General features: G+C 38.7%; 3 protein-coding genes across 4 annotated transcripts in view; 1 reads left to right on the top strand and 2 right to left on the bottom strand.

Annotated features, from left to right (window-relative positions):
- The window catches only part of LOC104609004 (citrate synthase, glyoxysomal), a 7585-nt gene extending 3773 nt beyond the window's left edge, over positions 1–3812 (bottom strand). The window contains exons 1-5 of one of the 2 annotated variants that reach the window (XM_010275168.3): positions 3673–3812; positions 3317–3567; positions 2664–2844; positions 2471–2556; positions 1760–1864 (exon numbers count right to left, since the gene is read on the bottom strand). In XM_010275168.3, the coding sequence (XP_010273470.1) occupies positions 1760–1864; positions 2471–2556; positions 2664–2844; positions 3317–3562 (618 nt within the window). In that variant the 5' untranslated portion in view covers positions 3563–3567; positions 3673–3812. The remainder of the gene's footprint in view (positions 1–1759; positions 1865–2470; positions 2557–2663; positions 2845–3316; positions 3568–3672) is intronic. The other variant, XM_088900026.1, reaches the window with a different exon arrangement.
- An 18909-nt stretch (positions 3813–22721) lies between these two features.
- On the top strand, positions 22722–66830 carry LOC104609003 (MACPF domain-containing protein CAD1-like). The gene is made up of 7 exons (XM_010275166.3): positions 22722–23207; positions 35826–36064; positions 36385–36571; positions 36694–36771; positions 47182–47365; positions 63857–64020; positions 65876–66830. The coding sequence occupies exons 1-7, from the start codon at positions 22932–22934 to the stop codon at positions 66521–66523; spliced, it is 1776 nt and encodes a 591-aa protein (XP_010273468.1). The 5' UTR covers positions 22722–22931; the 3' UTR covers positions 66524–66830.
- Positions 66831–83678: 16848 nt separating this feature from the next.
- COQ3 (coenzyme Q 3) lies at positions 83679–138171 on the bottom strand. Its single transcript, XM_010275164.2, has 10 exons — positions 137829–138171; positions 136468–136557; positions 116988–117066; positions 110720–110797; positions 109529–109577; positions 98542–98591; positions 94874–95023; positions 84596–84676; positions 84215–84339; positions 83679–84077 (listed from the first exon to the last, which is right to left on the bottom strand). Exons 1-9 carry the CDS (start codon positions 138113–138115, stop codon positions 84226–84228), a joined length of 978 nt encoding a protein of 325 aa, XP_010273466.1. The 5' UTR covers positions 138116–138171; the 3' UTR covers positions 83679–84077; positions 84215–84225.
- Positions 138172–144179: the final 6008 nt, after the last annotated feature.

Below are 144179 nucleotides of genomic sequence, written 5' to 3'. Positions count from 1 at the left end.
GTAGTTCCATAAGTTGAGTACACTAAACAGGGGTAATTTTGTTATTGTTTCAGTCCTAGTATAGAATATTAGAGGGGCATGTCAACTTCCCTAACAAGTTTTTCTCAATCAATCTCTCTTCTTCTCCTGTTCACCCCCATCTCAGTAGTTCTTACTTTCTTTTATTATTGTTTTTCTCTTTAAATCATTATTGGTAAAATATTTACTTGAAAGTTTGAAGTCATCTATTATGAGCTGTAAAGCCTTTTAAGAGGCCAAGCCATTAATTCATTTGAAGATATTTATAGAGTTTATTTAAAGTTACAGTCTCTACATTCCCAATGAGCTGAAATTATACATAACTGCAAAACTCCACATTAAGGATTGAATTGTAGTAACTTCTGATCTAGATTAACTTTCTAATCAAATCATACAACTCTGGAGCCCTAGACAAACCCTCATTCACCTTTCCTAAACCTGCCTCTAGCCCCCACAAACATCATTTTCTTTTCAGTACTCCCTCAAATGTTATCTGTACAACTTGGATCATATCAATCCTAAATTAGGTGGTATCAGAGTCAGCAATCCTACATTAGTTTGGTTTCATATCCTATATCAGTTTTGTTTCTACTGTTGCTACAGTAGTCCGAACCAGTAAGGAAAAGAAGAAAGAGAAGGAGAAGAAGAAGAAGAAGAAGAAGAGAAGAAGAAGAAGATGAAAGAACTGTCGAACCTGATAGCTAAACCCTATCAGTCGACCTCTTAATAGTGATTAGGCTTCTAATTAAATGTACAAGGACTAAACTGCCCCTACTTAAGTATGGGACAGAGAACCTCTAATAAGACTGCCACATAAGCTCATAACTTAACCAAGGTGAGTTGACTAATCTACCCTTATTCGGCTAACTCTAACAAGTTTAATATAAGAGCTGTCGGTCTTGCATCACACACCTTGACATATAATTTTTGCACCATTGACTTCCAAATAGAATTTTGTTAATTTGGAAAGAAAAAAGTTAATATTCTGCAACTTGTAGTAAAATTTCTGTCAATAACTGACTCCTAAATACCTACTGGTTGTTAAATGCAAAATTAAATATGCAGCTTCTACGTAATATGAACCAAATCAAACTAAATCTGGAAAAAAGAAACATGAACGCTTGATAACCAATTTTTGGCCAAAAAATCAAAAAGTTGGAGGGATGCTAGGTTTCAGATTGGAAATTGAAGAGATACCCTGTTATGCCTAACCAATGATAATTCAAAAAGGCCAGAAAGTCTGTCAGAATAAAATTGAAGTCAGTTTTTGCTGACAATGAAGAGTCAGAACCATATATAATTCAATATTTGTCAGATCGCATATATACAAAATGTTACAAAGGCTCAAAGTCTAGGGCATGACCCAATAATCTAAAGCCTAAATTGTTCCCATTGGTGAATATTTTGAAAATGGTAACAATAGAAAACTTTTTTCCTGTGCAGGAGAAATTTCAATAGAGTAAATTCTCTCTGCAATCAGATATAAGGATAAACTAAACAAATAATGTCAAAATACAAAGTTCAGGATGAACTGATATGAGCTGAATAGATTCATAAATTTGCTAAGTGTTTCCATATAAAAGGTAGTCAGATCAATTTATCTGCCAGTATTCTAGAGCTCAAAAACTTGGAATAGGAATCTTTTAGATAATAAAATGTTACTAATGCATAAGTGCTTATTTGGGAGGAAAAGAGATCAATAGTAGGACTTTAAAGACCAAAGTTTAAATAACCAACTTACCCTGAGTGCAGGATTAGCATCAGGATGGAAAATAGAAAGAGCACTCATGGCACTGACAAGCACACCCATTGGATGTGCATCATGAGGCATTGCTTGTATGATGTCCTACAAAAGAGAAATATAAAAAAGCATATATTAGAAAAGAAAAAAAAAATATTATTTGATTTAGTAATATAGGTGCATTACTCTAATTACAGAAATAAAATGAAAACAGTCGGTCTTTCCAGAATACCCTTCAAAATGACAAGGATGCTAGGTTTCTTCAATTTAAGGAGTTCATTCCAGATGCAGGATGATCTTAAAAAAACTAAGATAAGGGTCTCAGATTGTAGCTCTTCTGTGAACTTTATTGTGAAATACGTCAGTGTTAACCCAGCTTATTCATGAAAGAAGATGAAACAAAAGTTTTCCCCCTTTTTCCCCAGAGTATGGAATCCTCTAGACCTAATCAGTATCTTTCGGTATAGTTCCATAATTATGTACTTTCAACCAAAAGTCTTTCCTGTTGACATTCCTCTCACTACTAAACGGCAACAGCATACAACATTTATGGATCCACACTTGCAGAAGTTACCAAATCTTTTTATTACATCAAAGGAAAAAATATTGGCCAATGCTACTAATTACTCGAATAAAAGAAACCGATCTACTAGAAACTTGAAATTGGCAAACATAATTTGGGTTGCCTAAACAAAAGGAACAGATAAACACCAGAATCCCCTGAGGAACAGCTGAATGTTGAGATACTGCAAACTCCCATTCTGCTAACTGACTTTGAGAAGGCAAATTCCCATACACTGTAAAAAGGAGAAAGGGAATAGATCTATCAACTGAATATATATATATATATATATATATATATATATATGCACAACAACTCTTGCAGACTTGCACGCATACTTACTTAAGAGATAGGCCACTTCCAGGAAGGTGCTGCTCTCGGCCAATTCCTCAATCGGGTAACCTCTGTATCTAAGAATTCCCTCATCTCCGTCTATATAACAAATTGACGAGCGCACAGGAGCGGTATTAAGATATCCAGGATCATAAAGTTTAAGGCCCTTGTCGTACTTTCCAGTTGTTATCTGTAATTACACAAACTATAAGTAAAACTCTAGGCAAAACAAAAGAAAAAAGCAAAAACAAAAACAAAAACAAAACAACAACAAAAAACAAAAAACAAAAAAAGGACGATAGTGAATTGGCCAAGAAGAAAAATAAAATAGAATAGCACAAATATACCAGAAAGCATTTTCCACAAATGGTAGGGTTCTAAGTTCAACCACGCCATTATCTAAATCACAACTTGAACAACATATCGGCCATACGCGTTCATTCAGAATTTAGAAAACAAATCTAGAAGTGCTAAAACCCCAAGCACAATAGAGAACTCAAATTCATTCACCAGGAACAAGAAATCCACGACACGAGTAAAAGAAAAGAAAAGCAGATATAACAATCACTTAATCAACCCAGTTTCAGAAGGACACAAATTAGTCAAAGCAAGACACTTTTCGAGAAGACAGTTAATTACGATCAAAATAATTCCAGCCTTACCTTCTTCAAGTCCGAAGCTTTCACTGTTCCTTCTTCAGAAACCTGAACCTGATACTTCTTCCCAGTTCTCTCGTCAACGATCGTCAACGTCCCCTTGAGATTCCGCGGCGGTGGCACGATTTCCTGAGCTGAAACACATGAAGTATCCAAAATTGGAGAAAAACCGGCGGTATCAGCACCGGCTAAATGAGCTGAGAGAACTGCCAACCGCCCCCGGACCACCATTGACGGATCAACACTTCCCATCTTAACTAACAATTCAGAACCCAATTGCAGAAATCAGAGAAAGCAATTCAGAAGAGAAAAATATATATCTTATATATATAAAAACCCACAGCGATCAGGCTTTCTCGTACCTGTCTGACCTTCTCGGCGTTCTCGCTCGCTTTGCTTTCTCGCAATTTCGTGACAGAGACAGGAAAACAGGGAGAGTTTCGTTTTCTAGTTGCTTAAATAGATATCGCCAAAGGCAAAATCAAACGTGGATAGTCGCTTAGATATAGAAAACATTGAATTTATAGATAACTAGTCAATTGATCAACGGTAGATAATCTTGATGATGAGAAAATGATTGACTATTGATGCATCAACGGTGATGGAGCTTATGAGATGATTCAACGCGATAGGGTTTACATGGATTCTAGTGATCTTGCCGGATTCCGTTTGTCCCATCTGGGACCCACTTTGGGATAGTGCAATAATTTGAGCATGAGAAGATTCAGTGCATAGGATCGCAGGACTCCCTTGCAATCCCTCAAATGAAATACGAACACGTCAGCGGATGAATAAATTCAAGGTTTAAGCGTTCGTGTTTTTATTGGGCAGTCACAGGGAATCCCGTGACCATGGTCGCAGTAGATATGCTCCTCCAGATATACGCATCGGGATGCGGCAAAAAGGATGACATAGAGGTTGACGTCACCCATAGACTAGCTCACGTAATCTCTGATCTGTACAACAACCGGATGATGCCACGTCATCCTGATACGTGGAACCAACGTGTACGAAGCTGACGTGGTGTATCGTCATTGGCCATTCAATTCCCTTTACATGAGCTGCTACGGAAGTAGATCATGTCTGAAAAAAATCCACCGTAGACAGGTTAAAAGTTAAAACGGGAAGAGTCGTGGACCGGTCATGATTTAACCACCTAAACTTGCCACATGACAACATATGTGCATAGCTAGCTGACTTGGTGTTTTGTGATTGGCCCAATATTACGAGTAAAACCGTAGAAGGGTGGTAATAAAGTCCACATTGACACTTGATTGTGTTGCGCAACTTGCGCTTATCTAGGGTTTGTAGGTTAACTCCCAAAACAAATTTCTGATTTCTGAACGCCATGGAGGTGGTAGTATTAAACTCGTACTCTGACTCTCTGATTCTCTTACTAGAAGAAGGATTAGTACAAACCTGCCTCGTCAGCTTTGCAATCGATATTATCCCTTCACCAGTAGAAAAAAAAAAAAGAATATTCATCTCACTTCGCCCTAAGGCCTAAGGGCGTTCATAGATCAGTTTAGGATGGGACCCTTCACAAACCAAAAATTGGGAAAAATAGGGAAACACACATGCAGAATTCTGAATTCCAGCCCCCCTACAATTAGCCCTGTCCCCCCATAAATCATATCCTGCCCGTGATTTTGGCATAAATTCACAGTGAGGATGTATTCCCCCTGTACTTTAGGCCTAATAAATTTTGAGTTGGGCTGATTTGTATTTCTCCAAAATCAATTTAGATGAATTAGACGGACCAATAAGACATATTTAATTAGATTATTTTAGATTTAATGGTCCAAAGTATTTATTTACTGGATTGATTTGAACTTGGTCTGTCTAGAATGAATTTATATTGGATTGGGTTGGATTAAACCAATATTTAGTCTATTGATATAAAATAAGAATATAGATTACAATGAATCAGATTTTTGTTAAAACTAATATAAATTAAAACGAATTTAAACAAATTGAACTGACCCAAAATAATCTAAAATATTCATTGAATTGGATTGAACCTGGTCCATTTGCAATAAACTCACATTGGACCAGATCGGATTGAACCAAATCCAGTCCAATCAACACCCCTAATTGGCCCCAATCTCCACCATCTAAAAAATGTAGCTCCATTGTTGAAATAATCAATTGGAAGCAATACTTCACCCCTAATTCGCTCTCTTCCAAAAAAACATCTAATCATTACAGGTTAATCTTTTTTATCATGATAACAATGGTTATTATTTTTCACAATTGTTTTTGTTTAATAGAATGACTATGTGATATTAGAGACTTATCCAATTTTTTATAATTTATTTATATTTTATATATTTATTCTTTAATTTATGATATCGCAAATTGACTCATTTGTTTTACCCAAATGAGTGAACCATTATTGCCCACCGCCTCTAAAAAGAAATTTTGTTTTCATATCAGCTTTTAAGACAATTAATTAATTTAAAGTTGAATAACTACAGCAATAAAAAAGTTGAATAAAGATTCTAAATAAATGCTTGGTTTTCACGTTTTAGAATCCCTTATTTTGTGTTTCTGTAAGAAATCTCTAGATTACCAAATTAGGGTTTTGGTGTTGCACACCTAGACATCAACACATCTAAGGGTGTCAATAGATCTGTTTTGGACTGGATCAGTCTAAAATCAATTTAGACAGATTGGATGGATCAACAAGATATATTAGACTAGACCAATCTAGTCCAAAATATTTATTAGATTGGATTAGACATGATCCATCCATAATAAATTTATATTGGATTGGGTAATTGGGTTAAGCCAATATCTGGCTCATTGATATATAAGATAAGAATATAGGTGTCAATGAATCGGGTTTGGGTTAAAATCCTTTTAAATTAGGGTTTTTTACTGTTCAGTCCACCCCAGAAATCCTACCTCCATGGTATAGTTGGGAGTAGGTGCCAGCTCGGAATTTATTTCAATTCACAGGCAAATATGGGTGTTATAGGTGGAGCCATGGAGGTGTTTATAATTTTGAATTATTGTAAGTCTGCAGTTCAAATCAGAATTATGAGATAGAGTGCAGTCTAAAAATCCCTTTAAATTAAAGCGAATTTGAATGGATTAGATGGTCTAGACATTGAATTAGACCAATCTAAAATGATTAAAAATATTCATTTGATTGAATTGAACCTGATTCATTTGTAATGGATTCACATTGGACTGAATTGGATTGGACCAAATCGAGTTCAATTGACACCCCTAAATACATTCATTCATTTCTTGCATGAAAGCATACCTAGAAAATATGTTTTTATCTATTGTTTATCATGTCTTGCTTAAATAATTCATTTCCAATGTAGCATAAACCTTTCTCCCCCTATCTTTATTATTGGTTTTGTTTTCTAACTTTTATTTATTTCTACCTTGGACCAAAATTCATTTAAATATGGCGGATATGGTCTATCTATAATTGTTTAAAGCAGCAAGCTGTCAAAGAATTTATAGAAAATTTTGGCATATTCATATACTACAAACCAAATAGTAGCTCTTTACTATCATACAAAAGCTATAGCATATATTTGTTTCAAATCATCTTTTGTTGGTTTTAGAAATAAAGTTTTTCTTAATTTATCAAACCAATGTTCACACTTTATTTTCAGAAAAAACAATTATATCCAATAATTTGTTTTACTTTTTTCTGTTGGCGTGACATTTTAAGATAAGAAAATACAAAACATATCCACTAGAAATGATATAAATGAACACTACCATGTGGCATGCGAACCCTAATGAAATGTGAATACACCATTTCTTGAAATTAAAAAAAAAATCAATTGATGTGCCGACTTGAATTTATTGCAAACATTGTGATGTTCACATTTAATTGAGGGGTCTCTAAATTGTCTGTGACTGTGAAACTGCGACCATGGTTGCAGAATACGCAACCATACAAATTACTGATGTGTTTAGATTGGCTTTGGTTGTCCATTGTATACACTTTATTTGTAGTATATCTAGAGTTCTTAATTGTTTGTTTTTGCTTTTTCTTAGTAGTAGTGCAAGTCAGATTGTGGTGGTGAATTTCAACTACATTAATTAAGGCTCATGTTAGGGTTTAGGCTTATTGATAATTTAATAAATTCTCTACCAGAGACCCGATCCAAGTTGCACGATTGCTTTGCTTTAGTATGAAATGCAATTTTTGCTGCCATGGTTAATTTAAAGGGATACTTGGTTTAGTTAGAGGTGTAAAATGGGTCAGGCCGCCTGGTCATGCCAAGCACGAACAACCCCTTGGGGCTAGATTGGGCTAAGGGCTTGTGGTTCATCGGTCATGCCGACCCACAATCCATGTGGGTTCATGCCAACACAACATGACCTGGCCCAACCAAAACTAATTGTTTTCTAGCCGTTATATAATGTCTATATGGGGGTATAATGGCCAAAATATCCCCCAACAACTATAAATAGTTATTTTAGGGAGTATTTGTGTATTTTATCAAAAGGGGTGCAAAAAATGACTAAAATGCCCCCAGAAGCTATAAATAGCTAGTTTAAGGGACATTTCAAGTAAAGTGATAAATATATTTTTAAATGACCAAAATACCCCTTTAATAACTATAAATAACTAGTTTAGAAGGGTATTTTGATTAATTCAATTATTTCTAACCCCTATAAATACCTTAACCTTTACTCATTTTCATCACAACAGCAATCATTCAATCAAATACAATCTCTCATTCTCATACTACTTTATTCTCATATAGTCATATTCTTAATTTTTTTTTTATTTTTTTAATTTCAACAAGGAAGCTTGATCAAGTGTCTCAAGTTAAAGTTGGCAATTTAGGAGACTTAAAGCTTTGCATCCAAGTTGAAATACTGAATCGGCGAGCCGAACTCCAAGGACTGAAGTGCAATTATTGGGTTAGTTGGATTTTTTTATAAATTTTAGATTTTAATGCTTATTAAAATGACCGGTTCCTCTCACACCCCCTTTTACTTTGTTTCCCTTGATTAATTTCACATTCTCACTCATAGTATGATAGTACTACCAATGTCGGAACTAGCGCTACCGCTACTAAACAAACCCAACATGATGTTGGCCTTAGTAATTCTAAGGCACCAAAAAAGAAAACCAGCAAGGTTTGGAAATATTTTACCATCAAGGATTAGATGGGCATGAGAGCAATTTGCAATAAATGTAAAAGTGATTATAACTATCAAAATAGTGGTGGCGATGGCCATTTTTTTTTAATTATGGTGGAAAGCTTTTTAACGAAAGATCAACAATAAACTCAGGTAAAGAAGACGAAGTAAGAAAGCTTTGTATCAGAGAAGCAACCTTCGCTACATTGTGAACGAATCCAGATCTCCTGCCCACATTTATCGCAGTCACACATGGAGAACATCTCATCCTCTACATAATATTATGCAAGAGGAGATGTTCCCAATTCACAGGAATAGTGTGTTGTGGACAGGGTTCTCCTGAGGAGGAAATCCACACTCGTTGCAATCTAGAGTAAACTCCTGCAAACGAATAGAGTAAACTCCTGCAATCTACAACTAAACTGGCAACATTCCACGGGGGATTGGACTTTGCCAACAGAAGTTTCACTAAGGATAGACAATCCGATTCAATCTGAATATATGGCGGTTAGGCCCAGCTCTTTAGCAAAAAGTAAAGCATGCAAAACACTAGCTGCTTCGGCCTCTAGTGGTGACATTAACGGTAATCTAATTGCTCTTGCATAGACAAAATGACCATAATTAATTTTTAAAACCCTACACAATTAATTACATACACAAATGACCATAATTAATTGCTCCTGCACAAACCCTACACCTGCTCTGTCTCTAGGGATGAGGCACCGTCACAATTTAATTTTTAAAACACCCGATGGAGGAGACTTCTAAACAGGAGTATAAGGCTATGTTTGTGAGTGCTTATGTTAAAATCAAGTGTTAAAAATAAGTACTTATTCAAATAAGCATTTATTTACATTTGACACTCAATTTGAGTGCTTATTTTAAAAAATAAGAACTTATTTTATATTGGGTGTTTGGTGGTCTTTTTCTCCAATAAGCACTTAAATAAGCAATTGTGACTCTTTTGCCATTCATTTTCTTTCAATTTTTCAAAACATCTAATCCAAAGTGAATGAATAAAAGTACTTTGATAGAAGTGCTTTTATAAAAGTACTTTTACAAAATTGCTTTCATAAAAGTACTTTGGTAAAAGCACTTTTGTAAAGTATTTTTATAAATTTCTTTTGTAAAAAGTGCTTTTATAAAAGTGTTTTCATAAAAGTGTTTTATAAAAGTACTTCCGTAAAAGTGCTTTCATAAAAGTACTTTTATAGAAGTGCTTTCGTAAAAGTACTTTTATAAAAATGCTTTGACAAAAGTAATTTTACAAAACTGCTTTCATAAAAAATACTTTTATAAAAGTGCTTTCATAAAAAATACTTTTATAAAAGTGCTTTCATAAAAAATACTTTTATAAAAGTGCTTTCATAAAAAATACTTTTATAAAAGTGCTTTCACAAAGGTGCTTTTATAAATGTACTTTTATAAAAGTACTTTTTTGTAAAAGTATTTTTATATAAGTGTTTTTATAAAAGTACTTTTATAAAAGTGCTTTCGTAAAAGTGATTTTATAAAAGTACTTTTATAAAAGTGCTTTCATAAAAATACTATCATAAAAGTGTTTTCATAAAAATCTTTACTTTCATAAAAGTGCCTTTGTAAAATTGTTTTTGTAAAAGGTTTATAATTGGTATTCTAAAAATTCACTAGGACAATTATGAGAGAAAAAAATGAATAAATGCTTGTTGTATGAGCACTTAAAAGCATATGGAAATTTGGGCTTAAAAAAAATAAACCTTTATTTTTAAAATAAGCACTTATTTCTCAAACACTAATAAGTGCTTTATGGTGTGGTCTCCGCCCAAATAATCACTTATTTCCAATAAGCACTTACCTTTAAGCACTCCGAAACATAGCCTAATATTAGTTATATTTCTATAGTTGTTTATTTTATTGATGAAAATTGGATTTTGAACAAAAGAATTTTAAGTTTTATAATATTAGAATGGTCACATACTGGCCAACTATTGCAACTAATATTTTAAATATTATAAATAATTATGGTATAGAAGATAATTTTGTTTCAATTACTTCTGATAATATAATGACTAAAAGTGTTTTAAAATCTCAATTAAAACATATTTTAGAAGGAATGTTATTACGCATTAGATGTGCTTGTTATATTTTAAAATTTTGCATACAAGATGGTTTAAATATTATTTTAGGACATGTTTCAAAAATTAGAAGTTGTATTTTATATTAGATTTTCAGGTCCAAGAAAACAAATTTTAAAAATTTATGCCATCAATATAGAAAAAAAATATAAAAAGTTTATTTTGGATGCCCAACATAAATGGAATTCCACTTATGCTATGTTATAAAGTAATATACCATATAAAGAATTTATATCAAATTTTCATAATAAAAATGCGAAATAATATGATAATTGATTTTGATTTGGAAATGAGAAATTATATAAGATAATTTTACAAATATTTAATGATTCTTTAAACATTTTTTGGTATTTATTATCCAATTTCATATGTTTTACTTAATCAATTATTTATAATTAGTGAATATTTTTTGAAAATATTATTGAACAAATGAAAATTAAATTTAAAATATTGGGAATATATTTCCTCTTTATATTGTTTATTTGTAATATTAGATTGTAGGATAAAATTAGAATGTGTAAATATAATACTAAATTTATATAATCAAAATGTGCCAACCAATATAGGTAAGCAAAAAAGAAGAAATTAAAAGGTATTATTTAATATGTATAATTAATAATTAAAAAAAAATCTGGTTTAGTGCCACCTACTAAGCATAGTAGTAGTAACAGTAGTAACAACAACAATAGCAGTAGCAACAGTAGTAGTAGTAGTAATAGCCCTTAATTTTTATTTGCAAAATAATTTTCTATGTTTTCTCACATTTGAGGAAATATAGAATTTTTATATTTTAGCTTTGTGGAGAGCACAATGGCATGTAATCCACTAACCCCACTAGTGTCAATAATAGCATTAGAATCTTGTTTCAGTGTAGGAAATAGTGTGCTAGATGAGAGGAGAAGTCGAATGAAAGATGAAACATTGGAGATGTGCATTTATCTAAAAGATTGGTTGGATGCAGACAAGGGCGGAGCCAGGAATATTTTATGAGGAGGCCAAAACTTATGGATGGGCCATAGGGGGCCAACCATTGGGTGAGAAGTGAGGGGAGGGAGGAAACTTACATAGAAAAACGTATTTAGTGTGTGGATTTCTGGACCATAGGGGGGCCACGGCTCCCTTGGGTCCATCCTACCTCCGCCCCTAGATGCAGAAAATAGATTACAAGATAAAGAAGGACATGGCATATCATCCAATGTATCACCAAAAGAAGAGGAAAGTAGGACTTGAAGTTGAAGACTTGAAGAATTTTTTTTTATATTATTATAAATTTTGAGATTTTCAATTCTATCTGTATCTTGTAAGTTATTTGTGAAAAATTTCAATTCCATTGTAATTTTTATTCTCGATTTTATTATAGTATTTTTTAATTTTATTTAATCATTTTATATTTTTATTGTATGAATTGATTATTCATATGGAATAAAATTACAATATATTTTTTAAATTGTTGTTGCAATAATTGAATTTATCATTTTCCTTCAAGTTTTCATTATTTTTAAAATTTTTTTAAGTTTTTGATTGTTTTGTAGCAAAAAAAAAATATTTGAAAAATGAAATAATAAGGTCCAGCCTGACCTAAGGCCCATAGGCTACGAGCTCGAGCTTGGACCTAACATGGCCCACATTACACCACTAGGTTTAGTGGTGTTGTGTCACCATTATGTTTTGGGTTGAGCAATTCTAATTTGTATGAGAAAGATTTTTTCCATCTGAAATGATTTTGAAAATGTTCTCAGTTGATCAATACAAAATGTTATTTCTACCTAAAACATCAAATTTGATATTTCTTATAAAGCAATTTTCTAGTTGAAATGACACTCGTATATGATGTGACAACTCATATTTTTCATAAATGTTTATTAATCAACCCAAAATGCAAAAACAACACAATGCCACTATACCAAACACCCCCTAAGTTTAAGTACCAATTTGGTAGAGTTTCTCAACTAAAAAAACATGTAACATTTGGTCAACGTTATCTTTACTTAATAATATAATTTTGTAAACCCACCAAAGTACTTTTATAGTTGGCTTTTAGGATACATAGAATTAGATGCAACATATATCTCCTGTATTTCCCACGGTCTAGTTAAAATTGATATTTTGAAAAGCGAAACATAGATTGGACTCAAAGTAAATTCAAGAAAAATGATCAACTTAAGAAGATAGAAAATTCTGATTTTTGGAGTGGTTCCAACACTTAAGAATGTTGCACCATGCAACTAAAGCAGGAATTACACCACCATAGAGTAACTACTAGGTCTAATTGTTTTACTAATAAACAAGTGTTTTTGTAACAATATTGGTGCTAGATACATAACTTGGTAAACCGACATGTTACACAAAGAGAGCCCTATTGACAACCCATATTGTTGAATATTGTGGATACCCGAAGTTTTCTCAAATGTTGTATGCCCTTAGCTACGATCAGATTGATGTACATAAGCATTTATTTGTAAATGAATAAAGTATATTATTATTTCATATTAATATTGGTATGTTTCTGTGTATTACCCCTTAAATTGGATACTTGAGATACCCATGCTAGTTTAGAATGTTCTCAACCATTGGATAGACTTGGGGAGTTTATCTTGAATTTCTGACAAGGCTGACACTGGTGTGCTACCAAGGAGTTGGAGCAACTTGTCTCAGTTGCTAGGGTTAAACCCCCAAGCATAATCAGTGGGTGTTTATCAAAAGCTCTGAACCCGAACCAATTTCTAATTATACCCTAGACCTTAGAGACAAATGGGAAAAGCTGGAAAGTTATATATAACCCTAGACTTGATTATGGTGTTGCTCTAGGTGTTGGACTTGGTTGTCTTTGATATGCCCACTACTGAGATCCATCAAGGGTCAAATACTTGGGTATGTTAGGGTGGTTTAAAAATTCACTTGAGTGGGTGATCATTAGGGGTATAAACGGATCGAATTCAAATCGGACCAGGCAATATCCGAGTTCGAATCCGATTAAAAAATTCGGTATCCGAATCTGATTAAATATTTGAGTATTCAATTCGATTCGATTTGATTTCGATTAATTAATTATTTTAGATAATTAATAAATATTTTATTGATATAAAGTATATAATATAAATTATTTATATAAATTATATAAAATAATTTATATATTATATATAATAATTAAATAATCGGTTGAATTCGAATATTTATCGAATCAAATCAAATCATATCCGAATTCAAATCCAAATAACTATTCGGTAAGAATAGAATATCCAAATTTGACTGATTAGATACTCGAATTATCCAAATTCGATCCGATTATGTCGAATATTGAATTCAAAATCGGATTTTTGAATACCATTGTTACCCCTAGTGATCATAGTGATAGGATCGACCCCTTTGTCAGACAAAGTGAATATCAGGGTTTACACTCTTTTTCATGGAAACCTAAACTGTCGGTAGTGGATTTCACCTATGTTTGAAATCTGGTTTTGCAAATATATATATATATATATATATACTACTGTTTTATGAAAAAGGTTTTAATCTCGAGATCCATTTGTGCAAAAAGTGTGACATTGCATCTTGCAGTCAGGGTGAGGTCTTTCCTTATCAAGTAGTGTTTTGATCATTATTGGCCGAAAGGTTAAGTGTAAGAGGCCATTACATGGATGATTACCTGATGGGCTTTATTTCACTTAAGTCTATTATCGTTGTGTCTTCATAGGTGGCTGAACCCAATGATCATTTAGGTGTAAATGTTGGGCCCAAACTGAGCTCATGCTAATTGACTTAGGGGTTCACTACTCTCAACAGTGAATTCGGCCTAGCCTCTTACAGAGATGGGGCCATACCCTTATGGACTTGAGAGAGACCTTTATGGGGTCCCACACCATACAATATCAGGCCTAATGTGGCCTTGCAACACCTAGGGTCGTGAGCCTTTGAAAAAATGGGCCAAAAGCCTAATAATAATAAGATTAATTAAGTCGTCACAAGACAACTCATGTGATATGGGTCAAATCTAGGTTTGGTATTAGGTATGTAGCACTTATCCTCTTAAGAGGATAATGTTTAATTGTTAAAAGAGTTCAAATCCAATTTAGATCTATATAATCTCGTAATTATATTAGGAGAGTGCTCCATTAAGAGATAAAAAAAGAAGATGGTGAACTAGACTATAACACCTCTCTATCTTGTCCTTTCATATTCTCTTTTGTTTCCCAAGAAACCCTAATTTGACCTAGGTTTTCAATAACTGATTTTTTATCAGTTTTCTTCTAGTTTTTGCAAGAAAAATGTTGAAGAGCATCAGGCTCACACATTCTACTCAATCCAAGCAAGTTGGATAGCAATTTTGCTGAAAACATGTTACTAAATCGGCTTTTCCCATACACTACGCCATCCTTCAATTAGAGGCTAGTTTTGGGATTTATATTGGATGTGAACTTTCACCTTGGGATCTGTGCTTGTGGTACCTATATCAGGTATAATTTCAAATTTTTATTTGGTTTCAAATATGGTCTGATTCAATGCAAGATCGATCCGGAAAAATGCGGTTTTTCAAAACACTGGGAAATTGATGCCCATAAGAGTTAGAAAATTTATGAAAATTTGCCCAATCATCTAATATGGTTCGGCTATCCATAAGATGGATTCTAACCCTTCCAACATATGTTTCTATAAATTATTTCAGCAAATATGTTTAAGATCATAAACTAAATGCTATCACCATATGTTCGTGTTGTAAGAGATTTCTAAGATCTTATTGTTGAATTTTGTGTATATGAGTAACATTTTCACACGAAAGGCCTATATTTATTTCTCAATTGTTATGCATGGAGAATTTCTATAAATGGAGTATCCAAAAGTTTCTTATATTGGTATTTATTATGTAAATGGTTTTATTTGTCATTAGCATTTGTTGCAAATTTCTATAAAGTAAGATATCACTTCTTCACAAAGGGTATAACATTTAGTAAAGTAGATTTCTTGTGAATAGAATATCATGCTAAAGTATAATATTTTATATGAAAGATCCTAAACAAATTTATCTCATATTTTAATACTAAGATAACCATACAAAGAAACAAAGGACAATCAATAGTACTACCATTTACTTTAAGAACAACCATAAACTAAGCACAAGAACACCTAGACATGAGTTTTCACACCAAGGTGAACTACTAATTCCTTTCATTTATGATTTACAATTTTTTCATAACTTCATGATATTACAAATTTGCCCCTAAAACTTCTCAACATAAAGGAACATATTCTGTTTTAACTAATAACCATCCCCTTGTTATGGTTAGTATAACTTTATAGAGAATTTTTTAGTCTAAAATATTTTTGCTATTATTTCATTCTCTTTTACCAAAAAAGAACTTTGTTTTTTACTCAATTCAATTTATTAATTTTGATGAGAATGACAAGAAAAACAAGTATTTCCTTATAAAATATCTAAAAATATCTAAATTATGGATGACAATTTTCCTCGTACCCCTTGGGTATCCAGCCTCCCCAACTCAATGACATCAGGATAGAGATTACCTTGGTGGGGATGGGGAGTAAACTGCCCCACCCTAATATTGATTTTATATATTAAATGTTATTCATATTAATTATTTATATTATATATCATAATATATTTACAATTTTCCTTTATTTTGAGCAAAACTATTTTCCAAAAAAAATAATTAAAAAACTTTGGCGATTCAAGTCCTTGATAGTGAACCTTTCTTTGTTGGGGATTAGGGATGGGGGGTAACTTCTATCCCTAGCAAGGATTAAGGTAGGAATTTGCGGGGACCCAAATTTTTTTAGATAATAGTATTTTTTTTGGAAAATTTAAATAATTTACTTAAAATAAATAAAAATTTAAATTATAAATAATGTTTTAAATATGTTTTGATATATATATATATATATATATATATGTATAAATAATATAAACAAGATTTATATATATAGTCAAGGTCGGGAACCTCAATCCCCAGCCTTGACCCTGACCCCGATCGAGGATTCCTATTAATCCCCGTCCCCACCCCCACCCCGATGTCCCCATTGGGTCAGGGAAGTTGGGTCCTCTTCAGGGATGGGGAAAATCGCCATCCCTAGATCAAGGTTAGAGACAAATACTTGTTTCAAAGTTAGGATCAGGGATGAAGAGTATGATCCTACCTCATTTGCCATTCCTATCTAAAATATATCAACATGTTAAATATTTCAATCAATTTACATTAATAAAACAATCCAAAGAGAGAAGGTTTTCTACCAAATGGATCTGAAACATTTACGTGCAAGTTTATATGGCAAACTCAGGGGCGGAGCCAGGGGTGGCAGAGGGGAGCCATGGCCCCCCCTATGCCTTCAAAATTCCCACAAAACCCAATTAAACTCCACTTATATTTTGACCCCTATACCCATGTTTTTTAGCTTTTGGCCTCCCTAGCCATGTTTTGTAGGTTTTGACCCCCTCAAGAAAAAATTCTATCTCCGCCCGTGGGCAAACTGATTCCTTAAATATGTTCCAAAAAGAATCTTTTAGAGGCATCTAATGTATTTACTTTTCCAGTTTCATATGATTTATGCAAATACAATATATTTGACTGCTTGTCCACATGGAGTAAGATAAATTATACGATAAATAACTCAATAGATCAAATGGTCCTAATTGATAAGCTAGTTTGTCATTTCATAAAAACACAAACCAATTAATTCTTTACCATAATTTGTTTACTTGAGCAGAGTTGTCCAATTTTTCTTTTGTATTTTGGCTAACTGCCCAACTTCATATTTTAATAATACTTTTCTCAATCCATTAAATTATTTCAAAATGAAAGAGAGTGGCCATCTTATCATATATGATTAAATCCATATCCGATTCGAATGCAACTAAAGGATATGAACCGACCAATCCCCAATGTCATTACACCATGTGGGGTGTAATAATGCTGATGAGCGGAGGTGGCTAATCTCATTAAGTACTCATTTTAATAGGTCTTTTACACAACAACTTTTGACTTTGCAAGTTGGCCCAATAGGGAAACCCTAAATTATGTTTGATGGAAAGTTTAGGAAGTCCAAATAAGCTTTTATTTATCCAAAGTTGACTTTCTTATGAATCCAGTTTTATTAGTGTAAGGTGGGCATTGTACAACAATCTTAGCTCTCTGGAAAGCGTGAGTAGGATGCAAAGGGGGAGAATAACAGGAAAGCTTAAAAAGGAACTTTTAAGAATTGGCAAAAAATGATAAGGATTTTGAGAATATTATGACATTTGATATGTTTCTCTATGTGTATCCCTGTATCGCATCGAGGGACCCTCCTATTTATAGATGAAAGGGAGAGTCAATTTTGCTTATGCGTTTATTAGAGATTCTTGAAAGTTCGGGTCTTTAAACTGTTGCTATTCATGCTACAATTCATGGAGCAGGCTTACCTTATTCCATTCTCGCACTACCATGTGTTGCGCTTGAGGGGACATGTTATGTGACTCATAACCAAGGTTTTAAAATTTGATATGATACTCCCGATATGGGGCGTATTGTATCCTATCTTTTAAAAGCCAATACAAGATATGGTGAAAAATCGATAATATCATATTTTTCCACCGTATCAAATTGTATTGGGTCATATCAGGGGTGTGTATTGATGGATACGCTACGAAAAAGATACATGCAAAAATGGGAAAAAAAGGGGGTAAGAAAGCCTTCTTTCACCCCCAAATAAATCTAAAACTCCAAGCCTCATTCTTAGAGTGCTAGATATGTAAAATAACACAAGAAACAAGTGCAAATCATTAACGTTTCTTGAAGATTTTTCAAGTTTTGAAAAAATATGGCAAAAATAAGTAAGTTTTTTTTTCAAATTTTCATAATATATTGTGATTTCTTTTTTTACTGAAATCTAAAAAATGTTTAAATCTATGTTGATCTATATTTCTTATATTAAAAAAATAACTATTTTTTCTGTTATGAGTGGATTTATGGAATTTTTATGAAGAGATTTGGGAAAAATATAAAATAACAAAAAAAATTAAAAAATTAATTTTTTATTTGCCTATTAATACTTAATATGTTTTAGATCTATGGATTATCTATCACATCATAATTGAAATTTATTCTTCAATAATCTTTTTTACTTTTTAAATTTAAAAATAAATAATAATTAATTATACTTTATGAACTAATCACAATGATTGAATATATAATAGATATATGTATGATCTATCATATCCTAAGAGTAATTGAAATTTCTTCTTCAATAATTATTTTTTTGAATATATTGTACAATGCTTATTTGTTTTTATAATATTTGAATATAAAAAATAAATAGTAATTAATAAAAAATTATTAACAATATTTTCACTTAGAAGTTGTTCTAATGCATGCTTTATGGTTGGGTTTTTTCCCATTCCTTAAATCTTAAGAATTAGAATTTATAAATTATAGTTACACATAGTTTTTTTAATGAAATTATAATTAATTGCGATGTATTTCTTCATAAAATCATTAAAATATATTAATTTAATGTATGTATACCTCACTGAGGCCTTATATTTAGTGTTATTGATGCAATTTTTTTTTATGATTTATTGAAGTATTTATAGTGTTCCTATGCATATCTATTCGTGTCTTAATTTTTCTCCAATACACATGCATATCCAAGGCGTATCCCTATACGCCTCTTAAAATTGCCTTTCTGATACATTTATCGTTTCCGATACTTTGAACCTTGCTCATAACTGTTTGTCACAATCGCTTGTGTTCCCAGTTTTTGTTTTTTGTGAACATAATCCGTGAATTCACTTTTCAGCAAATCTGTGACTATTCTATTTCTCTTGCTTGTGTGTGTTTGTGATCTTCTTTTAAGGATTTTTCCTCTTTTAGGAGGTCCGCGGACTCGATTTGTGGGGCCTCAATCTTTAGTCCGTTGTGCTACTTAGGTTAGTCTCCTTACAATTAGTCATTTGGGATGGATTTCATGCAATAACTTTTGGTATTACGTGAACTAAGAAACTTGAAAGTTGTGAAATCATGTTTGGTAAAAACCCGAAAAGTCTGAAATAGACTTACAAAAGCCACAAAATCGACTTTTTAGTGAAGTTATCTCATGTAGCTTCTTCGAAGTAGCTCAATCAACACACTCAACCAATGTTGAAGCCCTGCCAAATAGACTCTTAACTCCTCCCAAAGCAGCTAAGTGAAAGCTACTCAATCAAAGCTAAAGCCCTTCCAAGCAAGTTGAAGCCAAGCCTATGCTTCTTCTTTTTAGGTCTTCTAGGTGGAACAACTTTGATTTGAAATACTTGTGCTAAGGGGTGCAACTTGGGTGGGCTTAGATTATGCTTCTGTCAAATTTTGAATGGGCCCAACCATCACTTTGAAAACCGGGTTGGACAAATAGTTGGACCAATTGACTTGGGAATCAGCCATGGCTCTAGGTCCAATTTTGGACTAAAAAATCATCTGACCAAGCTTTGGATTAGAAGGTTGGACTGTTTGACCTAGGAACCAATGGTCAAAGCAGTTCCATTTTCGATTTGGTTTTCAAAACCATGGGCCTAACTCGAAGTTGTGTAAAATGCTAACTTGGGTCTAAGTTGTACCTCTACTTGATGAAAATGATTAATAATGTACCAGATTTAAGTGAGTTGTTGGATAAGTAGAGATTGAGCTTGGGAATGCAATCTCATGACAAGCTTGAGTTAGGACCGAGCCATAAACCTCAACTCAGCTCTTTGGTTCACATCCTTCCATGAGACAAAGAGTATAGAGATGCAATTGGATATTCATTGAAGGGAATCAAGGGAGCATGTAGGCCCCTTTTTTATAAGTTTCCAAAAAAATATGAGCTAAGTTTATCGAGTTGGCATTGCTATTCACAAAAAAGTTTCTATGCCTATCTCATTTTGCCAGATCATGGGCTGGCATTACTAAGTCCCTGTTTATATACAGAATTGTAATATTATAAAAAAAAGAGAGAAGTTCAGATATGTGGTCATATAAGGCCTGTAGATCCCACATAATATGCCTGTCTGTTCCTTTCAGCTTCATCAATACCTCCTTGGCATCCGAAAGCAAAAAACCTGCTTTAATACCCATACAAAAAAACTTTCGTAAGCCTCTAATAACTACCCAGAGTAGTTTGTGTGGTGGCACTCCAGGAACCATCCACTAAGATGATCATGAGATTTGTGAGGAGAGCTTGTTGCAAATCCCAATGTGGTTGCAGATGTGGTGAATTCGAGATTTTGAGATCAATTTCTTTATAGTTGTAGTAACTTTCGGCCTTTCTCAGGGCCTAGTCTCACTTTGGTCCCTGAACTTTAAAACATGCAAATCTAGTGCCTAAACTTCCAAAATGTGTCAATTTAGTCCTTGTCATTAGCAATTCATCAGTTATCTCTATCACATTATGACATGTGCGACTTACAACTTTTGAAAATGTTAACATTACCCATCGAAATAAGACACTATTTATCATCTTCTTCCTCAAGAACCAATATTAAACCAAAGCAATATTGATTTATCAAATCAGTTTTTGACACACTACTTTTCTCTATCAAATCAGTTTTTGACAAAATAAATTTGAGTATGACGTTATCTAGATAGTTTTTTGGCGATATTTCCTTTTTCGACATCATCCTGTGTATTAGAACCAATGTGAAGAATTGTTAATAAAGAAAATTAGATGACACTTGAAGGGCATTTGTATCCTTTTACATGTCACTTAATGACTGGTTAATGATAGGTACTAAATTGACACGTTTTTGAAAGTTTAAGTACTTGGTTGGTACGTTTTAAAGTTTGGGGACCAAAGTGAGACTAGGCCCAAAGTACAGGGTACTGATTTTCAATTTTCCCACATATATATACATGTTTTATATATAAATTTATTAATGGAATTTATAAACATTTTCATTCCATTGAACATTTGAACCCTTAAATTTGGTTATAAATTCCAATGAAAGACGATTTTACAAAAATAATAAAATATATTTATAAATTACATTAAACCCAACAAACCTGTTCAGACTCAATCAATCCTGACTTGACCAAACCTAAGCCTGCCCTGATCAATCCTAAGCCACCAACTGATGGTGGCTTAGCAGCTATTTGGCATCATTGCCGTTTCCTAGAGCAACGATGCCACATCAGCGCCACATAGGAAAAAATGGTGCTCTAGGAAACAACCATATGTTTGGAACCGTTTTTTCATAGAAAACGGTGCTCCAAACCACGCATTGGAAATCGGGAAGGCATGGCTTGGAGCAACGTCAAATTTGGCGTTTCCTAGAGTTGCAGTTTGTTGCTGCCAATAGGGCAGTGATGTGGCACTGGATAATGGGTAGAAGTGCAGAAAACGTTTCTTGGAGCATTGGCACTAAACAAAAAAAGTTGTTGTTGCTCCAGGAAACGTCCTACCTACCAGTCACGATTCCAAACAATAAAAAATGCACAATTTTATAAGAAAACAGTACTTTCAACCCACACATCAGCAACATCAGAAAACGGTGCTGCAACTGCAGCATCGATGCCAAACATATACTTAATTGATAGGATCTTTAACTCGTTAGGGTCTCTACAGACCTGGGATCAAACCCCAATGCCACCCCGGTTTCTATAGCCCCATGAAGAAAAAAAAAAAAATCCTAAGCATGGCCTAAATTGTTTTAGGTTAAGTTTGGATTGGACCTGAGTTGGTAACTTCGAACTTGATCTCGGGTTGGGTTAGGCCTGAGCCTGAGATTTGTATCTTAGGGCTGGAATAGATTGGACCTAGGTTGACCCGATCCTCAATCCGACCCAATCCGCCCAAGTTACAAAAGTACCAAAACAGTAACCAAATTTGAAAATGTTTGATTTGGACATGCCGGGTCTGAGTTACCCGTTTGACACTCTGGAGTCCAGACACTCACCTGCTAGAAGAAGTAAAAAAAAAATAGAGAGGAATAAAAAGAGAGTTCGGATCTAGTCCTGACAGTGCGCGCCTCGTACCAACCTCACAGCATGTCAGGGCCGCACATCGGGAACATCTCCTCCTGTGAGGCTGTTGTGAGGCGCGATTTATGACGAACAGATCCTAATTCATAAAAAGAAGGCAAAATAGCATTTTTGTGGGGTGAGGTGAGGTGGGGTTCGAGAAAATTAAGTAAAAGCTTGCACATATAAAGACCAGTCAACTCAGAATCCTTATTAGCGAAAACGCGTTTTCAGAATATTATTACAGTCAAAGAGCCTCCTTTTGAAGGAGAAGAACAAGAACATCAAGTCATCGAGTATCTTACAACAACAACAACTACTACATCAGACACAGAAATGAAGCGCAGAAGCAACAACTCTTCTTGTTATCATTTTTCTCATTTTACTCGGCGATGAAAAATCTATTCTCCACACCTTCAACTTGGTATGGAAAACCCATCAACGACGTCGAGCTCAGCTGCTCTCGTCACGACCCTCTGCAACTCAATCCAGGCTCTTGGCCGAGGCTTCGATGTTACCTCGGATATTCGACTTCTCTACTGTAAGGGAGCTCCGGGGTCTCGTTTAGTTCACATCGACGAGAACAATACTAGGGATCTCGTAATAAATGAAGGTCTTGTTCTCCCCAATATTTCCGTTGACATTGGATTTTCCTCTGGGAAGAGCAGGATGGATACCAGAGCAGCCTGTAGCTTCCATGAGGTAATCTTCCGATCAATTTCGTTTATGGGCACTCGTTTTCTTGACTTGGGTCTGCTTGGGTAGTTAAATTATCTGCTGGGTCTGTTTCCTTTCTCTTATTATGGTGCCTCTGGGAGTTGTTTGAATTTCTGTATTCCTTTTTTTCCGTTCTTATTTACTCTGTTTTGCGCTCTTTGGTTTGAGGTTGTTTCGGGTCCTTGATTATCAGTTCGATTTTGGTATTATTTTCTCACTTTCTGGCGTTTTATACAAGTTTTTTCTTTCCCCCTCCCCCTTTTTTGTTGATTTCTTCATTTCTTTGATTTTTTCCATCAATATGTGCTTCTATGTTTAGATTCAAACGGAATTTGACATTATGCATGTTGCGAAGACTTAGATTGGTTTTGTTTCACAATGTCGAGGTCTTTGAATTTTCTCATGCTTCAGCTTTTGTACCTAGCTATTCCTTTTTATTTTTTGGTAATTAACTGAAAAATATGCAATTTGTTTGGAAAGAGGGCATTCTCAGATTTAATTTTTATTGAATCCAAGAGTCAAAATGTAAATTTGATGATTTGAGTTGGTGATCGAATTTGATATTTTAGGGGATGTGCAAGTTGAAGAATGAATAATTGTTTAGCTTAATGAGAGATGGGGAAGTTAGACTAACATTTTTAATTATTTGAAGTGGGAATTTTCATTAGTTGGATGTGGGACCCAGAAGCAATAAGCTGAAGACTACAGAGCTTTGTCTTTTATGATAAAGATGCATAGTTGGTTAGAAACGTGTTGGAATTTTTTTGCCTTCTCAAAGCATTCTTCCTTTAGGCTCAGTTTGGAAGGAGTACAAATGCAAATACGTAGAGTGCAAAACCTTATATTTTGTATTATTTTGTAACATTATCTACGTATATAACAATTAAAAAAAAAATTATCCACGCATTTGCAGCTACGGACATGTAATTGGGAAATCTATTCAACCTTGACAAAAACATGCCAGTAGCAACTTTTAGTTTCTTATGGAATTTTGGAACTTAAATATACAACTGCAAATTGTCTTCTGTACTGTAATAGAAACTTCTTTCACTAGAGCCTAAGGTTAGAAGTACAAGATGGTGTCACTTTTCTTTTGAAAATAGTCACACCCTTCCATATGTGCTGTGTTCTGTGTATTGCTTATCTCTCATTTAAATCCATCTAATGCTGGAAATGGTTTGACTCTCCCTATATGCTCAATTTATACAAAAAGAATAATATCAAAATTTAGTTATCATTTTGATCAAGGAAATTACTATCTTGTTGACTATAGAATATAGATAGTTATGACATTTTCCAATCTACTGCTCTAAGTTTCATCAACTGTGCTAATTTAAGTAGCCATGCAACAAGCTTGTCCTAATCCCTTTCTACCTGATACGACAATGCTAACCATATCCAAGCATCAAGTTTCTTAAAGTTCTTCTTCAAGCACATATTTCCCCTCAAGCTTTTGTTCTTCTTGAAGTTCTCTTAATCTTTTTTTTTCCCTGTGACATGTTCTCTCTGTTCTGAGTTTGAGAATCCTGGTGATATTTCCAATTTTCTCATATGAGATTTTGTTTCAGTTTGAAAATGCATCAATTTATTTAGTGGGCCAAGCCTTTACTTTTTACATGAAATTTGTATTGTAGTCTTGTTATGAGTGATGGAGCTTACAAATCTTGATTCTCTTGTTAAAATTTCTATGCATATTACTGAAATAAGGTGACAGAACTGCCATGGGCTGAAGTAATATAACAGATATGCTTGTTGATGCATAAGTTATGCCAAATGGCTTCTGTATGCCTTGTCTTAAATGTTTAAAGTATTAGTTTTCTTTGAAAATTGATTATACAACTAATTAGTCAAGGAATTGAGAATGTGAAAATAAGACATCTGGACTTGATCCATCTTGGAATTTAAGCTATGATGGCCCTCAGCTTTATCTGAGTGACAACCCGAAGTTATTCTCTAGTGGAAAGTGTAAGAAAACTTCAATGATAAAAAAATTTTAAAAAACTTCAGACTGAAACAGGAAAAAAAAACCGGAACAGTACCCTCCTAGGCCTAAGTAAAATTAGACAAAAGAGCAACTATAGGGTGTTCTTTCCAGGATTTTGATTTTCACTCCTCAAGGTTTTTTATTCATCCAAACATGACATGGTTTTTCATACATTTTATATTGGCTGAGGCAGTGTCCAAGCACTTGGCCAATGAGTGTTTCCGTTGACATTTGAGAGCATTCAGCTTCAAGAATAAAGGAATATAATGCTGATAATGCTAACAATGACATTTTGTCGCATTATACAAAGTAAAATTTTATTTATTTTATACAAAATAGAAGACCAAAGCCATTTAGAATCATTATACAAGAAAACCTAAGACAATCAATCCTTTTTGGAATTACATGGTATATGTATCCATTTCAGCATCAGTACCATGAAAACAACATAATTCAATTGAACGCAATAGCTTCTTATTCATTTATCTACTATGGGATGGGATATCTGATGCTTCCATACATGGAAGCGGTAATCATTAGGTAGATGAGACAACAAGGACTCTATCAATTTCACATAGTCTCTGAGCACCATCAGGATTCATATTTGTCTTGTCAATGAGATACAAGGGTAAGGTTGGCCCTTATATGTGGATAGCTGACATCCATGCCATTTATCCCAATAGTCAATCAATGTTTCTTGACTTCTTCTGGCTCTTATCACTATTGTGAACTAATCCCTGATCCTGAGGTTTGCACTAAGGACTAGTACCTCCTTATGCTACCATCTCAAGTGATGCTCCTTATTTATAGAACCTACACCTTAGCATTCCAACAAATTTTTGGCTAATTACTTACTGCCATCTCAAATAGTCGCCTCTCCCTGAATGGAGCTTACGTTACTATAATGGCAGAATATTGGTGATGCAGATGTGGGAAAAGGGAAAGAAACCATGGAAGGATAAACCAAGTTTCTTTAAACTCCTACACAAGTTTTAATATTATAATCTTTGGATGATCAATTTGAGTTTTTTCTATAGGGTGAATCATCTTACAAGGGTTAAATAGGCTTAAAGAGTCTTACCAGAGAGTTCTTGGAATTTTGAAAAGTTATGGTTATAGTTGCATCACTTTTCTTGCAATGCAAATTTAGGGGGCCAAAACTTATTTGCTTGATTTGATTTTGATGTCATCATACACACAGGCACACCATACAACAAGATCAAGATTTTGTGAATCTGATGCGTTATGGGAAAGCTATGACTATTTTGTTAATAGGGTGTAAGTCTGTGATGGGATTTGGAAGTTTCTATTTTTGGGTTTATCTTGGAGTTGTCTGTTTAATTTTAATAGGATAGTTAGGGTATTTAGAGTTTGTTTAGGGGTTAGATTCCATATTTGAGTGTTCATATGTGTTATTCATGGATTTGGGTTAGTTTTAAATCAATTGTAGATCATTTTTGGTCAACTTCAATTGGTGTCTGTACTCTGTAAGGGGAAACCCTATCCCTTATATTCATCCTATAAATAGAGTCATCATAATTGAAAATTTGAAAAGCCAGATTTGATGAATAGAAGTTCGGTTTAGTGAATTCTGGTTGTAGCTAGATATCTCTCTCTCTCTCTCCAATTATTTCTTTAAGCAACCTGGTTCTCTGCTCTATGTTCTGCAACAAGATGTCTTTCTTAATTTCTTTCTTCCTGATTCTAAGGTGCTTCACTGTTGGAACCTTACTTCTTGCTTATTCTTTGGTGAATAATAAGGTATTTACTTCTGCATCACCAACCTTCATTCTTAATTACCATTTACTTCAGTCACCTTCCTTCACCCTTGAAGCGCACCACCAGATCTAAAAATTGTGGGATCCCTACCTATTTGCCATTAGTTGACTGATATAATGCTACCAAGATGTAGGATTAAGAGGGTAACAATGGCCTTGGAAGAGTTTAGGACTAGAAGGAAGGATTAAGAGGGGTTAGAGAGGTTCTGGATCAAATCACTGGAGATGCATATCCTTTGTGAGATGGTAAAAAACTAGAAAAATTCTAAAACTAGGTGTAGAGATGGAATTTTTAGTGAAACTTTGTAGAGATGTTTAGAATGCCAGATTGTATTGGACTCCAAACTTTAGAAGGCCTCTCCTTGGCTGGGAGTTGGAGAAATGTTTGGATGTGCTATCTTAACTGCAATCATTGGAAATTAATCCATCAGTTGGTGACACCAGATGGTGGAAGGAATGCGAGGATGGAAAATTTACAGTCAAGTCATTGTATTCCATTCTGATCAGAAATCTGGTTTCAGGGAGTGTGGGCGAAACCAGTGCCCCCAAGGGTGGGAGCCTGTGCCTTGCTAACAGCCAGGGGGTGCTTACTGACTCAGGACATCCTAAAGAGTAGAGGATTTCAATTTCCAATGTTCTTTGCTTGTCTGGAGAGGAAAACATTATTCATCTGTCGTACCATTGCAGCTTCATTTCCCCAATATGGTTCTACTTTTTCAAGCTGTTTAAATTGGATATGTGGTCAATTTCAGATCAGTCTGAAATCTTTGGTTGCTGGCCAAGAATTCAGGGTGGTACTAAGGTCAAATTGATGTGGAGTTGCATTCCATTTGCTGTGTTTTGGGAAGTATGGAAGGAAAAGAAATAGAAGAATATTCAAGAATATGAAGAAAAAAAGTAGAAGAGGTGGTGGCTCGGATCAGCTCTTCAGTGATTGGTTGGGTGTTGATACTGCCAGAATTTCAAGGATTAAATAAAAAAGATTTTGGGGCATATTTTTGGTGTTCTATGAATCCATACAAATCTGGGTTTTTTTTTTTTTGAATTGTTTGCTTTGAAGTTTTCTATGTTTCTATTTTGTTTCTTTCTTGTTTTGGGGGTGACCTCTTGACTCTTGTCACCATTTTAAGCTGTACTCTTCTATTTTAGCAATTTTAGCAAAGAAAAATTTTCTTTATTTATCTTCAAACAAAAAAAAGAAGGAAAAATGGCCAAAACCCCAGAAAGTAGAGTTTTAGATGGAGTCTAGGATGACATTTGGTATGATGAAGAAATGTGGGGGGCATTCTAATATGGGAGCAATCAGAGATGGTTGGCACAAAAAGGAAGGAAATGGCTGAAATGGGAAGGTTTCAGGTTTGATTTAAACTAAAGAAAATTATATCTGGATCAGTCTTAGTCCTTCAGGGATGTTAAATGGATTCCTTTGATAAAGAATCTGTGGGTCACTGGGTTGTTGATGGCTGTAATGTTTTCTTGCAAAATTGGAGAGGATATAGAGAGAAAACCTAGAATCACTAAATGGAGGCCTTGTATCACTCTAGAGTTTGAGAATTACCCATTATTCTTGCATAAGCTATAAGAACTCAAATAAAGTCAATTTATTTGTTACTCAGTGTTTTTGCACTTACAACATATGCAGTGACTATAGGGGGGTAGCCAATCCTAGTTCCTACTAGAATATGAAAACATTAATTACAGAATTGCCAATGTCATCCTTTGACTTAAAGAAAACTTGATAACTCCTAAGCTAGTTAAGTAATGATCCTAAAGCTCTAAACACAAACCAGATAAAATAGACAAATCAGACCCTATGGTCAGACCCACTGAAATTGTGAAATGACAGAATCATCCTTACTGTATAAAATACAAAAATGCATAAAAATTCACAAAATCCCATATCTGACCATTTGTCTTTGGGCTCCCATATCACCAAATTGATGGAAATGAACAGGTCAAGGAGAATCTACAGCTAAGAGAGTATGTCTTGGTTTGATCGAAAAAAAGAGAATATGTCTTGGCCAAGTCTCAAGGGTCAAGTGGCCAAATCACTTGGTTTGTTACTTTATTTTTCTTGTGGGTTGAGGTTCTCAAGGAGCTGTTCAACCTAAAGCTTAAGCTGTTAGGTGAGGTCCCTGAATAGGTATTTATTCTCTAACATGCCCCCTCACACAAAAGCCCATCAGGCTTGAAGCATGGACAAACGCAAGCCAACCCATACCTTGTGCTGAAATTTAATTAATTATAATGGGGACAGTGAGGATCGAACAAAGACCACTTGGTCAAACAGGCTTTAATACCATATCAAGGAACCATTCAACCTAAAAACTTAAGCTGTTAGGTGAGGTCCCTGAATAAGTTTTTATTCTCTAACAGAGGTGTTTGCTGAATAAGCTTTAGGGGATTGGAGGAATGGAATGATGATAGATCTTAGATGGCATTGGAGTTTATTCAGGTAGATAGGAGTGAAGAAGAGGAAATTAATGGGGGAGGTCTGCAACCTACATGGTTAGGACATGATGGAGCTGGGGATGGCGCAAGGTAGGGCTGCAGGAAGTTGAGGCAGTGGTTGATTTATCCTCTAAAGAGGGAGAAGGGGCAAGGAAAAAAGTGATGTGGAGGGATAAGTTTTAAGTTTCTTAGTGAATTTGTTGCGGCCTTGATGGAGGTTGCTTAAACTTGGTTTGTTTTTGGTTTTACTGGCCATTTGGGAAGGCTTTCAGGTGGCATCTTTTGGATTTGTGAGGTGGGCCTCACTTGGACAGCTTATAAGAAATGTTTGGTGAAAAAATTAGAAAGCCTAAATATGCCATCGCTCAGCCAAAAAAAAGTGGCCTTCCAGTGAAGCTTCTTCAAAGTGGTTCAGTGAAAGCAGCTAAATTAAAGCTTCACTCCCCCCAATAAGTGCTTAAGCTCTTTTTCTGGGTTTCTGATCCTTATGGGGGATCTTTTTTTTTTTTTTTTTTCTGGGGTTTGGGGTGGGGGGTGGGGGTGGAGTTGTTTCTTTTTGTTTTCCATTCTTGCTGTTGTTATTATTTTGTTATGTTTTCTTTTTTGGGCTCAGTTCCTTATACTTCCTGTATGTTTCATTTTTCTTTTGATTGATAGAATTGCTTATTTTCTATTAAAAGAAAGAATGTATAACTTACACAACAAAAAGTCTAAATGCAGTTTACATTACATAGCTAGATAAACATTTCTTTAAATAGCCAAGAAATAGCCATTGTTGCATAGACACAGTCATGGGAGTCAGAATCCAAAATGTGTCCAAGAGTCTGACTTGGCAAGATGAGAAAAAATGGGCTCTCTGACACATCTATGGAAAAGTATATACTCTACTCAGGTCCTTTAGGAGTTGGAGATTCTGTTAAGGCAGAGCTATTAGCTGCTGTACAAGGGGTGCAATTTGCAAACCAATTGGGGGTAGAGCATTTAATCATTGAAGGGGATTCCAAGGTGGTGGTGGGCTGGCTGAAAAACCCTGAGAATACTATATGATGCTACAAGAATGAAATTAAGAAGTCTATACAGTGGATGGGGGAGATCAGCAAATGCGTTGGCTGATGTGTTAGCCAAGCAAAGGGTAAATAGGGAAGAATTGTTTTGGGCTCAGCTGTGATTATGTAATTTATTCATAGTTTACTTGTGATCAATTGGGAGAGGCTGCAGCTCGCACCTCTCCATGCGATGTTGTATGAAATTACAATTCTAAATCAGTTTCTGAATTAATAAAATTTCTATTAATAAAAAAAGTATATACTATCGAATATTTCATATTTTTTGAATTCTAACATTATATACCTGCAAAAATTGGTCTAAAATTAGTCCTTGTTCCAAGTAATATTTGATAGAAAAATGGTATTCATGTTGGTCACTTAAATGATTTCTTACTACTTCCATCCAATTTCTTTTCGGTCTGCCCTAGCTCTTCTAGCCCTTTTCAGTCCATTTCATTCTGTTCAGTGCTTCTTTCATTTCTACTTGACTCAAATTACACTCTGAGTATTTCTCCTTTCAAAACCTTGATTTTCTGCATCTGGTCCCATTTTACATTAACAAAGAATGCTTAGGGCTGTTTGATAATTGCTGAATCAGATGAACTGAATTACTTATTGGTTTGTTTTTCAGTGGATAAAATAATTGTATAGTGAAATATATGGGGGTAAAATAATCATCTTGACATGCTATTCAGCAGTTGAGAAACTTGCAACTTAATTGATTATTTACTAAAAGAAAAAAGTGATAAGAAATTCAGTTCAGCCAATTCAGCCATTATCAAATGTCTTGGAGGTGGTCAACCTAGAGTGTAGGATTTCTTGATTGTAACATGGGAACTTCTGGGTCAGGCAGCAATGCTTGCCTAAACATCTATTCCTAATTATGTTCATTCTTTTTCTTTGATTCAATATGTTCATTCTTTTTCACATGTTAATAAAATTACATAGTTAATAATAAAAAAAAGTACATAGTCTTTTTTCTGATAATTGAAGAGGAATTTTATTAAGACAATATGAGAACTGTTACAATCATCTTACTGAGAGGCACGAGGTGCGACCTCCCTTAAAGAGTGAAAATCACATAGCACTATAAATCAAGATTACAAGGTAGCCCAGTACAAATGTTTCTTCAAAACCCCATGTTTAGCAGGATAATCTGATATAGCGTTTGCAGACCTACCAACCCACTGTATACTAAAATTCATGTTTCTCAATAACCAGCTGGCCTTCTTTGAGAGGTTCTTGTAGCACCAAATGACTGAGCTCGGATCTGTTAACCAACCTACAACAATCTTGGAGTCACCTTCAATTTGAAGGTTCTTAACACCAAGTTGATTAGCAATCTGAATACCTTGTAAAGCTGCCGACAACTCAGCCCTATTTGAGTCTCCTATTCCACTGGACCCGAGTACAAGGCTAAGATATTTGTTTTTTTGATCAGCAAGAAATTTTATTAATAAAGTAGCAAAGGTTACAATCAGTTACAAAAGTTATAGGTAGCCGAAAAGCATTAATCTAATCTGCACCCACAAACAATCAGTTACAGTTCTGCCCAGTACAATGTAGATCTATTTGCCCCTTGTTTTGCTAGGGTATCCGCCATCCCATTTGCGCTCCATTTGACCCAATCAAACTGAGAGTTGATCCTCCTTGTAAGTATGTCAATTTCTCTGAAGATAAATTTGAGCTTCCAAGGTACTGAAGTGATGTTTTTAGCCCAAGAAATGACCAGTGGTGAATCTCCTTCTATTTCTAAGTCTGTTATTCCTATATGCTCAGCCATCTTTAGACCTTGAAGTAGGGCTAGAGATTCAGCCTGTATTGAGTCACCAATACCTATTGGTCCTGAGAAGAGTGCCACCACCACACCCTGATGATTTCTAATCACACCCCCTATGCCTGCCTTTCCTGGGTTACCAAAAGAACTCCCATCAAAATTTAGTTTTGGTTTGTTCAGTGCCGGTGGCTTCCATTCCTCACTCACAATTACTTTGGGTGCATCTGTTAGTGCTACTTCAACCCAACTTCTTAAAATCTCGTTCGTGGAGAAATTTTTGAATAGCTCCATGGTCTTCACCCAATGTGCAGCTCTGATTTTTATGGCTTCAATCACTTCCTCCTTTGATTTACTCTTTTTAGAGAAAATTCTTAGGTTTCTTTCCTCCCATACAATCCATACTGTAGCTGCTCTTGCTGCCTTCCATAAGCATTTTCCTCTTTTCTTCTGTTGTCTCAGGAAGGAGGGGCTGAAAAGACTTACCACATCTTGTGGGGGAGCCCATCTGCATCCAAAGAGAGAACAAACAACATTCCAAATATCAGAAACAAAGGAGCAAGATAAAAGTAAATGGGGTAGGGTTTCACCACAATCCAAACAAAGGACACACACATGAGGAGAGAGGCATTTATTTGGCCTCCTTTTCTGTAGCACATCACAAGTGCTTACCTTCCCTAAGAACACTTCCCAATAGAAAGCTTATACTTTTGGAGGGATCGGTTTACACCATATTTCTTTCACAGGGAAGTTCACCCCGATAGGGTCCTAGTGAGTGAGCAAACCAAAGAAAGATGCACAAGAAAATAGACCATCAGGAGTTGGGGACCAAACTCTACTATCAGCTATAGATTGGTCTAAGTAGACCCTCTCAAGTGTTGAGATTAAAAGCACTAGAGACTCACATTCATTTTCCCTCAACCCTCTTCTGAACCCAAAATCCCAAGAGATACCAAAGTCCGAGAGCAAACCAAACCTAGCAACAGGTTTGTTTTTAAGGTTTGGTAAAGAGTAGAGATCCGGGAATTTAACCATAAGAGGCATATCCCCAGCCCAAAGGTCTTCCCAGAATAAAACTTTATTGCCACATCCAACATCAAATCTGATTAGAAGAAAGGTTGGTAATACCTCATAAATTGCCTTCCAGGGAGAGTTTGGAGCTGCATTGGAGGCTAGTTTTGCATCCCAGCTGTTAACTGCTTCACCATGAATGCTTTTAATGACCCTGTGCCACAACCTATCTTCTTCACAAGGGAATCTCCACAGCCATTTCCCTAGAAGGGCCTTATTTTTCTTTAATAAGTTCCTTATACCTAGGCCACCATGCTCCTTAGGGTAACAAACTTGCTCCCACTTCAGTACAAGGCTAGATATTACCATCCTTATCTCTCAAAATCCCTCCTATACCTGAGGGGCTAGGGTTGCCTTGACTACTTCCATCAAAATTCAGTTTTACGCAACCTTCTAGTGGCGGAGTCCATACTATAGAAGTCCTTTCCTTCTCGAGGGAGCTATTAGCCACCTCTAGCCAGTTCCTTCTAAAGTCATCAGAGGAGAACAAATGGAAAAAATTTGAAGTTTTCGACCAATGAATTGCCCTTGTTAAGATACACTCTTTGATATTCGGGAGGCTTCGTTCCTTTTCTTGAAAAATTCTTGCATTTCTTTCCTCCCATATTGTCCAAAGTGCGGCTGCTTTGATACATTTCCACATAATCCTTCCTCTTTTTGTGGGCCATACAAAAACCGATAGGTCGAAAAGCAGACTTACATTAGTGGGTAAATTCCACCTACAACGAAATAAGGCAAAAATCCAATCCCAAATAGCAACAACAAAGGAGTAGGAAATTAGTAAGTGGAAGCGATCCTCACCATTAGCTTTGCAAAGAATACACCAGCTAGGGGACAAGCACATAAAAGGCTTCATTTTTTGTAGGCAGTCAAGAGTATTGATTTTCCCATAAAACACTTCCCAACAAAACAGGATAATTTTGGGAGGAATAAGCTTAGCCCAAAGCTCCTTTATTGGGAAAACCGACTGAGGGGAGGAAGAACAAAGGGCTTTCAAAAAGGAGACACAAGAAAAGGAGCCTTTTGGGTGGGGGGACCAAATCCTCTTGTCTGACTGTAAAGGATCCAAACAGACATTATCAAGAATCAAAAGAAGTTGAGAAACATCACCAAGTTCAGCATCCCTCAAGCCCCGACGGAAGCCAAAATCCCAATTTAACGACAAAGGCAAAAGGGGGGAGGGAAGGAAATTAGAGACAACCTTATTCTTAAACAAGGAAATAGAGTAAAGAGAAGGGAAAAGGTCTTTTAAGGTTGAATTTCCCACCCAGACATCTTCCCAAAAGAGAACAGAATTCCCTGAGCAAACATCATACCTAGCAAAATTAAGAAATTGGGGAAGGATGCTATGAATCGCTTTCCAAGGAGTTGTCAAAGTAGCCTGTCGAGAAACACCAGCATCCCAGCCATTATTTGAGTGACAACAACCATGAATACTAGCTATCACCTCATGCCACAACCTCCTTCTTTCCAAGGGTCATCTCCACAGCTACTTACCTAACAAAGCTGTATTCTTCAAGATCAAATTTCCTATCCCCAATCCACCTTCTTCCTTACTTCTACACACTATATCCCACCTTATTAAGTGATCCTTCTTCTCTTCCCCTGGCTCCCATAGGAAATTCCTCATTAGCTTCTCTAATTTCTTTGCCTCCCTAGAGGGGATTCTAAAAGTAGAGAGATAATAAATTGGCAAGTTAGCTAGGGTGGCTCTTAACAACGTTACTCTACCTCCTAGAGAGATATAGTTCTTTTTCGAAGTAGCTAATCTTTTTTCAAATCTCTCTAGGATTGGAGTCCAAAAATTGCTTTCCTTCGGGTTAGCACCTAAAGGGAGCCCAAGGTAAGACAGAGGCCAAGAAGCCACATGACAATTTAAGCACTCAGCAACAGACTCAATGACCCCTTCATCCAAATTTATTCCCACTATACAGCTCTTATCAAAGTTTATTTTTAGGTTAGAAACACTTTCAAAGTAACTTATCAAGCTCTTTAGATTCCTCACTCTCCGTAGGTTGCCCCCTTCATTGGAGATGATGATATCATCCGCAAATTGGAGATGGGTAACCGGGACATTATTCCTACCTATCCTCCAACTTTTTTTTTTTTACTTTGTAAAACAAGTACATAGTTAATAATCATTTTTCTATTGATAAAAATTTAGATAGTTTATAATAAAAAAAGAAACCCTAATAGTTTGGGAAACTATTTAAAGTTCAAATATTGTACTGTTGCTGAGTTGTTTGTGGATGTTAGCTCAGTATTCGTTCTCAGAAATGTATCTTTTTTTTCCTATCAGTAAAATTTTTATTTTACTGTTAAAATGATATATACTTTTCAGAGAATAATATATCCAAATCTATGAGCAAATAACTTGTTCATCTATGCCTGTACACCTTATTTTTGGATTTGTTTTCATTAATTAGTGATCAGAATTATTTCTTTTACTGAAAGTATAAATGGTAAAAAATGTAAGCCGTTTGATGTATGATATTCCAGATGGCAGAATTTTTCAATAAGAAGTCAGGTATATCAGGTCGTACTCCTCTTGGATGCTTTAATTCCATGTTCAATTTCACTGGTTCTTGGCAAGTTGATGCAGCAGCTACAAAAACTCTTGCCATGGTTGGATACTTTATTCCCTTGTTTACAGTTAAACTGGCAAAGTCAGATTTAGTTTTGCATGAGGAAATCAAGCATGCTGTTCCACACACTTGGGATCCCGCATCCTTGGCAAGGTAAATAATTAAACCTAATCCTTATCTTGTTAGATTTGCACGAGTAACCTGAATGTCATGATAAATTTCACTGAGATATTTGGAAAATCTAAAGAAATCAAGAAAAATTTTTAGAAACATGTAATTTGTTAAAATTTCATAAAATTGTTAGGAAAAGTATGATTGCACATTTGAGGCTCAAAAAAACATATCAAATAACTGTGTATATCATATAAGAAAAGATTAAAAAACTTAGATAGTATCTCTTTTTGTTTCCCTTTTAGTCTTTTAGTCATCTTCTTTTCTTTTCTTATGTCATATACTTTATCTTGACTTCTCAGCTTTATTGAAAATTTTGGTACCCATGTCATTACATCTGCAACAATTGGTGGTAGAGATGTAGTTTATGTCAAGCAGCACCAGTCATCTCCTTTGTCAGCGTCAGAAATCAACAACTACCTGATAGATATTGGGAATCAAAGATTTGACTCAGAAAGTCAGCTCAGTGCTGTTCCAGCCAGATTCAAGGTAAGGCTAGTTTTATTGTTACACCACCTCTTTGATGCTTCTATTGCATTCAGATATGCAGCAATGCATAATTGGAGGCTGTATTCTAATGATGTTAACTTTTGAGTATCTCCAAATATCAGGTTCTGGATCCATCTCTTTTCAACAGCCGAGAAATACACCCTCAGCTTTCTACTGTTCCATCTATAAGTGGGAAAGAGGTAAGTAATTATAGTTTCATTGTTCATTTGTTTCTCTTGGCTTAATATTGATATTGAAATACTGAACCAGTAATAGACATTAAAAATCAACTGATCTATTATTTACAAATATAATCTTCATAAATTATTATGCATTTTCTGGAAAATGATTTGCGTTTCCTGATAACTTGTGAGACATAAGAGTTGGTAATTTGAGTTGATTGAATAATCGAAAATATTGAAAGTCATCTTAAGTTGATAGGGATTTTGTTTGGGGACGCTTGCTCTTCCAGGGTAGAGATTGTAAGTTTTATGATGGGCTATACCAAAGGACCTGGCAGGTCCTATAGGGATCGTACCTTAATCACTATTTAATATTTAGATTAATAAAATCTTCATCTGACCTATAAACAGAAAAAAAAAGTGAATTTAGTAAAGGAATCAGAGGTTTGTGGGAGGGGCGGTCTGACATCCGTCTCATGTCATAATTTTTCCACTTTCTCTATAGTATTAGCATAACCTTTTGGTTGTCATTGTTCAAAAAAGGAGGAAGAAATAATTTAGAAAAGACTTGCTTTCTTATTTTAATGATAAAAAAGTTGTTGTTTTCTTGCTGTTTGCATGTGCACACTTGGTGCATCTCTCCTTGCTGTTGCATCCTGAAGAAGAAATTTTAGAAAGAATTGTTGTTTTCTTATTATGTGTGTTATTTTGTGTTATCAAATGTCTGCAAACATTCTTTGATCGGTAACAATTAAGAAGTTTATTATTTGCTTAAAAAAGTAGAAGTTACATAATTTGGTACAGAATTGTGTTTGGCACCCCAAATAAGTAGCTTTGACTAACTACTTTTTTTCTTTCCTTTACAAATCTCTCTCTCCCCCCCCTCCCCCCCCAGGGGGTTAACTTGAAGTCTCGAACACATCTGATTTCTGTTCGCCCCTTGTTTTGCAAGTCTCTGGTATGCCATTGGCTGAATGTGGTGTCCATTTATAATTTATCATCAACTCCAAGGCTAGCTTCTTTGTCTAAAGGCATGTCTATGTTCTCAAGAGCCAAATTGGTCCCTCTTCAGCCATTCTATGATTACATGCGAGTTCCCTTCAATTAAACTGTCTTTGTAGTTTTAGGGTTTTGCAATCCTTTAACCATGTAAGACTGCCCATAGTTCTGCAAGGATTGTGCCACACTCACCTGGACCAGTTGGCCCAGAGTATACAGCTAAGATGTTCCCTTTCAAATTTCTGAAAACTCACCCCAACTCCATAACGATCTGGGTTCCCTGTCTATAACCATCAAAGTTCATTTTCCTAATGTTTTGGGAGGGGGACTCCATGGATAGAAGGCTTACTCTTTGTTACCATGGATGAGGTCCCATTTTACCAATTTCTTAATATAGTGGTGAATGAAGTGAAAGCATCACTCTTAGTCACCCAGCACACCACCTTGATAATGGTGTTCTCTCTTGTGGCTTCTCTGCTCAGCTTCTCCTTGAAAATTCTTGCATTTCTTTCCTTATGATCTCCATAGGATTTTTCCTGTATATACTTTTTCCCCATTTTGAAGATGAAGAAAAAAAAAGTTAGTGCATCTCTCCTTACCTTTGCATCCTGTACAAATCAATAGGAAATGATGAATCATTTAAATTTATCCATTGTAAGTATACATTTTTAACAAGTAAACACTTTTTGGGCACTTTGGTTTGGTGTTCTCGTTTTTAGGATACATTAGGATCTGGAGGTAGGATATTGTGGAGATGTCTACTAGGACATGCTGTAGTTTTGTGTATGTTGGCCAATGCTGGCCATTTCAGGCCTGTTTACAGGTTGGAACCAAATAAATAGAAAAAAGAAAAAGAAAAGAAACCAAAAACCTATAAAACAAGGATTGACATGGTTCGGCAAGATGCCTATGTCCATGGGAGAAGAAGATCAAAATAAGTCCACTAAATTAGGTGGGGATCACAATGAAATAAAATCCCAACAAGAATGCCAAAGAGAAATTCTTTCCCCAAGAACAATGTTTTCCCCATGATGCAACTTTCTTTCTTCCAAGAGATGCTCTTCTAACATCTCACAAAGGGATTGCCACACCAAAACACCAAAAATCTGATATACAAGATTTGAACTGTGTAGAACCCCTAAACCTATAATGGGGAACACCCCATGGACTGAAGTGTCATGAAAAAAGCATATATTTATAGATTTAGGTCCTATTTCCCTAGTACAACAAGAAAATCCAAAATAATGGTAGTATTAGTTTCCAAACAGGAAACTGCCCAAAAGACCTACAACATGCCTTGAGTTCAAGGCACTATTCCCACAAGGATTTGTCTTTCTAAGGTGTGCTCCCAAGTTCCAATACAAAGCGTTCATCTAATTTCCATTCTTTTCAAAGTCTATTAGCATGGGGATTATCTGACCTTCTGGCCCATTCAAATTTGCTGTTCATTGGGACTGCTGTAGCTCTAGCCTCTCTCATATAGGTAGGGGTGTCAATCGGACCGGATTTGGTCCAGTCCAATCCGATCCAACGTTGGTCCATTTACAAATGGACTGGACCAAATCCAGTCCAAATCTATACAAACTGGATTGGATCCAGTCCAATTGAAATGCAAATGGATTGGATTGGGTCCAATCTGGTCCAAACTAAATGAAAATTCAAAAATTACTTGAAAACCCAGAAAATGTGAATAAGTTACAGAAATATATTAAATTTTGTCACAAAAATATATAAAAAAAAAATTACTGTATCAACCATATGTTCCAGGTAGAAATTACTGTATCTAATCAACATTCCTTTCAAAGAAATTACTGTATCTGATCAACAAGACCATGTTCCTCACTCCTCTTCAACCATATGTTTTGCCTCCTTTTCTGTTATGTTGTTGGGTCTTGCCATATTAAATTTTGTCACAAAAATATATAAAAAAAAATTACTGTATCAACCATATGTTCCAGGTAGAAATTACTGTATCTAATCAACATTCCTTTCAAAGAAATTACTGTATCTGATCAACAAGACCATGTTCCTCACTCCTCTTCAACCATATGTTTTGCCTCCTTTTCTGTTATGTTGTTGGGTCTTGCCTGCTGAGATAGATCAGATTGATTTTTTTTGCACTTCTAATCTTTTTTTTTTCACTGTTAATGGATTCTTATCTCCTCTGATATTTCCACTGATAAAAAATGATTAAGCATTGCACATATTGCCCATCCCTGGCTCTTCAGCCTAATTAATAGTGATGAGACAAAAGATATCAGAGTGAATAATCTGCCTGGGGGTTGTTTTGTGAAGTTTTTTTTTTTTTAACCTTTATTAACTCAAAAATGGTAAATGAGAATGATAGTGAATGACAGGTTTGAAGTTTTACTGTGAGTGACAGGGTTGAAGTTGCAAGAGATGATTAGGGGGCTCATAGTTTAACATTTGGAAGTAAAAGATCTATTGTTTTCTTACAGAGTGTCCTGAATAACCATTCTAGTTTCCCGATCAAAAAACTTTCTAGTCCAAATAATAACCATTATAGTTTCCTGAATTCTAGTTCATTGAATTCCATTTACTTACAATTCCAAGAAAATTCTAAAACTCAAATGGTTAAGCACATAATCTGCCACAAGCTTAAGATACAAATTATTATTACTATTACTATATTATTTTTGCCAAATCAAAACTTCAAAAGCGTATAAGTGAACAATATAACTGATAGTACTCAATCTTCAGTCCTCCATTTACCACCAATAAAAAATAAGTACACACTAAACAAACCATTGGTCCCAAGTTCTTTGGATAAATTTGTTCGGAGAAAACAACAAACAAGTCTCATTGGTATTGAACCATTTGTAGCTTTGCAAGACTTAAGGTCAGTAAACAAGTTAGCCTTTTCCTTTTAGGCTAACACAATTACCTTATAATTTGTTGTCATGGTTGAAAAAACATTGAGTTAAAAAAAGTACCATATGAATGGCATGAGGTGGTGGCAAGCATTCATGGTTGTGCAGGAAATGGTTGGGATTCCGGGATATCTTGCCGAGCTACCCTTACTACACCTTGGAAGGCTATACATGGTATTTTCCCTCGCTTCCTCAGATTCATCAGGTATGATGCTTGTTTTGGTAATGCTATTCTGTTCTGGGAGGATATTTGGGTGGGTACTCAACCCCTCAAAGATTGTTTCCCCTCGCTCTATTCCATTTCCCTTCACAAACATGAGCCAATTGCAACTTTTCTCCCGAGCCCGTTAAACCCCTTATCTTTAAACTCGGACTTTGGGTTTCGTAGAGGGTTAAGGGATGGTGAGTCGAATTGTGTTATTGAGCTAATTCATTTACTAGAATCCGTTTGCTTGGACCCCACTTCTTCTGATCAAAGGGTTTGGACTCCTCTTCCAAAAGGTATTTTTACTTGCTCTTCTTTTCTAAAATCCCTCAGTTCTAACTCCATTTCCCAAGGATTCCCTGTCAAAGAAGTCTGGGCGCGACCTATTCCCCCAAAAGTTACTGTATTCTGCTGGGAAGTCTTCTATGGGAAAATCAATACTTTGGAAAACTTATAGAAAAAGAGACCCTCACTTTGTCTTTCCCCAAATTGGTGTTCCTTGTGTAAGGTCGAGAATGAGGACTGTTTCCATTTGCTGATCTTCTGTTCCTTTGCTACAGCCATATGGAGGTGGAGCCTTTGTTTATTTGGAGGTAGGTGGTCTATGCCTTATGATTTAAGCTTGTTATTCAACCCATCTGTCTTTGTTTGGCAACTAGAAGAGGTAAGATCATGTGAAAATGTGTCAGGGCAGTCACTCTGTGGACTCTTTGGGAGGAAAGGAATGCAAGAATTTTCTTAGAGAAGGAAAGAGGGTTAGATGAAATGAAGGATTGTATCCTAACAAGAGCAATCCATTGGCTGAAAACTGTGGATATCTTTGATGACTTATCCTTTGATGACTTGTTGAGGAATTGGCTAGCAATAGCTAACATTTCAACAAAGAAGGATAGATATATGTCAGAATGGATTCCGCCTTTGGAAGGTGTCATCAAGCTGAACTTTGATGGAAGCAGCCAAGGCAACCCCGGGCCTTCAGATATAGGGGGTATCCTGAGAAATAAGGACAACAACATAATTTCCCTATTCTCAGGACCGGTGGGAGTGGGGGATTCCACAAGGGCAGAAATCCTTGTTGTAGTACAAGGAATTCAGATCGCCAACCAGCTTGGGGTGGAGCGCATCTCCTAGTTGAAGGGGACTCTCAGGTGGTAACAATGTGGCTCCTAAACTTGGATACCACCATTTGGGGCTACAAAGATCTCATCAAAAAAGTAAAGTGGTTAACCAGCAATATGAGAGTTGAGGTAAAATGGGTTAGTAGGTCTGCTAATTCTTTGGCTGATGCTTTAGCCAAACAGGGGGTTTCTAGGGAAGATCTTTTTTGTGCTTCTATGTAAGTTGTTATTAATTTGGAAATCTGTACTTAACTAGCCCGGAGAGGTTGCAACTCGTGCCTTTCCTTGGGGACTTTGTACTATTGTCTATTGCTGATTAATAAAATTATTTCAATTATCAAAAAAAAAGTATGAAACACAAAACTACTAGTATGTAAGAACTAGGTTACAGAACTACTAATAAACTTTGTTTCTCTACACAGGCAACTAAAGGAAATCAGAATATTACTTGCATATATATCATGAAGGAAGTCAAAGAAGAAGATAGAACTGACTTGGTGGTGGCTTCATTGGCTTGTCTCTACATTTTAGGAAATCAAGATTCTTGCTTATAGCTTAAAACAACTTCTTGAAGCCTGGACCAACTAGTGAGCTTGAGACAAATGTTTTATACCATTTGGTAAATTATAATTCAACATGTTCAACTTAGACCGGATTGGATAGGTCCAATTCATTGTCTTATTGGACTGTTCAACCTGGACCGGATTGGACTGGTCCAATTCACTGTCTTATGGACTGTTCAACCTGGATCGGATTAGATTGGTCCAATCCACTGTCTTATTGGACTGTTCAATGATGTGGACGCGTATTGGGAGCAGCAGCAGCAATGATCCGGTGTTCTCATTCTATCCAATTCGGCAGCAACAGTCTTATCCATTTAACAGATTAGATTAGACTATCTTGTTATTCTTATCTTATCTTATTAAGTTAGTAGATTAGATTATACTTATTAGATTAGGATTAAGAGAGACTTATCTTATTAGATTAGGATTAAGAGAGACTTATCTTATCTTATCAGTCTTATCTTATCAAGATAGAGTTGGAGGTCTCCCTATTCAGCAAGGAGTCTCTCTAAGAGAAGGACTCTTGTAATCTCCTATTTAAGGAGCCACTATTATTGAATAAAGACATCCAAGAATTTCAGTCAAGAGAAGAGTTGAGGAGAGTTAGGGTGATCTCTTGGACAAATCACCCCTTAGGTCGCCACGATAGGGTCTACACGCAAAGGGAGGGGCAAGGGGAAGCTAGAGGTTCTCCCTGTGGACCGACCTGTGACGAGATCCTACGCCCGGGCCCATAACATTTTGGTATCAGAGCAAGGCGTCATGGGTGATCTGGAGCAGCTGCCGTCCAGGGTCCACGAACTCGAGCACTGGCTCATGGAGACCAGCTCGGAAGTATGGGAAATCAAGGACGAAGTCAGGGAGCTACGGCGTCTGATGGAGTTATTCCTTTCTAGCAAAGAGAGGAACATAGAAGGGGTGACAACCACTAGCGGCCGCCGACCAGATCTACCGGAGTCTTCCGGCGAACAGCAGTTCGGCAACCAGCTGGCCGCAGTCATCCCCAAGTACAGCAGGTTAGAATTCCCGTCGTACAACGGCAACGGAGATCCCTTGGGCTGGCTGTACCGGTGCGAGCAGTTTTTTCGAAATCAACGGACAGATTACCGGGATAAGGTAAGCCTAGCCGCCTTTCACTTAACAGAGGAAGCACAACTCTGGTTCTATCGATTAGAACAGGAAGAGCCTGGGCTCAGTTGGTCCCAGTTCAAGTCCTACTGCCTTCTTAGATTTGGGCCCCCATTGACAAGCAACCCCTTAGGCGAGCTGATTAACCTTAAACAAACCAGCACGGTGGCAGAGTACCAGCGCCAGTTCCAGATCCTCCTCGCGAGGGCATCTTCAGTGCGACCGGACCAGCAGGTAGACATGTTCACCGCTGGGTTAGCAGAACCCCTGCGGGTGGACGCGGAAATGCAGAATCCCTTCAACCTGGTTACAACCATGAATATAGCTCGCGCTTTCGAACGCAAACTACAACTCAGCTGCGGAACCTTTAGTATGAGGCGGCCTCCATCAGCATGGGCATCCTTGGAACCACTCAGAATGGCTCCATGTTCAGCAGCCAGCCAAGAACGGAAGCCACATGCGAGCAACAATTCCAGATCAGCATCCAGTGTGGGGAGCAGTGTCATTGCACCCCCTATTAAGCACTTGTCCAGGGCTGAGATGGCGGAACGCAGGGCGAGGGGACAATGTTTTAATTGCGATGAACTCTACTCAGCAGGGCACAAGTGCAAGAGACTTTTCTGCCTCCTGGTGAAACAAGAGGAAGATGAGGATGATCCCTCTTCATTGGAACCCGATCCAGGAGGGCAAAGTCATTCCACCTATCCGGGATTCCTTTGACTGTGTTTCCAGACACCCATCCTGAATTCGAGCTTGAGGACAAGCTCGTAGTCCAAGAGGGGAGTAATGATGTGGACGCGTATTGGGAGCAATAGCAGCAATGATCCGGTGTTCTCATCCTGTCCAATTCGGCAGCAACAGTCTTATCCATTTAGTAGATTAGATTATACTATCTTGTTATTCTTATCTTATCTTATTAAGTTAGTAGATTAGATTATCTTATCTTATTAGATTAGGATTAAGAGAGACTTGTCTTATTAGATTAGGATTAAGAGAGACTTATCTTATCTTATCAGTCTTATCTTATCAAGATAGAGTTGGAGGTCTCCCTATTCAGCAAGGAGTCTCCCTAAGAGCAGGACTCTTGTAATCTCCTATTTACGAAGCCACTATTATTGAATAAAGGCATCCAAGAATTTCAGTCAAGAGAAGAGTTGAGGAGAGTTAGGGTGATCTCTTGGACAAATCACCCCTTAGGTCGCCACGATAGGGTCTACACGCAAAGGGAGGGGCAAGGGGAAGCTAGAGGTTCTCCCTGTGGACCGACCCGTGACGAGATCCTACGCCCGGGCCCATAACATTCAACCTAGACTGGTCCAATCCACTGTCTTATTGGACTTTTCAATGGAATGGTCCAATCCATTGTCTTATTGGACTTTTCAATGGACTGGTCCAATCCGCTGTCTTATTGGACTGTCCAACCTAGATTGGTATTTCCCCATTTAAGGGAATGGCCATTCCCTCCCTTCCATTCGGAATGAAATTTTATTCCAACTGATTCCAGTTCTGATTCCGATTCCGAAGGATTTGGATCCGATTCTGATTCGGATTATGAAGCAAACGGACACTAATTAAACTATGTAACTTAGAATTTGGAAACCTTAACAGAAGATACATTGGATAGAATATTGAAAGAGTTCTTGCATGATATAAATAATGAAATTGGTCGTTCTAAGCAACTCCTAAAAGAAGAAAAATTGCACTCATCTTTAGAGCAAAACAAACACTAGAAATAATGGTCGTAAAATTTAAAATGAAATATTATAAATCCTAGTAGGAGATAAAACAGGTAAAAGAATAAAATCTGATCCATGAAATTCTAGAAAAACAAAACCATCACATATAGCAACACCTATTGCTTGCTATAATAAAATATTGGGCTCACCTCTTCAATTGGAATAACTCCAAAATAGGAAAAAAGTTATCTGTAATATGCCGTTGGAGAGAGAATCTCCACTGGAGAGAGAAAGAAGAGATCGTTTTCTATTTTGGAGAGAAGCGCCATTGGAGAGAGAAGCACCACTGGAGAGAGAGGAGTTTGTTTTCCAGAGATATTGCCAGAAATAAGCGTAGTCGGAGAGAGAAGCACCACTAAAGAGAGAGAAGAGATTGTTTTCCAGAGATATTGCCAGAAAGAAGTGTAGTCGGAGAGGGAATTACCACTGGAGAGAGAGAAGAGATTGTTTTCCAGAGATATTGCTGAAGAGAAGCGCAGTTGGAGAGTGAGATTTCAGGCCTTCAAACCTTCAAAGTTCGAACAAGAGGTTTTCATCGTTTCAGAATTCCAAATTTCTAGGGTTTGGTTCTGGTTTTCGGTTCTATTTTGAGATTTGATTTAAGTCCAAATCAAACCGATAGGAGTTTGGACGAATTTATTTTGGATTTAGTCTAACCCAATTTCTATACTGGACCGTTCAAAACCAATTTGATTGGTTTCGGTTCGGATTGGATCCAACCCAAAACCACCCGATTGACACCCCTAGACATAGGTGCTCATGGGCCCTGAGAAGAGTTCCAAATTGGACTTACTGCCACCTCAGATTCACCTTTTATCTTAGATGCCATTAGAAAGGGTAGGATTTTGGTGGAGGTCATCCACATCCATTATTCTTATAAAAAAATAGACACATTTTGATTTTTGAGTAATTTACCACTGTATTGAGGTTTATTTCAAGAGAGCGGAATTCCATTGCCCTTGGCTTGGAAAAATCTGTATATTGCAAGTTCTTGTGCCATAATGCCATTGAAAAGTTTGTATGTTACAATGTAGAGGACAGGCTCTTACTTTTTTTTTGACTAATATCCATTTTTCACGCCATTCCTTTTCATATTTTCTTCTTTCTTTAATGCAAACCATTTTGATCATTACCATTCACAAAAAAAGGAAGAAAAGGAAATCAAAGCAAAATGAGTTTTTTATAATATAACTCGTAATAGTTGAAAAGTTTTTAAATTAGACTTTCATTTACTTTTCTCCTTTAATATGGGAGACTTAATTTACCTTTTTTCTTTTTAATCTTCTCCTTTTCCTTCTTTATTTTTTTGAGGAGTAAATGAAAATTTATTAAATAAAAAAAGAGGAGTACAATCCTGACAAGGTGTCACCTCTGCTCACACAACAAACTAACTGTTAACATGGGTTGTACCAAAAAAAGTCCTTTAACATGTGACAATACATATACACTGCTTATCAAATGTGAGCCAGATGTTGTTTCAATGTTGAAAACGAACCAAATTGTAATCTAGTTTGAAAATAGAAGTTATATTTGGTGTCCAAGGTGAGTGGAAATTCTCCTATTCTGGAGGTAATTGAGACATTCCCATTGATAATGCTTTTGAACCTAAACAAAAGTGAATTTATTACCAAGCATGATGTTTTTATTAGTAGTCAAGCATGATTGTTTAGTAAATCATGTTCTTTTAATAACAATATCTGATGCATAATTCTTACATGGATACAGCTATATTATTAGGCTGAAATGCAAAAACATTTCATCTGCTCAGAGTCAAAATTTTTGTTTCAGGATGTTACAGTCATTTTTAGGAGAAGAGGAGGGGACGATCTTGTACAGAGCCATGCCAAATGGGTAGAAACTGTAAATTTGGCACCAGATGTTATCAGCATGACGTTTTCTCCCATTGTTTCACTGCTGGGAGAATTGCCTGGGAAAAAACATCTGGCTCGTGCCATTGACTTGTACTTAGAGTGTAAGACCTAGTTTAATGTTCTTTGAATTTTTGTATCTAAATCCAACCGGACTTGCATTCCCATTAAGGATTCCTAAAGACTGTTTACTATCTGTAGTTTGTTTTGCGGGGAACTTTAAATATCCTGCTTAAGAGTAATGAATCTCATTTCCATGTAAGAAAAACCTATATCATTCCATTTTAAAACTGCCTTTTTTCCTTCTAATTCAGACTAAATAGAACAACTATGAACTATGCTGCAGAGCTCCATGGGTCTATTGTTATCTGTTATTCTCCCTTCTCTAAAAAATTTCCTCATTTATCAAAAACAAAAAACTATGCTGCAGAGGTTTGAATTGCTGCTAAAAATGACTGCGGATCTGCTGCATACACACTGTGGGCAGGACACTAAAGTCACACATTGGGAACACCTCCCCTTTAATGACAGCATACAAGTACAGGAAATGTTCCCAATGTGTTTCTGTAGTGTCCCCTCTTCCATTTTTCTTCTTATTTTACAATGTTTTATTAAAAATAATCTGGAAATACCCTCTTTTTCAGATCAAATTATACCATATTTCATGATATTTTCAATTTAGTGATTGCTGTTTAAACATTCTATGAATTTAATTCTCCATTGAGATTCTTGAAGTTACTTGATATCATGGTAAGTTCTGAGTTAATCTCACTATAGCTGCAATTTGTTTATTATTTGTCTACCAAAAGAAAAGTAGAACTGTAGTTTTTTGCCCAATTATTAATTATTTATCACTTCATTAGGAGAAAAAGACCAGATTGGGGACAAGTTTGATGAGTGGTGCCTCTACGCTAATTTGGGACCCATAATCCCAGCTGCACCAATGGAAGCAAACAACATTATTAAACAGCTACCTCAGGACCCTTGAAATCCCATTTGTTTTAGATGTGGATCAGTCCTCTAATATCAGGTTTAAAATCAGTGATTAACAGTACAAATCAGATCTGAATGATAGTGCAAGAGCTGTGTATGTCGAAGAGAAGAGGTAAGAGAAGAAGAAGTCGAATTAGTTTTCCTTCTCCTCTAACCCTATTTTTTATTAATCTCTAAAACAAATTGATGATGACAAGTATACCCTTAAGTGGGCGGCCAGCTTGGCAGTTACATAAAGAAAATAAAATAAGAACAAATAACAGGCCCATTAAGTGAGGCCCATCAACATAAAATAAAAGATAAAATAAAGGATATCACATAAGAGGCTGTTAGGGTCCATTCGGCCCAGTCTCTTTACACTCCTCAAGCTGAGCATAGATGTCAATCATTCCCAGCTTGCTTATATAGTGTGTCAATTTCCCCTTGGGAACTCCCTTGGTCAAGATATCAGCCAGTTGCTCTTCTGATGTGATAAATGGTAAGTAGACTTCTCCTGAAAAGACTCTTTCCCTTATAAAATGCCTATCAACCTCAATGTGCTTAGTTCTGTCATGCTGAACCGGATTATGTGCAATGTTGATAGCAGCTTGGTTGTCACAATAGAGCATCATTGGTTGCTCGTAGTCCACCCCCAATTCCTCTAGAAGGGATCGTAGCCATAGTAATTCTGACACACCATGAGCCATTGCCCTGTATTCTGCTTCAGCTGAGGATCTAACAACCACTGATTGTTTCTTACTCCTCAAAGACACAATATTCCTAGCAACCAGAGCACAATAACCAGATGTGGACCTTCTGTCATCAATACATCCTGCCCAATCTGCATCAGTAAAGGCTTCCAGCTTCATGTGACCATGCTTAGCAAATAGAATACCTTTCCCTGGAGTACCTTTCAAGTAGCACAGAACCCTTTCTACAGTAGCTAGGTGAGTATCTCTGGGAGAATGCATAAACTGACTGAGACCACTTACTGCATAGGAAATATCTGGCCGAGTCATGCAAAGGTATAACAACTTCCCAAACAGTCTCTGAAACACTCCCTTATCAGACAACGATGCACCATCTGTGGCAAAAAGCTTATGATTAGGATCAATGGGAGTGGAGATGGGTTTATCTCCAAGTTTATCAGTGTCAGCAAGAAGATCAATGACATATTTGCGCTGAGAAATGAATATTACCATCCTTAGATCGAGCAACTTCAATGCCCAAGAAATACCGAAGATCTCCCAAATCTTTAATTTCAAATTCAGAGTGGAGAAATGCTTTTAGTTTACTGGCCTCTTCAATGTCATTACCCGTGACCACAATATCATCAACATAAACAATTAAAAAGGTCACCAGAGTCATTTCTCTTCAAGAACAGTGTATGATCAGATTGTGTTTGAATGTAGCCAAAGGAGACAAGAGCAGCCCGAAATCTCTCAAACCAAGCCCGAGGAGATTGTTTGAGACCATAAAGGGATTTGTGTAGTTTACACACCTTGCCTTTCATTTCTTTCCCATACACTCCTGGAGGTAGAGACATATAGACCTTTTCATGCAGATCTTCATTCAAGAAAGCATTTTTAACACCAAACTGGTGTAGGGGCCAGTCAAAGGTAGCTGCTAGAGAAAGTAAAACCCTAACTGAAGTCATCTTAGCTACAGGAGCAAAGGTCTCAAGATAGTCAATGCCATACATTTGGGTGTAACCCTTGGCAACCAACCTAGCCTTATACCTCTCAACCGAGCCATCGGAGTGATATTTAATGGTAAACACCCATTTACACCCCACTGGTTCCTTCCCTTTCGGCAAGTCCACAACATCCCAGGTATGGTTCTTATGTAATGCTTCAAGTTCAGTCATCATAGCATCCCTCCATTCAGATTGAGACAATGCTTCCGGTACAGACCTGGGTATCACATGTGAAGAGACATAAGCAAGGAAGGAGTAGTAGGAAGGAGAGAGAAGGCTGTAAGATAAATGTTTGGAGATGCAATGGGCTGTACACTTCCGCTTGCCCTTGCGAAGAGCAATAGGAAGGTCAAGGTTAGGGACGGTCGAAGGTGGGTCGATAGAGGGCTGACCTGTTTCCTCAGGAACTGTGGGAGTGGCCAGATGCTCTTCTGAAGGAGTGGAAACAACCTGCATATGTCTGAATCTTCACCTTTGGTAACACCTTTGGAGAGTAGGAGCAGAAGCAAGAGGAGGATCAGGGGTGGGTCCAGTGGAAGAGGTGGACACCCCATGATCAGACTCACAAAGGATGGGAAGAGGAACAGCTGGAGACATAGCAAAGGGTTTGTAGGTTTTCAAGACTGCTATTCAGTCTTGATCACTAAGAGATTTTAGGTTCGATGAGAAGAGAAAGTGAAGAAGATGTAGAAGAAAGAGTGATGGAAGAGCAATAGAACACAAATTTTGAGGAGAAGAACAGAATGTCAATATTCTGCCGCCGCCACTTTAAGTTAATATATATAGGTTATGCTAGTTACATGAAAGGACATATCTGCCCTTGGTGTTTACATCATAACTGCTAACAAATAACAACCAATATAAAACTGAAACTAGAAATAATAGAACAACAAAATAACCACAGCTGTGACTAGATACATTCTACCCTACGGACAGAGTGGTACCACAGCTGTGGGGCCCACATCAATGTTCTCTACACTCCCCCTCAAGTTGGGAGTATATGTTCATCATTCCCAACTTAGATAGATCCGCCTCTAGCTTCTTTCTTGATACGGCTTTAGTAAGAATGTCGGCTAGTTGCATACTGGATGTGTTGTAAGGGAGGCATACTTCTTGAGATGAGACCCTCTCTTGCACAAAATGGTGGTCAACTTCAATGTGTTTGGTTCTGTCATGCTGTACTGGATTATGTGCTATATTAATGGCGGCTTGATTATCACAATACAGCATCAGGGGCTTTTCATACTCAATACCCAATTCCTCAAGTAGAGATCTTAGCCATAGGATTTCAGCCACTCCATTGGCCATGGACCTGTATTCTGCTTTAGCACTTGACCGGGAGACCACACTTTGTTTCTTACTTCTCTAGGAGACAAGGTTTCCTCCCACAAGGGCACAATATCCCGAGGTAGACCTTCTGTCATCAACACTCCCAGCCCAATCTGCATCAGTATAAACCTCCACCTTCATGTGATTGTTGTTCTTGAAAAGTATACCCCTACCTGGGCATCTCTTCAAGTAGGCTAAGATTCTTTCTGCCGCAAGAAGATGTGTGGTTCTAGGAGAATGCATGTACTGGCTGACAACACTAACAACATAAGTAATATCTGGCCGAGTGAGGTAGAGATATAGGAACTTTCCTACCAGTTGCTGGAACATAACTTTGTCTTCAAGAAGCTCCCCACTCTCGGCATTAATCCTGTGATTCTATTCAATTGGTGTATCTGCAGGCTTGACACCTAACTTTCCAGTTTCTGCCAACAGGTCTAGGACATATTTCCTCTGAGATATAAAGATCCCCTGTTTGGATCTAGCAACCTCAATACCCAAAAAATACCGGAGTACACCAAGGTCCTTCACCTCAAATTCTTGGTGAAGATATTTCCTCTGAGATATAAAGATCCCCTGTTTGGATCTAGCAACCTCAATACCCAAAAAATACCAGAGTACACCAAGGTCCTTCACCTCAAATTCTTGGTGAAGAAGCTGTTTAAGAGACTCAATCTCATGGCTATCATTCCCTGTGACCACAATATCATCAACATATACTGCCAACAGTGTCAAAGAGGACTCCACCCTCTTGATGAATAGGGTATGATCTGACTGGGCCTGTACATATCCAAACTTCACAAGTGTTAGTCTGAATCTATCGAACCAAGCCCTAGGTGACTGTTTCAAACCATACAAAGCCTTGTTGAGCCGGCAAACCTTCTTACCTACTTCTGCATCATAGAAGCCAGGAGGCAAACGCATGTAAACTTCTTCCTGCAGATCTCCATTCAGAAAGGCATTTTTCATGTCCATTTGGTATAAAGGCCAAGTGTGACTTGCTGCAAGGGACAAGAGAACTCGAATAGTAGTCATCTTGGCTACCAGTGCAAATGTCTCCAAGTAATCTATGCCATAAGTCTGTGTAAACTCTCTTGCAACTAACCGAGCTTTATACCTCTCAATAGATCCATCTGCATTATGCTTCACCGTAAATACCCATCTGCACCCAACTGGTTTCTTTCCTTTTGGCAAATCAACTACCTCCCAGGTGTTGTTCTTCAACAGAGTATCCATCTCAACTTGCATTGCATCTTTCCATTCAGGGACGGATAGGGCTTCTTGCACTGTTCTTGGAATAGGGACATTGGAAATGGAGCTAAGGTAGGACTTGTAGGTAGGAGATAGGCGATCATAGGATAAAAAATGGGAAATACAGTGGGCTGTGGATGTGGTACAATGTCGTTTCCCTTTACGGACTGCAATTGGAAGGTCAAGATCATCTGTAGGGAAAGTCTCTGTGGGCTCTGGGACTGAAGTATCTGGACCTGGAGTTGCAGATGAGATTGGAGCTGGTCTGGACTGCTGATGATCAGGATCAACCTGCCTGCACCGCCTGTGATAAACCCTCAACTCCTGATCCCTCTGACCACCCTCACCGTTGCAGCTTTCCCTCAACTTCTGATCCCTCTGACCACCCTCACCATTGCAGTTCTCATCACCCAATGGAATAGGTAAAGGAACTGCCCCACTCTCACTGCTCTCCCCCTGAAGACAAGAACTCATACCCCCACTCTCACTACTCTCCCCCTGAGGGGCAACCCGAGGATAATAGGGTGTCCCCTCAAAGAAAGTGACATCCATGGAGACAAACTTCCTCCCGGAGACAGGATCATAACAGCAATAACCCTTTTGAGTTTGTGCATAACCAAGGAAGATGCATTTGGAGGCTTTGGGTTCGAACTTGGAGGGATGGGGTCCGAGAAGCTGAACAAAGCAAGTGCAACCAAATGTCTTAAGGGGAATAGAAAACAAGTCCTCACGTGGGTGTAGAAGCGAAAAAGGAGATCGCATATCAAGGACCCTGGAAGGGACCCGATTAATAAGGTATACCGCCGTGAGGATAGCGTCCCCCCAGAAGCGAATAGGGACATTGGAAGTAAACATGAGGCTTCTAGCCACTTCCAAAATGTGCCTATTCTTCCTCTCGGCAACTCCATTCTACTAAGGTGTATGAGGGCAAGAGCTCTGGTGGATAACCCCATGATGAAGAAGATAAGATGTCAATGATTTAGCAAAGTATTCCTTTGCGTTATCAGATCAGAGAACTTTGATCTTGGCATCAAACTGGGTTAGGATCATTTGGTGAAAATTTTGGGTCAGGGAAGGTACCTCATCTCGTGAACGCATGAGATAAACCCAAGAAAAGCGGGTATGGTCATCAACAAATAACAAAAAATATCTGTACCCACCCATGGAAGGGATATGATAAGGCCCCCAAACGTCAGCATGCACAATATCAAAAGAATTATCACTCCTTTTATTACTCAATAAATAAGGCTTTCTACAATGCTTAGCAAACTCACAACTTTCACACTGTAGCTGAGACAACTCAATAGACTCAAATAAAGTAGGAAACAAACTCTGTAAAGATCGAAAAGACAAATGACCTAATCGGTTATGCCAAAGCATAACCGGATTCACACTCTTAGAAACAAAAGACAACTTCTCTACTGACTCTCCCTGACGAAACCGCTCCCCATGCAGATAGATCCCATTCGTCTCACGGCCAGTCCCAATCACCTTCTGCGTCTCCAAGTCCTGAAAAACACAGCGGTTAGGGAAGAAGGTTACTGAGCAGTTCATATGCTTGGTAATACTACTGACTGAAAGAAGGTTAGTATCAAGCTTAGGCACATGCGAAACAGATGATAGGGAGATAGTATCTGAAAGCTTGATGTCACCCTTCCCAGAAATAGGAACCAGGGAGCCATCAGCAATAGATACCTTATCCCTACCAGAAGACAAATGGTAAGTAGTAAATAGTGAAGGCAAGCTAGTCATGTGATCAGATGCACCTAAGTCTATTACCCAACAAGGTTCAGTAGTACCTGGAGCTGAGGCATGATAGGCTGAAGCTCGAGTACCTGAATGGGCGAAGGCAGATGTGACAGGGGCTGATGGAGGCTGCGGTGGCTGAGCTGAATTTCCAACCTCCTTTTCTAGCTGTATTAGGGCAGCCCGAACTGCAGCTAAGGTCTCCAAAGATGTTCCTTTTGTGCCAGATGAGGATGCTGAATCAGTGTTCATGGCTACATGAGCAGTGCCCTTCTTGTTTCTTAACTTCGCAGGAACCAAGTGGGGATGCAGTTTCCAACATGTCTCTTTTGTATGTTTGGGTTTCTTACAATGTTCACATACTACATCCTTCTTGTCTTCCTTCCTCTTGTCCTTCTCTGAATCACCCCCTGATTTGGGTGTAGCCGCTACAAAGGCTGATATGGGTTGCATCATAACCTTCCTTCTGGTTTCTTCACTTTGTACAAATGAGTAAGCCTGAGAGAGAGTCACATTGTCTCTAGTCAAAATCTGCTGCCTCACAATATCATATTCTGAGTTCAGTCCCGCCAGGAACTCAAACACTCTGTTTGTCTCGATGTGCTTTCTATGGGTCTGAGCATCTTTGGGACTCTCCCATCCAAGTCTCTAAGTGATCAATCTCATGCCACAGGGACTTCAAGGTAGAGAAGTAGACCGATACCGGTTTCTCTCCTTGTTTAAGGGTGTTCACTTCACATTTCAATTCATATGCTCTGGCAACATTAAGGGGTTGGGAGTAAGTTTCTTTCATAACATCCCATATCTCCTTAGCTGTTTTTGCCCACAAATAATTCCGGCTAATATGAGGCTGCATGGAATTACACAGCCATGTCATAACCAAGTAGTTTTCTTGCATCCACTTGGTATATGTCGGGTCTCCCTTGGAAGGTTCTTTCATATCTCCCAGGAGGTACCCTAATTTACCTCTTCCACCAATAGCCATCATGGCTGATTGGGCCCATTCCAAATAGTTTGATCCATCAAACTTTACGGTCGTAATCTGACCACCCATCTCAGAAATACCACCATAACTGATGTTCCCAAGACTGCCTTCTGCCTGAATTTTAGACTCCATTTCTGTCAAGTCTCAAAACAGTACTTGAATCACCAATCACAATCAAAACAGTATAGGCCTGATCTGTATTCTCAGTGTATGTGCACAAAACCGAAGTAATTCTGATCTGAAACCAACTAGCCAACACAGCAGTAGCTGTCCGTAGATCTCTAACCCCCTTAGAACTCTGAGAACAACTTTAAAACAAAACTGATATGCTAGGGAAAGTTAGGGTTTTAATCATTCCTGAAAGGAAGCAATTCAGTCGCACAGTCCAAACTATATAGATGAGCTTGCAGTAGGGTTAATAAGAAACCCTAGAATCTGATCGGATCTACCAATCAACTTAAGAGTAGCTCTAGGTAGATCACAGAGTTCAGTCAACCACTAGGGCTTGCCGCAGATCACTTTCAAACCCTAGAGTAGAGAGAAACACAGTTCGGTCCAGGGTTTGATGTAAAACCCTAGGAAATCGAAGAGAGGAAGAGCTAGAATGGTTCGGCCTTCCCCTCCAGATAGGTCCAACCTATCTTCTCTGAAAGAACTATTAAAAAGTAACAACTTACAAGGAAAAAATAGTTCGCTGCCTTCTAGGGTTACCTGAACCCTAGTCTTCTCTGATCCTTCCTGACCACCAACACTCTGCAACCCTAGCAAGTTTCCAACAGCTGCTAGTACCTCTGGCGATCTCCAAGAATCAGTCTGCGAACTCCTCCTTTTCAGCTTTCAGTCCTAGGAGATTCTCATGTGGTCGGCTGGTATTAGACTCACATGAAAAACCCTAACTTGGCTCTGATACCATGTAGGTTTTCAAGACTGCTATTCAGTCTTGATCACTAAGAGATTTTAGGTTCGATGAGAAGAGAAAGTGAAGAAGATGTAGAAGAAAGAGTGATGGAAGAGCAATAGAACACAAAATTTGAGGAGAAGAACAGAATGTCAATATTCTGCCGCTGCCACTTTAAGTTAATATATATAGGTTATGCTAGTTACATGAAAGGACATATCTGCCCTTGGTGTTTACATCATAACTGCTAACAAATAACAACCAATATAGAACTGAAACTAGAAATAACAGAACAACAAAATAACCACAGCTGTGACTAGATACATTCTACCCTACGGATAGAGTGGTACCACAGCTGTGGGGCCCACATCAATGTTCTCTACAGGGTTCATCAGATTTCTCCCCCTCGGGAGGAACACTAAAGAAAGGAGTCAACTCTGCAAAGGTGACATCCTGAGATACAAAGCGGGTGCCACGAACTGGATCAAAACAACAATAACCCTTTTGTGTAGAGGCATATCCCAGAAACACGCACTTATGAGCTTTAGGTTCAAATTTATGCCTTTGGTGACTATGAATATGCACATAACAAGTACTCCCAAATACACGGAGAGGGAGAGAAAAGAGATCCTCATCCGGGAAGAGAAGACTAAAGGGGGTTTTAAAGCCAAGGACCCTGGAGGGCATACGGTTGATTAGGTAGGTAGTAGTATGAACATCTCCCCAAAACCTTATAGGAACATGGGATGCAAATAAAAGGGATCTGGCAACCTCAGCCACATGTCTGTTCTTTCTTTCTGCCACCCCGTTTTGTTGTGGAGTGTAGGAACAAGAGCTTTGATGAATAACCCCAAAAGTTTCAAGGTAGGTGGAGAGGGTTTTCTCAAAATACTCCTTAGCATTGTTAGAGTAGAATATTTTGATACGGGTATTAAACTGGGTGAGGATGAGTTCATGAAAATTTTTCACAATGATTGGTACTTCATCCCGGGATTTCATGAGATAAACCCAAGTATAACGAGAATAATCATCAATAAAAAGGATAAAATACCTGTAGCCCCCCATGGTTGGCATGTGATATGGCCCCCACACATCAGAGTGAACAATATGGAAAGGAGAAAGAGATCTTTTATTACTGATTGAATAGGAATGTCTACAATGCTTTGCTAGCTCACATGACTCACAATGAAGACTAGATAAAGACACTCCTTTAAACATATCTGGGAACAGATGACTTAAAGCAGAAAAAGACAAATGACCAAACCGAAAATGACGTAACAAAATTTTGTTAACAGACTCTAACACAACTGACTCTAAAGCAACTCCATGAGGTGATCCCAAGGCTTGATCTGGTGTGTCCAGCAGGTATATTCCGTTCGCCTCATGGCCACTCCCAATCGTCCTCTGAGACTGTAGGTCCTGAAAAACACAATGAGTGGGAAAGAAGGTTATGCTGCAGTTCATGGACTTTGTTAAGCTACTAACAGATAAAAGGTTTGTGTTAAGCTTAGGAACATGGAGAACAGAAGATAAGAACAGGGTATCAGAGGTCTTTATATCTCCTTTACCAGAGATGGTGGCAAGTGACCCATCGGCCAGGGATATTTTCTCTTTCCCAGAGAGGAGATGGTATGAACAAAAAAGGTTAGATAGGCTGGTCATATGGTCTGATGCACCAGAATCTATAATCCAAGGGAGTTTATGATTACTTGAAACTGAAGCATGATTTGCTGAGGCATATGTACCTGAGTGAGCAAAAGCCGATGAAGATGATGTACTGTTGGAAGGGTGAGTTGAAGAAACCGTAGCTTCCAGGTGATTTAGGAGCCTCCCATACTTCTCAAAATCCAGTTTCATTGCAGCCAATTGCTCAATAGTTGATTTTTCTTCATTTTCCTTACTTCCCCCCTCAGGCACTGTAGCAGCATTAGCAGTCTTGGATTTTCCCACCTGACTGGGTTATTATTGTTCTTAAACCTATCGGGAAGAAGTTCAGGATGAAGCTTCCAGCAGGTGTCCTTTGTATGCCGTGATTTCTTGCAATATTCACACAACTGCTCTCTTTTCTCAGTAGGGCCCTTCGGTTTCATTCCCGCATGTGCAAAATGTTCTGTAGATGGACTCTGCAACTGCACCTGCCGCCTACTCTTCTCACTACTTATCATAGCATATGCCTGTGAAAGAGTAACCTCATCCCTGGCCAAAATGTTCTGTCTGATAATATCAAACTCAGGGTTGAGTCCAGTGAAAAACTCAAACACCCTATTTCTCTCCACTAGCTTTCTATACATTTCAGCATCCTTTTTACTCTCCCATACCACTGTTTCCATAACATCAATTTCCTACCATAGGGACTTTAGTATGGAGTAGTAGATTGCCACACTCTTCTCCCCCTGTCTCGGTTTCTTCACATCACTTTTCAATTTGTATGCTCTGGCTACATTCAGTTTCTGTGAATAGGTCTCAGTTACACTGTCCCATATCTCCTTAGCCGAAGACATCCAGAGATAGTGCTGGCTTATCTGAGGTTGCATAGAGTTGACTAACCATCCTATAACAGTATAGTTCTCTTGCATCCATCTTTCAAATTCAGGGTCTGTCTCTTCGGGTTTCACCTTGCTGCCTGTGAGATACCCGAGTTTTCCTCTACTACAAACATAGATTTTTATAGACTGTGCCCAAGCAAGATAGTTCGTCCCATCTAGCTTAATTGTGGTAACACCCGTCAAAACAGAATCTACTGGAGCAGGTCTAGAAGCTGGCACCTGCTTGAACTCACTTCCATATGTCTCCATTAATCAAACGAAAATCAAAGAACAGAAAATTTTGAATATGTGAACTTACTTGAAGTCAAACCAGAACTTGGGTGCTTGAAAAGCTAGGGTTTTGCTCCGTCCAGCAGATGGGCGGGAGAGAGGACATTGCCGCACCTACCAGAGTAACCCAAACTCTTCCAAACCTGAATCGCCCTCCTTTAGCAGTCACAAGACACCTTCCAAGCACAGAACGCCACACCCAAGCTTCACCTTTCCTGGTAACTCGAAAATCTCTAGTCGGCTAGGGTTTCGGGCAGCAGCAAAACATCATCACTTCTTGGCAAAATCTGGCCAGAACTAAACTCTCCAAACCCTTCTACCAACTAGGCAAGTGATTCTCTATACTATAGAGAACCTATCTCTCCATACACTCTCTTGATTTTAGAGTGTACAGGAACAAAGAAAAAAGGAAGAGGAACTGAACCCGCTCTGATACCAAGATGTGAATCAGTCCTCTAATATCAGGTTTAAAATCAGTGATTAACAGTACAAATCAGATCTGAATGATAGTGCAAGAGCTGTGTATGTCGAAGAGAAGAGGTAAGAGAAGAAGAAGTCGAATTAGTCTTCCTTCTCCTCTAACCCTATTTTTTATTAATCTCTAAAACAAATTGATGATGACAAGTATACCCTTAAGTGGGCGGCCAGCTTGGCAGTTACATAAAGAAAATAAAATAAGAACAAATAACAGGCCCATTAAGTGAGGCCCATCAACATAAAATAAAAGATAAAATAAAGGATATCACATAAGAGGCTGTTAGGGCCCATTCGGCCCAGTCTCTTTACAGTTTTGAATATCTCAATTTTCTCAAGGATTTTGCTTGCAAGATGGAACTTTTGTAATTAAGGATTTCTGTTTAAGGTGAATTTTGGCTGTAATTTTGGATTATTTTCCAGTTTCTAGGTTTTCAGCTTTAATTAGTTAGTCTTGGAGGAATTTATTATACATAGTGAACATTATAGTTAGTATGGTAATCATCATATTTACTATTTATAGCAATTCCTGAACCTACTGTTTATAGCAATCTTTTGTAAATTCTAGTTTCTTTAATTAATAATTTATTTATTTTTGATAATTCTTAATTAATGATTTATTAGTTACTTCAAAAAAAAAAAAAACTAGTTAGGGTGGTCTATTGGAGAGCAAGTTCTATCTTGTTCTTGTTTCTATTTAATATATGTTTTAAGTAGGTTTAGAATTAGAAAAAGAAATTTAAGGGATGTCTGTCCCTTTATCTCAGTCTATAAATAAGGCCATAATTATATTGGAATTTTAGAGTTGAAAATTTGAATAAAGTTATTGGTTAAAATTGTTCTTGTCACATTGGGGGTTCTTTTGTACTTATATGCTCATGTAATGGTAAAATTTTTGGGCTGGCAAGCATGAGAACACAAGATTGACTTTGAGAGTGGCCACTTTGTGCAAAAAATGCCAAAGGTTAGGACTGTATCTAGTTTACCCCTCCCAAGATACCAGATGGCTGGGATCAACATTGGGTAATGGCCTTATTTTTATGTTCGTCTTTGAAAAAAATCTTTTTGATCTTGTTATTGATAAAAGAAGGCAAAAGAAGCAAAAAAGAAAAAAAAAGAAGATACAAGGAAAAGAAAGAAGAATGCCGAAAATGGGGCTGAAGCTGTATTGAAGTTAACAGCATCTACTCCCCCTTTCTTCAAAGGAATACAATTTCAACCCTGCCATCACCAACAAAACACCAAATCCATAGTTGAGAAGATGAAATGATAACTCCTGCCTAAACAACCCAATACCACAGCAAGAAGAAGCCACAAAGCCTTAACAGCCTGACTGTCTACCTTCCCTTGACATCTATAGCCTTATATCTCTTTACCTTGACTGTCCTTCAGCCTCTTAGAATGAGTTTTGTCCAATGCTCATGACATCACCACTCTCAAGAAAACTGTCTCAGCTTCTAACCCATTAACTATTTCAAGACTTCCAACTGAAAAGAGGATAAAAATATCCCTCTTGACATGAGAAATTCCATTGCTTGACTATCACCTCCATAAATAACAACCATGTTTTCTTACAAGGTTTAATGGAGTCTTGATTGATTCTGAGCTAATCATGTTCAATATGCTAGTCTTAACTAGCATTATGCCATTGTCACTTGGTCCAATGATTCTTCAAATAAGGATCTTGGCTCTTGAATCACCATTACATTGGACTCCTTCACACCAATTTCACCCTTAACATATTCATTATCAAATAGCTGACTGAACACCCACAACCTCTCTTGCTCAAAACCCGCCAAAGATTTAAGTTTCAGTTTCTTGTTGGGCTTCTGCCCAATTCAAAACTGAAACATTCTTAGAAATTTCAGGGGATTTCGGATATCAGATAGAAGCTTCAGGAAAAGGCAATAGTATTTTGGTTTAATCCAATTTCTTTTTCTTTTTTTTTTAATATTTTCTTGTTCTTTATCCCATTCTCATATTTATCTCTTCATAATCATACCCTATGCAAACAACTATAATTTCTCCTATTTTCTCTGTTGGCATTATGAAATATGTTTTCTCTGTATCTGGTCACTCCCAAAATTGGAGTCAAATCTCAAAGTTCCAAATATTCAGTTGAAATTTTATACTTGAAACACACCCACCTTGGCCTCTCTTTCTTCCCTTGGGCTGAACTGACTGTGTAAGAGGATAGATATGCATTATCACCGTGGCATTCTGACAAGGTTCCACGAGCCTCAAGTCTGCGAGCAATAGAATGTGTGAATTCAGGACTGACGCTCACGAGGAGGCAGGATTGGAGAAGCCCTTGCAAGATTGTCAATTTAGGCTTTGCCAATATGAGGGACTTGCTTGATGAGAGTCACCTATATTGGTTTCACCGAATTAGCTAGATCTTGTATCCCATGGCTTCTCATGCAAGGAAGGAATGGTAGCATTTGGTGTGTAACAGACTTAGGGAAAGCCTGCACAACTGGCACCTGGTCCCCCACCTGACAGGTGTCTCTTCCCTGGAGCAACCTAGGATCTGCTGCTTTAACCAACTTTTGGAATATTCTGGAATGTTTCATGAGCCATGCACGACTGCATGGCCAGCATTCTCTTTAAATAGAGGATCCATCACCCTGAGAAAGGGGTTCTTTCCTCTTGTAATTACTTCTGCTCCATCATTTCTCACTCCATCATTGCATTCAACCTTCAGGGCTCTTAGACCGTCTGCTCTCAATCTGTATGGCAAAGAAAACCCCTCTACCATGGTGAAAGGGAGATCACCAGCACCCACATTTTGCATCCCATCCACTCCCTACCATCTTCCATCTCAGTGCTCTCTTCTCCCCCCCTTGGGCTAAAAGCATTAAATTTCTTTTGGGTTATTCATTTTCTTTATGGTCGGGTTAGTGGAGCCTGTACATATCATCCTAAAGTTCCTTTAGTTGCAAAAGATATTCTTTTCTCTCTCCAAATCCTCCACCATACTGCAAAGGAAATTATTACATATAAACCTTTACAGTGCTATTAACTTCAAAATTAAATAGATATATAATTTGGTGAGTTGAAGATGCTCCAAAACTCTAGATCTTTCTAAATTTGGGGATGTAATGATTTGGTTCCATTTGAAGCTCCTATATCCACTCATCAGTGACCAATCCAGGCATTAGTCAAAAAGCATGAAGTTATATTAGAATAATGATTGACTTTGTATATCATCTGGCTGAAACAGAAAGAGTTGATACCTATGACTATAATCAGTCAAACAAGAAAAGTTGCAGATTTGCACCTTTCCCTGTATGTTTTTTAGCTTTTAACATTCAGTTTCATCGTTCTTTCTGAACTTCATTATTATACTTTTTTTTTTTGTTTTTGCATTTTGTTTTATCAAACAGAAGAAAACTAATCTTATTGAAAAAATTGAGCCTTTCAGTTACGTGTCAGATTAGACAATCTTTTTAACCTCTATTTTGACCAATGTACTCTAGGTTAATTGAGGAACATATATGTTCTTTAAATTTTGAGCACAGAATGACTATGCATAAGGGCAGAAGTCATGGCTTTACTCCAAGGCCTGAGATTGGCAAAACAATGGGGAATGCAACACTTAGAAGCAAGGTCCAAAATATCGATACGCCCGATACGCCGGTAGTGGCATATTGGGCAGTATCAGTAGCTTTTTTTTTTTTTATTTTTTTTTAGTTTTTTCTGAATCTGGTTCAGAGGGGCCGGTTAAGGTCCGTTCACCCTCTGAACCGGTCGGGACCCCAAAACACCCCCTGTAGGGGCGTATTGGGAAGCCCCTGATACGATACGTATTGGCCGATATGGCCCAATACTTTGAACCTTGCTTAGAAGTGGAAGGAGACTCCAAGCTGGTAATAGGGTGGATGCAATCTAGAAACCTGGGAGTGTGGCCTCTTAGACATGGTTTAAAGTATCGATACGATACGCTCCGTATCGGGCGTATTGTATCGTATCTTTTGAAAAAGATACGCTCCGAAATGCCTGTTTCCAGGTGTTTTGGAACCCCAACTTTTTTTAATAATAAAAAACATGTTTTTAGCTTCCCAAAAAACCAAAATTTGAAAAAAAAAACTAAAAAAAGTAGAGTTTCGGCCATTTCTAAGTACCGATGTGATACTGCCGATATGCGTATCGTATCGATACTTTGTAAACTTAGCAAGGGAGCTTGGGGTGCAGTTTAAGTGGGTAAGGTCAGCAAATGGAATGAATAACGCTTTAGCTAAGCAAGGGGTAAATAGGGTGGCTTTGTTTTGGGCTTGTTTGTAAGGATTTTTGTTTGGGCTTGTTACTATTTCCTATAAAAAAAGACTATGAATAGGGCTTTCTGATATAGAATATATTGGCATTGCATGTTACATTGCATATCCTTGTTGCTATTTTGTGGTTATAATTTATTATTTTCTTGCTCAGATAAGCCACCTATAGAGGAGCTACAGTACTTCTTAGAATTTCAGATTGCACGAGTCTGGTCACCTGAAAATAGTAATCTTCCAGGATATCAGCGAAAGGAGCCTGTGTGTCCTTCCTTGCAGTACAGCTTGATGGGTCCCAAGCTTTACATCAGCACAGATCAGGTATCTCCATTGTTTTGACCGCTCCTTTCAATGTTCAGAAGAACTAGAGAAAAACACTCAGTTATAAGTTGTCTACTACCTCTTGGTACCCAAAATAAAAAATTTCTATTTTGTGATGACTCTGGTGAAGCTCAGAACATCTGCTTGTGTTGTTATATAAATTTCTTGCCTTTAAAAAAATGTGGAAGGAGATAATATTCATCATGACGGGTCAAAGATCTGTATCTATGTTGCACACAGTTAAGATACAAATAGATTTATTTAAATAGGACAAAAAAAAGGAACATACCATGTGGCTCTTTTTTTTTTGTGGGGGGGGGGGGGGGGCGGGGAACAAAAAGCTGAGCCCATGAAGTCTACTCTATAAAAATAGAACACCAATTCAACGTACCCTTATTAAGGCCACTCTTCACCAATGAGTTGGTCAGAGAATTGGCTAACTGGTTGGTTGCACTGGCATCAAAACAAAATACAGCAGAAACCCAGAAACCCAAAACCAAAAGGCCTATTCAAGAAAAGTAGACCTGCACTAGGCTCAGCCATGTTAACTCAAGTCCTCATCAATAAGTCGGCTACAGAACTGGCTGGCATCTTGTTCCAATGGAACAAGTTCATGTTGGCGGAAAGAGATCCTCCTTAATGTAATCATGATCAACCAAGAATCGTCAGAGTCCTCTCTCATCCAACTGATCACCTGGAAATTCCTCTCCTTGCTTTCCGCTCTAGCAAAGCCAAAGCAGTGTGGTTTACCCATGAAATGGACCTGAATAAACAAGCACAACCTCATTTTCGTGTCTATGGTCTCCAAAAACACCATCTACATTTGATCTCCCAGATTTCCCAAAGAGCACCATCAAGGTTTAGCTCTATACTCCTCGAGAAGGGTGGGAACAAGTGACTGGAAAGATACTGTCTAGTCAAAGAAGGTTCCACATCATCCACAGGAAGGGCAGAATTCCTTGTTGACAATCCAGGGGGTGTTCTACAACATTAATATTTTTGTTTCCATGTCTTTGAAATTGCCATATCAGAAAAGAAAAACCCCATATTCTTGAACTCTGTTTTTGTTTTCAAAGGTGAAAACAAGTTGGTTTTGTTTCAGAAAAAATACATGTTCTTGGAACCATCAAAATAATGGTTTAAAACAAAATCAAATTTTGTAGTGTAGAAATTATATGATTTATGGAACATGATATTAAATTATTAGATGAAAGCAAGAATTCAAGAACATGTTTTTGGTTTCAATTTTGAAAACAAAAAACACATACAGAACCAAAAACATGTTTTTTTTTGTGTTTTTGTTTTGAGAAACATCTTTTCAAACCAGATGGTTCTGATTTGTTTTTGGAACCAGCAACAAGAAAAACAATTCATGTTGTAGAACGCCCCTCCAGTGCCACCCTAATTGCAATGGGGTCAATGATAAATTTATGGCTCTGCTCCTAAGCTGGCACTTCTCTCCCCCAATTGATCAAAGTAAGCTGCTCTCAGACCCACATAACCCTTTCAGTTTCAGTGTGAGGGGAGAAGAAAGAGGTACAAATTAGCATTAAATAAAGAAAAATAGCACCAGATCTTTTCACAAGCGAAAGCGATAAACTGATGCATTATTTCTCTACTAATCTTGTTTATTCCATTGTTTAATCTGATACTATAATTGATGGGGGTAAATGATTACATTGCTATAGTAGTCTAAAATTCTAAATACATTTCTGGCTCTACAAATATCAATTTTTTTATTTTGCCACATCAATTTCTGAAACTTGTATGGCCCCATACATATCCAGCAAATAGATCCCAATTTATCTGATCTGTCTTTTGCTTCTAAGTTTGTTCGTGCCATCATATTTTGCAGATAACAGTTGGTCGTAAGCCTGTAACTGGGCTCAGACTTTGCCTCGAAGGATGCAAGCAAAACCGATTAACCGTCCATTTGCAGCATTTGGCATCTCTTCCTAAGATCCTACAACCCCATTGGGACTCACACATGGCCATTGGAGCACCAAAATGGCAAGGTCCTGAGGAACAAGATAGCCGGTGGTTTGAGCCAATTAAGTGGAAGAATTTTGCCCATGTAAGCACAGCACCCATAGAGCACACTGAGACCTGTATTGGGGATCTTTCAGGTGTTCACATTGTAACTGGGGCCCAGCTAGGTGTCTGGGATTTTGGTGCCAAAAGTGTCCTTCACCTGAAACTTCTCTTCTCTAAGGTACCGGGCTGTACAATAAGGAGATCAGTGTGGGATCACAACCCCTCAAGTACTTTTCCGCACAAGGTTGGCAGTGCATCTTCTTCATCCTCTTTAAATGAGAGAAGTTCGGATGATAAAAAGGTTGATAGTTCGGGCCAGACTGGGAAGCTGGCAAAGATCGTTGATTTGACAGAGATGTTAAAAGGACCACAAGACATACCTGGCCACTGGTTGGTTACGGGGGCAAAACTTGGGGTTGAGAAGGGAAGAATTGTGTTACGTGTAAAGTATTCCCTATTGAACTATTGAAGATCTCTTGTTGTAATACTTTGTATCCCTTGACGGCATTGCCAAGCATATTTTTTTTGCACAGCAAGCACGATTGTTCATTTGTTCTTATGTAAATACTCCATGTCTTCATAGTGTCTGATTAGGATCTGAGGTCCTGTTCTTTTGTCGTTTGATTTTGGTGCTGATTTATGTTTTCTGGGTGAGGTTCCTTTTTAAGAGTATGCTAGTTGGTCAAAATAAATATATTTTGTAGTTCTTTGGAAGAATTTTACTATGTAAATTCTCGTTTGGTTGAATTTGATATCAAGGGGTAACAATTTGAGAACGACCCAAAGCAGGAGACATGTTCTCGTCTCATCAAGTGGACTCGTTGAAGTCCCCCAATTTCAACCAAGTCAAGGTTATTTTTGACGCTTCAGTTCAGGGTCATGGACAAGCTGCTATATACACATGCAAGGTTCATATCTGGTACATTGATTGTAACGTATTACCTCACACAAGCAGTTAAGATGTGTACTTTTAGGATATACTTGTAACTAAGCACATGCATTGCACATGAGAAAATTTTCTTCATATTAATTACCTGAATTTTAGATATATCATAGTTAAGATAGAAATTGAAAATTAAAAAAAAAGTAACAATGTGATTAAAAATAAACTTAAATATTTTATTATTCAATTAAGACATTATGTATTTTTTTTTGAAAAGTTGGATCATTGACCCACCATCTAGATACGAAATAGCATTGCTTTCGAATTAGTTTTAAATTAGGGGAAATTATAGTCGGAGCCGGTTGTACACTTAAAATTTGGTTACAAGTTGGTCCATAAACCAACAAAACTCTAACAAACGTCTCTACATTTCAAGTTATAAAAGTCCTCGCCATGTCATCGGAGGGTAATGTGGCTATTGCCAACATGGGACTCTTAATCCATATTAGACATAATAAAAAGTACTGAAATTGCCCTTTAATGTTGGGCGATTGGAAAATAAAAAAAAGGGTTTTTAGTTTCACTCTCTCTCTCTCTCTCTTTCTCTCTCTCTCTGTCACAATTTCCCTCACACTCTTTCACTCATAATCATCTTTATCTGCTCAACGACTATGTGATTTGAAAATAAAAAAAAATGGTTTTTGGTTTCTGTATTTACGTTCTCTATATCAATTTCTCTCATTCTTTCTCTACTTATCGTTCTCCCACAATCTCTTATTTCTTTCTCGGTCGGTTTCTCATTCTCCCTTAATTTTTATCGTTCTCCCTCAGTTTCTCTCCCTCTCAGTCTTCGTTTTTTATTTTCTTATTTTCTTACACACTTATATGATATTAATCAGATCGTATAAAAGAACATGAAACCAACTTGGTATGGTTCAAAAAATTATTACACCAATTTGATAAAATTCACAAGAAACTCTTGGCTATGAAATTTACACCAATTGGAGAATAGTAAAGATTGAGGGAGAAGAAGATTTTGACCGAAAGGGAGAGTGAGGGAGAAGAATGAGATAGATTGAGGGAGAACAATAGAGAGAGAGAGGTTTTGATTTGGCTACAGACCAAAGTGGAGAGAGTGGGAGAGACAGAGGGAGTAGGAGATCGAGAGATGACTGTGAGAGTGAGAGAGAAGGAAGGGCGATTGAGAGACAAAGGGAGTGGAAGAGAAACTGAAAACCTATTTTTGATATAGGTTTTCTGTTGTGTCCAACATGGAATAAGAGTCCCATGTTGGCAACAACCACATAAGCCTCTAATGACATGGCGAGGGTTTTTATAATTTGGAATGTAGAGCTAGTTTTCAGAGTTCTGTTGGTTTTGGGCCAATCTGCAACCTAATTTAAAATGTACAATCGACTTTGACTATAATTTTCCCTTTAAATTATATATTTCATTTACATTATATAAAATATTTTTTTACTTATCACACTTAAATTTTGTTTGTCTATAGTATCATTTTACTCAAACCACTAACCCACCATCTAAAAATAAAAATTGTTTGATTTCTAGGTTGACATTAAATTTTGTATTACATTTCCATCATTGATAAAATTATTTCTTATGTATAAAACTTATTTTTGTTCAATATAATGAATGTATAATATTAGAGATGTACCCAATATTTTATTTTATATATATATAACATTAGATATGTACCCAAAATTTTCTCTTATCTTTTTTTATTTTTTATTTTTGTGATTCTTTGTATTTTCTATTATAAAAAATTTTATTATTTGACTATGACATCATTTAATTTCTAGGTATATTTTGAAATTGGCTTTCCATTTTCATCATTAATAAAAATACTTCTTACGTTTCATAGTTATTTATTTTAATTTTTATTATTTAATTATGACATTATTTATTAATCCATTTGACCCCAAAATGGTCAAATTGCTTGCCCACCACTAGGAGGGAAGAAAATGGCTTTGTTTTCAAATTACTTTTCAATATATTTAATTTTATACTATTAAAATTAATATTGTGGATTTAATACAAGAATTTAATGATGAGAAGAATATATTTTAAATATAGGATTTAATGAGAGAGAATAGGAAAATATTTTTATTTCCAATTGGTTTTAAATTTTATATTCCATTTTCATCATTAATAAAAACATTTCTTATTTAACATACTTATTATTGTTTAATATGTATGTTAAAAATGTTCCCAATTTTTTTAATTTCTATTTTTTTATTTTATCTATTTTTTAATTTTATTATTTAATCATGGCAGCATGGATTAACCCATTTAACCCAAAATGATTTAATTTCTTACCACCACTTAGATGAAAATACTATTTTTTCTAGGTAGATATTAAAGGTATAAGCTTTTATGTTTTTGGAATTATTAATTTATTAAGTATAGATTTAATTAATAGAACTTAATGATGAGAAGAAATAAGAATGACTTAAATATATGATTCAATGAGCATGAATCCAAGTTAATAACTTAAATGTTGGATTTAATGAGAGAGGATTGAATGCATTGAATATCTTTAAATTACCCATTTTCAACTCATTTAATATTAAGAACCAATTACCCTATTTGCCCTCATTTTTTTTTCATTAAATTTAAATATAGAGGGGTAAATATTGTCCTTAGAAAATTCCAGAAATATTCTTAGGGCCATTCGTACTTTTAAAGTAGTATAGATTTGGGTTTCCCTACCATATCCTTCTCCCAACTGGTTGGGATTGGTTACTTGAATCCTGTTTTGACATTCTGTTCTATTCAGTGCAATATTTATTATTAAATTATGGGCACTTAAATGATTTTTTATTATTTCCAAAGTCTTTAGTCTAGTCTTCCCCTAGCTCTTCTAGCCCCTTTAACTCCAAGTTCTTGTAGATGGTCTTCTATACATATAACCAAACTATCTTAATCTACTTTTCTCTCATTTTATCATGTGTTAGAGCTACCCCTAAATTTCTTTGTATAACTTCATTCTAACCACGTATTTTTTTTTTTTAAATTTTACCACTCATCTATGTGAGAATTTGCATTCTTGTTACACTTATTATTTTTTTTCTGGAGCTTTTCGTTTGGCCCAGAGATATTTGCCTATCACATAAGATTTTGCATGCACCTGTTTATTTTGTCCATTTTGTTTTAATTCTATTGGCAAATTCCTCAATCTCTTATTTATTATAAATTAACAAACCAAGATAATGAAAGAGGTCACATTGAATGATCTCCTCATCTCCAATCCTCAATATACCCTGGTATATGTCGATATGCGTCATAAATTTGTCTTTTTAAGGGTCCATTTGGTTAACGGAAATAGGGGTCTGGAACCAGAATTGGAATGGTCTATTATGATTCCAATCATTTGGTTGGGTAGAATGGGAATCTCATTACCATTCATGGTGAAATGGCATTATCCCTTTTGAGGGAATGGTCATTCCCATTCCCTCCCTTGAGAATGAAAATCCATTCCAGCTGACTCCAATTCTTGTCTGAACCAAATAGATGGGAGGAGTAGAGTATTCCAATTCCATGGATTTCGGTTCTGATTGCAAACCAAACAGGCCCTAAAATTGTCATACCCAATACTTTGAACCTTGCATTTTGGATATATGGGCATTTAGGGGTGGCTATGAGCCGAGCTGCTCATGAGTTGTTCGAGCTCAACTCAGCTCGGTCTAAGCCGAGCTTTGAGCCGAACTCGAGCCTAATATATAGGCTTGTTGCTACCAAATATGAGTCCTAGGGCAATAAGGTGATTTCTCTAGTGTTCAAGGCCGATAGGTCCAATATGTAAACAAGAGAAGAGCACATTAGAGGCCCTAGGTATTATCCTTGGGGAGGAGACTCCAACGTCAAGTTAGCCGAGTGCTTAAAGAGGGGTCAGACCAGGCAAGAAATGAGAGCTCAAAACTTAGTCCTTAATAGCCAAGAATGGTTCTCTCTGGATTATGGATGGATCCTTACCTTGAGGTGAGTGCCCCCTTTTATAAATAACCTTGCCTTAGTAGTGATTGGAAGTAGTTGGTGATGTGGCCAGGATTTGATTTGGTCGACGCCACATGGCATGATCTAAGGCCTGCCAAGTATCCCTACATCACTTGCCCCCCACTCTCGAGGCTGTAATGGTTGAGGTCGGATGGCGTGTTGCACGGAGACCTTGGCTTCGATTGAAGAGAGTACAATGGAGGCATCAACCTCGGCTACAAAGGACTCTTCTTGGCGGTCGTGTAGCAATTGCTTCTTTGTTCGCTCTCCATCTCAGTGAAGGATTGCTACGAGCCAAGAACGCATGACTGTGGCTTGCACGGGTGTGGGACATCCGCGTTCTTTGGCCGTGCCCCGTACGGGTGTCGACATCATTGTTAGACAGTGTATGCCCTTAGCTCCAATAAGATTGATGCACATATACATTTATTGTAAATGAATATAAATAAATTATTGTTTCATGTTGATATTGGTATGTTTCTGTGAAATTACCCCTTAAAATGGACACTTATAAGACTCGTGTTAGTTTAGAATGTTCTCAGCCATTGGATAGACTTGGGGAGTTTATCCCGCCAAGGTTGACACTAATGTCCTGCCAAATAAGTTGGGGTAACTTGTCTCAGCTACTAGGGTTTGACCCAAAGCACATGCAATGTGTGTTTGGTTGAAACACTGAACCTAGTCCATTTTTCAGTTATGCCTTGGACCTTGGAGATTGATGGGAAAAATTGAAAAGTTACACATAACTCCTAGACTTGATTATGGTACTGTACTAGTTGTCGAATTGGGCTCTCTTTGATATGCCAATCAGTGAGATCCATTGAGGGTCAAAACCTGGGTATGTTGGGGCAGTTTGAGAATTCACTTAAGTGGGTGATCATAGTGATAGTATTAACCCCTTTGTCAAACAAAGTGAATGATAGGACTTACACTCTCTCTGATGGAAATCTAAATTGTCGGCAATGGATTTCAATTGTGTTTGAGATTTAGTTTTGCAAAATATATTTATATGATATATATATATATATATATATATATTATGTTTTATGAAAAAGTGTTAGCAAAAGGTTTTAATTCGTAGGATCCATCTGAGTAGAGAGTGTGACACTGTACCTTGCAGCCAAGGGAGAGGTCATTTCCTGTCGAGTAGTGTTTGATCATTATGGGCCAAGAGGTTAAGTGTAAGAGACCATTACAAGGTTGATTACCTGATGGGCTTTATCTTACTTAAGTCCATTATCCTTGGGTCTTCATAGGATGGCTGAATTCAATGATCATTTAAGGGTAAATGTTGGACCCATTTTGAGCCCATATTGATTTGCTCAGGGGTTCATTACATTTAGCAATGAATTTGGCCAAGCTTTTTCACAGAGGCTGGGCCGAACCCATGTGGACGTATGTAAGGTCATTGTGGGGTCCCACGCTATATAAATCAGGCCTAAGTTGGCCATGCAACACCCCTGGGTCGTGAACATTATAGCTGATGGGCCTAAGGCCCATAATTAATATGATTAATTAAGCTGTCACATGACAGGTTAAGTTGTCATGTGACATGGGGCAAATCTGGGTTTAGAAATGGGTATGGAGAACCCATCATCTTAAGAGGATAAGGCTTATCTGTTAATAGAGTTTAGATCTAAATTAGATTTGGATAATCTCCTAATTTGATTAGGAGAAGTGCTCCATAAAGAGATAAAAAAGTGGGTGAACTAGACTAGAACACCTCTCTATTTTTGCTCTCCCTTCTTTTGTCTCCCAAAAAACCCTAGTTCGACCACAACTATTTTGGGACTGATAGAGATCAGTTTTCTAATGATTTTTGCAAGAAAAATCTAGAGGAATTTCGTGCTCACCTCCCTAGTTCGATCTAAGCAGTTGGATTGCAGTTTTGTTGAAAGCTACATTGTTGAACCGACTTCAGGAGTACACTACGCCATATTTAGTGGAGGCTGGTTTTAGGACTGATTTGGGCGTGAACTTCCACTTTGGGATCTGCGTTTGTGGTATCCGTATTAGGTATATATCTCCCTCTTTGATTGGTTTCAAATCTGGTCCGGTTCAATGCAAAACCGATCTTGAAAAATGCAGTTTCTCAAAACATAGGGAATTCGATTCCCGGAAGGATTACGAAATTTTAAAAAATTTGCCCAACCATCTAGCATGGTTCGACCATCCATATGATGGATCCTTACCCTTTCTTCAGTCATCCAGGTTCGTACACGGGACGGGCGTTGGTGTTGACCGGTCAAGGCCGTGTGTGAAATGGTGCGGAGGGGCATCCGGTTTGGGTTGTTCTTGACCCAGAGCTTACAGGCAAATTGGCTCATTCCTTGGGTGTCGTTTCGTCTTTCCGAGATTGATGCCACGTATAGCTCGTTGGCTCGGGTTTTCAAATTGGCTAGTCTGCAACTATTGGATTAAAGGGATCTGAGCCATATGTTTTCCTTTAAATAGGGACGTTGGTTGAGCGAGTCTTCACCATTTGCTCAAACCTTGATTCTTCAATTGTGATCGCAGAGACCTCAGCTACCAACAACTGATTCCCTAAGTCTTCTTTCTTCGAACAAACACTAGGTAAATGACTCCTGTCTTCAATATGTCAGCCTTAGACTCTAGACTTGAGTGCTATGCCTTTCTTGATTGGAGCGACCCTAGCAGTTCTCCTTCCACCTTGGCTAGTAGTGGGAGTGACAATAGTGACTCCAAAAGCTCCCCATAGGCATCTAGCGCCCAGGTGCTGAGGGAGAGGACCACCCCATGGGGAGTTGAACGCGACCAATGGGGTGTAGGCTCTTTCGATGAGAGTACTAGCTCCATGAGGCTAAGGCTGATGTTACGGGGAATGCCCCTGAGTTTCCTGAAGTGGTGGAATTGGAGGAGGTTGAGGAACCTACACCTGAGGAGTGGGCCAAGGTGTGAGTCTGTGACATTGATGCGTTACCCCCGCTCCGATTTCAATAGTTAGCTCGATAAAGAGCATGCGAGGGATCTATCCAAGATGCACCATATTCCAGGGGGCTATAGGGTTAGATTCCCTTACGTTGGTGACCGATCGTGGTAGCCTACCAAGGGGGAGGTCTATGTGCATGAACACTACCTCCACTTCAGCCTTCGTTGCCCCTTGCCTCCCTTAGTTCCAGAGATCCTTAATTATTATAATATTTCCCTTAGCCAGTTTGCTTCGAACACCATTAGGACCATAGCGGCCGTGTTGGTGATGTCCCACCTCCAAGATGTGCTCATGACCCTAAAAATATTCCGGGGTCTGTTCGCATTGAGGAAGCATCCTGACGGGAAGGTCTCTGGTACTTCTAAAGCCAACAGGGTAGGGTAGTGGACAACCTATCGTCTGTCCATAACTGGAAGTTCTTCTTCATTAGTTGTCCATAAGGGTGGTCTTTCCGGTCTGACTGGGGAGTGCCAGACTCGCTGGTCGAGAGGATTAAGCCATACAACAACGAGGAGGAGTCAATTGTGATGAATCGGATTCGACAGATTGGGATGATTCATGTTGGACCCATAGTGGAGGAGGATTCCTTAGTGTTGGCTGGCCTTAGTTTTTCCCCTATTGGTATGGGCACTCCTGCTATCGGTTAGTTGTGCCACTTGTTTAGTGTTCATTGTCATTCTTCTAACATCAGTCGTCTTTCTTGGTTGTAGAGATGGACGAGGCTTGAAGGAGAGATTGCTACAAGCTAAGATGGTGAAATCAAGGAAGGGCCCGACATAGGGGACTTCATGGAATCCAAGCGAGAGGGATCAACCTCGGCCAAAGGGAAATACCGAGGCCGAGAAGAGAAAGGTGGCCGATCGAGGTCCCTCAAGATCCAAGGGCGAAGAAGGTTGCGGTGAGGGACCACCGAGCTGAGGGTGCTGCTGGGGCCTTGGTAGTCGGGGCCTCACTCCTCGAACCCGCGGAATGACACTCTGCTGGTGGAGTGCTGGGTGTTCTGCCCAAACTGGAGAGTTAAGGAGGAGGACTCTTTGAGCAATGCAGGCATTGGCTGCACGTTGATCATTGACATGCTGCTTGCTAGAGACCGTCAATCGTGGACCCTAGTCTCTCCCTAAGCTGTTCGAGACACACTACTCGACAAGATGGCTGAGGTAAGGTTGTACCTTTACTTGCTTTATGACACTGCTTTATTACTTAGATTTTTCTAACTGATGTGAATTCTTTATATCTTCGCAGACGTCTTCTTGTGCTGTCAACCTCTGCGACAAGATGGGAGTAATGATACAACAGCTACAAACGTTACAAGAGGAGATTGAGCAACTGAAGCGCTAGTTGGCCGAGGAGTGGGCCAACAGAGAGGCCACTGTTGAGATGGCTCGTGGGGAACACGAGCATCACAAGAAGCTTGAGGCTGACGTGTCAGCCAAGAGGGAGTAGTTGAGGGCCGCCAGGGCCTCACTAGACAAGGCGGAGCAGAAGCTTCAGGAGGTGTCCACCCGAGCTGTGGAGGAGTACAAGACCTCGGAGGCACATAAGGAGGAACTAACCGAGTTTGGCACCTCTTCATATTTGGAGGGGATCGAGTATACCCAAGCTCAAGTGCTGGTGTTCTTCCCCAACTTCGATGTTAGCCACTTGGGTCCTCACCTTCCGAGCCAGCAGGTAGCCAAGGTGGCAGGCACAGCCGAGGACCAAGGCAGTGCTCATCAGCCCATGCAGTAGGAGGTGGTGGTCAACGAGCATGTTGACATTGAGGCCGAGTGAGGATGCTTGCCTAGGGCCAAGGCCCCCTTCTTCAACAACCTTTGGACATGCTTTTTTGTTTTTTCTTTTCTTTTGTTTTGATATACTTTTTGTAAGGGGCTTGACCTCCCCCATCAGAGGCCTCTTTTTGTAAAAAAATGAATGAATATACAAATGTTTTCCATATTAAGTTTCTTGTAAAAAATGTTCTGTTTCTTTCTTTTTCTTAAGGCTTTTAGGCTGAGGCCGACTCTTGTCGCTGAGGTATCTGGACCCTTTGCCTTAGCGAAAAGGAAGGGAGGCGATTGCTGTAGCTTGCACGATGTGCTCTTCCTTAGGGACTTAGATACCAAACTCACGCGTGGCTGAAGCCCAACAAATGGTATGCGATAAAGGTTGTAGAGTGCTTTTGCATCGATGGAGTAGCGTTATTTGCTTAGTGTGTTGTTCATCGTATTTTATGCTAAGTATTGGGCCGATGCCGACTCTTTGACGTTCACAGAGACTCATATCTTCTGAGAGTATTTAAGGCCAAGTCTAGTGTTGTAGGCCGCTCATTAACAATGGCCAAGGTCCTAAAAGTTCTTGCCTTAGCTAAAAAGGCGACTAGGCATATGACTCTCAAAGAGTCATGTGCCTTGGGCCGATGTCTAGTCTGAGCATGTAACCTTATTGAAGGTTGTGTGCTACGACTGGTCGCTCGACTGAGGGGTGTTGGTGATTGGATAAAATGAGAACGTCTACACTAGGGTGGATCAAGACGAACTGAGAGGAATTTGCACACTTTATTCACAAAATTTTCTCTAGCCATGTTTACATCACTGATAATACATACAGAGGTTATCGGAGTCCCAAGTACGAGGTATTGGTCTTCCACTCATGTATTCAAGTCAAAAGGTGTCGGGGCTGACCACCTGCTTGATCTTGTAGGGCCCTTCCCAATTAGGGCCATGCTTTCTGATGTCGGGCTTAGGAACCATAACCTTCTTGAGGACAAGGTCACCTTCCTTGAAGTAACTCTCTGACGCAGGAGTTGTAATATCTGGCAACTCTTTGCTGATAGGCCACAACCCTGATTTAAGCTTGCTCTCAGACGCCTTCCAGTAGATCAAGGTTGTTCCTTAAATCTTCATAGTTCCCAATTTCTTGGTACGCCTTGGTTCGAAGCGTCGGCTGGCCGATCTCTACTAGGATGGCAACTTCTATTCAATATGTCAAGTTGAAGGGAGTTTCACCTATGGCAATCTGAGGTGTCGTCTGGTAAGCCCATAGAATGCTGTAAAGCTCATCTACCCAAAGTCCCTTGGCTCTATCTAGTCTCGCCTTTAGCCTATCCAGGATGGTTTTGTTAGTGACCTTGGCAAGCCCATTGATTTGGGGGTAGTCGACTGAGGTGTACTGTTGTCTTATCCTCAAACTTCCACACCATTCTTTGAACTTAGCATCATTGACCTGTCGGGCATTGACGAGCATGTAGGGGACGCCAAAACGACAAATGATATTATTCTAAAAGAAATTCTTGATTATCTTAGCCGTGATGGTTGCCAAGGGCTCGACTTTGACTCACTTGGTGAAGTAATCTGCTGCAATGACGAGGTGTTTCCTATTCCTGGTGGCTGTGGGGAATGGTCTGAGGAGGTTCATTCCCCATTTTTCCAAGGGCCAGGGGATGTTAAGAGCCAAGAGGGTCGTCACAGGTCGATGGAGGATGTTAGAGTGCCTCTAGCATCGGTTACACTTCTGCACTAGATTGATTGCATCCTTCTGAATGGTCAACCAAAAGTATCCTTGATTGAGTGCCTTTTGTGCTAGAGCTCTGCCCCAGGTGGTTGCCATAGATGCCTTTGTGGATTTCTCGGAGCACATCTGAGGTAAGGAAAAGTGAAGGACATTCTATATAGTAGGGCGTAGTGGGTTGATTGCTATCGAATCTTCCTTGCTTCATTTTTATCGGATTGTAGCTGCTTGCATTGTAGGTAGGCGAGGATGGGATCCATCCAACGGGGCTTGACTTGGATGGGATACACTTGCTTCTCTTCAATGTTGGGCCATGCTAAGGTCTCAATGTGTACTGTACGGCCAAGGGCCAATCCCGAACAACTAGCTAGTTTGGATAAGGCATCGACTCTTGTGTTCTCGGCCCATGGGATTTGGTGCAGGGCGAAGTGCTGGAGGTGGTTGATTAGTTCTTTGACTTTAAGCAAGTACTTAGCCATATTTTGTTCCTTGGCTTCATATTCCCCGTTCACTTGGTTCACGACCAACTATGAGTCACTGAAGACCTCAATGTGCCTGGCTCCGAGGTCTTTGGCAAGCTGTAGGCCGATGAGTAGTTCCTCGTACTCGGCTTCATTGTTGGAGGCAAGGAAGCCGAACTGCAACATGTACTCCAACTTGTTGTCATCTAGGGTGAGATGTATGAGGCCAGCTTTGCTTCCTTTGGCATTGGAGGATTCATCCATGAACAAAGTCTAGGTGGGCCAAGGCCTCTCATCCTCCTTGGGGGCTTGGCCGAGGGCATGACTGAAAGTGCATTTGATTAAGAAGTCTGCCAACGCTTGTGCTTTTATTGTGGGCCTTAGCTGGTAATATAAGTCAAACTCCGACAGCTTGATGGCCCACTTGGTTAGTTGACCTGAGGTCTCTGGTTTGGAGAGTTTTGACTTGAGGAGCTGGTTGGTCAATACCGAGATGTCGTGAGCCTGGAAGTAGGGCCTCAGTTTCTTGGCCGAGGCTAATAGTGCAAAGGCTATCTTCTCCACTTATGGGTACCTAGTCTTGGCGTCATAGAGGACCTTGTTGATATAATAGACTGACCTCTGAAGTCTTCTTGTACTAGAATTGAGCTAACGGCCTCGTCCTCAACTGAGAGGTATAAGAATAAGGTCTCTCCCAGGAGGGATTGCGTGAGTAGAGGAGGCAACACGAGGTAGGACTTCAATTCTTCAAAGGCTTTTTGACACTCTTTAGTCCATTGGAAGTCCTTTAGCTTTTTGATAGCTAGGAAGAAAGGTATCCAGTGATCGGATGACCTTGACATGAATCGATTGAGGGCTGCAGTTCAGTCAATGAGTCCTTGAGTTTCTTTGATGGATTGAGGAAGCTCCATGTCAAGTATGTCTTGTATTTTTTCGGGGTTGGCCTTTATGCCTCGTTGAGTGACTACAAAGCCTAGAAACTTGCTTGAGGTGACGTCGAAGGCACATTTGCTGGGGTTCAACTTCATGTTGTACTTCCTTAGCACTCCAAAGGTCTCACCAAGGTCTAAGGTGTGTTAGCTTACCTTCAGGCTTTTCACCACCATATCGTTGATGTAGGCCTTGACGTTCCTCCCCATTTGGTCCTTGAATATCTTGCTCGCTAGCTGTTGGTAGGTGGCCCTGGCGTTCTTCAGTCCAAAAGTCATTACCTTTGTAGCAATAGGTGCCATGCTCGGTGATGAATGAGGTCTTCTCTTTGTTGATGGGGTGCATCTTGATCTGATTGTACCCAAAGAAAGCATCCATGAAGCTTAATAACTCGTACCTTGTGGTGGCGTCGATGAGGTGATCAATCCTTGGCAAAGGAAGCCGTCTTTGGGGTAGGCCTTGTTGAGATCTGTGAAGTCAATGCATATGCGCAATTTCCCATTAGCTTTTTTAACCATGACCACATTAGACAACCATTTAGAGTTGTGTACCTCTCGAATGAATTTGGTGTCGAGTAGCTTATCTACCTCCTCTCTGATGGCTTTCCAATGCTCCAATGCAAAGTTCCTCTTCTTTTGTCAAACTGGCCTACAACTCGGGTCCACGCTTAGCCTGTGAGTAATGACAGAGGGGTCAATTCCTGGCATATCAGTAGTGGACCAAGCAAAGACGTCGGCATTATTTTTGAGGAAGTTTAATAGTTCAAAAAGTGTATCCTGAGGGAGGCATGACCTGATTCGTATAATCTTCTTGGGCTTAGCCTCGTCTAGGGGAACCGAGATGAGGTCTTTGGCTGGCTAGCCTCAGCTCGCTGGTTCATCCCTGAGGTTGAGCCCTTCTAGTGGTAGGGCTTCTTTGTTCTTGCCTTTTAATGCTAAAATGTAGCACTGTTTGGAAACTTCTTGGTTCCCCCTAACTACTCCGGCGCCATGCTCGATAAGGAGCCTATCTTCACGACTAAGAACTCGGTCATCCCAGTGACCTATCGAGGCTTGGTCCCTACTGTAACTGGTAGGGTGATCTTCCCTTTGGGCTTGACGACTGCTCCAGAGAACCTGACTAGTGGCATGTCCACAAGTTGTAGCTGATTTGGTGTCAGCTGCATTCTCTAAAGCATCGTAGAACAAGATGTCAGCCAAGGAGCCACAACCCCTTGTAGGTTGTCGTCGGAGAAGGAGATGGTGTCCTCCGGCCTCAGCCTTTTAGGTGTCGGGATCTGGACGTTGTATTGCCTAGCGTATGCCTTCCAATCCGAGGTAGATCCACCCAAGGACGAGCCCCCAACAATGACTTCAACGACTCCAGCTAGGGGGTGATGGGGCTGGGGCTCGGGTTGTTGCTATTGTTGCGAGGACAAGGTGTCGGCGTCGCCCCCAACATACTCCTTTAGGTGCCCACGGCAGATGAGGGATTCGATCTCGTTCTTGAGTGCATAGCTGTACTTGGTATCGTGGTCGGTGTCGTGGTGGTAGTTGTAATACTTCTTGGGGTTACCTCTTTAGCTTGATCGACCACTTCATGTTTTCCTCCTTCCATACTTGCATTAGTATATGCATTCGGGTGAAGTTCATTAGCATGTATTTGTGGAAGGAAGGGGCCGATAGCTTTCTCTCACTATCTTTGCTAGTGTGGCTGTGATTGCGTCCATCCTTTCCTTTCTCTTCTTGTTAGTGGCCCCTCGGTTGGCCTTGGCTTTTGGTTCCTAGAGGCGCTTGTTGGCTTCGGCCTGCTCGGCGATGATGTACTTTTGGACTTTCTTCAAGAACTCAACCGTGTTCTTGGGTGGAGTCTTGGAGATGGACTAGCGAAGGGGTTTGGGTCAGAGGTTGCTAATGGCCCCGTGCATAGAGACTGAGGGGTCTTGATCCCTTACTTCAAGCTCTTCTTGGTTGAATCGGTCCATGTACGCCCGAAGGCTTTCCCTGTGCTTTTGCTTTATGGATATTAGGGAAACAACGGTCTTTTGGCACCATCGGTTGCTGACGAAGTGGGAGAGAAAGAGATCTACAAACTGGTCCCAAGAGTTGACGGACTGAGGGGGGATTGTGGAGAACCATCTGCATGCTGCTCCCTTGAAGGTGGCTTGGAAGGCTCGACACATCAGGGAATCGGAGCACCCGTAGAGGAGCATGAGAGCTCTAAAGCTTTCCAAGTGGTTATTCGAATCTGTGCTCCCATCATAGGTCTCCATGGTGGGAGCCTTGATGTTAGGTGGGAGCGGCTCCAAGGTGATGGAGTCGATGAAGGCCTCCATCTAGGTATATGAGAGGTTCTGACTGTTAGAGGCATCACCTGGGCCCTCCTTCACCTATCGGATCTGATCTTGGATGGCGCCTATCTACGCCTGAAGGTCATTGAGATGTCAATCAATTGGGGCCTCGACCTCATTCAGGTTCTCTTTCGCATGGGATGGGTTTGACCTGTTCTCAAAGTGCTCGGGTGCTAGTACATCTTGAGCCTTGTCTTGCGAGCTTAGTGATCGTTGAGGAGACTGCAAGGTTAGACACTGGTGGGGGAGAGGCGTAGCATCGACCTCCAGCCCTCGGAGGACTATAGTGGTCGGAGCATCCGCCATCGTCCCGGTTGCTCTCCACGTGGTGATGGCGGCGATCGTGGTCCCTATGATTGTTGTAGGGCCCCATGGGTTCACCTCTCCAACTAGAGAGCCATGAGGTCTTTGACGGGGGCTTGCTAGCCCGTTGGCTGCTCCTGTTGGATGTTGAGGGGTCAGCCTTCCCCTGGTCGATCAGGCGTTGGCCTGGTGGTGTATGGGTGGATCGTCCACTATATTGCCCTTGGTTTCCGATGGAGCAACCACCCTATGGGCAGCCTCTGGTCGGACGCCCTACCTCATCCAACCGCTAGGCTAGGTTGTCCAACCTGTTTAGGCCTAGCTTGAATTGGTCCATCTTGACTAGGTTTTGAGCGTTACGAGTGATGTCTTGCTTATCAGTCATATTAGAAACTTGATGGATTAAGTTATGTTGTTTTCAGAGGGAAGTCTTGAAAACATTCCCACAGACAGCGCCAATTGTTGCTACCAAATATGAGGCCGATGGCAACAAGGTGATTTTAACAGTGTCTGAGGCCGATAGGTCTGATATGTAAACAAGAGAAGAACACACATTAGAGGCCCTAGGTGTTATCCCAGGGGTGGAAACTCTGACGGTCAAGTTAGCCAAGTGCTTAAAGAGGGGTCGGACCAAGCAAGAGATGAGAGCTCGGAGGTTAGTCCTTAATAGCCAAGAATGGTTCTTTCGTGATTACGAGTGGATCCTTACCTTGAGGTGAGTGCCCCCTTTTATACTTAACCTTGCCTTAGGAGTGGTTGGAAGCAGTTGGTGATGTGCAACCAGAATTTGATCTGGTCGCTATTGTGGGAGACCTCGACAACTGAGGGAGACCTCAACTCGACACCTGGGTTGCTAAGGAAACCTCAACTCATCACTTCAACAATTGAGTGAGACCTCGGCCTGGCACCTCGACAACTGAGGGAGACCTTGGCTCGACAATTCGGCTACTAGGGAGACCTCAGCTTGGCACTTCAACAACTAAGGGAGACCTGCAATCATAGGTAGTCGAACTTGAGCTCAAGCCGAGCTTGAACTTCCGAGCTTGACTTGATCCAAGCTTAAGCTCTAGTCTCTAATTCGAATCGAGCTCGTGCCTAATAGTTTATGAGCAGATATTCGACTCGACTAAGCTCGAATAGCCAGATATTCAATTCGGCTCAGCTCAAATCCACCCTTATAGGCAATCTATAGGAGTGGTTAGGGATGTCCACGGGTTAGGTTGGGTCAGTTGTAGGTTTCTTGCTCACAACCCAACCGACCTGGTTGGTTTGATAAACAAGTAACCCAAAATTGACTGGTTATAAGGGAAAACCGACCCTAACAAAAATGGTTGATTTGGGTCCATTTTTTGGTTTGATCAGGCCAGTTTGGGGATGGTCAATTGGTCATCTTGGGCGATTTATTGATTTTCAATCTCCTTTTCCTATTTTGTATACGACTCTCATTGGCTGATTTGGCTCATTTTATGTTTGAGTCAAACACCATGTTTTTTCTAAGTCATATAGCCTCCTAAATGCTGCCTCTATATTACTCCAAACCCAAAGATAGTTGCCATATTTGTGTAAGTTTCTTCAATTTCAAGACTATTGCAAAAAATGTAATAAATAAAGAGGAGCCCAAAAGTCTCCAACTTCAAGACTAATGCAAACTCAACTGTCTTGTAACAAATATTGTGTAAAATATTAAAAGTGAAAAGTCCTATTGTTTCTATACCAAAACTAAGTATTAGACTCCTAGCCATAGTCCGTTCGATTTGGGTTACTTTTGGTTTTCTCATCCAATCAGTTGGGTTTTTTATATTTATAACCGAGACTGACCATAAGTTTTGAGAAACTGACCAAATTGGGTTGGATTGGATTGGTTTGGTCGGTTTGATTCTTCTTGTGAACACTCCTAGGAGTGATGATTCAGCAGAAGCATCGTGTTACCCGGTTAACTCTTCCTAATTCCTGTTTCAAGCTGGGTTTTCTGCTTGTTTCCAACTGAAGATCAGGGTGTTTATTTCTATAAGACAGAAAGTGGATGGAGCATAAAAAATGGAGGGATGAGGGTTGGGTCGGGTCAGGCCAGGCTTAGCACACGAAGGGCTTAACCTTGAGTTCATCTTCACCCAAAATCATATGCATGGCATTGATGTAAAGGGTATTGTTGAGAGAGAATACTCAATGGTATTGTTGAGCATTTAAAAAAAAGGGTATCGTTGAGAGAGAAAAACTGCATTTGTTAATTTGCTTTGATTAGAAACACCAAAATAATCAGAATACGAATTGGAAAAAAAAAACTAATGGATATTCTTCAATTCAATTCCAAGGAAAAAAGCTCCCACAGTTCTCAAACCCTACAGCATTGGCTGCAGATCTTGGGTCTATTTCATAACTTGTTTGATTTAACTTGTAAAGCGGATACCCGACTTAAAATTTCAATCAAGTGAACACCTGAAAGAGGGCTTTCTTTTGCATATGTATATGTGGAAGGCTCAGTAAGGCAAATGTTCAATATCGATTTCTAGTCTGGATCTGTTTCAACCACATTTACAGAGTTCTAGCTGGCTGGTTAGACCTTGTTGAACCTGCTTTATGAGCGTCTCCAGAGAGCTGAAGGGTCAACAGTGGTTTTCATCTAACTAATTCTCCAGCTAAGGACTGGATGCCCCCAATATAAACCACCTACAACAAATATAAACCATAAACATATAAATAAATATCTAATACTAATAACATCCAAGTGAAAGTTGGATAGCTCAGAGTCAAATTAGAATTACCAAAAAAAAAAAAAAAAGAAAAGAAAAGAAAAGCAAAATTACTTTATGCTAGTTTATTGGCTGTTCATGTTCTTGGTACCAAATGCAATGAAATTTACACTAAGATCATCAGATAGAGCCCATCTTCCTGTCAAAGGATTGTAAACAAAGCCTGCAATCTCTTGGACCTGAATATTGGCAAAGCAAACAAGCATTATAAGAGGAAGAGGGAAAAAGCATAGAGATTCCATTAGTAAGGCAAAGGCTGACATTGAGAGGGCATGTATTTGCTCTGATAACTTTAATGTTAGTATGCCAAGCTATGGCTGCATCCTTATAATGGTTCTCTTTCCAAAACCCTTCAAAATATGTTTTTTTTTAATCTTACTAAAAGAATTTAATTGCAGTAACTGATAAAAGAACAAGGTATGCATTTTGACATACAGATATTGAAGCTCGTTGTAGGATCAGCACTAGTTCTTCAGGAGTAAGAAAACTTGACCATTGATGTGTGCCTCTAGGAAGCTACAGAAACATAAATTACATTGTTAGTCTGATGAAACGCTACAGAAAAGCCCCATAAATATGGATTGAATGCATAGAGTCATTAGGTGTAAATGCATATTCTTTTTCCCAGCCATTGGTACAATTTCTATACTTTACCTTTTCAGGTAAAAAATTGTTAAGTTCTATTTTGGCTTGACATCTAGCAATCAAATTGTCCAGAAGAAAGGCATCCAAGTCACATCTAGAAGCTGTCTGGGAAACTATAACCGGTTGCAATGTTACCATGGTGTTTGACTCCTTTAGATTATTACAATGAGAAGACTATGGAATTTAGTCTCCTTGAGCAATTTAAAATGATCATAATTTTCATGTATTTAGATTAAGTGAGGATCTTTCATTTGATCATAAAAAATGATAACAGTTGCAAGTCATGTTCAAACTTAAAATTTCCACTGCTGCCAACACTCTTTATTAACAAGGAAATTAATGGTGATTTCTTCAAAACTTGATCATAGAAAGAACTCCTTATCAATTCATGTGACCACAAAACCAAGGGAAAAACTTGCATCTTAACAAATTTAGTCTTAAGAGATTGTCTGCCAAATATCACATTGAATTATCCTAAATTGTTTTTGTTCTTTTTTGGATCAATAAAAGAAAATTTCATTAATATTGAAATACAGAGTATAATATGAGATTATAGCATGAAAGTTTGGTCTAGAACACAAACCAAAGCCCAGTCTTCCATGAAGACAGTCCCCAAACACAGTAATTTTACATTTACTCCCCCTTCCCCTTTACAGCATAGATCTTTTGCTGTACAAGTTCTCCCTATTTACCCCTGCTTTGGCCAGGTTATCACCCAATTCAGTAGCTGTTCTTCTGATCCAAACGCACAAAATGGAAGTGAAAATAGTAACTGATCAAGAAAGAGAACCTAATGTGGGGGCTTATAGAGTACCTTGGAAGGCATCCTATCATACAAGCTCTACAACATCTCCCCAGAAGCTCTACCACACCAATTGGTTGTGGTGTGCATCTATGCTACCCAAATATGACAAGGATGCGTATTGGATATGAAATTACACTAAGCATTAAAGTATCTGAAACAATATGGCCCCCTTGAATAGGTATTAGACCTGTTCATGGGCTGGGTAGCCTGATGGGCTGGCCCAGTCCGATAATATTATATATATAATAAAAAATATAATTAATATAATATAAAATATCTGTCTAGATCAGTCTTCGGGCTCGGGCCTGGTCATTTTCTGTTTACAAAGAGGCAAAGCCCAGCCCAAACCTGGCCCATGAACAGGTCTAATAGGTATCTAGGTATCATAGGTGTGTATGCACAATAGGCTTTTGGCAACTTCTGAGCACATGACTGCTATGTCATGAATATGTTAATTTCATATGTTTTAATATGAAGTTTGTACTTGATTGAGATTGCTGCCAATGTTTTTAAAGGCATGTGAGGTGTCAGCCTGGAGGCACCCTCCAACTCTCCAAGTAAGGTGGCAAAACGTCTTGAGGTGTATGCTGGAGGCATTGATGCTTTTGAGGCATGTCTCAGGTGCATGAGGCTTACTCTTCAAATGCTTTTTGATGTGTACGCCACATGCACTTAATGCATGCCTCATATAGACTCCTCTTGAGAAGGCTAATGCCTCTTGTGTTAACTACGCTTCACACATTTTACACCTCTGCATTTTAAAACACTAATTATTGCTAACTATTAGTAAAAGACAATTGTTGATTGTTATCAAACCTAGCAGATTAGTTTTTTTGTAATAAATAAAAAAGGAAAATTTATTAATAAAACAAAAAAAGTACACCCATGAGGTGACGAGGAGTCACCATACCCAAAAAAAACACCAAAATCACAGCAAATTATAGAAATCAGCTCACATATTCTAACTCTAAAGAAGACTAAAAGTTATTCCCAATTCCTAGATCTCTTTCTGCTCAAGAAAACAACTTTATCCCTGCATTTGATTGTCCTTGAAAAATTTTTCTATTTCTCCTTCCAAAATTCCCAGCAAATGGCAAAATGAATGCAGCTCCAAAATCTTTCCCTTGAGCCTTCCTATTTCTCCTCAATGTAAGCCAGCTACCAACAATTTCTTTAGGCGTTCTTGGATTCCACATGTCAAGTCTAAAGACACTGAAGTAGTAACACCATAAGTACTTTGAGAAGTAACCACCAAAAAATAAGTGTATCACATTCTCATGTATCTGCTTGCCAGCTGAATTCCGCTATTTTTAATATTGCCATGGGTAAGAATGCTGTCCAAAGCCACCAAACAAGCAAAACCTCCACCCTCAAGGGAATTTGATTCCCCCAAATCCCCTGAACATCCGACTTCTCCACCTGATTTCTCACCAAAACATTTTAAAAAGATTTTACCAAGAACACACTATTCCTACTTTCTTTCCACCATCACACATGATTTTTTTCTGTCAAGATGACTATAATTTTGCCAAACAGCTCCACAATTTCCTCAACCTCCTAAACAAGGAGGGGCCTTTTAAATCTTGGACACCTCACAACTCTTCCTTGGTTTATCTCATAGCAGTCAGCAAGACACATTTCTCCGACTTATGCCGTAGAGTCATGTTCACAACTCATAAAACCTACCAATACCTCACCAATCATCCTCTCAAAATCTTATGTTTGCACCATCTCCCACCTTAAAATAGACAAAGTTCAAGAAGGCTGAATGAAAACTCATAATTCCTTTCCACAAACATACTCCATAAGATGATTTAACCTACCTTGAATTCCACCCAAAATCTAAAACACCATACTTGCAAGCCACCACCTTTCTCCACAAAGAATTTGTTTCCTCCCCAAATCTCCAGAGCTATTTCCCCAACAATGCCTTGTTAACAAGCTTTACTCTCCTTATCCCAAGACCTCCGTCTTTCTTATCTGTACATACTAAGTCCCACTTCACAAGATATTTTTTCTCCAAATCCTTGATGTTCCATAAGAAATTTCTTTGCATCTTACTACAGATGATGGGATCTTGAGCAATGAAAGAGTACACTAGAAGGTTAGACAAAGACTTGTAATTCTTCCTCCAAGGGACAAAGTATTTCCCCTTTCTCCCTGCCAATATTTGATCAATTTTATACAACACTGGCTGCCAAGTAAAGAAAATAGAAGCTTTAGCACCAATAAGTAAACCCAGATAAGTAAATGGAAACTCACCAACCAAACACCCGAAAGAAACTGTACAATCTTTCAACAATGTTTGAGAAAAATCCCCAACACTAATCATAATATTCTTGTTTAAATTGATTTTTTGACCTGGCAACACTTCAAAGCACTTGAGAAAGGACCCTTAGCTTGGTAACCTGGTCTACTAAAGCTTCCAAAAATATTAAGGTATCATTTGCAAACTGGATGTGAGAAATGGGAAATCCTTCCCATGCTGACTTTAAAACCTTCAATCATACTCATATCCACCTCCTTAAGCACCAACCTACTTAACACCTCTACAGCAATGAAAAATAGTAAAGGAGAAAGGGGATCACCTTGTCTCAACCCCCTTGATATTTTTTTGATTCAAGTCTAACATTCAGGAGCTTGATGGGAAATGGGTAAGAAGCTTTCGGGGTAAAAAAGAAGTCAATTGGAGCTTCACTCCATCTTGGGGAGCTTCAGGGCAAAAAATGATAAGGAAAATGCTGTATAATGCACCGAGGAGATGATAGGGAATTTTACTTTGTTGGTTAAACTGAAAAACCTTCAAGATGGATTGGATTGGGTTCTAACCAATGTTTGTGGGACTAATTCTTTTAGGGAAAAAACCCTGATGTGGGAAGAGCTAGTAGCTATTAGGGGTCTATGGGAGGGGCCATGGTGTGCTGGAGGTGATTTCAATATGGCAAGATTTGCAAAAGAAACGAATAGTACAAGACAAAGGGTAACAACCAATATGAGAAGATTCAATTAGGGGTGCAAATGGATCGGATCATGATCCGACCCAAACCGAAATCTGTCAGATTTGGATATCCCCTTGTTGGATTTTTGGATGAATCGGATAATGTGTTATTTATTTATTTATAAATATGTTTATATTGCATTTTTGTATTTTTATATTATTTATTTATTTATAAAAAAACATGTATATATATGATGAGAATAGTGGAAAAAATATTTGTTTTCTTTATCTAAACTGTTACACATTTTTTCTTTTACTAGTTAAAATTTTCAGAAATTAAATTGGATTGGATCAGGTTAGGATATCCAATATCCTTAATAGGTTTGGATTCAAATTGATGTTGTGAGATCCAACCGGATCTACTATTTGTATTATCAGATCTGATTCGGATAAACCCCAATTCGAATTCGATGTGATCCAATCCATTTTCATCCCTAGATTCAATGCTTTTATTGGTTCCTTTGATGTGAGAGATATTCCCTTGTGGTAATCAAAGTTCGTGTGGTTAAATCTTCAAGAAAATCCTATTTTGTTCCAATCTGGATAGATTCTTGGTTTCTCTTGATTGGGAAGAACATTGGAATAGTTTGCTAGGAAGCACTTTTCCTAGAACCATCTCTTATCACTGGCCATTCTATGTTTTCTAGCAGGGTGTTATAGGTTGCCCTACCTCTTTCAGATTTGAAAATATATGGCTTACACTTCCCAACTTTAAACAAAAAGTGAAGGAATGGTGGATTGAACAACAGCAATTGCCTAAATGGGAGGGACGAAGATATATGAAGAAGTTACAAAAGCTGAAGGCAGATATAAAAGAGTGGAATAAAATGCAATTTGGAAGATTGGAGGAAAAGAAGGCTAATTTGATCATACAAATTGAGGAATTAGATAGAAAGGAGGTAGAGAATCCATTAGAAGAAGAAGATAGAGAGGATAGAGATTGAACTTGAAAAAGGAACTTGAGGAGGCTTTGCTATGGGAGGAAATAAGTTGGTGACACAAGGTTCTTCCGTGCAATTGAAAATGGTAGGAGGAAAAATCTAATCTCTTGCTTAGAAATAGATATCATTGATGTCACAGATCAGGTAGAGATAGAAAAGGCCTTTGTTGATCACTTTAAATCAATTTATTTCATGCCACTTAATGAAAGATGGTCAACTGAAGGGCTTAAATGGAGTCACTTGAAGCTTCTCAAGTCCAATTCTTGGAAAAAAGATTTGAAGAAGAAATCAAGGAAGCAATATTTTCCATGGATAGATCTAAGGAACCAAATCCAAATGGATTTACAATGGCTTTTTATCAGGGTTGTTGGGTGATTATTAGGGTGGATTTGATCAAAGTGTTTAAAGAGTTTCATAGGAGGGGTATAATTGATTTGGGAAAAAAAATCTACCTTTATTACCTTGGTGCCAAAAAAGTCTAATGCTAGTCATTTGAAGGATTTTAGACAAATTAGTTTGGTTACTAGCATTTATAAAATAATTTCTAAGGTGTTGTCTTTTTTTTTTGATCAATTACACCAGCTTCATTAAATTAAGAGAAAAGAGGAAATATGGATACAAGAGGGGAGATAAAATATATTAGCTCCCCAATGACTAGTTTGGTTACTAGTCATTCTAAGGTGTTGTCTTTGAGGATTAAGAAAGTACTTACTTCAATTATCACTCAATAGGGGCCTTTATTCAAGATAGGTAGATTGTGGATCAAATTCTTATTGCAAATAAATGTGTAAAGGCTCAAAAAAGACCTTGGAAAAAGGGAGTGGCAAATAAGTTGAACTTGGAGAAAGCTTATGATTATAAATGGATCAGTGGTTGATTTCTTTGAAACCATTAGAGGTCTAAGACAAGGTGACACCCTTTTCCCTTTCCTTTTCACTTTGGTGGCAGAGGTTCTTAGTAGGTTGATCTTTAGGGCCAGTCAATTGCACCTTTTTATAGATTGGGTGGTGGGGAGAGAGAGAGTGTTGGTCACCCATCTTCAGTTTGTAGATTACATTTTGATTATTTTTTTTTTGTGATGGGGAGAGTTGAGTTGGGTTGAAAACTTGAAATTGGTAGTGAGTCCCTATGAAAGAATGTCTAATTTAAAAGTTAATTGGAGCAAGAGTATAGTGGTTAGTATAAATGTTGAACAAGATGAATTATACTCTTTGGCCGAGACTTTGGGGTGTTAGAGGGAGTGGCCTTTAAAATATTTAGGATTACCTCTAGGCGGCAACCTGAGGTCTACTAGTTTTTGGAATCCAGTTGTGGAGAGGATAGAGAAAAGATTAGTTGGGTCAAAAAGGAGCTATCTCATTAGGTGGAAGAGGGTGGATTGGGTCTAGGAAATATTGACAAGAAAAGCCTTGCTCTTTTAGGTAAGTGGTTGTGGTGTTTCCCCTTGGAGAATGAAAGGTTATGGCATAAAGTGGTTTCAAGTACTCATGGACTTTCAAGAAATGGTTGGGATGTTAGTATTCTACAAAAATCTAATCAAGTTGCATCGTGGAAATCAATGCATGGTATCCTCCCTTAATTTCTTGAGGAGCTCCCCTTGAAAGATGTGTTTTCTTCCTTGTTTTCTGTTTCAAGTCTTGAAGAAAAACCTATGTTTGACTTCATTGGGTCTCTCCTCTACTAGGTTGAACTGGAATTTGGGGCTGGTGAGAAACCTTAGAGAGTCTGAAATCCCCTCAATGTCTTGTCTGCTAAATATCTTGGATAACTTAGCTTTTGATGATTCAATAGGTGATAGTTGGGTGTGGTTCTCCAGTCCTTCAAGGTTGTTTACTTGTAGTCATTCTTTTCTTAACTTGCAACCACTTCTCCCTTTCCAATGAAATAAGTTTGGAGTGCTCCTATTCCTCCAAAAGTCAGTGGTTTCTTTTTGGGAAAATTTCCATGGGTACATCAACACGTGTACTTTGTTGCAGAAGAAAAGACCAAACCGATTCTTGTCTCCCAACTGATGAATTTTGTGTAAGTTGAATGGGCAGACTTCTTAGTAGCATTGGAAATCCAGGTCCATCAGGTAATAGCTCTTTTTCGGGGCCAATTGGAATGGGTGATTCTCTCTGGGCTGAGATTTCAGCTGTTCTAGAAGGAACTCAAAGGGCTAATGAATTGAACATCACCAAACTGGTTATAGAGGGAGGTTCTAAATTGGTAGTGGGCTGGCTGAAAGATGATACTGCTAGCATATGGAACTACAACAATGAGAGGAGAAAATTTAAGTGGATGATAAGGATATTGAAGTGAAATTGAATTGGGTAGAAAGAAATGCTAATTCCTTTGCTGATGGGTTAGCCAAACAAGGAGTGACTAGGGACTCTATGTTTTGGGCTCACTTGTAAATTTGTATCTGTATCTATTTCTCCTTTTTCTTAATGAAAGTTACCTGCCCCTTCTCTTGTTGTATTTGGGAGGAGAAGAGGCAGAATCTTGTGGAAATGTGCAAGGACAGTTGTAGTTTGCACAGTTTGGGAGGGGAAGAACTCAAGAAATTTTTGAGGACAAAGAAAGGAATAAGGAGATGGTTATTGAGACTGTTACAATAATAATAGCACATTGAGTGAAGACTATGAAACTTTTTTCATATTTTACAGTGAAAGACTTCTTCAGGAATTGGGGGTCAATAGTTAATACCTCCTCTAGGAAACAAAAACTCCTTGAGGCTTAGTCTCCCCCAGCTGGAGGATGGATAAAATTAAATTTTGATGGAAGCAATTTGGGCAACCTGGGACCTTCTGGAATTGGAGGAGTGGTACGGGATGAGAGTGGGAACATATGTGTAATGTACTCGGGGCCAATTGAACAGGGTGATTCGGTGAGAGTAGAATCCGTGCTGCTATTTTTGGGATGCAAAAAGCTAAAGAGATGGGAATCACAAGGTTGATTGTGGAAGGGGATTCAAAGATAGTAATTGGTGGTTGAAAGAAGAAGGGGTATTATGGCAATTAAGAAATGACTTCAGGTGGTTCAAGATGTTGTGAAGACATGTTAACATTCAAGTAATATGGGTTAGAAGATCCACTAATGGTTTGGTGGATGGATTAGTTAATCAAGGAGTACATAGATATCATTATAACAGGGTGGTGGGGTTCTCTTGCTGTAAAGGGTTTCAGGTCTAACAACCTCTTGTTGTAATCTCTCTCTCTCTCTCTCTCTCTTTAAGTATTTAATAAAATTTTGTGTTGCTAATCAAAAAAAAAAAAAGCCATTTGAGTTGGCCCCACTATCTCATGCAACATAGATCTTAATCTTCTTCGATGAACTTTTGCAATTACCTTGCATGAGCTAGATATTAAGCTTATTAGCCTGAAGTCTCTCACCTTACAAGCACCTTTTACCTTAGGTATAAGAGATATAAATGTGGCATTTGCACTTTTTCCCACCAATTTTTATTTTCAAAACTCCTTGAATACATCAATCACTATTAACAATGCTCCAAAGTTTTCTGTAGCCTTATCCACCTTCATGACTTTAACTATCCCCCCAACTTCCTCCTCATCAAACTCTCTTTCCAACCAATCCCTCATCATTTCCCCAATTTATCTAAACTCCAAGGCTTCCAAGAAACACTTTATACTTTGAGGTAATGTGAATAGCTTCATATAAAAGTCCCTTATTGCTTCCTCAATCTCCTTTTTGTTATCAATCACCCATCCCCTTCTTCTAGCCTAAAAATGAAACTCCTACTTTCCTTGAAAAATAAAAAAGATGTATTTTTATCTTCTTCTTCAGCCACGACACTCTAGATTTTTGTCTCCACATTACCACTTTGTGATGAATCATTCTTCAGCCACAACCTCTCTCTCTCTCTCTCTCTCTCTCTCTCTCTTCTTAAATTGTTTCTTCCTCCAACCTGTCCAATTTTTCCATCTTAGAATTTCTATTTTTAGGCTTCAACATTGCTTAGGTGATGCCTAGGTGGCTAGGCACTCCCCTACAGCCTAGCTTCGCCTTGGCACCTTGACACCTATGGTACCTTGCTAGAGTGGAAGCCAAGGAACCAACAACTATGGTTACTTTATCATGACTCAAAAAGAGGTGATATTAAGTGAACAAGGATGACATACCTGTCATATGATCAATGCACTAGAATCAACTACCTAGTAAGGACCATAGTTGTTAAGGCGATGCCTAAGTGTGTGCCTAGGCGACAAGGTGCCCTTGGAGGCTCGCCTCACCTAGTCGCCAAGCAGTTTTGCATACTGTGTAATAAAATACTTTATATTGTTATTTTTTGATATTACAATTATAAAATAGACATTGTTAAATTCTTCTTCTTCTTCTTCTTCTTCTTCTTCTTTTCCTATAACAAAAAAAGGGGTTCTGCCCCTATATTTTTGAATTTTCTTTCATTTCTTCTTTTTCTTCTCATAAATATGTTGATTTTTTAGACTTAAACATGAAGCTTATAATTTTCTTATGAAAATTATGGATAACTATTAAAGAAAGTTGGTTATGGAACTTGGGGAACTACCCTAGGATATGTGGTTTTTACTTAAAAAAATCCATCGCCTAGGTGACGCCTAGGTGCCCACTTATGGGTGCCTAGGCAACAAGGCGCCCCCCTGTCGCCTAGCCTCGCCTTGGCGTCTTGAAAACTATGGTAAGGACAGGTAGATGTCTGACGCAAAGGATTTGGTATCTGTCTTAGAAAAGGCAATGAAAGGGTTAGAATTTCCCAACAAACTATCAAATTAAGATAGGAGGTGGCTAAACTTTTCAATATCAGCCTGAGCTGCAGCCAACTTCTTAGCTGGAGTACCAAGAAAGACATGTGGGGTAGTAGAATATCCTGCATTTGTAGCAACATTAGTAGCACCCCGTTTTCCCTTGGAAAATTATTCTGCTTGATTACTAAAGTTATTCCAGCAAGACACCATAGCATAGGCACCTCCAAATCAACTTGACAACTAGCAAATTTTAAATGCACAAGATTATCAAGTTATAGGTAAGCTATATGCATTATACAGAGTGAAGAGTTACCTTTATGTCTTACAGCATAAAACACTTTGTTATTTTCAAGAAATAATTGAACATATGATGTGACTAATTTTACAGAATTTAACATAACTTATCTCACAACATTCATGGGGCACACTCAATAAAGTAAAACATTGTTTAAGTGCTTGATCGCATCATGAAACTCTTGTAAATCAAAATGTCCAAAAATGTCGCAAGCAGCCCCAATGGTCAGATAACCAATTACTAATGGAAAAAAAAGACAAAATAAGTACTTAGATGGATAAATGTATTTAACAATATAAACATACCCAATGGAGGAGATACTCAGCAGCAACTATGGCAGTTGCATATGATCTCATAGAGCGGTTAATTGTAGAGATCACAGTAGCTCCATTAGTATCAGTTAGTGCTGCCAAAGATTTGCAGAACTCAGCAGGATCCGCTACATGTTCAATTACCTGCAGTCAAAATTTCAATTTTCCAAAACATATAATGTTCAATTGTTTAACATGCCATATTGATATGATGTTTTTTTTTTTTTAAACCGTAAGGTAAAGTATTTCATTAATAATCTTTAAAACCATACAACTATGCACACCCCTGTACAAAGAAAATCTGTACAAGAGGGAATAAAGAAAACCAGTATACCCAACAATCAGCCCCACCAAAATTATGAACTCCTAACAAAAGGAAATCTTGATAAAAAAAAGAACATGATTGTCTATTTTTGAATAACGAGTCGTTTGCCATCCATGAATGCATTATTCCTGAAATCCTTTTAAAGACCTCTTCTTTTGAACTTTGTCTATCTTCAAAATTCTGCTGTTTCTTTCACACGACACTGCCCAAAATACTGCTGAAGGAAGTATGTTAAACTAATTTTCCAGCCCTGCTTAAACCACTTAAATACCGAGCTCCCATGAATCCCTTCACATCATCCGGGAAGCACATATGAATCCCAAACAAACTCATCAATCTTGTCCAACTCCAATGAATGATTTTGCAGTGAATTAGCAGATGACTAAAAGTTTCTACACAATCATTACACAAAGTACATGCCATATCTGTCACCTCCATTCTTCTCCTAACTAAATTATCCTAAGTTAGGATCTTATCCAGCACTGCAAACCAGACAAGAAAAGCCAGTTTGGAAGAAACAGACCTTACCCAAATCCTGTCGCTTGGAAAGGGTGAAGTTTCACCCCAAAGTGGAGCAAACTGACCTGAACCATACTCCAGCTGTACCTGAACCATATAAAACCTGGAGCAAACTGACCAAGCAATTCACCTCTCAATCATTTAAGTTTCGCCTGAACTGGGGGTTCCGAATACAAAGCCCATTTTGCCTCTCTAGGTAATCTGCCACATGCATCCTTGTTAGTAGCAATCTCGAACAGGTCTGAGAATAGAACCCCTAACGGTTCATTCCCACACCAGTAATCCTTCCAAAAAGGCACTCTCTCCCCATTGCCAACTTCATACTTTATACCCTTCATGAACTGAGCATTGAGTTTCTGTATTGCCTTCCAGACTGAACACCCATAGGCCGATCTTACTTCATCTGTTTCCCATTCCCTGTTACTGGAATCATACTTAGCTACAATTAATTTCCTCCATTGACTGTCCGGCTGTTCATTGAATCTCCACAACCACTTCCCTAACAAAGCATTGTTGACCTGATTTATTGATCTGATCCCTAGACCCCCATTTGCTCTGGAACATCAAACTTTTTTCCAATTCACCAGATGGAATTTTGACTCTTCCTTCCACGCCCTCCACAGAAAGTATCTCATCTTTCTTCTAACACAGCAGCCCTATCTGCGGAGGTTGGGAATAGAGACAGGAAATAAAGTTTAAGGGAGGATAATACACTTCTAATTAAAGTAACTTTACCCCCTTTTGATAAGTATTTGGTCTTCCAAGAGGCCAACTTTCTATCCGCTTTTTCAAAAATAGACACCCAAAAGGAGTTAGATTCGCAATTTTCACCCAGAGGCATACCCAGGTACTTTGTTGAAAGATTACCAACTCTGCAGCCCCAATTAGCAGCCCACATTTCCATCTGCCATTATTTCACTCTTTTGGATATTAATATGAAGACCCATGATCACCTCAAACCATCTTAATATTGCTTTTACTTTCCATATTTGCTCCCAGTAAGCGTCACAGAAAAAAGAGTGCCGTCTACAAATTGGAGTAGTGCAATCTCCATTTCCTCATTCTCTACGTTGAAACCTTCCATTAACTCTCCCCATCTGGCCCTCTCTACAAGTCTGGCTAGTGCTTCTGTCACACATATAAACAAGAGTGGGGAAAGGGGGTCCCCTTGTCTTAGGCCCCTAGAACTCCGAAACCACCCAAAAGAACTCCGATTTACCAGCACTGAAAAAGATGATGAAGAGAGGCACACTTTTATCCAGCTTCTCCATTTCTAACCAAAGTTCATCCTCCTCAACATGTATTCCAAGATTTTCCAGGCGACTGGGCGAGGCGAGCCTCCAAGGGCGCCTTGTCGCCTAGGCGTCGCCTTGACAACTATGATTCATCCCTTAGAGACCTAAAACAAGAAAAGCTTGGTCATTAATGACTTCCCTTAACAAAAAAAAAAACACTCTAATAAACCAAGTCCCGTCACACATCTCTCTGTGCCCCCATCTTTGAGGGAGTAAAACATTTGGCAATGACATACTGAACTATGGAATACTGGGTAATAACTTGCCTTATTTGCTCATTTAATATTAAATGAATAAATTTAGTCATCTACTACAACTAAGTTAGACAAGAGTAGGATTTGTTTGTTTAGGATCTTAGTAGTTGTTCTTCTTTTATAAGTCTTAGTAGTTAGGCTATTCAGTCAGAGGTTAGTAGGAACACAAGGGTGGGGACAGGTACACAAGGTCCACGGGCCATACCATAAAGAGCCTGCAGTTCCACAGGTTTGATCCTAAGTCTCTGGTATAGGAATAATGCTGAGTAACCATCTCAACTACCAGATCTTTCACAGTTTGAAAAGATTTGAAAAGAAAAAGGGAGTGATTAATTCCAACCCCCACCAAGAGTGTTCAGGACACCTTGGCTTACTTGCTTTGTTATGATTGTATTTTCTCTTTTGCCACATCTATTTTATAACAAGACTTGGTGACTACAACTTGTCTTCTTAACATTAAATAAACAAATTCATATAGTCATCTAGTACAATTAAGCAGGACACTCTCTCTCTCTCTCTCTCTGATGGTAATTTTATAAAGCACAAGAAAAGGGATATACAAGATTTATCAAAAAAAGAAAAAGAAAAAGAAAAGGGATATGCAAGAGGAAAGAGTGCTGAAAGAAGGCCTAAACAGAAATAAGAAGATTTCTGCTTGGCTGAGACCATGTGCACTATACATCCTCTGCAATAATGTCCAAGAAGAATAGGAAACAGCAGAAATCTCTCTCAAACGAGGCTTTTCCTACTTCAAAAGTCATCATCCAGTCCAAAACAAAGGAACCGGTGTTAGCACATAATCTGCTAATCCTAACTTCTGTCCTCCCAACATATTAGAAATAAAATAGTGCTCCAAAAAAAGAAAGATCCCATGACCCAAGGAAGGTTTACAAAATTTTCCTTCTATAGAGAGTAAAGAAGAGAGACCATAAAATCTGCTACCTTTAGTGGATAAATAAATGACAGGTATCTTCATGGCAATTGCACATCAAAGACAGACCAACCATATGGAAGCCAGACTCTTTCAGATATCGATAGTCAACAAACAGAGCCACCAAAAACTATTCCTTGTCAACAGTTCCATTTTCTCTAGCAAAAGTTTGGTGGTTACCGACTTGCATCCTTACTTACCGTTAGATAAATAATTTATACAGTCATCTACTATAAATAACATCATCAGCATAAAATTGTTTCAAAACACACTCCACAGAAAACTAGTAGGCATATTAGCTCAAATGATGTAGCCATTCCTTACCCTATACAGCATACCTCTAGAGCAATCACAGCATCAAACTTTCTTTGTTCCTCAACCAACTTTTCTGTCCACAAATCCAGAGGAATTTATTCATGTAAGCTTCTCCATACTTATGGTGGATCATGCATTGAAATATGTAAAATGAAAGAAACATCTAACATAACTCAAAATATAGGATTAAATGGTGAATAAGTCATGTCCCATGAGATGTTAGTGATACTGAAGATCATATACAACTTTGGGCACTTTTTATAAATGCAAATCTTACATACAAGAGAAAATGCTATCCCACTCCCAAAGTGACCACAGTAAGGCATATCTCAAGAGGGACAAAACCCAAAACAACCCTTAATATCCAATTCTCTTTCTCTCTAAAAAATGATACAAAGAAAATTAAGGATATGAAGATACAAAAACACAAACTGGTGCCTTTTCACCATGTTTGTTTTCTTTGTTTTACTAATAGAGAGCCCACTTACCACATGTTAATCAACTGTAGATTTCTCTCTAACATTTGAGAAGGGTTTCTCTCTCCTTTTGATTGCAGGTAGAATCCTCCAACTGGTGTTTCTGAGCCATTTAATCCTTCATTTTACAGAATACCAAGGGGAAGAAAGATTTCATGGAGGTGCACCAGGACAGCTATTTTATAGGTTTTGAAAGAAATGAATAGCAGGATCTTTAAAGGGAGTTCAAGAAAGAAAGAGATGATTATGGATGAATAATGATTAAAGTGAACCCAATGGACGATTTTAAAAAAGGATGCCATTGACTAGCAAGACCATTCAATGCTACAACCTAAAGATCAAGAGCAATGGAGGTCACCGAGAATTGCCACCACATCTGACAGGCCTACATACTTGCTCCCATTTAACCAAATGAGCTTAGATTGATTCTTCCAGCTTGACCAGAGAAAGTCTCTCATGGCTTTCTCCAACCTTTCAGCAACTACCCCAAGAATAGGAAATAAAGACATGTAGTAAGCACACAAGTTTGCAAGAACATTCTCAATAAGAGTTATTTTACCTCATCTAGACATGTAGTAAGAACATTTTTTCCACCATGGGATTCCAAATGCTCTTAAAGGTACACTTGGCTCCAAGGGGCAGATCCAGAGGGAAAGAATCCATTGTTTCACCTCATCAGCCAGGATATTTAAGTTTTCAACCTTCCTAACTGGAAACGTTAGGTGCCTCACTTGATCCTCAACATCATGAAAAAAAGAGGGCATCATCAGCAAATTATAACAAAAGAACCTTCAAGCCTGTATTACCCATTTCAAAACCTTTGATCAATCCTCCCTGCTCTTAGATGTCATTCTATTCAATCCTTCCATCACAAAGAGAAAGAAAAGAAGGAAATTTACCACAAGCAGGATAAATGATCAAAATGGAGAATCTTGGAGTTGAGATGCACATCTTAATCCAGTTTCTCCACTTTTGGCCAAAGTCCATTCTTCTAAGCAAATATTCCATGAAGTCCTAGTTGACATTACCATAAGCTTTCTCAAGGTCAATCTTGCACAGAATGCCTGGGTTTCCACTTCTCCATCTAAAGTCAATCAACTCATTGGCCTCAAGGACCCCATCTTGGATGTGTCTGTTAAATACAAAAGCTCCTAGCTACTCGGAAACAGGACATCCAATGACCTTTATCAATCCGGTGGCTAATAACTTAGCAATTATTTTAAAAATGCTTCCAATTAAGCTTATTGGCCTAAGTCCTTGAAATCCTCAGCCCATTCTCTCTTAGGAATTAGAGAAATGAATGTGGAGTTAAGACTTCTTTCAAGAGTAGCTGACCTATGAAACTCCCCTACTAACTTTTATAGGTTGTCTTTTATTACTCGCCAAAACTTATTGTAAAACAAAATAGTGAATCCATTTGATCCTGGGGCCTTATCACCCATCAAGTTATCAATTTCCTGTTTAGCATCTTATTCACCAAATGGGGGCTCCAGGTCTGCCACCTGAGAATCTGAGAGGCAATCAAGCGACACACCATCCAGCTTCAGCATCTTGCATGTTTCAGAAAATAAATTTTCATAAAAGATCACAATGGCTTTCTCCACTTCTTTCGGTTGTTCAACCACTTGACCTTCCACCTTAATTGAACTGGATTTGCACCTAGCATTAGCCACCTTGTGGAAGAAAGATGTACTACTTTCACCCTCTTTCAACCACCTGATCCTTGATCTCTGTCTCCACCTGACCTCCTCCCTGTAAGAGTGTAAGCAAAGTGTAATACTCCATTTTTGGAGTGAGCTCTCTTCAGTTTAGAATCATCAGCAAGAGTCCCACTTCTCACTTCCTTGCCCACACCAGAATTTTTTTTTCGGATAATTAACAGAAATTTTATTAAAAGAAGACAGCAGAAAGTACAATAGGAAAGAGGGAGGGGTAAAATCTCTTAACCCTCCCCAACATTGCTGAAAAAAGAAAGACTCTTCCCACCCCTTGTTTGGCAAGTAAGTCCACAATGAATTTGCACTCTCTTAATCCACTGAAACTTAGGGCCTGTTCGTTTCCTCTTAACTCTTAAGAGGAATCTTTTAACTTTAAGAGAAAAACTGTTGTTCGTTTCCTCTTATCTCTTATCTCTTAAAGTGCAATCATACAACTTTTTGTTTTCCAATGATACCCCCAAAAAGACAAACAAAAACTCTCATATATGGGGTTAAAATGGATATTTGATAATTTTCAGAATTCAGAACAACATTTTCTGCATTCAGAGTTCAGAGGAAAGAAAAGTTCACCAATACCAATATACCGCTTAATGTAATTATTGCACTTTCAGATGTCAGACTTCAGAGCAAACGAACAGGCCCTTAATTTCCATGTCCTAGATCAACTGCTTAAATTTATTTTTCTCATTTAAGAACTTCCAAAACACAATCTCTTCCTTTTGCATCTGGCCAATGACTAACATCGAATCACCTTCCACTATCAATTTTCTAATATTCAGCTGTTGTGCTCTCTTTACCCCTTCCAAGACCACCAAGATTTCAGCTCTTAGGGAATCCCCACTACCAATAGGACCAGAATACAAAGCAAAAATTTTTCCCTCATCGTTCTTGAATACTCCTATAAATGAAGAGCATGCGTTTCCTTTATTGCTACCATCGAAATTCAGTAAAACAAGTTAGATAATGTACATGAACATTTATTTGTAAGTGAATAAAGTATATTATTGTTTCATGTTTATATTGGTATATTTTCTGTGTATTACCCCTTAAAATGGACACTTATGAGACTCGTGTTAGTTTAGAATGTTCTCAGCCATTGGATAGACTTGGGGAGTTTATCCTGACAAGGCTAACATTGGTGTGTTGCCAAATAGTTGGGGCAACTTGTCTCAATTTCTAGGGTTAGACCAAAAGCATAGGTAGCGGGTGTTTGGAAGAAACATTGAACCCAAACCAATTTCCAATTATGCCCTGGACCTTGGAGATAGATGGGCAAAACTGGAAAGTTTCACATAATTCCAGGCTTGATTATGATACTACACTAAGTAGTGGATCGGGCTGCCTTTAATGTGCCAATTAGTGAGATCCATTAAGGGTCAAATATCTGGGCATGTTGGGGCAATTTAGTAAATTACTTGAGTGGGTGATCATAGTGATAGAATTGATCCCTTTGTCGGACATAGTGAATATTAGGGTTTACACTCTCCCTAATGGAAACCTAAATTGCCAGCAGTGGATTTCATCTGTGTTTGAAAATTTGCTTTTGCAAAATATATTTATATATTATATTATTATTTTATGAAAAATGTTTGCAAAAGGTTTTAATCCTAAGATCTATCCGAGCAGAGAATGTAACACTACACCTTTTCTAGCCAGGGGACAGGTCCTTCCCTGTCGGACAGTGTTCTGATGATTATGGGCCGAGAGGTTACTTGTAAGAGACCATTATAGGGCTGATTACTTGATGGGCTTTATCTCACATAAGTCCATTATCCTTGGGTCTTCATAAGGTGGCTGAATCCAATGATCATTTAGGTGTATATGTTGGGCCCAGATTGAGCCCATGCTGATTAGCTCAGGTGTTCATTGCCCTAAGTAGTGAATTCAGCCCAATCTCTATTAGAGGTGGAGTCGAAGCCTCATGGACTTATGTGAGCCCTTCGTGAGGTCCCACACCATACACTATCAGGCTCAAAGTGGCCATGCAACACTTTGGGATGTGAGCTTTTAAGAGAAATGGGCCTAAGGCCCATTACTAATATGATTAGTTAAGCTGTCACATGGCAACTTAAATTGTCATGTGATTTTGGTCAAAACTGGGTATGGAGCACTTATCCTCTTAGAAGGATAATGTTTATTAATTAAGAAAATAAAAGTTCTGATCCAAATCAAGTTTGGATCATCTCCTAGTCAGATTAGGAGTTAGCTCCATATAGAGATAAAGAGAGAAGCGGGTGAACCAGTCTTGGACTCTCTCTTCTCTCTTGTCTCTCAAAAAACCCATCATGACCTAGCCATTACAAGAACTGATTTCTGTCAGTTTTCTTCTATGTTTTTGCAAGAGAAAACATCTAAGAAATTCAAGCTCACTCATCCCACTCAATCCAAGCCAGTTGGATAGCAGATTTTCTGAAATCAAAGTTGTTGAATTGATTCTCTCGTACGTTGCACCATCTTCAGTTGGAGGCCGATTTTGGGACTAATATTGGGCATGAACTTCCACCTTGGGTGCTAAGATTTACGATCTCTGTATTAGGTATAATATCCTTTCAATTTGGTTCCAAATTTAGTCTGGTTCAATGCAAGACCAATCCTAAAAATACAATTTTCAAATTTACCGAAAACTGGTTCCCGAAAGAGTTAGAAAATTTTTTGAAATTTTGCCCAACCATCTAGCATGGTTCGGCCATCCATATGATGGATTCTAAACCCATCTAACAAAACCAACATCCAGAGGGGACCAAACTAGATTGGGAACTTCTTTAATAGGAGATGAAAATGCCACTTCTTTCCAATTCTTAATAAATGTAGCATGGAAAAGTGTTGCCAAGTGTTGGAAAAAACTTGATGCACAAAATTAATGGTAAAATCAACATCCAAAGACATTTTTTCATTAATAGACGTAGTTGGAAAACACTTGGGAACATAGAAAACCTTGTGGTACTAAGCTACAAACTTCTTGCCCATCAAAGTTTTGATAAACATTCGAGAAAAGAGAACACATTTTGGTATTACTAGAGGGTACACAGATCCATCCAGAAAATGCGTTGTTATTGAGCCATATCAATGTATTTCTTTGCTAAAATTTGGTTCCATGGTATGTATTTTATAGACACTTTGGAAAACATCAAACCTTGCAGTACTAAGCTACAAACTTCTTGCCCATCCAAGTGTTAATAAACGTTTGTGAAAATAAAACACATATTGGTATTACTACCAGGCATTCTGATCTATCTACATAAAATGTTGTTAATAGCCCATATCAGCGTATTTGTTAACTAAATTTTGGTGCCACGCTATGGTTTGCTATGTTCCCAAGTATTTGCCAACTATGTTTTTTCATTAATTTAAAGTATCAACACTCTTCAAAATGTCTATCAAGTAAAAACAGTGGAAACAAATTTTAGCAAATAAATATGTTGATATGGGCCAATAAAAATGTATTTTTAGATAGATCGGCGTACCTAGTAATAATAGCAATATGTGTTCTATTTTCTCACATGTTTATCAACACTTAAATGGGTAAGAAGTTTGTAGCTTAGTACCACAAGGTTGCTATGTTTCCAATTTGCCATCCACGTTTTTCCATGAATTTAGTGTATCAACCCACCTCAAAATGTCTATCAAGTACATATAGTTGAACCAAATTTTAGCAAACAATTACACTAATATAGGCCAATAACAATGTATTTTCTGGACAGATCAACGTACCTGGTGGTAATACCAATACGTGTTCTATTTTCTCAAATGTTTATCAACACTTGAATGAGAAAGAAGCTTGTAGTTTAATACCACAAGATTTACTCTGTTCCCAAGTATTTGCAAGCTATTTTTTTTCCTTAGTTTAGTGTATCGAGCACCAAACCTCTTCAAAATGTATATCAAGTACATAGGTGGAAACAAATTTTAATAAACAAATACGATGATATGCGCCAATAACAGCGTATTTTCTAGACAGATTAGCGTACTTGGTAGTAATACCAATATATGTTTTATTTACTCAAATGTTTATGAACACTTGGATGGGTAAGAAGTCTGTAGCTTAATACCACAAGATTTGCTATGTTCCCAAGTGTTTACCAGCTATATTTCTTCATGAATTTAGTGTATCAACCCTCCCCAAAATGCCTATCAACTACATACAGTGGAACCAAAATTTAGTAAACAAATATGTTGATATGGGCCAATAACAGTGTATTTTCTACACAGATGATAGATCGGCGTACCTATAATAATAATACCAATAAATGTTTATCAACACTTGGATTGGCAAAAATTTTGTAGCTTATTACCATAAGATTTGTTATGTTCCCAAGTGTTTGCTAGTTATATTTTTTCATTAATTTAGTATACCAACCTTCTTCAAAATGTCTATTTGGGCTGTACTAAATAGACATTTTGAAGAGGATTAATATATTAAATGATAAAATGTAGCTTGCAAACACTTGGGAACATAGCAAACCTTATGGTATTAATAGAACACACATTGGTATATTTTTTCATTAAGCTACAAACTTCTTGCCCATCCAACTGTTGATAAACATTTGAGTAATAGAACACACATTGGTATTAATAACAGGTATATTGATTAGTGTAGAAATATGCTATTATTTGCCTATATCAATGTATTTGTTTGCTAAAATTTTATACCACAGTATGTACTTGATAGACATTTTTAAGATGGTGATACGTTAAATTAATTAAAAAATGTAGTTGATAAACATTTGGGAACATAACAAACCTTGTGGTACTATACTACAAATTTCTTACCCATCCAAGTGTTGATAAGCATTTGAGTAAATAGAGCACATATTGGTATTACTACTAGGTATTTCAATATGTCTAGAAAATACGCAGTTATTGGCACATATCAATGTATTTGTTTGCTAAAATTTGATTCCACCATATTTACTTGATACGCATTTTGAAGAAAATTGATACATTAAATTAATTAAAAAACATAGTTGACAAACACTTTCAGGAACATAGCAAACCTTGTGATATTAAGCTACAAACTTCTTGTTCATCCAAGTGTTAACAAACATTTGGGAAAATAGAACACATATTAGTACTAATACAATAGTACCAAGTATGTCGATCTGTTTAGAAAATACGTTGTTATTAAACCATGACAACGTATTTGTTTGCTAAAATTTGGTTCCGCCATATGTACTTGATAAACATTTTAAAGAGGGTTGATACATTAAATTAATGAAAAAAAAATGTAATTGACATACACTAAGGAACATAGGAAACCTTGTGGTACTAATCTACAAACTTCTTGCCCATCCAAGTATTGAAAAACATTTGAGAAAATAGAACACATAATGGTATTTCCATTAAGTACACCGATCCGTGTATAAAATACATTGTTATTGGCCCATATTAACGTATTTGATTGCTAAATTTTGGTTCCATGATATGTACTTGATAGACCTTTTGAAGAGAGTTGATACATTAAATTAATTGAAAACTGTAGCTATCAAATACTTGGGAACATAGCAAACCTTCTGGTACTAAGCTACAAACTTCTTGCCCATCCAAGTGTTTATAAACATTTGAGAAAATATAACACATGTTGGTATTACTACCAAGTACACTGACCTATCTAGAAAATACGTTATTATTGGCCCATACCAACGTATTTATTTGCTAAAATTTGGTCCACTGTATTTACTTAATAGACATTTTGAAGAGTGTTGATATACTAAATTAATGAAAAAAATGTAGTTGGCAAACACTTGGGAATAACAAACCTTGTGGGTGTACCTGGTAGTAATGTCTAGACTAATTTTTTAGAAGCGCAAGGTGTAGGGGTCAACTTATGCCTGAGGCACAAGGCACAAGGCGAGGCATGCACCTTTTTAAGCAAGATGCAAAAAAAAAAAAAAAAAAAAAACTAAAAGATCAAAAAAATGTCAAATAAAAAAAATGCCAAAGAATTCAAAAAATGCAAAAAGAATAAAAAAAATATTAAACATAATTTAATAAAAATATAAACTTAAATTTTAAAATAAATGTTTTAAAAAACCTATTATCTAAAATTAAAATACATAAATATAACATGTAAAGCATATTCAAATGAGAATTTAAAAATAAAATCAAATATATAAAACATTTTCAAGCATATAAAACCCACAATCTTTTTTTTCTCAACTGCATTACGTCAAGTAGCTAAAATATATTACATTCCTAACTCTCTGAGTCGCCTTTGTGCCACATCCCTTGAGACAAGGGGTGGCATGGGGTTCTAGAGCTGGAGCCCCCGACCCAACCGCTAGACACAAAAAAAGGTGCACGCCTGGGCTGAGGCGCAAGGCGCACCAGGCATGCACCTTTTAAAAGGGTTGTGCCTAGGACCTAGGCAAGTGCATACCCTAAAATGCACCTCGCCTATGCGCCTAGGTGTGCCTCAGGCACGCCTTTTAAATCACTAGTAATTTTTATCAAGTACATAGTGTGGAACCAAATTTTAGCAAACAAATAAGCTGATATGGGCCAATAATAGCGTATTATGTAGATAGATCAACGTACCTAGTAGTAATACCAATATGCGTTTTATTTTCTCAAATGTTTATCAACACTTGGATGGGTAAGAAGTGTGTAGCTTAGTATCATAAGGTTTGTTATGTTCTCAAATGTTTAACTGGCTACATTTTTTCATGAAATTAGTGTATCAACCTTCTTGAAAATGTCTATCAAGTACATATCGTGGAACCAAATTTTAGCAAACAAATATGTTGATATGCACCAATAACAATGTATTTTTAGACAGATTGGCGTAGTTGGTAGTAATACCAATATGTGCTCTATTTTTTCAATTGTTTATCAATACTTGGATAGGCTAGAAGTTTGTAGCTTATCACAAGGCTTGCTATGTTGCCAAGTTTTTCGAGCTACATTTATTTATTTTGAAAAAAAAAATTGAACTTTCCTTAAATTCCAATGCATTTACTCGACTTGTGGGGCTTGACTATTCAACTCCCACATAAGGTGAAGAGGAAGCTCCTTTTCCCTCATCACCCTCTCTTCCTCTATGTATGTTCACCCTGGCCAGATCAGCATTGTCTTCCTACTTGCGACAATGAAGCCAGAGTGTCACCTCTACTCTTGTCACCAGCCATATCTTCCTCAGTCCATCAACACAGAGAGCCAATGATCTTGGAATATCCTCAAGTTTCACACAATATCCTAGCTCTCACCGTATGCAGATCACTCGTATCAAAACTTTCAAGGATCTCACCCAGGGTTCTAACAATCCTGGTAAGATTGTTCCATTCCACAAGTTGAAAGGAAGCCCCAACAGTTTAACTATGAAGCTTTCTTTTGCAATTTCAACTTCATTGCATGACATGCGCCACCTCTTTACGATGATGCCCTTTCTCTGTTTCTACCAAAGCTAGTTCAACCTCTGTAAGACCCACATCCAATTTTGCCCTTATCTCGCTAAAAGGAGTCACCAATGCTTCAGAGTTAATTTTTAATTTCTCTACTACTATTTCCGACACAGTTCTAATCATGTTCTTTCCAGTTAATAATATGAGACTCTATTCCCAAATGTCTTTTTTCACCTCCAATCCTAACCTATTTATTTTTGTTGAGTTGCTAATTGTGATCTCTGTTAGGCTCAAATATCAGCATTTGAATCAATTTCTTTCTTGTTTGATGTCGATACCATTTTCGAGTCAATATTTCTATCACCTCTTTCGACAACTTTACTCTCCCCTCTTTTCTCATTTTTTTTTATTTAGAAGCATGGAGCCTTGGAGTTTGTCTGCAAACACCCTCCAACCAGCATTCATCTTTCTTTCCAGTAGGCATATCAACTGCTTTTTTTCCCCTTTTCCAAAGGATTATAAGACCTCTATGAGCCATCCTCTACTGTTCCATTTTAGGATGGCTTCAAAGAACTTCCTTGCCACTGACAGTCGACTCTTCCATCCAGTCTATTGACTCTATTTCACAAAGTATATCGATCCCTCAATGAATCCTTTCAACCAAAGAATTGAGTCTTGTTCTAGGATCATGATTGCTCTCTTCCCCTCTCTCACCTTCAATGCCCATTTACCAACCAAGCCATGCCTTGGAACCAGACTTATTGTCTTGACCCAATGAATCACCTTAACAATTATTGTTTCAATGATGACAACTTTACTTCTTTCTCTTTCAGAGAAGATTCTTTGATTTCTTTCCTCCCAAACTATCCAAGAAATAGCTGCTCTTACACATCTCCACAGAATTTTACCTCTCCTCTTTGATCCTCTAACAGAAATGAAGGTAAACAAGCTCTGCACATTGGGTGGGGGTGGGGGGGATCCACCTGCAACCAAATAGAGAGAAAACCAACTCCAGATCTGAGAAATAAAAGGTCATGAGATTAATAAGTGATAGCAACTCTCACCATTATCCTTACATAAGAAGCACCAGTGCGGGGACAAACACCAATTAGGCCTTTTTCTTTGAAACAAATAGCAAGTGTTACTTTTTTCTAAGAAAGCTTCTAAACAAAAGGCACCTATTCTGGGAGGAATTGGCTTACCCCAAACTTCCAAAACTGGGTAAGGTTGCCCACACCAGCAATTATTGCCAGACATTCGATTTTTATTTATTTATTCAGTAACTATTGGGGGCATTGCAACATCCTGACCTCAAGATAGGCAGTGGAAAATGACTAACATTCATTTTCCACTGCCTTAAGGATAGAAAAAGAAAAGGTCACAAAAATAATTGCTAAGACAAAACAAGAGCAGAACTACATCAGCAACAATAGATTAAGAAACTTATAAGAAAAACGCAATTGGCAATTTGGAATGTACCTGCAGTTGTACAACAGTATTCAATTGATGAAGTTACTGGATCCAATTCCTGTGCAAGTTGAAAAATTATGAAAACCATCACAAAAATCTGAAACTTATTTAATGTAGGACAGAATAACCGTTCTATAAATAAAAGAGGGCACAGAAAAAAAAAATGTCACATGAAGATTCTGGTTTCTGGTATATTGAACAAAGCTTATTCTAACAAGAGAGCAAATATAGAGAATAACTTTGTTGAACACTATGCCATAGTTCAAAGGTATTTTTTTGGTAGCCTAGTTCAAAGGTAATTAAAGAAACCTATAGAAGAGAACAACCATACATTAAACTACTGAAAATATATATATTTTTGCTTGTAGGGAGCATAACTAGAAAAAAGATTAATACAATTATCAAGCATTCGAGCCCTTTATGGATGCTAGGACAAAAGGGAAACAAGAAAAAATGCAATCAACTCTAATGGTACATTCCAGAAACCATACTACCCAAAATGATGAGGTCCCCATAAAGCTCAGAGCCTCAGACCTCCCTACCAGTTCCAGCCAACCAATCCAGAAAATAATTACTTTTCGACACTCCACAGAGAAACCATGATCCACTACATCATGTAGTAAAAATAATCTTCACCAGCCAACTGACAGAATGATGCTGGTTTAATTTAAACTTGACTATTCTTGCACACCTTTATCAAGATGAACACAGCACTGTCCAGGAAATTTTAGTCAATCATGCCTACATGATGGCTCTATTTATGATAACCAAGTCCATAAAATAAGCATAGGAATTTTTTTATTTTTGATAAATGGTAAGGAGCTTGTCTTAATATTCAAGTAAAAGTTGGGCAAGAAACCCTCCAAAAATGTGGGGACTCTATATATGCACAGATCATATACATTCAGATCCTATAAAAAAGAAACTCAAAAAATGGACAGCCAATAATCAGTAGGAATTATTGGGTAGAGATCTCTTTCTTAAGATAAATATTGTCCTACCACCTTTTCAGCATTTTTAGATAAACCCAAATAATAAATATGCCACAAATTAAACAAGAAGAATCTACTGATCTACACTTGCCATCAAGAAAACAAGACTCAGATTCTCTCTGTCTTCCACCAAAAAATTATATATATATATGTGTGTGTGTGTGTGTGTATCTGTGTGTGCATTGTCTTAAGATAGAAACTCACGTACAGCATGAAGCCTTGCAATTTTTGTATTCTTCTCCACAGCATCGATGCCCACTACAGTAGCTCCCATGCGAGCCAAAGGCTGTATAAACATAACAAAACATTATTAGAAGATTACATCCAAGATCCACACAAATAGCTTAAACATGATTTTAAAAATAAATGAGAGAAAGCGAGGTGAGGCCAATGTTTACACATTATCATAGCATATGTTCATATATACCATCCCATATCAGTTAATTTAATTTCTTTCAATGACACCATATTCTTTTCAGATATATGTACACATATTCTTGGAGAAAAAGAACATTTAACTGAAATGTAAGCACATCCACTAGAGGTATATATAAATGTCTTCTTTCAGACAGCAAAACTTTCAACAATTAAGTTCCATTTGATCCAGTGTTCTGATTTTACTTCCAGCCATGAAGGGAATAAGAAGCATTTACTTTGGCTAGCCTAAAAGAGGGTCAGCCTGCTTCAGACATAATATTCTTTTATTTTATCGACAATGCTTCCAACATTACCAGTAAAAAATAAATAAAGCTCGCAATTTATTTTTAGTGACAGAAAAAATCGAAAAGAAAGGAGAAGAAAAATGACCATTATAAAGCAACTCCAAAAGGCTAGACCCTTCTTAGGGAAGTATAGAAGCTCAATACCAAAGAATATGTAGGACTAGCATGCAGGATTGCCATTGTTTACATTATCTGCTTTTCTTGTCTTTGCAATAGGGCAACTTCAAAGGTCCTAATCCAACTTGTATTATAAACATCTAGTCCAACTTCAAAAGGTCCTCTTCTCTATTCTGCTCTTCCTCCTCTATCAATCCTTTTGTCTTCGCTCAAGCTTAACAAATATTCTTTTAGCTGCTTCTTCTCTCCCTATGTAGAACACACCCATCACCTTTCTATCTCTATTTCTCTATCAATCACCTTACTTAGCATCCCATTTTTATTCACTTTTCTTACCTCATAAAAAAATACTGCTTAATCTTCATTCTCCTCTGTCGAGTCTTCTTATTAGAAGAAAAAACAGTAGAAAAAATAAGAGAAAAGAAGAGAGAAAGAGAGAAGAAAGAAGGGAGAAGAGAGGAGAAAGAGTTACGAACTCCAATAGATCTGCGGCACCAGATTTTATTAATATATATAGAGCAACTATTAAAAGACACCAAAAAGACAAATTTTCCCTTGCATCACTTATAGTACATAAAACAATCTATTAACCCCCCCCCCCTCAAGTTGGGACATAGATGTCAATCATGCCCAACTTGTCACACAAATCGTTATGCCACAAGTGGTAGAGACCCTTGGTGAAGATATCGACAAGTTGTTCTTCTGAGCTGACATAGGGAGTGCACACTTCTCCACTGACAAGTTTCTCTCTAATAAAATACTTGTCCACTACAATATGTTTTGTCTTGACATGGAGGACCGGATTGGCTACAATGTTGATGGCAGCTTTGTTGTCACAATAGAGAGGCATAGCATTGTTAACTGGAAAACCCAATTCACGTAACAGGTTCTTTTATCTGCATGATTTCAGCAACTCCATGGGACATAACTTTGTATTCTACTTTAGCACTGAATCTGGCCACCACACTTTGTTTTTTACTTCTCAAGATGACTAGTTTCCTCCCACAAAAGTAAAATATCCATTGGTAGACTTTTTGTCATCAACTGCCCCTGCCCAATCAACATTTGTATGCACCTTAACTTTCAAATGCCCATGCTTCTGGAATAACAAACCAGCCCCTAGGAACTTATTAAGGTATCTAAGAATCCTCTCTGCAGCTTCAAAGTGTATAGTCTTGGGGTTATGCATGAATGGACTGAGGACACCCACAGCATAAGCAATGTCAGGTCTAGTCATGGACAGATATAAGTCTTCCTACAAGTCTTTAGTTCTTCAATCTTTTATAGCCTCCCCCTAACTGCCACCCAACTAATGATTAGGGTCAATGGGTGAATCCATAGTTGTCAAGGCGGCGCCTAGGTGACTAGGTGCTTTTCAAAAAGCGCCTCGCCCAAATGCCAAGAAAAAACATATTAGGCGCATGCTTAGGAGACTGAAACACATATATAATATACAAAATTTATTAAATAAAATAAATATAAAATATATAATATTTTATTGGTTGGTTTTAGTTTTTATAATAGGACATGTTGCATGTTATCATGTTTTTGTTGTAAGTAAAAACAAAATAATCTCAAGGGTTTCACTTTGACAAAAAAATCGAACTGAGGAAGAGGAGAGAACAACAGCCCTCCATCGTTCCGACACAGTCCTCTAAGTCAAGGTGAATTAATCAGTTTCCTCCATTTTGTTCTCTTTTTTCCACTGGTTTAAAACAATGGTTACACCCATTTTTCTCCACTTCCTTTTTGTTGGACTAAAACCATTCTCCTTTCCTGGTTTGAATCATATTGTTGGACTAAAACAGGGGCTCCGCCCCCTTCTTTTGTTCTTAAATTTCTTGCGTGTTTTCAGCTTTTTTCCCTCATTATTGGTGTCTGAAAAAGGAGCTCCACCCCTTCTTTTATTCACCATATTGTTCTTTTATTTCAGTTTTTTTTTTTTCACCAGCTTTTTTGGGTCAATAACAGAGGCTCTGCCCCCTTCTTTTGTTCTTAACTTCTTGCATTTTTCAGCTTTTTTTTGTTTTCATTATTGGTGTTTGAAACAGGGGCGGAGCCCCTTCTTTTCTTCTTTATATTTTTTCTTTTATTCTAATATTTTTTTACCAGCTCTTCTAGGTCTAGAACAGGGGCTCCGCCCCTTACTTTTCTTCTTCATTTCTTCTTTTATTTTAGTAATTGTTCTCATTAAGAAACACTGCAAGAAACACAAGCACAAAAGTGCAGAATACATAAAACCATAAAAACTAGTTCAGAAGGGGTAGAAACCATCGGCTTCTTATTTTTAAATTCCATCCCCTAGGCGCCTGGGCGCCCCATGGTCACCTAGCATCGCCTTGGTGCCTTGAAAACTATGGGTGAATCAATTGGTTTCACCCCTAACTTGCCTATGTCCTCTAATAGATCTACAACATAATTCCTTTGGGAAATAAAGATGCCCTTTTGAGAGTGGGCAACTTCAATCCCAAGGAAATAATGTAAGGAACCCAGATCTTTACCATTATGCCATCCACATATACTATTAGAGTTGCAATTTTCCCTTTCCCTCTCTTTACAAACAAAGTATGATCTTACTAACATTGTTTAAACTCCACCTGTTGTACAGCCAAATGAAACTTACCAAACCAGGCCTGAGGTGACTGCTTCAATACATATAATGATTTTTTAACCTGTAGACCTTCTACCCACTATCTTTGGCACAAAAACCAGAGGTTTGAGTCATATACACCTCTTCTAGATCACCATTCAAAAAAGTATTTTTAATGTCCAATTGGTGAAGATCCCAATCAAGATTAGCTGACAGTGAAAGGAGAATCCTAATAGAGTTCATCTTGGCTACTGGGGTGAAGGTCTCTGCATAGTCCACTCAATACACATGTGTAAACCTTTTTGCCACCAGTCTGGCTTTGTATATTTCTACCGTACCATCAGCCCTATGCTTCATTGTGAAGTATGAATACCCCACTTACATCCTACTAGTTCTTTTCCTTCAAGAAGATCTACCAACTCCCAAGTGCCATTCTTGTGCAAGGCATTAATATCTTCCTTCATTCCATCTGTCAATTCAGGTATGGATAAATCTTTTGCCACATTCTTAGGAACATAAATGTTAATGGAGAAAAGAAAAGCATGATATAAAGGTCAAATATGATCATAAGAAACAAAGTGGGAGATAAGGTGATTAGTAGTACAAGACCTAACACCCTTTCTCTTAGCAATAGGAACATCAAGATCATCAATAGAAGGAGAATCAATATCAAGAGGGTCAGGCATATCAATAGGAACAAGTGTACCTAGTTAAGGAGGTTGCCTTTGGAGAGTCTAATGATGTTGACAGCATAGTTTCAGGCTCCACGGCTCTTGAACTATGCTGGTCCTTGTGGCGACAAAGAAAAGCATGAAATAGAGGAGGTAGTTGAACCTAGTTGTGTTTCTCCTCAACCCTACTCTCCCCCTAAGGAGAAACGGGAAAAAAATGTTCACTCTCGAAAAAGGATACATCTATGGAAACATAGTACTTACGGGAAGCAGGATCAAAGCATTGATACCCCTTTTGAGATAAAGGGTAACCTAGAAAGACACAAGGGATAGCACAAGGGTCAAGCTTACCACGAGCAGGAGACAAGTCATGAATGAAGCAACAACATCCAAAGACACACATTGGGGTAGAGAACAAAGGGACATTAGGAAACAAAAGTTGATGTGGGGCATTACACTCTAGCAACCGAGATGGCATACAGTGTTATGGGCCCGCGCGTAGGCATGAGGTGTTATGGGCCCGCGCGTAGGATCAGATTGTCAATAACAATCTGATTTCCTATAAGATCTTCTTTCTCCACCTCCAAACAGGTGAAGACCAAATATATGTCAACAACTTTATGCTTGAATATTTTCATCTGATATCGAGCACTTTAAGGCTTCACCTCCCTCTCTTGTTGCCTCATTCCTTTCTTACACACCATCACTAATACCAAATCCAATTGATTGTGCTTGAAAGAGAAGACAGTTCCATTCTCTGTATCTTGTGGAATTTGAAAGTAGATTAACAAGAATTTTTTTATAAAGTTCACTTGTCAACTCCATGAAAATGCATGACCGTCTATTTGATGACGATGATTGGAACTCTAGTTTGAAGGAATTCAAAGAAGTTCAATAGAGCAGATATGGGAAAGGCTTCGTCCTTTTTTTTTTTTTTTTTTTTTTGAACAAAGATTACTTTCATTGCAAAAAGATAGGGGAAGCATGTAGATGAAGAGATGTACACAACATTCGGCCAAAAAGCCAAAAACAAAAGCAACACAAGAAAACAACCCTCAACATTTATACAGGCAATGTAATATCACAATACAAAGCATCCCTTCGCACCCTAGATTTAGCTAAATCATCCGCCACACCATTGAGTTCCCGAGGTACCCATCTAAAATAACAATAGAGGTCAGAGGTGATTTCCTTAACCTCACTGAAGAAACTGTTAAATCTCCAAGGGTCATCCTCCTGATTGTTCATCCAATGGATCACCAACTTTGAGACTCCTTCCACCACTACCGAGGTAATGTTAAGAGCCATCACAAATCTCAGTCCAATCAATAAGGAACGGACTTCTGCTTCAACAGCCTCCGCCTCCCCAATTGAACCACCAAAAGCCCAAACCAGGTCATCATTGAACTTTAAAATGCAGCCCCTAATCCCAGCCTGTCCCCTATGGCTTAACGTCCTTCTGCACCTCCCATCAAACTGTAAAAGAAATTCAGGAGGCCTTGGAGATAAAATGGGACTGTTGGAATCTATCCCACCAGAAGACCTCAAGACTTCCCTCAAGTTTCTCTCCAAGTCCCCAAAAGAAATACTTCTGAACTGGATTCTTCCTTTCAGCTCTTCTAAGATTGACATCTTACCTTCAAAAATTCTCTTGTTGCGCTCATCCCAAATGCACCACATAACAGCACGAACCGCTGCTTTCCCAAAGATAATGTCTCTCTTGCCTAACTTGCATCCAGGCCATTGGTTAAGAAAATCCTCAACTGAATTAAGAGGTACCCAATGGTAACTGCTATAAAGATCAAGAAAAAACTGCCAAATAATGCAGGCTATCACACAGTTGATCAAAAGATGGCCAGAAGATTCCCCATCCTTCATGCATATGACACAAATACGAGGAGCAATATACAAATGACCCTTCCTCTTCCTTAGAATCTTGTCAAATGTGTTGATGCAGCAACAAGAAGCCTCCCAAACAAAGCACACTCCAAAAGGTACCACAGAGAGCCAAATCTTTTTGCTAGGGAAAGAGGGAATGTTGTCAAATGGCCCTTCCTTAGAATCCTGTCAAATGTGTTGATGCAGCAACAAACAGCCTCCCAAACAAAGAACCACACTTTAAGAGGCACCACAGAGACCCAAATCTTTCTTCCCTAACTTGGTGGCAGGCAAATATGGGAATGATTGGGAAGCCTTAATAATGCTTAACTCCCATAATTTTGTAAATGTTGTTCACCATGCATTTTTCATGTAGATCAGGAAAAAAACATGTACTCTTTGCAAAAGTTTCGTGGAGACAATCTCGTAATGTGTATCCCCTTCTAAAGAAATTTGAAGAGAGAGAGAGAGAGCAATTAGAATTCATAGGATGCATACCTCCGACAGAATCCCACCTCCACAACCAACATCCACAATTCTTAGTCCCTCAAAAGGCTTGGCAGAAGATGGATCCTTTCTGAAATGAATGTAAGAATATTAGTATTTAAAATCTCAAGCAATAACCTCTATTTTTAGTTGACTTGTATAAATGTCTTTGCATATTTTCATGGTTAAATGGAATAATTTGAGTTTTCATAGTCATATCAGTTTAAGTGAAGCCATTTTTATGAAATCAACAGCAATTTGTATTAATTATCATAAAAGAGACCTGACCTACCTAACAGGCAGAAGGCACAGTACAAAGAAACAGAAAAGAGCTGACAATACTTTATTAAAATCATAAAAATCAGATTACAAAAGAGCCCCTGGACCTGGCATCCCCAATTACACCCGTGTAGCAACACCTGCCCTGGCTAAACCATCAACTAAGAAATTGACAGATCTGGGAATCCACCTGAACAAGCAGTTTAGAATTCTACCAAAAAAAAACAAGGGTTCCCTAACCAATGATCTGAGTCTCCATGGAGGGTCCCTCCCCTGAGTTGAAACATGTAATGACCACATTACAGTTCCCATCAATGAGCGTGACCCTCTAATTCTGTAAGGCAATCAATTAAGACCTTGGATTAGAGCCTTCAACTCTCTGTGGTCTATCAACAGCAGAATTCAATATAATATGCCAGAATTCTTCACATACCATTATTCAATGAGCAATTCTTCACATACCACACTTTACTCTTTACTTTCAAACAGACCTGCATTTCTCTCCCCCCACAATACACCATGAGATTTTTTTTTTGAAGAATAAAGATAAATTCATTAAAAGAAAAAGAGAATACAAGAGAAAGGTGATAAGAAATCACCCAAGAGAAAGCAACAGACACAAACACGAACTCACTACCTTTGACACTAGATTACAGCCAAACAACACAAAAACAAAAAGCACACTTCCGGACACCTTCAACCAACTCCTTGAACTGCAGAACCCCTGACATAATCTCCCTATTCCTCGCCCTTGAACACTCCATGCTGCCGATCAACATCCTCATCCCACTTCTTTCTTCCCTCCTCAATTACTACTTTCTTCAAACTCTCTTCCTTCCTCTTTCTCTCGAACTCCGCAAAGGCCTTCATAGCAAAAGCAACTTCATTCTTTTGGGGTAGCACCCCAACAAATCTTGTGAGAACAAGTCCAAGATAATTGCGAGGCATTCCAACTCTTGCCAAAAGAGAAAAGAAATGATTCCAAACTCTACAAGGGAAAGGGCAAGAGAAAAAAAAAGATGATTGGGACTTTCTCTGCTCTTGAGACATAGAATGCACACATGTGAGGACAAGCACCAATTTTTCCTTTTTTTGGAGGCAATCACATGTGTTGAACTGTTGATTATTTGAAGAGAGGCCTCCCTACAGAAAAAAACTAATTTAGGGGGGTATGGACCAATCCACAAAGAATTCCAAGGAAAATGAAAGGGGTGATAAAGTGGCAGATTCTACAACTCTAACAAAAGAGGAAACTGGAAGAACAGCCAGACAACTAGGAGCCCACACCCTCTCATCTGAACCCAAGAAAGGAAGAAATAAACTGTTCAAACTGGATATAAGGTTAACAGATTCTTCCATTTCTCTCTAAGCAAACCTCTTCTAAAACCCAAGTTCTAGGCGATGCTACCTTGAATAGAAAATATCACATCAGAGATGGGTTTGTTTTTAGTCAAAGAAATGTTATATATAGCCGAGGGTAGAGACTGCAAAAAGGGGATTCTCCCCACCATAGATCCTCGCAAAATAACACCTTGTTCCCCACTTGTGGATCATATCTAATGAAACAAGAGAAAGTCAGCAATATAGTCAAAAATAACTTTTTTTTTTTGAGAAACAGTAAAGTATAATTGTATTAGTATGAACAAAAAATGTACAGCAAGATGATGTACTAAGGAAACAAGAAAAAACTGTTCCCTCTAACCTTGATCCCCACCCTGCTTTACAAAAAGATCATCCTGTACATAAAAGGATTCAAAACCTACACCCTTAAACAACCAGTGACCAGACAACCAAGAGAACATCTTCCCCACAATTTTCTGAAAAATGGAATCAACAGAACTTATCTTGCTCTTGAAGATGGCTTTCAGGCTTTTGGTGACATCTTATCACCTTCTGCTGCACTTCTTTTTTATTCTAATGAATTTTCTCTTTATCTTCAAAAAGAAATCTTGCTCTTGAAAATGTGTGCATTTCTTACCAAAGGCACCAGAATACCACTGTTGGTGTTATAAGCAAAATAGTCAAAATAGCTTTTCAAGGATACCTCGAAGTAAGATTTCTGGGGGGCCCAGAATCCCACCCATTGGAATCCATGCCATAAATACTCCTGATCATCAAAGGCCACAAAGCCCCACTCTCCTTAGGAAACCTCCACAGTCATTTCCCCAATAAAGCAATATTTTTTTTCTTCCAAACTCCCAATTCCCAACCCACCTAATTCCTTACCTTAGGTAACATTGTTTTTTGAGAAAAGGTAAAGTACATTGTATTGTATTAGTGTCAAAACCTTTTTCTTTTCTTTTCTTTTTTTTTTTGTTGAGAAGAGGTAAAGTACCAATTCATTAGAATAGAAAAAAAAAAAAAAAAAGACCCATGTACAACCAAAGGCTATACAATGGGAGAATACATAATACATTAGACCACTATCCCATTCGTGTTTACTAAAAGGTTTTCATACTGAATGAGAGAATTAAGGAAAGCACTATCTATGGCTAGCTGTGCAGATGACCAGGATAACAGCTTCCCAACTATTTTCTGCCACATTTCCTCCTCTTGACAGCCTTTGCTTCGAAAAATCCTTGAGTTTCTTTCCTGCCATATCAACCAGAAAACTGCTCCTGGGACCAATTGCCATAGAATTTTCCCTTCCTTACTCAAACCTTGAGGTCCACCAACCTTTTACAAAAAGCTTCTGCTGATGCTGGGTAGCAACTTTTGATGGCAAAGATTCTGAAGATTTTCACCCAAATGTTGTAGGTGAAACTGCAATGCAGCAACAGGTGGTCACCTGATTCTTCTACTCTGTTACATAACACACGTTCAGGTGAAACAATAACCATTTCCCTCCTAATCAGGTTGTTTTTTGTAAGAATCTTGTTCAGACAGGCAGACCAAACAAAGAAAGCCACTTTTGAAGGGATATGCTTGCTCCAGATTGCATACCAAGGGAAATCCTGCTCGTTCTTTTGAGCCAGTTTACTATAAAACGATTTTACTGTGAAAAGACCCTTGCTATCCGCTGACCACACCCTTCTGTCCTCTGTGTTAAAATCAATTTACATGCTGTACAGATTCCAAAAGGTTCAATTGGAGTAGCTTTCCAAAAGGTTCAATCTCCCAATCATTCAATGCTCTTCTAAACTGCGGGCTCCGGAGTCCAGACACGATCCCCATTTTGAAAGTGCACACAATCAGCCACTTTTGCCTCCACATCAACTGTGATTGCAAAGAATTCTGGGAAATCATCCTTTAACAAATTGTTTCCACACAAGCAATCCATCCAGAATCTAAATCTGGTTCCTCTCCCTACTTCATACATGATTTCCTTGCTAACAAAACTGTAGCTCTTTTCAATTCCTTTCCAAACCGAGCAACCCAACAACTGATTTGCTTCTCCTGGACCCCACTTCTCATTTCTTATACTGTATTTTGCTTGAATTACTCTTTTCCATAGACAACTCCCTTGCTGTCCAAACCTCCAGAACCAGTTGCCAAGCAATGCTAAGTTCAATTCTCAAAGTCTTCTTATACCCAATCCCACATTCTTCTTTTGTTTACACACCTTTCCCCAGTTGACCAAATGAACCTTTGGTGACATTTTTCCATTTTGTCAAGTGGTCTTTTTTCTCATTTCCTGGATCCCATAGGAAATCCCTGATAATTTTTTCTATTCTCTTTAAGACCTTCACAAGATCTTTAAAGAGGTATTCACAAGATCTTTAAAAAAGGTGGATTTAATTAGAATTACCTACAACCCCTAGAAATGTATTTCTTTTTCCAGGTTGCCAGTTTTTTAGCAAACCTTTAAATGACCTTTCTCCTGAAAAGTCACATCCCTAGGCACACCCCCAAAAGCAACCCAAAGTATTCAATTGGCCAGTTCTTAACCACACACTCAAAGAACTAGCACACTCCTTATCTCTCTAGGATCAAGATGAAGCCCCACCAGATTGCATTTAGAACAATTGATGAACTCCCACCAGTTCTTAACCATACAACTCAAAGAACTAGCACACTCCTATACCTCTCAAGGATCCCTTTCAAATTGCCAATATTAGGGTTGCAACTCGGGTTGGCCCAAGTTAACATTTTACACTGCTTTGGGCTTGGGTTTCAGGTCAGGCCCATTCAAATTTTGACAAAAATCCCAACCCTAACCCACCCAAGCTGCACCCCTAGCCAATATCTTGAATGCTTCTAATTCCCATTAGATGATGGTATCATCCACAAACTTTACATGATAGACCACCGTCCCCTCCCTACCCACTTTAAATGTTATGGGCCCGGGCGTAGGATCTCGCCACGGAGCGGTTTGCTGGGAAAACTCCTTGCCTTTCCCTTGCCTTCCCTTTGCGAGTTGACCCTATGATGGCGGACTGAGGGGTGATTTGTTCAAGAAATCACCTAACTCTCCTTGTTCTCTTCTTGACTGAAAATTCAATGCCTTTATTGAATAAATCAGCTCCTTAAATAGGAGATTACAGGAGGGTTTCCTTCTTGTATTTGGCTAAGGTAGTCCCTCTCTTATCGCAACTTAAACTTCTATCGAAACTCAAACTCCTACTTCTAAGGGAAACACAAAAATAGGGGATAAGGGAAAGGTACAGCTAGCATGTGGGCCCTGCTCTACGTTGGTGTGCGCGACCCACCTTGCTGCTGCTGTGAAGTGCCTGCTGTTGCCGTGTGGTGTGTGCCGCTGCTGTGCGGTGCGTGCTGCTGCCGAGTGCTGCTGCCGTGCGGTGCATGCTGCTGCCGGGCGGCTGGCAGACTGTACCGCGGCGCGCTGCCGGGCGGTGCGTGCCGCCTATGCCGTGGCACGCTGTCGGATGGTGCGTGCCGCTAGGCGCGCTGCTGCCTATAGTTGCGACGCAGCGTGTTGCCGGGAGTCGTGTCCATAACATTACACCCCTCCTGGGCAACAAGCTTGTCCTCAAGCTCGAGGTCGGGGTAGGCGTTGTGCAGGTCGGTCCATGGAATCCAAGTGGCCTCTGCTGATGGTAGTCCGTCCCAGTCTACTAGAACCTCGAAGGTGCCCTGATTGATGCGTGACTGGACGAGAGCTCTAGGTTGGAGGATGGGTCTGCCATCCTTGAGAGGGGGTAGAGGAGGCACTTGCGTTGGGGGAGTCCCTGTAAAAGGCTTTAGCAGGGACACATGAAAGACATCGTGGATTTTGTTGTGCTCGGGTAGTTCCAGTTGATAGGCAACCTTACCGATCTGTCGAAGAACTTTGAAGGGCCTGTAAAACCTTGGGGTCAGCTTTTGGGGGGCCCGTCGCTTGAGGGAGAGCTGTCAGTAGGGCTGAAGCTTTAGCCAAATGAACTGTCCTGGCTGGAAGGTGACCTCGCGGCGGTGCTGATCATAGGCTATCTTCATACGTGCCTGTGCCTGCTGCAACCGTAAGGAGACTTTAGCCAGTAGGGCATCGCGGTCTTGGAGGCTACGGTCTACTTCTTCCAACCGTGTTGAACCCGGTTCGTAGGAGAGAAGACGAGGAGGGTCTCGCCCATACACCACGCGGAAGGGAGTCATGCCGAGGGACGAGTGGTAAGATGTGTTGTAGCAGTATTCGGCCCAAGGAAGGCAGTCCACCCAACGTCGTGGTTGGTCCCCCACGAAGCAACGGAGGTACATTTCTATGGTGAGATTGACAACCTCCGTTTGTTCGTCCGTCTGTGGATGATAGGCGGAGGAAAAGGCTAGGGTCGTGCCCTGTAATCTGAACAGCTCCTTCCAGAAGGTGTTGGTGAAGACTGCATCCCTGTCACTGACGATGGTCTCGGGCAGCCCATGTAAGCGGAAGATGTGTGTGAAAAAGGCGTGGGCCACAGAAACTGCGCTGTAGGGGTGGGACAATGGAATGAAATGAGCATATTTTGAGAAGCGGTCCACCACTACGAATAAGATGGATTTCCCTCCAACCTTAGGCAAGCCTTCAACGAAGTCCATAGAGATATCGGTCCAGATCTGCGTTGGGAGTGCAAGGGGCTGCAGGAGTCCTCCTGGGTGTAAGTTCTCCCACTTTTGTTGCTGACATACGGAGCAGTTCTGGATGAAATCCCTGACCGAGCCTCGCATACCATGCCAATGAAAGTCTGCACGAACGCGGTGTAACGTCTTCTGTGCCCCTTCATGGGTGGCGTTGTGGATGCTGGCGAGGATAGCTGGAATCAAGGGACAATCGGTTGGGAGATATACCCTTCCTTTGTACAGCGCAAGTCCCTCGTGGATGGTCCAGTTTGGTTTGGTTGTGCCCGACTGTAACTCTTGCATCAGGTCTCTCCACGTGGGTGATTGGGGCAACACACTCCTTAGGTCCTCCAGTAGGGTCACGCGGGGCTGGGAGACCGCGCAGAGGTGCGTCATGTCCTCTTCCCGCCTGGACAGTGCATCAGCGGCCCGGTTGGAGGCTCCCGCCTTGTGGTCTACGCGGAAGTCAAATCCTAGCAGTTTGCTTGCCCAGTGTTGTTGGGGTGGAGTAGTAAGCCGTTGTTCTAGAAGGTATTTGAGGTTGTAGTGGTCTGTCTTGACAATGAAGGGTCTGCCCCACAAATACGGCCTCTAGTGCTGGACGGGCTTGGCCAGTCCGATCAATTCGTGCTCGTAGGCCGGTAGCTTGAGGTGCCGATCTGCTAGTTTGCGGCTAAAGAAGGCTATGGGGTGCCCTTTCTGTTGCAGTACTGCTCCGATGCCTATGCCAAACGCATCACATTCTACCGCAAATTCTTGCTCAAAGTTTGGTAGTTGTAGCACGGGGGTAGTGGAGAGTGCGTCCCTTAGGTTTGTGAAGGCAGTGTTAGCTGCTTCATCCCATTGAAATGCATTCTTCTTCAACATCTTGGTCAATGGGGCCGCCAGGAGTCCATAGTCCCTTACAAATTTGCGGTAGTATCCCGTGAGCCCCAAGAATCCGCGGAGAGCCCTGATGGTCTGCGGCTTGAGCCACTCCCGGATGGCTTGAATCTTGGAATTATCTACCGAGACTCCTTCCCTGCTGACTATATGGCCTAGGTAACGGACCTGCGGCTCTCCAAAGGAGCACTTGGTTTGTTTTAGGAAGAGCTTGTGCTGTCGCAGCAACTCCAGAACTGTCCTTAGGTGACAAACGTGCTCCACCCACGAAGTACTGTAAATCAAGATATCGTCGAAAAATACTAGGATGAACTTGTGGAGGTGGGGCCGAAATACCTCGTTCATCAGGGCCTGGAATGTAGATGGGGCATTGGTGAGACCAAAAGGCATGACTAGGAATTCAAAGTGGCCGTGATGCGTTCGGGAGGCTGTTTTCTCCACATCTTTAGGGGCCATTCGGACCTAGAAGTAACCTAACCTGAGATCCAGCTTAGAAAAGTACTGAGACCCATGGAGCTCATCTAGCAATTCGTCTACCACCGGGATCGGGAACTTGTCCTTGACGGTTCTACTGTTGAGCTCCCTGTAGTCCACACAAAATCTCCAGGTGTCGTCTTGCTTTGGCACCAACAAGACTGGTGAAGAGAATGGAGAGCGGCTGGGGCGTATGATTCCCTGTTCCAACATCTCTGCACACTGCCTCTCTATCTCGTCCTTCTGTAGGTGCAGGTAGCGGTACGGCCTCACGACGACAGGTCCTGCCCCTGGTATTAATGGGATCCGATGGTCACACGACCGGCTAGGTGGAAGGCCCCTAGGTTCTGAGAACACGTCTGAAAAGTCGGCAAGAAGCCTCTCCATCTCCGCAGTGTGCAAGGCGTCGCCATGGAGAGTATGCACCTGTGGTTTCCTTGCTCTCATCTTGGTCCCTTTCCAGGTGACCCGCTTCCCATGTAAGTCAAATGTCATGGTCAAGGCGCTGAAATCCCATAGGATGGGGCCGAGGGTGATGAGCCACTTAATCCCCAACACTATGTCGAACTCGTCTAAGGTCAGTACAAATAGATCTACGAGGAATGGTTCAAAATCCACCTGGATTTGGACGCTTCGGCAGATCCCTGGACTGTGAATTCTCTCCCCATTTGCTACAGCCACCTGGAGCCGCGGCCTGTCTTCCATTGGTAGCTTCAGTCGGAGTGCAGCCTGCTTGCTGATGAAGTTGTGGGTGCTCCCTGAGTCAACCAGAATCCGTACCTGTTTTCCTGCCACCTGGGCTTGTAGCTGCATGGTTTGAGAGTTTTGGACTCCAGTGATGGCATGGAGGGAGATCTCGGGTTCTTGTGCCGCCTGTTCCTCTTCTTCCTCCTCCAGCTCGTCTACTAGGAGGCAGAATAACCGCTTGCAACGGTGGCCGGCTGAGTACAACTCGTCACAGTTGAAGCATTGGCCCTTGGCTCGGTGCTCTGCCATCTCGGCCCTGGATAAGCGTCTGATGGGAGGTGCTGTCGTGCTGCTACCCATGCTAGTTGCAGCTCGGGTGGTGTTGCTGGTGAAAGGGCGTTGTTCCCTGTTGGCGGCCATTGAAGGCCCTCCTATGGTAGATCTTGGGTTCGCCCAAGTCGTTGCGGGACGCCCCATGCTGGACGGCCCTCGGCTGATCTGCAGCTTGCGCTCGAACGCTTGGGCCAGATTCATTGCTGTGACCAAGTTGGGTGGGCTCTGCATCTCCACATCAACCCTCAGAGGTTCCGATAGGCCGGCTGTGAACATATCCACCTGCTGGTCTAGCCGAACCGAAGAGGCTCTGGCGAGAAGGGTCTGAAACTGCCGCTGATAATCCGCGACGGTCCCGGTCTGCTTGAGGTTAATGAGCTCCCCCAAGGGGTTGCTCATTAATGGGGGCCCAAACCGGAGGAGACAATACGACTTGAACTGGCCCCAACTAAGGCCTGGTTCCTCCTGCTCCACTTGGTAGAACCAGAGTTGTGCTTCATCGATCAAGTGGAATGCTGCCAGGCTGACCTTGTCCTTCTCTTCCGTGCGCTGATTGCGGAAGAATTGCTCACAGCGGTACAGCCATCCAAGTGGGTCACCGTTGCCGCTGTATGAGGGGAACTCTAGACGACTGTATTTGGGTATGATTGCTATTGTTGGCGTGTCACTCTGTCGCTCACCGGAGCCCTCTGCCCGATCTGGGCGGCAGCTGTGATGAGTGGCTGCCCCTTTAGGGCTCCCTTCTCTAGTGGAGAAGTATAACTCCAGTAGACGTCGAAGTTCCCTGACGTCTTCTTTAACTTCCCTTACCTCCGCGTGATTTTCCACGAGACGGTGTTCCAGCTCGTGAACCCTGGTCGATAGCTGCTCCATGTCGCCCATGACGCTCGGCTCTGATACCAAAATGTTATGGGCCCGGGCGCAGGATCTCGTCACGAGGCGGTTTGCTGGGAAAACTCCTTGCCTTCCCCTTGCCTTCCCTTTGCGAGTTGACCCTATGATGGCGGACTGAGGGGTGATTTGTTCAAGAGATCACCTAACTCTCCTTGTTCTCTTCTTGACTGAAAATTCGATGCCTTTATTGAATAAATCAGCTCCTTAAATAGAAGATTACAGGAGGGTTTCCTTCTTGTATTCGGCTAAGGTAGTCCCTCTCTTATCGCAACTTAAACTTCTATCGAAACTCAATCTCCTACTTCTAAGGGAAACACAAAAATAGGGGATAAGGGAAAGGTACAGCTGGCGTGTGGGCCCCGCTCTACGTTGGTGCGCGCGACCCACCTTGCTGCTGCTGTGAGGTGCGTGCTGCTGCCGTGTGGTGCGTGCCGCTGCTGTGCGGTGCGTGCTGCTGCCGAGTGCTGCTGCCGTGCGGTGCATGCTGCTGTCGGGCGGCTGGCAGACTGTACCGCGGCGCGCTGTCGGGCGGTGCGTGCCGCCTGTGCCGCGGCACGCTGCTGCCTGTGGTTGCGACGCAGCGTGTTGCCGGGAATCGTGTCCATAACATTAAAGCCTCTAAAAAGAGCTCTTTCATCAGCTCTCCGCAATAATCTTCCCATCAACTCAACTTCAAGAATGAAGAGCATCAGAGAAAGAGGGTCTACTTGTCTGAGACCACTAGAGGTTCTAAGAATCCTTTTGGAACCTCACTCACAAGAATTGAGAAGTAGAACTAAGGCATCCCATAATCCATCTAACCCATTTTTAGCATAATGCACTTCAAATACCCCCAGCCAACACGGTCATAGCCTTTTTCAACATCTAATTTATACACAAATCCTTTTTCCCCAACCTTCTCATGTCCTCTACTGCTTCATTTTCCAAACTTCGATCCAAAATTTAGCAATTCTTCACAAATGCCCCTTGCTCATCCAGAACAAGCAAATGAAGTACCTCTTTAAGCCTCACTAAAAGCTCTGTGGCAATCATTTTATAAACACTTGGGGTGAGGCTTATTGACCTGCAGTCATTAGGGGAAGCTGGGCTCTAGCTTTTTATTTTTTATTTTTTGAACTGTAAGGTAAGGAAATTTCATTAATATCCAGAAAGAAAACACAAGAATACCCCTGTACAAAGAGAATCTGTACTAGGGGAAGACCAAGCATACCCAATTACATCCAACCACAAAAAACCAAAAAACTATATATTCCTTGCAAAGAGAAAATCTTGATAAAATTGTGTCTATTTTTGAATAGAAAGCAATCTGCCAACCAAGAGAAACACCATTCCCAAAATCCTTTTGTAAACCTCTTCTTTTGTACTGTCTCCCTTCAAAAATTCTACCATTTCCTTCACGCCACACTGCCCAGAAAACTGCTGTGGGGAGGATGCTCCTAGTCCTAGCTACTTTTCCAACCCTACTTAAACCTCATAAAAAGCAAGCACCTACGAATCCCTTCACATCAGCCAGGAAGCACATTTTGACACCAAATAACTCCAACAGTCTTACTCAAATCCAGTAAACAAATTCACAATGTAACAAAAAATGACTACAAGATTGCACACTTCCATTACACAATGTGCAAACCAAACAAAAAAAGCCAGTTTAGATGGTACATTTCTGATCCAAATACTGACACTTGGGAAGAAAGAGTTATCCTCCATTATCAAGCTGTTAAAAAAGGATTTAAGAGAAAAAAATACCCAAATTCTCAAAAAGCCACTTCCTTTTGTCTTCCCCTACACCAGCCGTCTTTGAATCAAACAAAATCTGTAACAAACTGACCAAGGAAGCCAGCTCCCAGTCATTTAGGATACTCTGGGATTGAGGGTTCCAAACACAATACCCATTTTGCCTCTCCATACAATCAGCTACTGTTGCATCCTTATTCACAGCAATCTCAAACAGATCTTTTTTTTATCAACAACTCTGAAATGATTTCATTAATTAGAAAAATTATGGTACAACAAGAAGTTGTGAAAAAAAAAAAACAGCTTTAGAAGCTGACCCAAGACAGAACTACAAATATGCCAAAAACATATGTGTTCTTTGAACCCCTTGCTTTGCTAAGCAATCAGCAGAATTGTTGGTTGATCTCCTCACCCATCCCACCTGGATTGGCATGTCCCTTGGCAACCATTTAAATCTTTGGAATTCATTCTTCAGCAGCCATGTCACCCTTCCCCTTTCTGCAACCATTTTATCACAGTTTTTGAGTCTCCCTTGATGATCAGTCTATTAATATCCAACTCTTTAGCCTTCTCAACCCCATAAGCTGCAGCTAGAAACTCTGCCCTTGCCACATCGCCTTGCTCCACAGGACCGGAGTACAGAGCAATGATGTTTCCATCTTCATTTCTAATGGCCCCCCAATGCCTGAGGGGCCTGGATTACTCACACAACTCCCATCAAAGTCCAGCCATCTGTTGGAGGAGACACGCCTCAAAAAGCTGCTGTCTTGTAGATGAAGAGGCAGCAATAAGATCTCAAACCCTAAAGAAGTCTTTGACCTTAAAAACTGAAAACATCTTCAAGCTTTTTGCCCACTGTGCCACCCCCAATGTCATTGTTTCAACCAAGGCTTCCTTACATTTTTCTTTTCCTTCAAATTTTCTTGCATTTCTTTCCTCCCAGACAGTCCAAAGTAGTGCTGCTCTAGTACATCTCCATAGCAATCTCAAAGAGATCAAGGAATAAGACCTTTAGTCGGCCATTACTGCACTAGTGGTCCTTCCAGAAAAGCACCCTTTGTCCTTTTTTTTTTTTGTTGATAAGTGAGAGTAGTTTTATTAATTCAAATAAAGAAAGTATAGTCAGCCTAGGAGGAGGCACGAGGTGTTACCTCCCCCAAGGACTGAACCATAAATACTAAACATACACAAGCCTGAAACACAATTACAAGGTAGCCCAAAACAGGTCTCCCCTTGATACCCCTTGCTTGGCCAGAGAATCAGCCATTGCATTTGCTGACCTGCTGACCCACTGAACTCTGACTGTCATATTTCTTGTCAGCCATTTAACTTTCTTTAACAAATCCCTGTAGCCCCAGCAAGTTGTTTCTGGACTTGTCAGCCAGCCCACTACTACCTTGGAATCCCCTTCTACTATCAAATTGTTCACTCCAAGTTGACTGGGCAGCTGTATACCTTGTATCGCTGCTAGTATCTCGGCCCTTACAAAATCACCAACACCCTCTGGTCCTGAAAATAAAGACAACATGTATCTTTGTCTCTCAGAATCCCTCTTATTCCGGATGGCCCTGGGTTACCTTAGCAGCTACCATCAAAATTCAATTTTACCACTCCATTCGGTGGGGGTTTCCATTCAACTTGTGGTGTGTTCTTTGTGGAGACTGTAGAAGCCATTGTTGTCCAATTTCTCCTAAAGTCATCAAAGGAGTAATCTGCCAACAAGTGTGAAGATTTCAGCCACGAGGCTGTCCTTCTCATTATGCACTCCTTGATTTCAGCAAGACTTCTTTCCTTTTCTTGAAATATTCAAGCATTTCTCTCCTCCCATAACGTCCACAAGGTATCGGCTCTGATACATTTTTTTTATGAATAGCGACTCTGATACATTTCCACATTAGCTTCCCCCTTTTTGTCATTCTCCCAAAGGCAGACGGAGTGAACAACAGCTTTACTTCAGAGGGCAAGTTCCACCTGCACCCAAATAATGAAACAATCCAGTTCCAAATATTGGCAGCAAAAGAGCACGAAATCAGCAAATGGTTATAGTCCTCACCCTTCACTTTACACATAAAGCACCAATTTGGGGACAAACACATAAGGTCTCTTCTTTTGCAAATTTTCCACTATATTGATCTTACTATAATAGGCTTCCCAACAGAACACTGCTATTTTAGGGGGTATTGGCCTTGACTAGACCTCTTTAACGGGAAAGACCTGAGAGGAGGGATTGGAGCAAAGGGATTTAAAGAAAGATGCACAAGTGTAGGAGCCAATCGGGGTTAGAGACCAAACCCTTTTATCCGAGTTAGGGGGGTCCAAATACACCTAGTCTAGAAGCAACAAGAACTTTGAAACACAAGAAAATTCTTCATCCCTTAACCCTCTTCAAAACCCAAAATCCCAGTTTAAAGCCAAAGGGAGAACCAAGGGGAAAGGAACCATGAAATGGGTTTCTTTTTAAAGAGGGAGATCCACTGATGCTGATTGGGTAGGATGTATTGATGATAGGAGATCCACCTCGGGTTATTGTCGCTGGGAACATTATGTCATGGAGGAGTAAGAAACAGTCTGAAGTTGCTAGATCCTCAACTGAAGCAGAATACAAAGCAATGGCACATGGTGTGTTAGAATTACTGTGGCTACGATCCCTTTTAGAAGAATTGGGGGTTGACTATGAGAAGCCAATGATGCTCTATTGTGACAACCAAGAAGCTATCAATATTGCACATAATCCTGTTCAACATGACAGAACTAAGCACATTGAGGTTGATAGACATTTTATAAGGGAAAGAGTTTCCTCAGGAGAAGTTTGTTTGCCATTCATCACATTAGAAGAACAATTGGTTGATATCTTGACCAAGGGAGTTCCGAGAGGGAAAATGATACACTATATAAGCAAGCTGGGCATGATTGACATCTATGCTCAGCTTAACGGGGAGTGTAAAGAGACTGGAACGAATGGGTCCTAGTATCTTCTCTTGTAATATTTTTTCTATTTTCTTGTTAGCTAATGGGCCTCTCTTAATGGGCCTGTTATTTCTTTTTGTTTCATCTCTTTATGTTACTACCTAGCTGGCCGCCCACTTAAGGTCATACTTGTAATTATTTTAACATTAATTTTTAGTAAAAAGGATTAGAGAAGGGAGAGAAGGATTATTCGAACCTTTCTTCTTCTTCCTCCTCTTTTCTCCATCTTCTTCTCTTGTACTGCTGCTCTTACTTTTCTTCCTCCTTTTTCTCTCTAATTTTTAAGTTTACACCTATTTTGAGGACCGGTTTACATCTTGGTATCCTTTGGTAAAGAGAGAAAGCACCCTTTGCTCATTACCCACTTCATATTTTATACCCTTCACAAACTGATGATGGATTTTCTGAATTTCCTTCCAAATTGAACATCCATAAGAAGACCTTACATGACATCTTTTGCCTCCCACTCTCGGCTACTGGAGCCATACTTGAAAACAATTAGCCTTCTCCACAGACTTTTCGGTTCCTCATTGAACCTCCACAACCACTTCCCTAACAAGGCAGTATCGACTTCCTTTACTGTTCTGATCCCTAGGCCCCCATTTGCTCCAGTCCTCTGGATCTGCAGATTTTCTTCCAGCTCACTAAATGGCATTTTGCTTCCTCCTTCCACCCCCTCCATAGGAAATCTCAAATCTTCTTTTCCAACACTGCAGCCATTCTTGCCAGAATTGGGAACAAAGACATGTGGTAAACAAGAAGAGAAGACAAAACACCATTGATTAGAGTGACTTTACCCCCTTTTAATAAGCATTTGGTCTTTAAGAGGCCAATTTTCTGTCAATTTTTTCAATGATGGGCTTCCAAATGGTTTTGGATTTACAATTATCACCCAAAGGCATACCTAAGTATTTGGTTGGGAGTTTACCAACTCTGCAGCCCCAATCATCTACCCACTCGTCTAGGTTTGTAACTTCCCCAACAGCCATAATTTCGCTCTTTATATGCAAATCAGTTACCACCTTGAACCATCTTAATATAGCCTTCACATTCCAAATTTGCTCCCAAGAGGCATCATAGAAAAAAAGAGTGTCGTCTATGAATTGCAACAGAGTTATCTCCACTTCCCTGCTGCCTACTTCAAAACCTTACACCAGCCCTCCTAGACAAACTCTCTCTACAAGTCTGAAAAGGGCTTATGTCACACAGATGAATAAGAGGAGGGGTAGAGGACCCCTTTGTCTTAAATCCCTTGAACTCCAAAACAGCCCAAAAGAACCTCCATTCACAAGCACTGAAAACAAGGAAGAAGATAAACACACTTTTATCCAATTCTTCTATTTCTTGCCAAAGTTCATTCTCTTCAACATGTAGTCCAAAAAATACCAATTTACATGGTCATAAGCTTTCTCCATATCTACTTTTACATAACAAACCAGCTCAACCACTTCTTTTCCTTGAATCTATTACCTTCATTAGCAATAAGAACTCTATCCACAGTCAGCCTTCCCCCAATGAATGTTCCTTGGGACTCAGCAATCAGATTAGGTACCACTTTTGCCATTATATTAGCCAATAGTTTAGATATAATCATGTGCATGCTGCTCACAAGACTGATGGGTCTAAAATCATTCAACTTCAACTTCACTTCCCTTTCTTCTTTGGAATTAAAGTAATGAATGTATGCTTCAAAATTCCTTCAAGTTCACCCCTTTCATGAAATTCCTTCAACACATTCATTATTTCTTGTTTCACAATTTCCCAACATTTCTTATAGAAAATAAGTATGAAACCATCATGCCCCAGGGCCTTATCCTCTTCTAATGCTTGTATTACTCCCCACACTTCTTCCTCGGAAGAAAAAGGCTTCTCGAGATCTCTAGCTTAACCAACTGAGAGAAATTCAAATGCCAAACCTTCTAAAGCAAGTCTAAACCTCCAATGTTCCTTGTAAAGGTTCTCATAATACTTTGCAATGTGTCTCTTGATCAATGTTTTAAAAGTGCAAGATGCAAGGCGAGGCATGCGCCTTTTTAAAGCAAGGCGCAAAATTACAAAAAAAAAAACTAAAAAATCAAAAAAAAAAGTTAGAAAATTCAAAAAAAAAATGCCAAAAAAATTTAAAAATGCAAACAAAAATAAAAAATATATTAAACATAATGTTAATAAAAAATATAAACTTAAATTTTAAAATAAATGTTTTAAAAAACCTATTATCTTAAATTAAAATACATAAACATAACATGTAAAGCGTATTCAAATGAAAATTTAAAAATCATTCATCAAAAAAAATGAAAATTTAAAAATAAAAGCAAACATATAAAGCATTTTCAAGCATGTAAAACCCACAATCTCTTTCTATCCTTAATTGCATTGCTTCAAGTAGCTAATGTGATGTAAGACATATTGCATTCTTGGTTCTATGAATTGCCTTTGTACCACGCCCCTCGAGGCAAGCCCGAACAAGTCTATGTTAGGGTCTGAAATTCTTATTTCTCACATAAAATTAATGATTTTATAACTTTCATTGCCTTTTAAGAAGATATTTTATTGCAATGAATGAATGAACAACATTAGCAAATAGGGGGTTCTCGAAGCTCCCGGTGGGCTTGCCTCGAGGGGCGTGATAGGGGGTCCGAGGGCAGAGCCCCCAACCTAGCAGTTAGACTAAAAAAAAGCAAAAAGCGCAAAGGCGCACGCCTGGGCTGAGGCGCAAGGCGCATCAGGCACACACCTAGGGACACCAGGTGTGCGCCTTTTGAAAGGGTGTGCCTAGGACCTAGGCAAGGCACATACCCCAAAATGCGCCTCACCTGTGAGCCTAGGCGCGCCTTTTAAATCACTGCTCTTGATTTGCCTTTCCTCCTCAATTTTCACCACTTGGAACTTCTATCTTCTTTGTTTTGTTCTCCCTCCTTGCACTTGTCATTTTGTGGAAGAATTTTGCATCATTATCTCCATCCTTCAACTATAAACACCTTGATCATTGCCTCCATTTGATTTCCTCTTGATAAGTAGTTTGTCATACTCCCTTTTAGACAATTCTTTTCTTTTTCTTTCCTCCCTATCAATGTTACCATTCTCCTCTGCCTTGTCAACTTCAGCAATCAAATCTAAACAACTTTTCTTCTTGTTCTCCCCCTCCTTCAGCACCCATTTGTTCCATTCTTTGATTTTTAATTTCAGGCCTTTCAATTAATCAACTTTTTGCTCAAAATATGGATTACAGTACCTTCAAAGACAAACCAGCAGCCCACCAGTCAGCCACCAAGTCTAATAAAACCTGGCTCCTCAATCCAACAATGCTCAAATATGAAAGGAGACCGACCCCCTCTTGTACCTCCACAGTCCAACATAATTGGAGAATGGATGGACAACGGTCTCGGCAAAGCTTCTAGAGACAATTTTGGGAAGTTCTCTTCCCATTCAGTGGAAACCATATATCTATCCAGTTTTACTAAGGTTGCTTCTTCCTGGTTATTTGCCCAGGTGTATTTCCCCCTAGCAATGGCAAGTCAACCAACTCCCACCTTCTCATGAAATCTGCAAAACCCCCCATTCCCTTCTAATTTCCTTTGCACCCATTCTCATAAGAGAATCTGATTGAGTTGAAAGCCCCCCCCCCCTCAATTACCCACAGCTGATTCCAGTTCCTTTTTATATCATCCCATTCCTCCCAAAAAGAGTCTCTCAAACCCTCTTAATTTGGGTCATAGACCACTGCCAGCACCCACTCCCAATCGCTTTCCTGAGCCTGCAATAAAAGTGAAACAGAGAACTAGCCTATAATCCTGCCTCTTATGTATGTATGTACTACCGGCCTTCTCATTCAAACCCCAAGCCAACTGGATATTGGGTTATCTGGGCTCTAGTATTTTGGTATTAGAGAAATGAAGGTTGCATTCATTCCCTTTCCTATCTTGCCCCTTTCATGGAATTCACTAAATCAGACTTGATAACCTCCCAACTTTCTTGAAAGAAGGTCATATTAAAACCATCTCAGCCAGGTCCCTTGTCCCCATACAACCCCATCACGACTCTCTTTACCTCATCTTTTGACAATGGCTCTTATAGTCTCCTCACCTCTGATTCAAGCAATCTATCCCAAAATAATCCCTCTACAATGGGTCTCCTTCTCTCATTAAGAGCCAACAACCTTTTAAAATGTGAAACTAAATCTTCCCCGATCCCATCTTCATCTAAAACTTCTCCCCCATCCTCCTCCACCAAATGCCTAATTTTATTCTTTTGCCATCTACCGTTAGCCAACTTATGAAAACAAATGTATTTCCATCTCCCTCTTTAGCCATTTGCACCTTGATTTTTTGTCACCAACAAATCTCTTCCCTTTGAATTATGGATTCTAACTCCAATTTCAATTTGAATCTCCTTTCCCTGTCTCCCTCTGATATAATGCGTCCTTCATCCAACTCCTTTTATATCAATTGCTTCAATTTCCTATAAGATATGAACTTTGCTTTCCTCAACTCTCCCAAAAGGTTGGATTTTCCATTTCTTCAGTTTAAGTGAAGCCATTATAGCCTTAAGGTTATTTGTATCTAGTCAATTATTTTTAATTGTTATTTTCAATTCATTTTGTTCATGATATACAACATGAAAGTTATTTTTAGTTCATTCTATTAATGATATATAATATTTTGATCATTTTAGTTTAATTTATTAATCTAATCCAATATCCAATTCCAATCCAAATTCAATTTGAATCCACTAATAAATCTGACAGATAAGATTCAATTCAAATATAAATAAATCAAATTTGGATCTACCTATCTGTTTGCAGCCCTACAAAAGCTTGGTTTTTCTTCAGGCTTAGAGTTGCTGATGATGGAAGGTGACTTCCTTCTATTTATTTATCTTATAGTAACACCCGAATTGTTATAGGGTTGTATACTTTTTGCAGAATATGGCCCTTGGGCTTTCAGACACATCATCTAAGCCTTGTCCTAACTTATGGAGCCAGCCACATGAATCCAGTTTCGCTGTTCCATTCTGTTCAGTGCCATTTCTATTGTGGCTTTCAGAGACATGATTATGTAATGTTTTTAATTGGAAAAGTCAAATAGAAAAATCAATACAAAGTAATAATACATGTTTTATACTTTTGTTCAATAGTTAACGTGTTTTATATTCTTCACAAGTATCCAAGTTACTGACAAGGCAGATGATGCATAATACAAATAACCAGGATTTGTTTTCTGACATTCAAGGCCTATAAGAAGCACATAAAAGGGCAAAAGTATGACTAACCCACCTAAAATGCCGGCAAAGAGCAGAGCGAATGAAAGACACTCTTGTGGGATTCATCGCATGCAATGGTTTAAATGGCCCCACAGGGTCCCACCTGTTCTTTGCATGAGAAAAAGACCAAGTAAGACATGCAGCAAGAATATGAGAGATGTGTAAACTGTAAAGTTCCTAACTATTACATGTATAATTGCCTGTCAAATTTGAAATATAAATGGAATTTCAATATCATCATGGAAAAGTAAGGGTCCAATGAAGAAATGTCATTACCTACTTCTAGGTTAAGTACAAATGAATTCAGGTTTGCTCAATTGGTTAGAAAATGGGTGACAGTCATCAGGTCCTCTCCTCATTGAGTGAGAATGTGTGTGTGTACAAGCATGTATATGTACTGTTCCCCATGTGAAATCCATTAAGCTAATTTTCAATGGATGTCCCCCTAGGTAATCCAGCTATATCAATGATTAGAAATGCATGTGCAAGCATAATACAGTGATTTTAGCATACTGAAGACCAGTGGGATATAGAGATTTTACAGGAGATGAGTTTTTATCTTTAGTTCAGGATCTCATACTGATACCACCCTTCATAATGAGTGCTCAGATGATGCATATTGAACAGTACTCCATTGTGATGGGTTGTATAAGTGACATGGGTTTGTCGAGAGAGAATGAGCACCAAAATGCAAGCTTTAGGTTTTTTTTTTTTTTTTTTTTTTTTTTTTTTGGGGGGGGGTGGGTTGGAAAGGGATCCACGTTTTGTATTTTTTATTATTAAAACTTAGGGCTTTGAACTTTTACCTCAATAGTTCACATATTAATACAATACTTTGCTCAAATAAAACAGTTGCTACCCATATCGCAGAACACATACAGCTTAATCGCCTAAAGAAACCCAAGAAGGCAAGCATAGGATGGTAAAAACAACGTTCAAAAGGAATAAGTCAATTGCAGACAAAGCAGCAAATTCAGGCCTTTGAACTTCTACGGAAGTCATATCTAGAGTCTCTTAATGGCTTTCCCAAACATCTCTGAAAAATTAATCGTTGCTTGTGACGCCTCAGAAAACGGCATTCGAGGAAGGCTTTCCCAAACATCTTGGTTATTCACATGATTATCCGATTATCCATGTTTAGTGGGAATGAAAGATGTCTTGTTGACCAGTGGTCCTTTCAGTTTGGGAACAGTTTCATCTGCCATTGTTACGAAGGCAAATGTAACATGAGAAAACTGGATCATTGCACCCATTTCACTTGTAAACGCATGCTTCCGGTTTGTATGTAGCAATTCCAAATACTCCTAGCAGAAAATTATATCTTGAAACACCAATCATACAGAACAAGAGAAGAAGGATAAAGGGAGAGCCCACCAGGTTTCAGCAATGGCGGAAAACTTGGCCAGTTCCACATCATTCAAAGACGACGAAAAGGGCCTCCGGCCTGCGCCCCCTTCATTTCTACGGGTATCATGCGACTGAGGTTTCTCCGACGGTGAAGTTGAAGGGGGATCAACCAAATCTGGTTGAGGATCATTAGAAAAAAGTCTTCTTTGGATCCTCTGAGAAGCTCTGGAAGCCGATAATGCCAGAAAAATATTCCGGCCGTGTTGTGTATTGTTGCAGAGAGCGCGACAAAGCTTCAACGACTTGGAAGCCATTTTCTGAGTTGAAATGGCAAGGAGACTCGGAGCGATTGGTCGCCTGCCCGAGTTTTGATTTAGAAAGCAAGCACTAGAAGAGCCCCGTGCGATGCACGGGTGGTGTTAAAAAGATGCGAAATCCATACAAGTGCCCCGTGCGATGCACGGGTGATTTCGGTTTGATTTTAGGATAAGGTCCATAGCTAGGATTGGTATTGGGTTGGGACTTAATCTCATCCAATCCATTTAATTTAGGTTAAATACTTAATTATTCATATGATTTAGTAAATGGACAAAAACTAAACTTATGTTATTGTCTAAAAAATTACTTAAAGACCTTTAGGTTTTTTTTTTTGACAATAGACAAAATCCTTTCCTATTGTTAGCGTGCAGTTACAATCCATTCGCATATGATGTCAATTATTTACATAATTTTTCTTAATTCCAAAACTACTCTTTTTATGGTCAATTTTGCCCTTCATTATTATTTAAATTTTCTAAATAAAACCAAGAAATCATTTGCAATACTGTATCCACTGCCTTCCCCATCTTGAATTAACTGAACATCCATTGGTGAAATCTGGTTGTCATTGATCTAAACAAGAAACTCTCTCTCTCTCTCTCTCTTTCTCTCATAGAGGATTTGATTTCAGGTCATGTTTGAGAATCGCCATCAACCATAGCCATCTACGCAATCTTCTGTCATTCTTGTGCCCTCTCTACGACTGCCAAAACAAGAATTCCAACCACCGGCCACCGCCTCGTCACCATATATGTATCGACCTACCAAGTACCAGCCTCAGCCTAAAGAGTGATGAATGAAGCATGGCATCTGAACCTGCCATGTATAAGATGTGCAGTGTTAGTGTTAAATCATGTCGGTAAGTGGTTAAAACATGTTTTGTTGGCAAGAGATTCGATCCTAACTCTAAGTATTGAGCCCGAGACTCAAAAGGCAAAAGCAAATTATTGATGATACCCCCCCATCGCCATACTAGCCACTTAGCCAGTGGCCACCCCCCGCAAGCAGTGTTGAATCGTTAATAACCAACAAACATATTTATTTCGGAGTTACAACTCCCACATTGATTGAATATGCGCCAATGATATTCTCATAAGAGATTGTGTCCCACATTGAATCACTTAATATGATGTCCAGGGAGGTAGATTTTGATGTTATGTTTTCAAATAACCCATCTTGATTCAATACATTGCTCAACATGTGTCTTGTGATTTATATTTTAACAGGATTCTTCTGTGGTTCTACCCTTATTGACACAGCACGACCAGGAAAACATTTTGAGGACTAGGGCTACTTGAAAAGCTCTACTTACAATACCATTTTCAAGTAGATGAGTGTGTGTGTGTGTGTGTTGTGATCTATGTTTGATGCTGGGGCTTTCTATGTGGTCAGATTTGTGTGGTGTGCTATAATTGCAAGAAAAATCCATTCGGTTGTACCGAAGATGGGACAGAGGCAAACCATCGATCGAAGACAACAAATTCAATGATGAAAGACAGCCCTCCTTTTTTAAATTCTTATGGTTCTTGAATTTTTATTATTAGTTGGGTTTTATTTTGAAAATTTAAGAAATAATGAAGGACAAATTTAATAGTTTTGCTTTTTTCATCAATATTTAACAACGGATGTCCACTGTTAGGAAACTTAAGGGTGCAATAAGTAATTTTTTAAACAATAGAGTAAGTTTTGTCCATTTGCTAAATCATAGGGGTACTTTAAGTATTTAACCCATTAATTGAAGAGAGAGAGAGAGATTTAAGAATGATTTTATTAAAGAATAATAATGATAATTTTAATAGAAAAAAAAATTAAGACAGCTCACTACAAGAAAAACAAGCTATGTCGGCGGTCGTTAAACCGCCAGCTTAGATTTAAGTCGGCAATTTTTCGACCACTGGCTTATCCATTGTCGGCCTAGATCATGTTCGGCGGTGTAGAAACAAAAATTTGCCGCCTCAAGGTCTTGATCCAACCGTTTTTATACACAAAATTATGAGAAAAACGCAAGCTTAGTGACTCATTAAGCCAGCAATTCTTAATGTTCAAATGTGGCAGATGGAAAATCGTCAGGACAAACTATGTAAGACGGCGACCCCATGAACTAAGCCGACAGTTACAACCGCCAGCTTAGGACTACTTCGTTTAAATTTGTTTTTACCAACAGTTCATGACCGCCGGCATAAGTTTAGTTTGTTCAAAAAAGAGAAATATTCATTTACACCTTTGTCAGCGATTACATATCTATCGCCAAATCCTGACTTTACCATATCTAAGTATGTAATTACTCATTTAGCCAAAGAACCCAAATTATGTGGAATAACAATTTTTAAATAGAAAATGAAGATTGACAAGTTTTAAGTACTTAACTCTGGTAATTGAGTGAGAATGAAGATTGACAATACTTAATAAAATAGAGAACTGGATTTGGCTTTCGGATTTCAAAACTTTGAAATAAACAGTTTATAAAACTTTTTTTATCACATTATATTTATTCTATTTTCCTCTTTTCTTTCAAGTTCCTATAAAACCAAACAAAGTAAAAAAATAAAAAATAAAAGGAAAAAAAAATATTTTACCCATATAATTTAGTTAACATGGATGTCCAATTTCTTTACATTTCACATTGAAGAAAACTATTAATCTGGGTAGCACCATTTGAATAAATTTTCCCATAAACATGAGTAGAATTAGAAATTGAAAAGGAGCAATTTTGGTCCTGTTGCAAGCTGTAAGAATAGAAGCAAAACAAACTATCATTGATGAAACCATAGAAATAGTACATAAATAGAATATGGCAATTTAGATATTATAGCACACAAAATAAAATAAAAAATGGGTATTCAGCAATGAAGATTACCATTATGATTGTAGCATTAGGATCTTTTAGCATAAGTGTTTCCTTCCCAACAGGTCCTGTAGTCTTCTCTTCAGCTATAGATTTCAAATCACCCAAAGCTCAACCAATTATAGTTATAAGGGTAACATAACTTGAGAATTCTCAAAGTATACTTTCACTACAAATGATCAGGTTTGGATCATAGCACTACACAAAAACTTAATTGAATGTAAAAAATAAAATAAAAAACAAAAAAGTTCACATTAAGACTTAAGAGTAATTTTGTCCAAATTTACAATTTATCAACAGAGTAGCGAATTATAGTAAGAGTTAAGGAAAATTCAATGCACACTCTGCAATTTATGAATTGTTTTAACTTAAAAAAAAAAAAAATAGCAAACAATTCTGAATAGGACTTACAGTCTTGAAGTCTCCAACTAGGAGCGCTACTGGCAATTGAATGCAGCCTCAGCTTGTGGGGCTTCCTATTCTTGGCAATTGAATACAAGCATGCATACCAAACTTGGTTCCATTCGTAAAGTGCAGGACATAGGCAAATTCTTTGTCGATTGCTATACAAGATATAGAAACAAACTCAGTAATAGAAATTCTCATGATAAAGTCATCCCCTCCCCTTCCCATACTACTTCAATTAGTGCAATGTAAATAGACCCAATGTAAACATGGAGATGCAAAAGGAATCAAAATAGCTGATATATCTCCTGGTAGAGAAATTCTCCTTCCTCTTCTGTCTTCCTTTCCTTGACTTGTAAAATAAGATAATCCAAATAACAGAAGAGGAAATGAAAAACAACCATATTACTTGAAAGAAGAAAAAGGAAAAAATACATACATGAGATGTCATGGCATCGTTATACATGAGTTGTTATGCAGCACCATTGATATTAGGCACAAGTTTATCTTACTATTACACATTGATGAAACCAGCATCAAAAAGACATTTAACTTTGGCATCCACAAATAAGAGTTCATGGAACCTATCACAATGGAGAATGACATCCAAACCACCCAATGAACATCCAGTAAGAAGAGCCTGTGGCTAGTTTCTTTAAGTTATTAAGACAAATTGTACCAATTAAATTCAAAAAAGAAAAAATAAAAAGATATAAAAAATTCAAATTCGTCTTACATATTTGGCATTTTATCCCTTTATCTAGCAGGTCCTCTAATAACAGCTTGCCAAACCCTCTCTCCTCTTAAGTAAAGATTGTTGACCTGCTCAAGTTCATTGATGTCACATAGAAAACCTAAGTAAACTAAACATTGTTTCTAGGTTTTCTTATGAAATTAATGTCATAACTGATAAAATTCAAAAGGCTCATTGGATCAATAGCCTCCGCATCTCCAGTTAATGATGATCCATCACAGTACCAAACCTTAATCTTGTTCCAATTATAAAAATCTAGATAGTGAAATACAGTTTTATGTCATTTTGTAGGAAAGGGAGTTGGATATAATTGATCAAGAGATACTACCACGGTTAAAACAAATTATGACATTGCTACACCATCCTCCTCCCTAAGAAGGTAAGAGAGCAATTAAACGAAGGATCCAGCACGGAACATCTAACGCAGTAACACCACATACTAGCAACTGCATTGAGTCAAATGGAAATAACCAGAAGTATACAAACATAAAAACCTTGCTCAAACATACTAGCAACTTCACATTTCTGGATCCTAGATTCCAGTTAATACTAGAAGCACCAGGTTACATAAACATATGGAAGACGGTTCAATGGTAGACAGGAAACAAAAAAGAAAGGATGATAGAAGTGAAATGCATGAGCATTCTATTGAGCTACTTGATGATGTGGGATTTTCTTTGAAAAATGAAGGTTGACCAACGTCAAAGAGGCAGAGACATGTTGAACAGTCTTCAACCAATCTGATAAAGGATCCAGATGTTGTTTAAGCAGCCATCATGTAACCTATATTTTCCTTTTTGACCGTACTATTTGTTTACCACTAAATTTCTATGTAGAATGTTTGGAGTTAATTATTTATTGTTGGTGCCTCATATCATCAATTTTACCTAAAAAAAAAAAGGCTGAGAAGGCTCGTGTGAAATGAAATAGTGTGTTATGGCTAATGGGGGTATGGGCTGGCGTATGGTGGTGGATTATGATGAGATGACAAAGATAATAGCTAAACAAGCCAGCAAGCTATCCCATTCCCATGAACACCATCCACGAATTGAAGTAGTTGTGGAGTGAACTCTCCATCCATGTCCTTAATTTGCTGGTTGTGGCTGAGGAGGAGTTGCAACACACATACAAAGGCATGGCTGTATTTGTATTCAGAAGATGTCAAAGATCAAAACCCTGGGTGAAGGATGGATTACATAGCGGGAAAAGAAGATGGAAGGGAAGAGGGGAGGGTAAATTTTTCACCAGTTGGGTTTTATTTTGAAATTTTAAAGAATAGTGGAGGGAAAATTTGACATTTTGTTTCTTTCTATTAACACTTAGCAACGACGTCAATTGTCAAAAACAGTAAGGGTACTTTAAGACAAGATGTAAACAGTAAGGGTAGAGTTAGTCAATTAACTAAACTATAAGGGTAGTTTAAGAAAATTTCCCAAAAAAGAATGAAGAAGGATGATTAAAGTTAAATCAGTTCAACATAAAGATTATCGGCCTAGTTAAAAAAAACTACCTTAAAATCCTCTATTTGTATTTTAGCCGACAGTTAAATCAAAGTTGCTGCCTTAGGAACCTCTATGCTAGTAGCCATAATGAACCGTTGATCCAAAACTGCCAACTTTGCCGAGTTTTCTTGTAGTGAACCAAGAACCTCTAGTGGATTTTTAACCTATTGGGCTTTGCAATGTTTTGTACAAGGGGTAGTGACTATGATGTTAGCCATTAAGCTTAAAATAGTCCTTCACAAGGTGTTGGAAGGAGACTCAAAATTTCAAGAATCTCCTCTCTCCCTCCTTTTTGTTTTAGTTTTGTCTTTTCTTCCTTTCCCTCCTCTTTCATATAGGAGACTCTTGTCCCACATTGCTTAGGAAAAGAGTTGGCTTGGAGTATATTACTATGATCCCTCTCCCATGGGTAGGGACCTATAGGAGGAGAGCAGTATATATCTCTACATGCATGTGAGGGGGGTTGGGGCATGTTGAGCCAAGCGAAGGCATTTTTTCTTTGGGCATCAAATATGCTCTGGAAAATGCTACAAAAAATATGTCATTGCCAATTT

This window comes from Nelumbo nucifera, chromosome 3 (assembly GCF_055504915.1).
Source record: "Nelumbo nucifera cultivar China Antique chromosome 3, China Antique-T2T, whole genome shotgun sequence".
NCBI classification, from domain to species: Eukaryota; Viridiplantae; Streptophyta; class Magnoliopsida; order Proteales; family Nelumbonaceae; genus Nelumbo; species Nelumbo nucifera.
This window is presented reverse-complemented; position numbering and strand designations above follow the sequence as displayed.

What these genes read in the sequence shown, in the direction of transcription:
- LOC104609003 (XM_010275166.3), top strand. Translation starts at nt 22,932, where the DNA reads ATGGAAAACCCATCAACGACGTCGAGCTCAGCTGCTCTCGTCACGACC. An exon ending in CAGCCTGTAGCTTCCATGAG is followed by an intron (nt 23,208 to 35,825) that starts GTAATCTTCCGA and finishes ATGATATTCCAG; the next exon opens with ATGGCAGAATTTTTCAATAA. An exon ending in CATCTATAAGTGGGAAAGAG is followed by an intron (nt 36,772 to 47,181) that starts GTAAGTAATTAT and finishes TTTTTGTTTCAG; the next exon opens with GATGTTACAGTCATTTTTAG.
- COQ3 (XM_010275164.2), bottom strand. Translation starts at nt 138,115, where the DNA reads ATGGCTTCCAAGTCGTTGAAGCTTTGTCGCGCTCTCTGCAACAATACA. An exon ending in AAATTGCAAGGCTTCATGCT is followed by an intron (nt 109,578 to 110,719) that starts GTACGTGAGTTT and finishes CAACTTGCACAG; the next exon opens with GAATTGGATCCAGTAACTTC. An exon ending in TACAACGAGCTTCAATATCT is followed by an intron (nt 84,340 to 84,595) that starts GTATGTCAAAAT and finishes GCCAATATTCAG; the next exon opens with GTCCAAGAGATTGCAGGCTT.